This window comes from Hoplias malabaricus, chromosome 1, assembly GCF_029633855.1.
Source record: "Hoplias malabaricus isolate fHopMal1 chromosome 1, fHopMal1.hap1, whole genome shotgun sequence".
Classification (NCBI taxonomy): domain Eukaryota; kingdom Metazoa; phylum Chordata; class Actinopteri; order Characiformes; family Erythrinidae; genus Hoplias; species Hoplias malabaricus.
In genome coordinates this window covers 4873355-5017533 of record NC_089800.1, presented here as the reverse complement: position 1 = coordinate 5017533, position 144179 = coordinate 4873355, and the positions used below count along the sequence as shown (strand labels likewise).

General features: G+C 44.1%; 3 protein-coding genes across 4 annotated transcripts in view; all 3 read right to left on the bottom strand.

Moving 5' to 3' along the window:
- Positions 1-24903, bottom strand: part of csmd3a (CUB and Sushi multiple domains 3a) — a 287911-nt gene extending 263008 nt beyond the window's left edge. The window contains 1 exon segment of the mRNA XM_066676154.1: positions 24726-24903. Coding sequence (XP_066532251.1) covers positions 24726-24903 — 178 coding nt within the window.
- A 52911-nt stretch (positions 24904-77814) lies between these two features.
- Positions 77815-123660, bottom strand: eif3ha (eukaryotic translation initiation factor 3, subunit H, a). The gene is made up of 8 exons (XM_066678029.1): positions 123553-123660; positions 113981-114137; positions 96392-96559; positions 90892-90991; positions 88766-88915; positions 86068-86188; positions 80090-80222; positions 77815-78083 (listed from the first exon to the last, which is right to left on the bottom strand). Exons 1-8 carry the CDS (start codon positions 123634-123636, stop codon positions 77986-77988), a joined length of 1011 nt encoding a protein of 336 aa, XP_066534126.1. The 5' UTR covers positions 123637-123660; the 3' UTR covers positions 77815-77985.
- Positions 123661-124767: 1107 nt separating this feature from the next.
- On the bottom strand, positions 124768-133435 carry rad21a (RAD21 cohesin complex component a). 2 transcript variants are annotated; one of them, XM_066676697.1, is made up of 14 exons: positions 133272-133435; positions 131129-131311; positions 129420-129549; positions 129201-129300; positions 129007-129113; positions 128608-128805; positions 128372-128494; positions 128092-128223; positions 127704-127927; positions 127270-127423; positions 126994-127139; positions 126145-126324; positions 125945-126028; positions 124768-125585 (listed from the first exon to the last, which is right to left on the bottom strand). In XM_066676697.1, the coding sequence occupies exons 2-14, from the start codon at positions 131270-131272 to the stop codon at positions 125394-125396; spliced, it is 1914 nt and encodes a 637-aa protein (XP_066532794.1). In that variant the 5' UTR covers positions 131273-131311; positions 133272-133435; the 3' UTR covers positions 124768-125393. The 2 variants fall into 2 exon arrangements, with proteins under 2 accessions (XP_066532794.1, XP_066532802.1); XM_066676705.1 differs by having other exon boundaries at positions 128092-128220.
- Between the last annotated feature and the right edge of the window lie 10744 nt (positions 133436-144179).

Here is a 144179-nt window from a genome sequence, read left to right as displayed (position 1 = left end):
CCTCCCAGTTCAGCTTCCTCAAGCGTGAGGTTCCAGAGTCATGAGCAGACATTGCTACTCCAGGAACACTGTGGGACCCACTATTGAGGAACATGAACATGGAGTTCGGTTAAGTGTTGCTCAGGATCGGGCCTGGAATCGAAGCAGACACAATCTGGCGTTTAAGAAGAGGTCAAGTGAGAACTCAGGTGAACCTCCCTCTGCTGGACTTGTAGTTAGTGGTCAGTCACCACAGTCATTGACATCAACACTGTTCCTTCTAAAGAGCCATTAACACAAAATGACCACAAATATAATAGAAGTCAATGGGAAACACCAGCTGCACATGAATATTGGTTCGCTGCACTCGTTGGCAAGTGTTGAAAATAGGGGTGTAAAAGAAGCCCCCCTCCTCAGTTTTGGAGTTCTCTGTTCTCTGAAGTGATGGAGCAACATTATCACATATACACAGTGAGTCAAAAGTCACAGGACACACTTTTATATCAGAAACGAATGGGAAAACATCATATCTGAATACCCAGCGAGTAAAGGGCGAGGGGGACTATCATTACGGCTATGTCCAAAACATGGCCCCCATCTTGATAGGCAAGGCAAGGCAAGTTTATTTATAAAGCACCTTTAATACAAAAGCAATTTAAAGATTTTTAAAGAAAAAAACAGTTCAATTAAAAGCAAAAATAAAAATCATAAAAGTCCAATAAAACAATTAAAAGGAAATACATAAAAAGATTAAAAGAAAACATGATAAAAATGATTTAAACAATTAAAAATTATACATTAAATAAAAGAAATAAAGTGCCGTTACTGAATAAAAGTTCAGAGTATTTTTAACTGAGCTGTAAACCAACTCAAAAAGCCGCCATATTGGATCAAGGGCAAGTTTTTCCAATAGGAAGGTGGTTATGTAGCATGTCAAAGAAGACCAGGATTGTCTTGGAAACTGATTGCCGCAATCAGGACAATGATGGAGGACAACTGATAACTGATATCACAGAACTGGGCTGTTAGTGTTCTCCTCCAAGTGTGTTGTGTCAAGCTGTCCACTGTTATATTGTTAGCAACGGTTTGTTTGACTGGTGAGCAGAACTGACAATTACTATCATGTATAAAAATATATAAATAAAATGATCCAAACTTTTGAGTGCTGCTGTCAAAGTCTTGTGTGTTGGAGTGGAGTCTCCCGGAGAGAAAATTGAAAAGACAAAGACAGTTTGACAAGCCACAACAAGGGGCTGTTACTAACCTCCCACAGACCACTTTGAGCCAGTGTTCCAATCTCACGGCGCACCTGAAAGACCTCCCATAGCCTACACACTCTGTTCTCATTAAAATAACCATCACGCTGTTTTACGATAGGGCCGTAATAATCTTGTCATCATGCCCTTTCCTGGGAATAATGTGTGGAGTTTACTCTGAAAGGTCACCCCCCAATCGCCCCCCCACCCCCCCTTTGTGGAGCTTATCAGATGGAAGAATGAAGCCCAGCCGCTGTCCACTCACTGTGTTAGGTCTTTAATAAATGACCAGGGCCTCCCTTGCAGTTCATTACTATGTGCTGCTGTTTAGACTAGGACTGCCTGATATATATTACTTGTTAATTATTACGATTAGCCTCTGGAACAGGGGTATTAAAGAGGGCGGGACTATGCAAATAGACCCTGCAGCTTATAATTACATTTACTCCATACACTGAGCATCAAGAGCAAGCTGGCCGTGGGTCAATGCTTAGAGGAGAAGGCTTGGGACTGGTAAATCGGGGTTGGGTGGAGTAAAGGAACAGCACTGTCTCCTCCCTCAACATTCACAACTAAGCAAGGCACATAACCTCCAAGTGCAGACCATTTAATCAAGGGCTAGCCAGAGGGGTATAAAGTGGTCTGGAGCGATGTCTGGATTTGTCTGGAGTGACCACCTATAGGTCAAATAAGTGACAATCCCATAAAACGTGGAGGTAACACATTCTAAAACACATAGTTATAAGACTTTATAAGTGCAGTTATAATTCTTTGTGAATTGGTAAAAAAGCTTTGTAAGCATGCATATAAACTCCAGTAATACTTTTTAAGGCTCTTAAAATGAGCTTTAATTAATTATTTTTGAACTTATGAACATAGAGGTGGGGGCGGGACAGATAGAGACAGTCACCCGGAGGCGGTGGCGCAGCAGGTAGGTGTCGCAGTCACACAGCTTTTTAAGTCACACAGCTCCAGGGGCCTGGAGGTTGTGGGTTCGATTCCCGCTCCGGGTGACTGTCTGTGAAGAGTGTGGTGTGTTCTCCCTGTGTCTGCGTGGGTTTCCTCCGGGTGACTGTCTGTGAGGAGTGTGGTGTGTTCTCCCTGTGTCTGAGTGGGTTTCCTCCGGGTGACTGTCTGTGAGGAGTGTGGTGTGTTCTCCCTGTGTCTGCGTGGGTTTCCTCCGGGTGACTGTCTGTGAGGAGTGTGGTGTGTTCTCCCTGTGTCTGAGTGGGTTTCCTCCGGGTGACTGTCTGTGAGGAGTGTGGTGTGTTCTCCCTGCATCTGCGTGGGTTTCCTCCGGGTGCTCCGGTTTCCTCCCACAGTTCAAAAACACACGTTGGTAGGTGGATTGGCGACTCAAAAGTGTCCGTAGGTGTGAATGTGTATCTGTGTGTCTGTGTTGCCCTGTGAAAGACTGGCGCCCCCTCCAGGGTGTATTCCTGCCTTGCGCCCAATGATTCCAGGTAGGCTCTGGACCCATCGTGACCCTGAACTGGATAAGCGTTACAGATAATGAATGAATGAATGAACATAGAGTTACACAAGTGTCACTGTACAATATAATGCCCTTTAAATGGATAATGATCTGTGAATAATTATAAAGCACCATTAATATATATTAATGATTTTAAACACTTTATAAATGTTTAAAATGCCATTATTGAGTGTGTCATTAAAATTATTTATATATATATATAAAATAATAATGTAAACCATCAATCATTTTACTTGAAACGCTCAGTGATGGCATTTGGTAGAGAACGCTTTAAGCGCACAAATGGTTCTATGCAGAATTTTTGTCTTGACTAAAGAACCCTTAAAGGACCATCTTTTTTTAAAGGGTGAGTTCTACCTCATCGCTCACGGACACCCAAAAATATCTGGGGTATCCCAAGGTGTCCATACTCCACAGCCCTATTTTATACCTATGAATATAGAGAGATGGGGTTAAAGTTTCAGAAGCATTGTGTGCTAATGAGAGAAGCATAATTCACTGGAACATGGAGAAATAGTCCAGTGAAATATTACCATGCTGTTTGAGGCTAGACCTTGTCTTGGGCACAGAGGCCTGGGACATTCATAATTCATAATTCCTGTATATTTTACAGCACATTATTCTATTAGGCGGAGTGTTTGCCAGAGACAAAGGGAGTTAGCAACAAGAAAAAGACTCAGAACTTTTGTTCCTGTTGTTTTTTTATTAGTAAAACAACTGGGCGACTACTGTTTCCTTGTGTAACCAACTGGTCCTACGTTATTTGTGTAATAATGCACACAATCAGAAATGACAAAGGCCAAATGCACATAGCATTAACTCCGCTACCTCTTTGAAGCCCCTTCGTTCACTTTGATTCATTATTTCACACTCGCAGCTCATTGAAACGAGCAATTCTCAAAGAATACTTTGAAAATTCGTAACTACACTTTCAGTACACGCCATATTTGTGTTTGGAATTTAAAATAGCAGCTATTTGATAATTAGGAGCCACAACAAACAAACCCCACAGCAGCGTTCTCCCTGCCCCCTGTCTAAACAGCCCTGTTCAGAACGCCCGCTTCCAGTGCCGGTTCCTTTAAATGATAATGAGCCGCTCGCTGTTCACCCCGACCCTGAGCGTACAGCAGTGAGGAGCGAGGAGCAGAAGCTCTGGTGTTTAGCTGTTTTTCTAAGGGCCAATATTTCCAGTAAAGTGCAGCGCGGTGGCAGTGACCGTGAATGATCAGGAGCTCACTGCACTTTAGACGCTGTTCAGAAGCTTGTTGTCTCAGTAATGACACACTGCAGTGGGTAACAGCTCAGAAACAGACCACCGTCCACACAACCCCTGCCCCCCCTCGACCACCACGTCCAGCCACGGCCACTTCACACACTTCATTTACTCTCAATGAGACTCTGATTGCAATAACACAGTGAAGACAAAACAGGACAGTGAGCCTGCAACCTGCTCTATACACAACTAACTCACAACAAGGGAGAGAGAGAGAGAGAGAGAGAGAGAGAGAGAGAGAGAGAGAGAGAGAGAGAGAGAGAGAGAGAGAAAGAGAAAAAGAGAGAAAGAGAGAGACAGTGAGAGAGAGAAATAGAGAGACAGAGAGACAGCGTAAGAAAGAGAAAGAGAGAGAGAGAGAGAGAGAGAGAGAGAGAGAAAGAGAGAGAGAAATAGAGAAAGAGAAATAGAGAGACAGAGAGACAGCGTAAGAAAGAGAAAGAGAGAGAGAGAGAGAGAGAGAGAGAGAAAGAGAAAAAGAGAGACAGAGAGAGACAGTGAGAGAGAAATAGAGAGACAGAGAGACAGCGTAAGAAAGAGAAAGAGAGAGAGAGAGAGAGAGAGAGAGAGAGAAATAGAGAAAGAGAAATAGAGAGACAGAGAGACAGTGAGAGAGAAAGAGAGAGAGAGAGAGACAGTGAGAGAGAGAGAGAGAGAGAGAGAGAGAGAGAGTGAGAAATAGAAAGAGAAAGAGAAAAAGAGAGTGAGAAAGAGAGAGAAAGAAATAGAGGGAGAGAGAGAGATAGAGAGAGACAGTGAGAGAGAGAGAGAGAGAGAGAGAGACAGTGAGAGAGAGAGAGAGAGAGAGAGAGAGAGAGAGAGTAAGAGAGGGAGAGAGAGAGAGAGAGAAATAGAAAGAGAAAGAGACAGTGAGAGAGAGAGAGAGAGAGAGAGAGTAAGAGAGGGAGAGAGAGAGAGAGAGAGAGAGAGAGAGAGAGAGAGAGAGAGAGAAATTGAAAGAGAAAGAGAAAAAGAGACAGTGAGAGCGAGAGATAGAGAAAGAGAGAGAGAGTATATACTACTGCCCTAAAGACGGTGACCCTATAGCAGCTGCACATGAGTCTAATGTTCCCAGGCTCAATGCCAAGTGTCAGCACACAAGATCAGCCTCCTAACCCTGGGCTGTGGAGCACCATCCAATATCTTTGGGATTGGTCTGTGACCCAGAACAAATCCCAAAGTATCTAAACAATACCCTGACGGCTGCCACCAAATCCTCACAGCAATGTTCTGAGATCCAGACTCACAGCAGAAGTGATGGATACACACTTACTACAGAGAAAAGCGTTGATTTAACCTTAAAACTTTTGGTAGCGCATCTCATTTAACACAATTAAAGTCTTCAGAAAAAAAGACGAGACCAATCATCCGTGCTCAGCTGTGTCACTGTGAGCCGGGGGTCAGCTTTTCCCACCGAGATAATGAACGCTTCCAAGTGATTCCTACGGAGAAGAGCCTCAGCTAATACCCAGAGCAAAGGAGAAAAAAACATAAACAGGCTATCATTAAAAAGCAAAAGCTCCAGCAAAGAAGGGAACAACAAAGCGGGCGTCCGATCGATGGAATCAAAGCCGGGGAGAGGTTATTTCACCAGCCCCCCCTCTGCTACCCAACGTCCCAAAATGTAGGCGAGTGAGAAAGGGCCTTATTAAAAATGTATCGGAGGAGCCTGGGAGGCAGTCGCCGCTCGGCTGTTTGTTCAGCCAAGGACAATATACTTGAAACTACTTCAAAGTCGGGCGTACCACGCCTTCAGCCCCCTCCCCCCCCTCTACACACACATACACAAACCCTATCATCAATGGGACGCGATTCAAAGCCCAAGACCCAACATATTCGTTTACTTTATTGTTTCTTTATTTATTTAACCTTCACTTCACTGTTAACAGGGAAAAAGCCTTACACCCGGCCGTCCTCGGACACCCCCAACACTTCACAAACTTTGAATCACCCCCAAAACACGACATGTGCCCTCAACAAAACAAAAAACGAAAAGAAAAGAAAACCTCGTTAAGCACTTCAAAGTGGAGCCCGCCGCTCTTCTCATCAGAGGGACCCTCTTCAAAGCCAAACAAACACCCAATGTTTATTGATCTTAAAGTTATTTGGGTTGTCTCGCTTTCATTTCTAACTTGAGACATAACTCAGAAATACTGTTTACAATACGACTCGGAGGATTAGTTTACAACTACGCTTTCACACTCGCTGGCCTAAAGTATTTGGACAAACCTGATAAAGAGCTCTTGTCACTGCTAGGAGTTTACTTTGACATAATTTGTCCTTTTACACCAGAAGAACTCTGGTTCCTGATCCAGTTCAATTCAGGATTCTTGGCACTTTTGACCTACCCAGTGATCCGTGGGGTCCTCGGTGCCAGAATCGCCACGGCTGAGCCAGAGATAAACAGACAGTCGAAACAGAGTCATAGTTAATCCATTGTTTACCGTGGGGCCAGTCCTTCACAGGGCAACACAGACATACACACACACACACCTACGGACACTTTTGAGTCACCAATCCACCTACCAACGTGTATTTTTGGACCATGGGAGGAAACCGGCGCACCAGGAGGAAACCCACACAGACACAGAGAGAACACACCACACTCCTCACAGACAGTCACCCGGAGGAAACCCACGCAGACACAGAGAGAGCACACCACACTCCTCACAGACAGTCACCCGGAGGACACCCACGCAGACACAGAGAGAACACACCACACTCCTCACAGACAGTCACCCAGAGGACACCCACGCAGACACAGAGAGAACACACCACACTCCTCACAGACAGTCACCCGGAGGACACCCACACAGACACAGAGAGAACACACCACACTCCTCACAGACAGTCACCCGGAGGACACCCACACAGACACAGAGAGAACACACCACACTCCTCACAGACAGTCACCCGGAGGAAACCCACGCAGACAGAGGGAGAACGCACCACACTCCTCACAGACAGTCACCCGGAGGAAACCCACGCCGACACAGAGAGAACGCACCACACTCCTCACAGACAGTCACCCGGAGGAAACCCACGCCGACACAGAGAGAACACACCACACTCCTCACAGACAGTCACCCGGAGGAAACCCACGCCGACACAGAGAGAACACACCACACTCCTCACAGACAGTCACCCGGAGGAAACCCACGCAGACACAGAGAGAACACACCACACTCCTCACAGACAGTCACCCGGAGGACACCCACGCAGACACAGAGAGAACACACCACACTCCTCACAGACAGTCACCCAGAGGACACCCACGCAGACACAGAGAGAACACACCACACTCCTCACAGACAGTCACCCGGAGGACACCCACACAGACACAGAGAGAACACACCACACTCCTCACAGACAGTCACCCGGAGGACACCCACACAGACACAGAGAGAACACACCACACTCCTCACAGACAGTCACCCGGAGGAAACCCACACAGACACAGGGAGAACACGCCACACTCCTCACAGACAGTCACCCGGAGGAAACCCACGCAGACACAGGGAGAACACACCACACTCCTCACAGACAGTCACCCGGAGGACACCCACGCAGACACAGAGAGAACACACCACACTCCTCACAGACAGTTACCTGGAGGAAACCCACGTGGACACGGGGAGAACACACCACACTCCTCACAGACAGTCACCTGGAGGAAACCCACGCAGACACAGGGAGAACACGCCACACTCCTCACAGACAGTCACCCGGAGGAAACCCACACAGACACAGGGAGAACACGCCACACTCCTAACAGACAGTCACCCGGAGGAAACCCACACAGACACAGGAAGAACACGCCACACTCCTTACAGACGGGAATCGAACCCACAACCTCCAGGTCCCTGGAGCTGTGTGACTTCGACACTACCTGCTGCGCCACCGTGCCGCTCTGAGATATGGCAGATATATGTAAATATGGACTATTTCAGAGTCATCCTGCTGATCTCATAAACGGCGGAGGTAAGGAGAACTGTCCTGCTTTATTTCCTTTTATTTATTTATGTAACATGCTGCACATGTAAATAGCGCTTTATTTGAGGCTCTGTGCTCTTTCTGGAGCTAATTTAGCTCGACAAGCCCATGGTTTGCACACTCACCCAGTCACACACACACTCTCACCTGTGGACAGTTTTACAAACTCACCCAGTCACTCACACACACTCACCTGTGGACAGTTTCACACACTCACCCAGTCACTCACACACTCACACCTGCGGACAGTTTCACACACTCACCCAGTCACTCACACACTCACACCTGTGGACAGTTTCACACACTCACCCAGTCACTCACACACACTCACCTGTGGACAGTTTCACACACTCACCCAGTCACTCACACACTCACACCTGCGGACAGTTTCACACACTCACCCAGTCACTCACACACACTCACCTGTGGACAGTTTCACACACTCACCCAGTCACTCACACACTCACCCAGTCACTCACACACACTCACCTGTGGACAGTTTCACACACTCACCCAGTCACTCACACACACTCACCTGTGGACAGTTTCACACACTCACCCAGTCACTCACACACACTCACCTGTGGACAGTTTCACACACTCACCCAGTCACTCACACACTCACACCTGCGGACAGTTTCACACACTCACCCAGTCACTCACACACTCATACCTGCGGACAGTTTCACACACTCACCCAGTCACTCACACACTCACACCTGTGCACAGTTTCACACACTCACTGGGTCACTCACACACTCACACCTGTGGACTATTTTACACAGTCAATCTACCTACCAATCTGATGTGTTTTGGACTGCGGGAGGAAACCAGAGAAACCCCCACAGACACAGGGAGAACACACCACACCAGACAGTGACCAAGGACGGGGGCAGGAGTGTGTAATGAAAATGTGTCCATTGTATTTCCTTCCTCAGAAATAAGCGCTACATCTCCAGAAGATGATCATGTTCATCTAATATTAGATACAGTGCACATATTAATATTTGGAAGTCCTTTATGGAGCTTGTAAAACTGTAGACTGATCTAAAGTGCCCAGATGAGTCACTTTCATCTTCGCTACAGATTGCGGACGTGATGTCTAAATACTAAGCGCAATCAAGCGGCGGTACCCTACCTGCCAGGCCTGTAATTTAGACAGGAATATGAATGCCATAGCGGTATTTTTCACGCTTTGGCAAGACAGCACATTTCCGAGGTGATCCATTCCGCTTGAAAAGATGTTGAATTAAAGAGGACCTAAAGGGATAAAGCATAAATAAACTACTCAAAAACATCATATACAGCCTGATAATTAGTAAGTTATTAGTCGATGGTCTGATAAACCCTGAGCTTAATTACTCATGCATGGAATAACATTAATGACCTTTACTGACTTTCACTAACTTCATCACACATGAGGAATCTATGACGTACTTGACCCAGTCCACTTTGAAAAACTTCTAAGACTGTAAATGAGATATTTTATATTTGGTACATTAGTCAGTGAGCGATCACAAACAACATCTGTATGTTAAATACATACTAGTCAGCCTTAAAGTCACAGGCAACAATACCCCTTTTTAGGGTGGTTAGGATTGTCCCAAAAAGAAATGAGGTAAACGATATTATTATCATTGTATGCTGCTGATATAATGATAATATATTCATTCATTATCTGTAACCCTTATCCATTTCAGGGTCGCGGTGGGTACAGAGCCCACCTGGAATCTTTGGGCGCAAGGCGGGAATACACACATTCACCCAGTCACTCACACGCTCACCCAGTCACTCACACTGGTATCGAACTTAACTAACTGCCCACCTTGGGCTTATGTACAACCAATTTCCTATTTTTCTAAGGACCTTCTTAAAACAGTGTATGACCAGATGGATATCTGGGTCCACAGTGTCTCACCTCCTACAGAGGCTACAAAACCAAAGACTGGTATCTGGAATGGTTTCAAGGTCCGAATTTCAAAGACCTCTCTGTTTCTGTTTTAAGGTCAACCAACAGTCAAACATTCAGCCGTTCATCATATATAAACAACGCTGTCAACCTTTCCATGTTTTCCACACAACACCAAACTGCATTTCTGATGCCTCGTCCTGGCTGTAGAATCTGTAGCTGAGTCCTGACGAGCCTGAATTGATCTTTCTACCAAAACACTTCTCTGATTCGTGAGCCCCTCATCAATATTGACAACCTTGATGCTCCTCCAGCTCACGCTGCTAAAGATTTGTGTGCGATGCTACAAGCTAATGACATCTACTGCCAGATCTCACAGGCTCCTTCTGTCTTAGAAATCAGGTTTCAGTAGAACATGTAGTCCCAGGTGACTGGAGACTAGAATAGTCCACCCAACAGACCACCCTGGAGAATACAGAGTCTTCAAGAGAAAACTGGCCACTTTAGAGAATGTGCTCCCCCCATGTTATGATTGTCCTAATGCCAAAATGACCTACTGCAAGATCCTACAAGTTCCTTTTGCACTAGAGAACCATGACAAGTCAGAAGATAAAGAAGATTATAGACCACGCTGGAGAATATAGATCACTCTGGAGATTATAGACCACACATAAGATTATAGACCACTCTGGAGATTATTTATCTTTATCTTTATATTATTTATCTGGAGTTCTCAGAAGTGTCTTTATTGGTACAGAGCCTTTACATTAGCAGGTGGTTCTTTCAACTTCAATAAGGTTCTTGTACTAGAGGATCTTTAGCGGAGTCCTGACGAGGCTGAATTGATCTCCAACAAAAACACTCTCTGATTCCTGAGCTCCTCATCAATATTGACAACCTTGATGTTTGTCCAACTCACTCTGCTAAGGATCTGTGAGCGATGCAACAAGCAAATGACATCCACTGCAAGATCTAATAGTTGCTTTCAGAACTAGTGAACCGTTCTCAGGAAAACGTGACCACTCAAAAAAACACCAAGACTATGGAACTACTCAGGGGAATGTGGTCCCCCAGGGGAGGGCTTTCTAGATGCCAACATTTTGACTTTGATTCCTAGATAAAGTGCAACAAGCAGATCCTGCCAGATACCACAGGTTTCTTCTGTGCTGCACAATATGATCACTGAGGAGAATACAGACCACTGAGGAGAATGTGGACCACTCAAAAAAGCAGACCACTCAGGAGAATACAGAGCACAGAATAATACACTTGATAAAGTACAGACCACCAAGTAGACCACTCAGGAGAAAACAGACCACAAAATAAACAACTCAGGGGAACACAGACCACCAAATAGGCCACTTGGGAGATTGCAGACCACCACAACAACCACTAAGGAGAATACACATGACCAAAAAGACTACTCAGGGGAACACAGACCACCAAATAGAACATTCACAGGAACTCAGATGACCAAATAGACCACTCAAGAGAAACAGACCACAAAATAAACCACTCAGGAGATCACAGACCACCAAATAGGCCACTTGGGAGATTGCAGACCACCACAACAACCACTAAAAAGAATACACTTGACCAAGAAGACTACTTAGGAAAATACAGAACACCAAGTAGACCACTGAGGAGAATACAGATGACCAAAAAGACGATTACTCAAGGGAACACTGACCACCAAATAGAACATTCACAGGAACTCAGACCACCAAATAGACCACTCAGGACAAAACAGACCACAAAATAAACCTCTAAGCAGTATATAGACAACCAAAAAAACACTCAGGGGAACATAGACCACCAAATAGGCCACTTGGGAGATTGCAGACCACCACAATAACCACTAAGGAGAATACACATGACCAAAGAGACCACTTAGGAAAATACAGACCACTAAGTAGACCACTGAGGAAAATACAGATGACGAAAAAGACTACTCAGGGGAACCCAGACCAACAAAAAGACCACTTGGGAGAACATAGACCACTTAGCAGACTACAGACCACCAAATGGACTACTCAGTAGGATGTAGACCGCCACATAGACCATTTGGGACCACTCCCATATTCCCCCAGGTCTGAATTTATTATGACTCAATATTACCACTGTGAAACAGAGACCTAAATGGTTCTTGACAAGGGCATATGGTTAAAAGGATAAACATAATTGACCAAGAACCTTTAAATAAACAGCTGGTTCTTTCTTCACACACTTGCTCGACACATTTATAGAGTGGAGTCTTTAAGGAACCTAACAGTGGTCTTTAGGGATCCAATATTACACCTTCATTAAAAAGACAACATGACAAAGTTAATTTTAAATTGAAAGATATTCATAAACCTACAGCTAATTAGCATCTCTGATATTTTAAATCCAGTTTCATTTTTATCAATAACAAACTCATTAAATGTGCAACAAATTAAATAAGCAGCTAATTCATTAAAACATGACCTTATTTAACGTTAAAGAAGATTAACAGCGAGACGAAAAATCAATTTCGTTTCAAACAAATAAGAAAAAAGGGTACACAATGGGACATGAAAAAAATATCAAATCCAAATACTATGATATTTGCATGTCATGATATTTTGACTGAGATAATTGCACTATTAGCTGAATTCCTTAAAATGTTCACTTTTCACATGTTTTGTAGATACACTTTCTAATGTAAAAAGTATATGTTATTAAATAAATAAATAAATAAATAAATAAATAAACAATCACTTGCTCAATGCGTGTGCACATTCATATTCAGATCTGGAGCCGACCAACCCACACACTGTGAAACAAGACCACCCAGTCAGTTTTTGCTGGACTGCCCAGATTCGGGGGGCAAAGGCAAATCTAATTATATCACTAAGGAAGAACACCGCTGTGGGGTTTGATCCTTGTGGTATTTTGACCAAAGCTGCTCACCCGTGTTTCATTAAGGCCCAGAACTGTGTTCATTTGTTGAAATAGGGAGAATATATCGTCTTTAAGGTGCTCCCACATATACACTAATGTTTCTGTGGCTGAATGCAATCAAATCCTCACAACAATGCATCAAAATCCAACCAAAAAATGTCTTAGAAATTTGATTTCAGAAGAAACATCAGGCAAATGTTCTCATTTTCAAATGTTCTTGGCCCTGTCCTTATGCAGAAAGTCCTATCTTACCACTTTCTGAAACTCAATATTGAGATACATCCACCAACACTGCCCCCGGATCCATGCTTCTTTCCAAGTGCTGGTCATTGCGATGGTTGAACGACCACAGCTCCCTCCAGGCTGATCTTTTGCACGCACACACACACATACACACACACCACTGCCCACCTGACTGGCAACTTCCCAAACTCCTCTTGTGTGAGATCTCCACTGAAATATCTCCGCACAGTAAGAAACCCAACCTCCAATCCCCCAAAGACCCTCCGAACCAGAATTAGAAGCGCACGCTGCAGCTCAGACGACACTGAGCTGTCCTCTGAGAGCTGAGCGCTTCCCAGAGGTGGGATCCAGATGTTTCAGTGTCAGGCTTTTTCGAGGGTGGGCTCTGGTTTGTGGGTTTCGCATTGCTCTGAATTGTACATTTTGAAAAACGTCAACTCGTCAAGCGAGAGCTGGACTCGGCTGACGCCGCACTGAGACGTGTCTCTGAGAGGGAGCTTAAGTGGGTTTCAGAGATTTTTAAGATGAAATGGGAGCTTGGGTTTTGGCATTTGTGATTCAGCAAGAAATCATTTCATACAATGTCAATCACAGGTGTGAGTGAGTGAGTGAGTGACTGGGTGAATGTCTGAAACTGACAGGTGTGTGTGAGTCACAGGGTGAGTGTGTGAAACTGTCCACAGGTGTGAGTGTGTAAGTGACAGGGTGAGTGTGTGAAACTGTCCACAGGTGTGAGTTTGTGAGTGAGTGACAGGGTGAGTGTGTGAAACTGTCCACAGGTGTGAGTGTGTGAGTGACAGGGTGAGTGTGTGAAACTGTCCACAGGTGTGAGTGTGTGAGTGAGTGACAGGGTGAGTGTGTGAAACTGTCCACAGGTGTGAGTGTGTGAGTGACAGGGTGAGTGTGTGAAACTGTCCACAGGTGTGAGTTTGTGAGTGAGTGACAGGGTGAGTGTGTGAAACTGTCCACAGGTGTGAGTGTGTGAGTGACAGGGTGAGTGTGTGAAACTGTCCACAGGTGTGAGTGTGTGAGTGACAGGGTGAGTGTGTGAAACTGTCCACAGGTGTGAGTGTGTGAGTGAGTGACTGGGTGAGTGTGTGAAACTGTCCACAGGTGTGAGTGAGTGACTGGGTGAGTGTGTGAAACTGTCCACAGGTGTGTGTGTGTGTGACTGGGTGAGTGTGTGAAACTGTCCACAGGTGTGAGTGTGTGAGTGAGTGACAGGGTGAGTGTGTGAAACTGTCCACAGGTGTGAGTGTGTGAGTGACAGGGTGAGTGTGTGAAACTGTCCACAGGTGTGAGTGTGTGAGTGAGTGACTGGGTGAGTGTGTGAAACTGTCCACAGGTGTGAGTGTGTGAGTGACAGGGTGAGTGTGTGAAACTGTCCACAGGTGTGAGTGAGTGACTGGGTGAGTGTGTGAAACAGCCCACAGGTGTGAGTGTGTGAGTGAGTGACAGGGTGAGTGTGTGAAACTGTCCACAGGTGTGTGTGTGTGTGTGTGAGTGACTGGGTGAGTGTGTGAAACTGTCCACAGGTGTGAGTGTGTGAGTGAGTGACAGGGTGAGTGTGTGAAACTGTCCACAGGTGTGTGTGTGTGTGTGTGTGAGTGACTGGGTGAGTGTGTGAAACTGTCCACAGGTGTGAGTGTGTGAGTGAGTGACTGGGTGAGTGTGTGAAACTGTCCACAGGTGTGAGTGAGTGACTGGGTGAGTGTGTGAAACAGCCCACAGGTGTGAGTGTGTGAGTGAGTGACAGGGTGAGTGTGTGAAACTGTCCACAGGTGTGTGTGTGTGTGTGTGAGTGACTGGGTGAGTGTGTGAAACTGTCCACAGGTGTGAGTGTGTGAGTGACTGGGTGAGTAGGTGAAACTGTCCACGGGTGTGAGTGTGTGAGTGACAGGGTGAGTGTGTGAATGACTGGGTGAGTGTGTGAAACTGTCCACAGGTGTGAGTGTGTGAGTGAGTGACAGGGTGAGTGTGTGAAACTGTCCACAGGTGTGTGTGTGTGTGTGAGTGACTGGGTGAATGTGTTTATGTCCACGGGTGTGAGTGTGTGACTGGGTGAGTGTGTGAAACTGTCCACATTTGTGAGTGTGTGAGTGAGTGACTGGGTGAGTGTGTGAAACTGTCCACGGGTGTGAGTGTGTGAGTGAGTGACTGGGTGAGTGTGTGTGGACTAATTGCCGCTGCTGTTCCAGATTTTGAAACTGTGTAATGATGAAAACCCTGAGCTCAAACGGTTTCTAAAACCACTCTGACTTGTTTTAGTTGTTGTTCCGAGTCGCTGCTTTTTTATCCGAGCTGCATTTTGATTACACTTCAGCTTGAACAAGCTCGGTAAAAGCTCTCGTCTGTAGGTCAGCGCTTCTCGCTTTCACTCACCGCGATGTGCTTTGTGATTTTCTGGCTCTAGAACAAAATCTGTGTATTGTCAAGTCCCTTATAAGTCGAATCTAATGTGTTAGAGCAGAGACAAACAAAACTATGGGGTTAAAATACTGTTGGTGCTAACAAGAGCATGAAAGCATAGCATTTATCAAAGTCCAGTTCAAACATATCCACAGATGTTTTTTGTTTTTTACAGTTCCTGTGGTCTGAGGTATTTACCAGGTGAGTAGATCATTATTATGTGTCGGGATGCAAGTACAATAAAGCAGTGTTTCTATAAAGGCGACATATTCTCTCCTTTTTTCCCTCCAACTGAACACAGTTCTGGACTTTAATGAAACATCTGTGACCTACTTTGTTCAAAACACAACAAGGATCCAACCTCACAGCAGCGTTCGCTTCCTGTTTAAACAGCCATCTTCAGAGTGTCCGCTTTCAGCGCCTGTTCCTTTAACGAGCCGTTCGCTTTTCACCCCACCCCCGAGCGCACAGCAGTGAGGAGCGCGGAGAAGATGATATGGATTTTAGCTGTTTTTGCTCTTCTTCTCTTTCTTCCCTGTTCTCGTTTTCTCTGTTTTAACTCAGTGCTCTTTCTTCTCTGCGCTCGTTGTGTCCGTTTCGCTGCGTTTAACCTCGTCTTTGCACTCTCATATAAATGCAGGTTCAGAGCTGTGATTGGACAGACTCAAACAAGGGGGCGGTGTAATACTTAACGAGTGATTCCCAGGTGAGGGGCCACGGACCAAAACAACATGTGGAACAGAAGGAAACTCAGTGAGACACAAAAACAAAGCAGCAGCCAAGACCAGGGCAGAACGTGACAGAACTTGCCAAGTAGTAAAACTAAAGGACATTGATGTGATCAACAGGTTCTAGATAATAGTTGTGGGATGTACAATTTTAGTGTTTTTTAGTTGTTTGGGATATCTAATATCTAGAACCTGTTCTCATTTTAGTGTAGTTTAACTGTTGACACATTTACTCAGTTTCTCAATATCTAGAACCTGTTGTGGAACTTGTCATGATGTTAGCTCAAATCAATGACTATATTTTAGAGCTGGCACCGTACACATACTCAGATTCTTAATATCTAGAACCTCTTGGGTATTACAGTGTAATCGAGTTAGAGTACATAGGAACCCATGTTATCACAAACAGCGAGATGGAATAACTCCAAGGTACTAGCTAATAATAATGAGTAGTGCGATAGATTAAACGCATTACACTAAAATTGTAATGTATTCAATTAATAATTACGGAGATTAATTTAGTAAGTGAGAGACAGGTGCATGTTCGAAAGTAATTAACACTACGTAGTTAGCATGTTAGCACGCTTGGTGCGGTCCTCCAGGTGAGGATCTTAAGGGTGACGTTAGCTACGTTTAATAAAGGATCGTAAGCTGGTGATGACTTACTGACCACAATGTTGCACTGAAGTTTCCACATGTTCAAGGCTTGATGCCGGTGGACAAAGTCTTGCTAGCAGCTGTTAGCGCTAGCGCTGTGTTGTTCTGTCCTACTTTAGCAATGCAGCTAATGCTGTACATAGCCCCTCTTTAAAGTGGCTACTTTGCCAGCAATTAAAGCCCAGCGGCTCAAGAGCTAGCGTGATTTTTTTTCTTTTTCTGAGTGGGAGATAAAGTGGACAGGCCCCCTTTCGACTTGTTATGAGCGTCAGCTACGGTTTGGGTTACTTTGATTCTTCACTTCAAACCATGCCAAAGGCAGCCCACTCGCAAGAACATGGTAATTATGGCTAGCACATTATAACAGAAGTCCTAAAATGGATTGCAGAGTGAGAGAGAGGCAGAGGGAGAGGGGGAGGGAGAGGCAGGGTTTGGGTAGGGGTTGGGGGGGGGGTTCTCTTTTGAGTGGACGTTTAAAATGTGGAACAGAAAAAAAATATCCCATAAAGAAAAACAGAAAACTATCTGGCAGCTAGAGTTTCCAGCAGATTACCTCTGAATTATGGCAGGGAATTATGTTCAATTACGGCAGTGAATTACAGGCACATTCATACGGCAATGTCACACACAAAATACAGTAGATATCTGGATTTCCGTGTATTTCTAACGAGGTGAGGACGACGCAGGAGGCAGGAAACAGGTGCCAGGTGTGTTTTATTAAACATAATGTGGTAAAAAATAAAAGAGGATGAAAAAATCAACAAATAATAAACACTGAAATAAAAAATAAACCAATAACAAGAACAACAAGAATAAACACTAAATTAAATGGGGAAAGTAAACACTGAGTAAATACAGAAGTGTCATGGCATAACCAAAACAAACACTGAGATCAAACAGTGACCCACAAGGACAAGACAAAGACTCTCAGCTTTTAAACACAAGGAGTAGGGAGGTCCTCAAAAGTGCAGCTAAACCAAAATGAGGTGAAAATGAAACTCTGTTGAGGGGCTAGTTACTAGAAATATTCGTTATAAGAAAAAGATAAGTGCCAAATAAAATGGTTTATTTATGGCTTTAGTAGCCACTGTTACTGAACACACGGGGTGAAAGTTACTGATTTAGATTTGATTTTAAAGGACAATTAAAATAATTATTGAAATCATTTGTTGATACTTCCTGACTATCTGTAATGACCAAAACAAAAGATAATTCACCGGTGAGGGGGAGAACTAAGGCACAAAATATGTGGAGCAAAGGGTGGAGACAAGGACAGGGACAGGACACATAAATATTTAGCAGCTATATACCAATTTACATATGGATCGCAAGTTAAATTAAAGGAGCAATCAGTCATTTCTATCACAACATTATTAAAGTAAGTCGCAGTCACACAGCTCCAGGGGCCTGGAGGTTGTGGGTTCGATTCCCGCTCCGGGTGACTGTCTGTGAGGAGTGTGGTGTGTTCTCTCTGTGTCTGCGTGGGTTTCCTCCGGGTGACTGTCTGTGAGGAGTGTGGTGTGTTCTCCCTGTGTCTGCGTGGGTTTCCTCCGGGTGACTGTCTGTGAGGAGTGTGGTGTGTTCTCTCTGTGTCTGTGTGGGTTTCCTCCGGGTGACTGTCTGTGAGGAGTGTGGTGTGTTCTCCCTGTGTCTGCGTGGGTTTCCTCCGGGTGACTGTCTGTGAGGAGTGTGGTGTGTTCTCTCTGTGTCTGTGTGGGTTTCCTCCAGGTGACTGTCTGTGAGGAGTGTGGTGTGTTCTCCCTGTGTCTGCGTGGGTTTCCTCCGGGTGACTGTCTGTGAGGAGTTTGGTGTGTTCTCCCTGTGTCTGCGTGGGTTTCCTCCGGGTGACTGTCTGTGAGGAGTGTGGTGTGTTCTCCCTGTGTCTGCGTGGGTTTCTTCCGGGTGCTCCGGTTTCCTCCCACAGTCCAAAAACACACGTTGGTAGGTGGATTGGCGATTCAAAAGTGTCAGTAGGTGTGAAGGACTGGCGCCCCCTCCAGGGTGTGTCCCCGCCTTACAAACAATGATTCCAGGTAGGCTCTGGACCCATCGTGACCCTGAACTGGATAAGGGTTACAGATAATGAATGAATGAATGAATTATTTAATAGTTTTATATTTCTATAATTTAAACTCCCATGAGATAAAATCCATTCAAATTACTTTGTAAGTCCCTGGAAGAACAAGTTTATGCTCCATAGACTGGGTTCCACTAGGTCCGGCCATGTTTAGAACAGGTTTAGTACAGAATCCCTGACTCACAGACCACAAAGTGCCAGTATAGTGGATGTTTCATAATGTGAAAGAAGGTAAATCTCTGGTGGAAACTGCTGAGTGATCCTTTAATGTGATGTTAAAATTAAAAAAACAAAACAGCAACATATTCGTGTCAAACTTTAACACTATTTTAACACTATTTTATGGTGTTTAACCTTTTTCAAATTATAAATCTGGTGTAAATCATTTTTTTCACATAATTTATGTAGAAAACAATTGAAATAATCATAGAAAATAATAAAATGAATATTTTTGGTTGGTAAAAATGACTGATGGCACCTTTAACTGTTAAAAAAACATGTTTTGTTTTTACAGTAATGCTCTCTAAGGCCGTACTGCAGTATTCTAAAAATTCACACACGTACAGTGCTCCGGTCGCACGATTGCAGCCCACCTTAGCGCTTCCTGCCATTCCTGACTCCATGACTAAGAGCAAGGTCGTATCATAGTGATGTGTGTGAAACGCCCACAGCCTGAAAACCAAGGAAAAACTTAGCATATGGAAAGGCGCTCGCTCTCCGGCTGATGAAAAACACACACACACACACACACACACACACACACAGAAATACACACATTAACATGCAGAGACAGAGACACACACACCTTAACACTTTAACCTCCAGCTGGACTTTTTGGTAGAGCACACTGAGACTGTATAAGGACATTAAAGGGTTAAGTTCACCCGCATCCCATTTCTATTTACCCCATACGTCCAATCCCGTTCATCCGGGAAAGCAAGGAGCATGAGGTTTTCCATGCTTTCCAGAGCGGGAAACTGCTTATCGCATCTTTAAAGTGCATCGGCTCCAAGGGGGAGTTAAATCACGGCCCCGCCAGCCGGTCTCCAGGCCACTTAACCCCGGGAGGGGGCTTCAAGTTGGGAACAGACACAGGATTTGCATGGGGTTGACCATGGTCTGAGTCCATTAAAGAGCTGGAAAATTGAAAGCCCACAGGTTCCATTAAGGAGGAATACAAGATTCCTATTACAGATAGAAGCCTCCGTACATTACATTATTCAGGATTACAGGGAATTACACAGTGTGGTATCGGAAGGTGTAGACAGTTCACGAAGATGAAGATCACTGAGCAGCGCCTGAACGTTAAAACAACCTCCTGGGTCAGGACCCCTGGTGGTGGTGGTGGTGGTGGTGTGTTAGTGTGTGTTGTGCTGGTACGAGTGGATCAGACACAGCAGTGTCTGCTGGAGTGTCCACTCACTGTCCACTCTGTGAGACACTCCTCCCTCGTTGGTCCACCTTGTAGATGTAAAGTCAGAGACAGTAGCTCATCTGTCACTGCCCGGTGTGTGCTGGTCGTCCTCTAGTCCTTCATCAGTGGACACGGGACGCTGTCGACTGGATGCTGTCGGGTTTTTAAACTCCAGCTGCAACTGCTGTGTCTGATCCACTCGTACCAGCACAACACACTGATACCAGCACAACGTATCAGTCTTGACCTAGAGTCAGTAACTGTAGAACTACGTAGAGCAACTGTGTGGTCAGTGGAGCTGAATAAATGGACAGTATTAATGTGAATATTCAGGTTTTTAATTAATGAGGGAATTTAGAGGGGGATGTTTGAGAAAACAGAGCTGTAAACAGTTAATAATAATGAATCAAATGCTAATGTGGCTTGGTGGCACTGGGACGAAGATTTCTGAGATAATTTTTGATAACCGGTGCGCAGTAATGAGTGGAGAGGGCTGTAAACACTCACTGGTAATGAATCTAATGCTAATATAGCTTTATGCATCTAGAAAGCTGGGTGGTGAAGAGATGAGATGCTGAGTTTATAAGAAAAGCGTGAGGTTAAGGGTTAATAGTTATGAATCCAATGGCGTTCCATAGTCATAGAGTGTGGAAGGGAAAGGCTGCTTTCTTTAAAAAAAATGTTCAGCATGTCATTATTATGAGATCTTATGCCACAATTATAAGATATCATACGAACCAACAAATGAAGTCATAATTATGAGATAAGCATCTTTGATTATGAGAAAGTATTTCATTGTTATGAGATATTATGTCATAAAAACAACATAGACTATCCATGCCGAAGCTTCTCACACAGGTTATGGGTGTGATAAGCAAACATTTCCTTACACTAAATAGAGTATTACGGAGAAGAAAAATAAATAAATAAATAAATAAATAGTGCAATATATAAATAAACAAATATATATTTTTTTGTCATTAAAAGTGCAGAACTAATTAATGTCTTAAATTTAATTCTGCATTTCCACATTTCTTCATTTTTCAACGTGTCTTTTTCACAACATAAGAGCTCATAATCACGAAATATCCTCTTTAGAACTATCAGACATTTATTTGTTAATTATTACGTAAGTTCTAGTAAGAACAACATGCTGAAGAATGTTTGTATCATACGTGGCAGCAGTACGCTTCTGTACTACAGAGCAGAGTTGTGAGGACCACACACTCTAATAACTAATACTGTGGGTGGCAGGGTGGAGCTGCAGAGGGTGGTGCTGCCACACAGCTCCAGGGCCCTGGGGTCCTGGGTTCAATCCCTGCCTCAGGTCACTGTCTGTGAGGAGGGGTATGTGTGTGTGTGTGTGTGTGTTATGTTAATAAGTTTCCTCTCATAGTCCAGAAGCACCTGCCGGTATTTAATGTGTGATATTGTCCACATGGTTGAGTGTGTGTGTGACTGGGTGAGTGTGTGAAATTGTCCACAGTTGCGAGTGGGTGAGTGTCTGGATAAATGTGTGAAATTGTCCACATGTGTGAGTGACTGGGTGAATATGTGAAGGTTGCCCACAAGTGTGAGTGTGTGAATGACTGGGTGAATGTGTGAAATTGTGCACAGATGTGAGTGTGTGAATGATTGTGTGAAATTGTTTACATGTGTGTGAGTGACTGGGTGAGTGCGTGAAATTGCCACAGGTGTGTGTGAGTGACTGGGTGAATGTGTGAAACTGTGCACAGGTGTGAGTGTGTGAGTGACTGGGTGAATATGTGAAGATTGCCCACAGGTGTAAATGACTGGGTGAATGTGTGAAATTGTTCACAGGTGTGAGTGACTGGGTGAATGTGTGAAACTGTGCACAGATGTGAGTGTGTGAATGATTGTGTGAAATTGTTTACATGTGTGTGTGAGTGACTGGGTGAGGGCGTGAAATTGCCACAGGTGTGAGTGTGTGAGTGACTGGGTGAATGTGTGAAACTGTGCACAGGTGTGAGTGTGAGTGACTGGGTGAATATGTGAAGATTGCCCACAGGTGTGAGTGTGTGAATGGCTGGGTGAATGTGTGAAATTGTCCACAGGTGTAAGTGTGAATGACTGGGTGAATGTGTGAAATTGTTCACAGGTGTGAGTGTATGAGTGACTGGGTGACTGTGTGAGTGACTGGGTGAGGGTGTAAAATTGCCACAGGTGTGAGTGTGTGAGTGACTGCGTGAATGTGTAAAACTGTCCACAGGTGTGAGAATGTGAGTGACTGGGTGAATATGTGAAGATTGCCCACAGGTGTGAGTGACTGGGTGAATGTGTGAGGGGTAGGTTAGGTGTGCGTGTGTTATGTTATTGGGTTTCCTCTCATAGTCCAAAAACACATGCTGGTACCATATGTGTGAAATTGTTCACAGGTGTGGTGTGTGAATGAGTGAGTGAGTGAGTAATGCCCTGTGATGGATTAGCCCCCTGTCCAAGTTGTGTTCCTTACACCCAATGGTTAGGATGAAGCTTTTTCAGAGGAATGAACGAACAAATGAATGAATGAATGAATGAATGAATGAATTTGAGAAATGTTTGGACAACTTGGCTGACTTTAAGATTAAAACATACTTTAAAAACTAAATAATAAATCTAACGTTTTCCAAGTTCCAAACTTACTAAGGGGATTTTTGTGTAGATGTTTTGGCAACCTCCGCCAGTTTTACGACAAGAAAAGCCCATAAACCGTTAATATTAATGTCTCTAAAGATGATATACCTTCATACTCCTGGAATAGGGATATTTTAATTAGACAGGTTGGCCTACTTGAGGAACTTTGCGAGGGAAAAGATCCTGTAAATAAGTAATGTTAGTGAATGTAATGCTAATATATGTACATACTCCTAAAAAGTAGACTTTAGAAAAGACTAGCTGACACATTCAATGATATTTTGAGGAAAATATAGTATAATATAATAACGAATGCAGTGCTGATATGGCTTCACAGCCCTGGAATGAACTAATGAGAGGAAAGTGCTGTAAACATTAAGGAGTAATGAAGCTAATGCTAATAGGCCTATAGCAATGAATCTAATGCTAATATAGCTCAGCGATTCTGGAATGGAGGTTATGAGTAGAATTTGTGGCACTTGATTGGTTTTATGAGGGAAACGCCATTGTGAATATTAATCATAACAAACATAATGCTGCAAAGTCCTGGAAGGAAACTTTTGTAGTAAAAATGTAGAAGAATAAAAGGACAACTAGATTGAAGTCATGATAAAAACGTGCTACAAACAGTTAATAACTATGAAGGCAGAGCTGATATGGCTTCACGCTCCTAGAAATGAGTTTTTCAAAAACTTGAGTGGATGTGGATGAAGGGACGTCTGATTGCATCACGGAGAGCTCCGTCACGGTCAAATCAAGAGTCTCAGGTCCACTCCAGTGTCCAGACCCAGATGTCTGTCCCCCTCCTCTTGATTTCGAGCCACATCTGGCTCACTGCGTTGTCATGCGCAGCGTGTGCGCATGCGCGCGCAACAATTAGTTCTAGTTATTAAAACGCGAGCGTTTTCTTTCCCTCTTTGATGGGGATGGATGAAGGATGTGAGGTGTGAAATCAAAGCAAAGCTAGTAAATAAACAGATAAACAAAAAAGTACCCTGCAGTCACCTTGCCCTCCATTTTAAAATCAGCACATCAAGAAGTCACGAAATAAAAAAAAAATGGAAGAGGTGGAATAATTTCCACCAGAACGCCACTGCAATCGCAAAGTTTGCGACGTGTAAAATGGAGCCACTTTGCTTAGGATTTCTATAGAGCCCCGTAGAGACCTCATTTTATACTTACATCACATTGAAGCACGTGCCATATTTCATACGCGGCGTACTGCACATTTGCACGTACTAAACTACCGCTGATTAACGCGGCGTCCGAGGATTCGAATTTCAAAAGGCTACGCAGCTGCCTCCAGCGCCGTGTTAATGCAGCAGAGCACAAGACATGGGCAAGCTCCGTGGAGCCAGGGGTAAAAAATAACGGTAGTATGTACCGTTATCTAGAACCAAGTGCCAGAATACGAAGCGAATACCGCGAAAAGCAATTCATAGCGCTAAAATCCCTTCAGCTGATCTGCAATGGTTCGCAGTCCATTCAGAAGCCTGCATTGACTGAAAAGTCTATTAAAACCCCTTGCAGTTTGCACTCGAGCCAAATCCACCACACGAGCCCCAAAAGTATGCAAACTGAAACGTAACGCTGCTGTCGTTATTTTAACCCAAGCAGCACTGATTTTTAAGACTGTTCTTTTTCAGCTCCATTCAATGGACAGTCAGCCTCACCTCTTCAAAAAAAAAAAAAAAAAAAACACCAAAGAGAATGAGCCCCTAAATCCGGGCACTTACCGTGCACGCGCGTGAATATGAGGGAAAATATTATATTCCAAGTTATAAATCCGGCTTTAATCCTCATGCTTTTGGCGCGTTGAGAGTTCGCCCGCGCGCATCTGATGCATCCTCTAGTGGAAATGGCTACAAATCCGCTCCACAGCGCGAGCTGCCCGTCCCTGCAAACTGCTTTCATGGTCTCGAGCGCGCCGGAGAAGTAGATAATTCCCCGCGTGCGGAGCCGTGCTGTGGCTGGCGAGGGTCACTTTGTCGGTGTGAGGCGCGTGAGGTGTTTTTTTCGGAGGAGGAGAGTGTGTGTGAGGGCTGGCATTGCTACCCTCAAGAGGACTCAACCCGTCTCGCTCACAGGAGTTGCGCTTTTGATGCTCCCACCCGTTTTCCGGCAAGCCCCGCCCCTCAGCCAATCCGATTGGCTGCTGGTTCATATTTATATTCACATGCCGGCTGCTCAACGCCATGCTCACACGTGCTTGGATTGCTAGTTTAGCTTTAAGGAGTGTATGTCTTTCATGGAGTCCTGAAAAACAAAAGATGCTGTCAGGCCCCGCCCCCTGCACAGGGATTGGCTACTAATACACAACAATTGTTGAGGACCAGAGAAATGCAAGGACTCTTTTAGCCACTTTTACTAGCACAATTTTTAAAGTTTTTACTGGAGAATCAACTCCACAACTAACAACAAAATGTCTCTTCCTGGGGGGACTGCAGGGAATTACTTGGTGCCACTTTGCAATACCCCACCCCCTTTGCCACACTTAATGCTGTTGGGGGGCACTTCTCTCCCTAGCCCTAGCCTGCTTGCTTAGTTGGGAGTGTGCATTATGCTGGGCACCCTCATACTGACGGCTTGATCTATGCACTTCTTGAGCTTCTCCGTCTCCGTAGTGGGATCCCACTTCTGACACCAACTGCGTTTTTGCCGTTGACAACATTTTTTGCCAAAGCTATTTAAAGCCTCACTTCTGTAGCACCAGCTCTCCAACTATCTACAAAATGTCTGCCCCTGGGGACTCACTTGAACACAGAAGCTCCGCATCCCTGTATTGGGCTTGGCTAGTAGTCATCCAATAAAAATGAAAGCTTGCAACAAGCCCTTCTTATGCTCACCTGACTGATAGTATATGCTCACAAAGATATTAAAAATAAATAAATAAATAAATAAATAAAACTATATTCTGGCAAGCCCCTGGACTGGGATGAAATATATATATATTCATCATTCATTCATCATATATATATATAAATTTGTCGGAAAACGGGTGGAGTACGAAACAGCCAATTACAGCGCAGCTCCAGCCAATCTTACAGCAAAGGGGCGTGGCTTGTTTGATAACGGGTGGGAAAAGAAGTGGCGTATGTGCCGCTCTCTCACAAACTGAAGTTAGTTTCTCATTAGAAGTCCTCGTTCCACCTTAAATGATGCAGCAGTTACGTTCTGGTACATTGCAACGGGATCACTTTTTAAGGTCGAACCATTTAAGGGGGTATTGGACTAAGAAATGGGTTTTAAGCATTCTCAGGAGGAGAGATCGCCAGGTTTGATGCCTGGCGTAATGACTTTATTTATTTATTTATTTATTTATTTATTTATTTGATGCGGTTCAGTTCTGCTCAAATAAATAAAGAAATAAAGAGGTAAATACACAAATAAATAAATAAATAAAGCTGCCTTGAAATGTGGGATTTTAGAAGAGGTCTTCTGCCATCTATAGGCTGTATTACTCTCAATTCAATTCACTGAGCTCTATCCTCTCTCTCTCTCTCTCTCTCTCTCTCTCTCTCTCTCTCTCTCTCTCACACACACACACACACACACACACACACACACACACACACACACACAATTTCTCTCTTTCTCTATTTCCTTCTCCCAGATATACACACTACACAGTTCTCTCTCTCTCCCTCCCTCCCGCTCTCTCTCTCTCTCTCTCTCTCTCTCTCTCTCTCTCTCTCTCTCTCTCTCTCTCTCCCTCCCTCCCGCTCTCTCTCTCTCTCTCTCTCTCTCTCTCTCTCTCTCTCTCTCTCTTCTCTCTCTCTCTCTCTCACACACACACACACACAATTTCCCTCTTTCTCTATTTCCTTCCCCAGATATACACACTACACAGTTCTCTCTCTCCCTCCCTCTCTCTCTCTCTCTCTCTCTCTCTCTCTCTCTCTCTCCTTCCCTCTCACATACACACACTATTCTCTCTCACTCTTTAAATTGTGAGTGAGCCCCTCTCTCTTAGTTACTGTTGCTATGTAATATTTATCTTCCCAGAAGAGTTAGGTTTCCCGGAGGAATAACTTTTTCAGCTTCAGGAGTGAAATGACCAGAACATACATGATACGTCCCGAAGCGCCAGACACTCCTTATCGCTCCTTTAGGGTCCACCACGGGCACAAATATTGGGTCCAGCTGGTGCGTTCTCCACGTCAGAGGTCACCATGCCCAATGCCACACGTAGCCTGCGGTGTATAAACTGCATTCTGTTGACTGATGGAGCTGCATCCAATAGGAGTGCTGTTTGTGGTCCTCCAACATCATCCAATATCAGCACCAGGCTGAATTCCATCAAATCCTCACAGAAAGGTTCCAATAAATAAATAAATAAATAATTCTTGAGACATAAAGTGTAAAAAAACCCTGCTGTTCTCACTGCAGGCTTGTTATTGACGCACAGATGACTGTGATTGGCTGAGAGGCATGTCAATCACAGTTTTGCGAACTCTATCTCAGGTGGTTACAAAGAAAATGCTGCGATGATACACAGATAAAAGAGTGATGAATAAGCGAGGGGATGAGAGTGCATGGGGGACACTTAAGAGCTGTCCAAGGTGCTGAATTAATCAGCCCCCCAGATGGCAGCTACATCTCCAGACCTCTTTAGATTTTAATGGAAGAGGATGATAGAGCACCGAGGTTAAACCGGACGCTGGTGAGGCACGAGACGATCCACTCCATACATTAGCCGGGGAAGATATGGAATTCATAAATTAATGGAAGCAGCCACGCTCTGGATGTGTCTGCCTCCTGAGAGTGGTCATAATTTTAGACCTGAATGCGCTGCTATAGCAAAGGGCAGCATACGGTCACTTTCAGCAAGCTGTTACCACCAGAATGGCCACACCACAGCTGAGCAATGCGCTTTTTACGCACTGAAAAATGGACTGGACGCTATAGACACTGGTCTGTATTCACTCTGTGTCAAAAATATGTGAATATAGCTGTTTTAAGGTGCACTCATTGTGTGTTTATTTATTTATATTTTTATTATTTTACATTTTGTTGTTTCTGTCAACACTTGTAGTCCTCATTTAAATATTAAAATTAAAGAAATATAAGTATGTATCTCGCACTCATTGATCCACGTCACATTTGTAAACAGAGAGAAGTTCGGGCCTCATCCCAAATGGCACCATACTCCATGCATAGTGCACATCACAGATAATAAAACTGCACATAATAGCTCATTGTGATCATTTTTGATATACAATTTGAGTGCCGAAACCGTTATTTTATGACATACACTGTGCCCTACAGAGGGTGTAGAGAGACAATTGGGATTCGTCCTTTGATTCTGCAGTGTGTAAACATCTCTCACTCACACTTTCAGACAAGGAGAACTACTTTAAAACTACTTTATAAACTTTAAATCAGAGAAATAATTTAGTCAGACAGTCACGGTAAAAAATAATCCTCCAAATATCTGTTTCACTCTCAGAGAACAGACAACAATATATGGTCTGTCTTTAGTCTCTTACATGAGTGAAATAAGATTACTGAAACTGTGATCTGTGTGTAAGTAACTCATTGGAGTTAGAATCTAAGACAATGCTAATATGGCTAACAGAAGATAGTGGTCTTTTTTTCTTCATCATGGAACGTTGGGAGGAACCTTTGCCCCACTGACACAAAGAGGCAATGGGCTTGAGTTTTGTGGGACACTCTCCAGTGCAGAGAGAGGAGCTGTGTATGAGAAAAAATGTATTATTCTTTCCCATCTGTTTGGGAATAAAATAAATAATTAAAAAAATAAAAGAAATCCACATATGAGGACAACCATTGGCTCATGAGCTGCTGACTGCCTTTATTTCATTGACTTACTGCTGACTGATTTCAGCATGATGTATGCAAATTATATGTAAATGAGGCTGAACGTGTCTTATTGAAATCTAATGGCACTCGTGTTTACTCAAACAAGACTTGGTTTGTTATGTTCTGACAGATGCAGAGGAGTTGATAACACCACCATCTAACACTATTACGTGCACGAGGGTTCAAATCCCAGCTCAGGCAACAGTCACCCACATCTGTCTCTTAGGATAAGAGTGTTTACCAGATGTTGTGCAGGTACATTTAATTTAATTTAATTACTGTGTCCAGCTGCTAAGGACAGCAACCCCATCCCTCCCCCGGCTTCACATCGACACGGATGCTGCACTTCCCTCTCCACTTTGCCCAGCGAGCTAGGACCCAGCAGCCTCTCCAGCATGTTAAGTGTTTTAATTTCCACCTTAACGGCAAGGCTGGAGAGCAGGACTTATCTGGGGCGGCGTGTCTGCAGGGCCTTCCGCACATTAGCAGTCGGCGGTGGTCTTCCTGCCTCGCTGCTTCACACTGCATCCCTCCGTCACCATCTGGAGGTCTGCCTTCAGAAAGAGAGGGAGCGCATTACCGGAGCTCATTAGTGCCACACGTTGCAAAGCCTGGCGTGCCCCCACATTCCTCTCGCCGGCCAATTTAATAACGTCCAGCCCTCGCTTCCTCTGATCCACGCCGCTCCGGTCACTCGGCAAAAGTCCTCTCAATTTACTCCGCTAACCGCCAAGGTACGGCTACGTCTTTCATCCATCTGCAAGCCCTGACCCCGACGATCCCTCCATTTGGACGCTGGTCGCTAGGGGTCACCCGTCTCGCCTGCCTTTTCTTGCGTATCCTCTGAAGACGGACCTTGGTCGATGATCTCCATGTCCAGGCAAAACACTGGCACATGTTTTCTATCCAAAAGGAACTTATAGTCAATCACAGCAGTTGATGGCAATACAGAAACAGTATTACTTTCCATGTGTCACTTCTACCAGCAAACAACAGATGTTATGACATCCACTGTCCTTTTCCTGGAAACCACTACATTTTTTTTTTTTGCTTTAGTGTCATATGTGTGCATTTGCAATCAACTTTTGTTCAAAATCAGCTTCTTGTCACTGGTAAAGATGCGGCTTTCCTCTCAATCATTCCCGCAGCTTCACGGTGCTTTAAACAGTCCACAGAGTTCAATAGCAAAGTAGTGAAGTGCAGCGAAACGAGACGAGTCATTGGATAAATGCTGGGCTTTGTCCCGCCCATCGGACGCTCAACGTCTCTGGGGGTCTATGGGGCAGTGGGCTGGCCTCGGCTGGCCCGGACGCTCAGCTTCTGCATGATGATTGGATGATCTGGCTGAGGCTGAATCCCTTTTTGATTGACAGCGAAATGAGCGAATCAGCGATCCTTTGGTGTAAAGGTCCGTGGGAGAATTACATTTTCATTCCGTTCTGAGTTGAACCAGACTTTCTTAATCCTCTTAGCGGCATTTTCTTTGTTAAAAACGACTAGCGACAAATCGAGCTTCTATTTCTAGTGGGTTTTTTGTAGCTGCTTGTGTTTGGAGACTGACTTCTATCACTCTTTCTGACTTCTATCGCAGTTTCTGTCCAGCGGTTGCTGCTGAGCCCCTCCACCGTCACAAAGCACTCACAGGGGGACACACTTCACATGGGCCAAGGCCGTTTAAGCAGCCTAGCTCTGCTGGCCATTGAGAGGATACTAGTCCAGTCCCTGGAAAAGACGCCTTGTTGGTACGACAGGGTCATAGATCATTTTCTTGAAAAGGAACGGAGGGTAGAATTTACGTATAAATAAACCGACACATTTTATGATGTAGGCCGAAATTGAGCTTCCCCTCCTTGAAAGACCAGCATCCGCCACTGCTGTACACACTCAGATAAAAAAGGTACGGTACAGGTACATCATTATCACTAAAGGTACAAATAGTGTAAATGTACATTTACATCTACAACAGTGGATTCCCAGTAAACAAGGAACATCCCTGGATGTTCAAAATTGGTCTAAAAAGAGTCAGTTCGTCAAGGACATCTTAATAAATCAGTTAAGTGGTGACCAATTAATAACGATGATGGACTTCCGAAATGAGTTTTACACAAGTCAGTTATTTTGGGACCAATTAATAACGTCAATAAACGTCCAAAATGTCTGATAGTCGTCTTTTCAACATCTGTGTTTGGACGTCTTTTCAACTGTCTTTTTCAATCTTAAGAAAACGTTGACTAGACGACAGTCATTATGTTATTTCGTAATTCGTTATTTACGTTAGAGTTCAGTTGTGTTCCCTAAAGGTGCATTACATTCTCTTCCCCAGGAGAGGTAAATATTTGTCAAAATTCATCAACTGTGTAAACAGTCCTGGAGATGAAACGGGGCGTACGAAACCAACACAACTTTAAAAGCTACAATTCTAATAGACTGTGATACAATTATGAACCTTAACTAAACATGGGATATGTACATTGAGGGTACCACCACAGTGAGAGTTTTTCTGCGAGTGTAGGGTCATGACATTTCTACCAGTAATCAACAACAAATCCAACAAACATGGCCTTTGGTCCCAAATGTGTAAAAAATAAATACAGTAAAAAAATCACAGAAGGCATTGGGGGGAAAAACAAGCTTTTTCAAGCTCTCCTTGGTCCAGATGTTATTTTCTTTTTCTCTCTCACTCTGTTTGCTTCTGTATGGTGTTGTAGACCCACACTGACCACTCAGTCCAGAAAGCCCCTTTGGATGAGTCCATGTCATTGACAGCAGTTCAGCACCAGCGTCTGTCTCAGAGTGAGTTTAGAATCCGGTGTGATTCATCTACATCAGAGATTTCTCAATGTGGCAGTGAGACTGTGTTGGTTTGTTCAGAAACGCCTATCAGTCATTTCAATAGAGCCTTTCACCTGCTGATGTTCCAGAGGTAGGTGTTTTTTACCGTGTTTAAGGTATTGAACATTAGGTTTTCATTTCTGTCGCGCTGTGTGCATGCATTTGTAAAAGAGTTGAGAAAGATCTATGGTTTGGCTTTGGGGAAGCTTGGGGGTGCAGAATATGTAGGTATTTTAGAAACATGTTAATTTACTGTATATTTTGTGAAAATTGTGTTGAGTTGTGTTAATGGTATAGTCCACAGCTGAGGGATGTTGTGCTAATTGTGTTTAAAGTTTTGAAAATGTGAACAGATTGGACAAAGTTATAAGCCACTGTGAAAAAAAACCTGAAATGTATTTATTATTAAAGGTTTCCTTTTTTTTTCCATAACCAACAGTCACTTTCGCCTGTGTTTTGAGTGACTGGGTGAGTGTGTGAAACTGTCCACAGGTGTGAGTGTGTGAGTGACTGGGTGAATGTGTGAAACTGTCCACAGGTGTGAGTGACTGGGTGAGTGTGTGAAACTGTCCACAGGTGTGAGTGACTGGGTGAGTGTGTGAAACTGTCCACAGGTGTGAGTGTGTGAGTGACTGGGTGAGTGTGTGAAACTGTCCACAGGTGTGAGTGTGTGAGTGATTGGGTGAGTGTGTGAAACTGTCCGCAGGTGTGAGTGTGTGAGTGATTGGGTGAGTGTGTGAAACTGTACACAGATGTGAGTGTGTGAGTGATTGGGTGAGTGTGTGAAACTGTCCACAGGTGTGAGTGTGTGAGTGATTGGGTGAGTGTGTGAAACTGTCCACAGGTGTGAGTGTGTGAGTGATTGGGTGAGTGTGTGAAACTGTCCACAGGTGTGAGTGTGTGAGTGATTGGGTGAGTGTGTGAAACTGTCCACAGGTGTGAGTGTGTGAGTGATTGGGTGAGTGTGTGAAACTGTCCACAGGTGTGAGTGTGTGAGTGATTGGGTGAGTGTGTGAAACTGTCCACAGGTGTGTGAGTGTGTGAGTGATTGGGTGAGTGTGTGAAACTGTCCGCAGGTGTGAGTGTGTGAGTGATTGGGTGAGTGTGTGAAACTGTCCACAGGTGTGAGTGTGTGAGTGATTGGGTGAGTGTGTGAAACTGTACACACGTGTGACTGTGTGAGTGATTGGGTGAGTGTGTGAAACTGTCCGCAGGTGTGAGTGATTGGGTGAGTGTGTGAAACTGTCCACAGGTGTGAGTGTGTGAGTGATTGGGTGAGTGTGTGAAACTGTACACACGTGTGAGTGTGTGAGTGATTGGGTGAGTGTGTGAAACTGTCCGCAGGTGTGAGTGTGTGAGTGACTGGGTGAGTTTGTGAAACTGTACACACGTGTGAGTGTGTGAGTGACTGGGTGAGTGTGTGAAACTGTCCACAGGTGTGAGCGTGTAAGTGACTGGGTGAGTGTGTAAAACTGTCCACAAGTGTGAGTGACCAGGTGAGTGTGTGACACTGTCCAGAGGTGTGAGTGACTGGGTGAGTTTGTAAAACTGTCCACAAGTGTGTGTGTGTGAGTGACTGGGTGAGTGTGTGAAACTGTCCACAGGTGTGAGTGTGTGAGTGATTGGGTGAGTGTGTAAAACTGTACACACGTGTGAGTGATTGGGTGAGTGTGTGAAACTGTACACACGTGTGAGTGTGTGAGTGATTGGGTGAGTGTGTGAAACTGTCCGCAGGTGTGAGTGTGTGAGTGACTGGGTGAGTGTGTGAAACTGTACACACGTGTGAGTGTGTGAGTGACTGGGTGAGTGTGTGAAACTGTCCACAGGTGTGAGCGTGTAAGTGACTGGGTGAGTGTGTAAAACTGTCCACAGGTGTGAGTGTGTGAGTGACTGGGTGAGTGTATGAAACTGTCCACAGGTGTGAGTGTGTGAGTGACAGGGTGAGTGTGTGAGTGACTGGATGAGTGTGTGAAACTGTCCACAGGTGTGAGTGTGTGAGTGATTGGGTGAGTGTATGAAACTGTCCACAGGTGTGAGTGTGTGAAACTGTCCACAGGTGTGAGTGACTGGGTGAGTGTGTAAACTGTCCACAGGTGTGAGTGTGTGAGTGATTGGGTGAGTGTGTGAAACTGTCCACAGGTGTGAGTGTGTGAGTGATTGGGTGAGTGTGTGAAACTGTCCGCAGGTGTGAGTGTGTGAGTGATTGGGTGAGTGTGTGAAACTGTCCACAGGTTTGTGAGTGTGTGAGTGATTGGGTGAGTGTGTGAAACTGTCCGCAGGTGTGAGTGTGTGAGTGACTGGGCGAGTGTGTGAAACTGTCCACAGGTGTGAGTGTGTGAGTGATTGGGTGAGTGTGTGAAACTGTCCGCAGGTGTGAGTGTGTGAGTGACTGGGTGAGTGTGTGAAACTGTCCGCAGGTGTGAATGTGTGAGTGACTGGGTGAGTGTGTGAAACTGTCCACATGTGTGAGTTTGTGTGTGACTGGGTGAGTGTGTGAGTGATTGGGTGAGTGTGTGAAACTGTCCGCAGGTGTTAGTGTGTGAGTGACTGGGTGAGTGTGTGAAACTGTCCGCAGGTGTGAGTGTGTGAGTGACTGGGTGAGTGTGTGAAACTGTCCGCAGGTGTGAGTGTGTGAGTGACTGGGTGAGTGTGTGAAACTGTCCGCAGGTGTGAGTGTGTGAGTGACTGGGTGAGTGTGTGAAACTGTCCGCAGGTGTGAGTGTGTGAGTGACTGGGCGAGTGTATGAAACTGTCCGCAGGTGTGAGTGTGTGAGTGACTGGGCGAGTGTATGAAACTGTCCGCAGGTGTGAGTGTGAAATTGTCCGCAGGTGTGAGTGTGTGAGTGACTGGGTGAGTGTGTGAAACTGTCCACAGGTGTGAGTTTGTGAGTGACTGGGTGAGTGTGTGAAACTGTTAAATATATAAATTTTCCTTTTTTTGTGGGAGGCGGGGCATATTTAATTTCACTTGGTCCTTTACTTGAACAAAACAAAAAAACCTCAGAAGGGACGGGTGCAGGCCGCTCCACTCACTTCCTTACAGGATTGCTTCAGTGAAGTTGATGAAAAACAAGTTAGCAAGCTAAGCCTCAAGAGGCTGGCATGGTTTCAGTTAATGTTCCCGTTGTGTGTCCCGCTGGCACGGACCCCAGTTCCCACTATTAGAGTACTCTCTCTCCAGGTGGTCTGGCTGTTCTAACCACCCCCCGCCCGGGTTTGATACGCCAGCACCGAAAGCGAAAGGCAATGCAGAGAAATGGAACCGCTCAGCGTGTTAATTCAGCAATAAATCACCTGAGCCGGGCTGAACCGAGGGTCCGCCGAAGGGTCCGCTTCGCTCCATCTGTGCCCAAATTACTTCACGGTGGAAAAGGTCAGGGGTCTTATTAACTTGGAAGGTTAATACGTTAATGCTCATTTTGTTAGTGTGTCCGCTACTGATCTGCATTGTATAAATATGACTGCAGCAGGAAGTGAAGGGTGTTTTGGGGTATTTTTAGGAATGATACGTGGGCTTTATACGTGCTCCAGGCGACTGGGAAGAGCGCTTGATGCTACACAGAGCACAGAGAGCTAGTCAGGTTTGTGCCAAGATCACAGACACGCTGGAGCTACAGATATGTTCTTCACAAGAAAACAAAGAGGAAAAAAGTTCTTGCCAAAAACAATCCACTGTCCGTCTCTTTTCCCTTCATCGTCCATCAAAGAGTTCCAGGCTCTGAGTGGGATACACAGTTCTACAGGAAATCTACATGATGCTGCAGCCCTTTAAATAGGACGCGATATGAAAAGAATCCCTCGTTCAGTGCATGGGAGCCCACCGACCCGCAGACAGTGAAACAGCATCACTCTGTCACTTTCTGTGTGTGGCATGAGTTAAAACGAATCGTTCTGATTCTGCTCTGCTTCTGGCGTCAAGTTCAGAGACTTTAGAATAGCCCCGCCCCTTCAACCAAGTCTGTCCAATCACAGCGCCAGAGCAGTGTTTATGTGACAGCTCAACAATGAGGTAAACAAAAAAGGAGAAAAAAAAGAGCTTCTGCTCCTCGTTCCTCACTGCTGTGCGCTCAGGGTCGGGGTGAACAGCGAGCGGCTCATTATCATTTAAAGGGACAGGCACTGAATGCGGCTGTTCTGAACAGGGCTGTTTACACAGGGGGAGAACACTGCTGTGGGGTTTGATCCTTGTGGTGTATATATTCATTCTTTCATTCATTATCTGTAACCCTTATCCAGTTCAGGGTCGCGGTGGGTCCAGAGCCTACCTGGAATCATTCGGCGCAAGGCAGGAATACACCCTGGAGGGGGCGACAGTCCTTCACAGGGCAACACACACACACACACATTCACTCACACACACACACCTACGGACACTTTTGAGTCACCAATCCACCTACCAACGTGTGTTTTTGGACTGTGGGAGGAAACTGGAGCATCCGGAGGAAACCCACGCGGACACAGAGAGAACACACCAAACTCCTCACAGACAGTCACCCGGAGGAAACCCACGCAGACACAGGGAGAACACACCACACTCCTCACAGACAGTCACCCGGAGGAAACCCACGCAGACACAGGGAGAACACACCACACTCCTCACAGACAGTCACCCGGAGGAAACCCACGCAGACACAGGGAGAACACACCACACTCCTCACAGACAGTCACCCGGAGGAAACCCACGCAGACACAGGGAGAACACACCACACTCCTCACAGACAGTCACCCGGAGGAAACCCACGCAGACACAGGGAGAACACACCACACTCCTCACAGTCACCCGGAGGAAACCCACGCAGACACAGGGAGAACACACCACACTCCTCACAGACAGTCACCCGGAGGAAACCCACGCAGACACAGGGAGAACACACCACACTCCTCACAGACAGTCACCAGGAGGAAACCCACGCAGACACAGGGAGAACACACCACACTCCTCACAGACAGTCACCCGTAGGAAACCCACGCAGACACAGAGAGAACACACCACACTCCTCACAGACAGTCACCCGTAGGAAACCCACGCAGACACAGAGAGAACACACCACACTCCTCACAGACAGTCACCCGGAGCGGGAATCGAACCCACAACTTCCAGGCCCCTGGAGCTGTGTAACTGCGACACCTACCTGCTGCACCACCGTGCCGCCCGTGGTGTATATATCTTTTCACAAAATATATATATAACATGAGGTGTTCATTTCAAGGGTCTCTGGGGTCTTTGGAAATTTCTCTGCTCCTTGCTTTTACGGCTCGGATTCTCAGGCGATCTGCTGCAGGTTATGTGCTTGGCTCAAGGATGCGAGCAGGTGCACGGGCTTCATGGTGTTATTGTCAAAGCCATAACCGTTTTTATCTCCCTGCAGCAGGTCAGAGAGCGTGCTCCCTGTCGAGTCCCAGACTATGGACAATCTGGACTGTGGAGGCTTGGTTTTAAGGGTCAGAATGGAGCGATATTCATGATCCGTTCGGATATTAAACAGAGGTTCGACCGAACGGCCTCTGACTGCGAGCCGTGTGGAGTTGAGTCGATACGGAGCGCTTGATTGAAACCTGATTGAATCCCAGCGCTCCAGCCGGGGGCCCTCTCCAACCGTCCAGCCGGCAGGTGTCGGAATATTTTCCCCCCTCCTTTTCTGCTTTTAATTAGCGACTCTGAGACAAAGGCCTCATTGGTATGCAGCCGGCCGGCAGCGTTCCTCGGAGGAGAGAGGAAAACAAACACACCTCCGGGAGCTGAGGCGAGGGAGCGGACGCTGCCCATTACAAAGCCACTTCGACTTCCAAAGTAAACTCTGCAAAGTTTACAACTCTCCTCAAAGTGACCTGAACTTCCAGCCTCTGTCCACTACATTCCCAACTGTCCACTGGTGTGTGTGTGTGTGTGTGTGTGTCAGTGGGGAGTGAGTGACCGGGTGAGTGTGGGAAAGTGTTCACAGGTGTGTGTGTGTGTGTGTGTGAGTGAGTGAGTGACTGTGTGTGTTTGTGTGTGAGTGAGTGACTGGGTGTGTGTGTGTGTGTGTGAGAGAGAGAGAGAGAAAGAGTGACTGGGTGAGAGTGTAAAATGTGTGTGTGTGTCAGTGAGTGACTGTGTGTGTGTGAGTGAGTGAGTGTGTGAGTGACAGTGTTTGTTTGAGAATGACTGGGTGAGTGTGTAAAATGTGTGTGTGTGTGAGTGACTGTGTGTGTGAGTGAGTGAGTGACTGTGTGTGTGTGTGAGTGAGTGAGTGACTGTGTGTGTGTGTGTGTGTGTGTGTGTGAGGGAGTGAGTGACTGGGTGAGTGTGTGTGTGTGAATGACTGGGTGAGTGTGTAAAATGTGTGTGTGTGTATGAATGAAACCGTCCTCACGTGTGAATGTGTGAATGAATGAGTGACTGGGTGAGTGTGTGTGTGTGAATGACTGGGTGAGTGTGTAAAATGTGTGTAAAATCTGTGTGTGTGTGTGTGTATGTATGAAACCGTCCTCACGTGTGAATGAATGAGTGACTGGGTGAGTGTGTGTGTGTGAATGACTGGGTGAGTGTGTAAAATGTGTGTAAAATCTGTGTGTGTGTGTGTGTATGAATGAAACTGTCCTCACATGTGAATGTGTGAATGAATGAGTGCCTGGGTGAGTGTGTGTGTGTGAATGACTGGGTGAGTGTGTAAAATGTGTGTGTGTGTGTGTGTGTGTGTATGAATGAAACCGTCCTCACGTGTGAATGTGTGAATGAATGAGTGACTGGGTGAGTGTGTGTGTGTGAATGACTGGGTGAGTGTGTGTGTGTGAATGACTGGGTGAGTGTGTAAAATTTGTGTAAAATCTGTGTGTGTGTGTGTGTATGTATGAAACCGTCCTCACGTGTGAATGTGTGAATGAATGAGTGACTGGGTGTGTGTGTGTGTGTATGAATGAAACTGTCCTCACATGTGAATGTGTGAATGAATGAGTGCCTGGGTGAGTGTGTGGTGCCCTGTGAAGGACTGGTGCCCTTTCCGGGTGAATCTGATCATTCCTGACTCCACAACCCTGACGAGGATGAAGAAGTTATGAATGAAGGCGAATGAATGAGTGAACTAAAGAAATCCAGGAGCTGAAGCAGAATGAGACGAAAGTTAAAACAGGAAAAAAAGCCGAAGTGAGGAACCGAGCGATGTGACGGAGCAGAAGGAGGTGTGTTCGAATCTGAAGTCATTCACAAACAGAAAGTGGAAGGATCCTCTTGGTAATTACAGGCCTTTCTCTCTGAACCGAGGCACGCGGAGGAGAGCGGGTCCTCCACAGAGAACTTCCGTTCTATTTACAGCATCTGTGTTTCTTTAAGTGCTTTAAAAAAAGGCAGTTCTTCAAAAGTTCTTTAATAAAGACACTGGTTCTATACGACCTTTTTATAAACACCATAGAACCTGCTGAGTTCCGGTTTGCACATTCACCATTCACTGTCGACACACGTTGGTAGGTGGATTGGTGACTCAAAAGCATCCATAGGTGTGAGTGAATGTGTGAGTGTGTGTCGCCCTGTGAAGCACTGGCGCCCCCTCCAGGGTGTGTTCCCGCCTTGTGCCCAGTGGTTCCGGGTCAGCTCCGGCCACCCTGAACTGAATAAGGCTTACAGACAATGACTGAATGAACCAATGAATGCATGAAAAATAAGTATTTAAGTATGGTTCTCATGAAGGATGTGATGAATATGGTTCTACGTAGAGCTTCAAAACAATGATTCTCCATAAATACTCTTTGTATTATGTAAGTATTCCCCAGATAAAAGGATGTGTTGTACAGTTCTCTATAACACCAGGAAGGGTTCTTCTAGAACCATTTTCAAAAGGTGCTACCTAGAACCATACACGACACCAACACGAAGAATCAGTTCATTTTGTCAAACACAGAACCTCCAGTGCCAAGTGTGGATCAGTGGGTACTGTGTAGCACTGCGTACGGTGGAGTAACGGAAGCTTTGGGTTGGGGTGGACCTTCAGAAAACGCCTTCCATGTGGCCCAATGCAACCAAACCCTCACAGCAATGTTCCAAAGCTCCGTCACAGTAGAGGTGTATTGGAAGCGTCCCTCTGATGTCTGGAGAGAGTGTAGAGCTCTCCAGTCTCAAAAAAAAACAGACCACAGGTGTTCATTTAACACATTTAACAGGTTTGTACCTCGAGGACGGAATGATTATGGAGATTTACGGCACTCTGGGGAATAGAAAAGTGCTCCAGCACCTCCTCGCAGTTTTATATTTTAGACTAAATCCTGATTTAAGTTCCAGTGTCTACAGCAGACGTTTGGAATATTCCAGTAGCGGGGCATAAAAGTGCGCAAGGCTCCATCTTCTACGCAGTCTCTCCTTTTAAATATTCATCAGACGGCCTCACTTAGCAGCCGCACAAACAGCTTAAGACAAGCCTCGATATGTTTCCGCTTATTACCTTTAACTGAGGAATATTCACTCGTTTCTAATCGGAATTCCATTGGGTTTTTTGTTTGTTTGTTTGTTGGTTTGTTTGTTTAATTTAAAATCTATTCACATAAAACGATTGTTGATCTAAACCTGACTCCAACCTGAATTCATGGTGAATTTGTTCACGTCTGACTAAAAGACCATCCCCATGCGTACGGAATATAACGTGCTTTTAACCATAACTATATGCTTAACCCTAACCATAACCATAGCAACAGTGCTATAGCCCTACCCTTAAGATTTTAATCCAATACACTACTGTCTGCATTAAGGTAAACACAGACTAAAAGTGCCACAAACTAAACTGATAGTGATAATGAGTACAGAGCAGTTACACTTCAGCCGTGAACAAGGTACAGGAGGCTTCTTACTCAAACACTGTTCCACCTTAAAATATGCAGAGCTTCCGAACAAACATGACGTACAGGGAGTTTGATTTGATGTGAGAGCAGAGGTTCTCCAGAATCTTCTACATTGCCTTTAACCCTAGCGTTCTGCCAGAGCAGGTTACAGCACTGTTTCTGTAATTCTTCTTCAAGTTAATAACAGTTATGAGTGGATCCAGTTTGTGTGTATTATATATTATACCCAGTCCTCCTTTCAGTGAACCTACAAAAGTTTATTTTTTCTACTGTGTAAAAGTCAAAGACTTTTATTTGAATATTTTATTGCAGTCAAACCTGTCAGTACAAGTGCAAGCTATTCATTTTTCAGTGTCAAGAAAAGAAGCAGAAAACATATCATTAACACAAAATTACCCAGAAGCCTTAACAGCCAAATATAATATCACCCTTTCCTAGTGTTGACTATGTCCACCCCTCACTTTTTTTTCCCACAGCGACAAGTACTTTCAGGATACTTCCTTTCAGTTTCCAAAGGAATTTGAAGCTGAACCAAAAGGCAAACATTTGAGTTTACTGCTCCTCACAAGGCAAATAATACCCCAAACATGTGTAAACAATCCCTTTTTCGTCTATATCTTTTCTCGGGAAGGGTTTCTGGTGCTCTATTAGTCAAAAGCATGCCCTTGTGTCTTATATTTTAGGCCACAATTTGGTGGAAAGTAATAAATTAAGTCTTGTTATCATGTAACAACCATGTAATTCACAATGTAATTACCAAATTCAAACACAGTAATAACTGTAGACCTCTAAAGGTTAATGCAGGATTGATGGAGATTCTCAAAGGAAGCTGCCAGGGAGTCTTTCAAAAGTCTAAGTGTAAGAGAATTTCCTTTTTCCCAAAGCGACAAAGCATGCCAAGGGTTATCCCAGGATAGGATTCACTCCAAGCTGCTTCAATCCAGCCAAGCCCTCGAAGGCTGCACCTACTGTGGAAGTTAAATGGCATGACTCAAGTGGCCAATTATCCCATTAGTGGAGTTTAGTGTCCTAATCACTGTAGCTCGGTTGCCAGTTACTGGTGACCACAGTCATCCACACGCCTGCTATTTAATAGCTTGTTGTTTTCCTTTTTGAATCAGCCTTGACCTGGACTTGTTAGACGAATGGGGGTAAATCCATTGTGCTCCTTTAATGAGGCTCGCTGTCCAACGACTGTCATGGCTGCGCTTGTTTTTGTTGCCAACGCCGGCATCTTGACCTTAATCCGATTCTTGTCGCGTTCATTAAGCCACGAGGAAAATAAAAGTGGAGCAATCAGACTGTGAATGTGGCACTGGGACTTGCCTTCTGTCAGTACAACCTTAAATGACGGGACTCTTTAAATCTACCCACACTCTGTACTCGAATGCTCCTTTGATACACAGGTATTTGAAGAGTTGTAAAACCTTAATATGGAGGCACTGACCAATAGAATCAGATTCTTTAACACTCACACAAGACTAAGGCCACTGCAGTCAATGCCGAGTGTTGATTTGAGAGGTATAAAGGCCTGGAGTCAAACTATGGGACACTGGAACAGCAATCTCAATAGTTCTTGCACAACCTTGGGATGGTCTGGATTGGTCTTGTGATTCAGAGTTAATAATCCACCAAAGTTTACGTTCCCAGAACTGAAAACGAACCATTAAGAAACCTTCCTTTTTTACATTTTCTACACTTTCCAAAAGTACTTGGATCTTTAGAAGGCTTCTTGCTGGAAGAAAAGCTGAGCCACTCTCACAAAGCCCAAATGGATCAATACTCTACAAGTTTTCCCAGACAAGGTTTGGCAATAAGTTGAAAACACAGACCGCTGCCAAGAAGCTCCTTCAGGCAGAAGGTGAGAGGAAAGTCATCTTCGGATTGATCCGAGATCCGAGATTATAGGACGGTCACTTCTTGGATGAAGAAAAAAAAAAGAAGGCGGACTTTACTATAAATTTGCCTGGATTTCTTTGAGGTGCTTCATACCTGAACGAGACAAGACCTTCTCTGGAAGAAACGGGAGAAAGCTCCAGCGCAGAGTGAGCTCTTGTTCAGCGATAATTGAACTGGAAGAGCCGGACTTGTGCAGGATAAAAATGACTCATCCAGACAAGTGCACGGACCACTGCCCCTGCAGCCCACACAGAGCAAGCAGCTGTCGGATAAAAACAATATGATGTTACCAGGAGGAGGACAGCCCTGGGCTTCTAACCTTCCATCAACACTAATTACGACCCCAGCCTAAATCCAAACACAAGGTGTGATCAAGCACACTGGTCCGACAGCAACAAAACACACAGCGCCGGTCGATGATGAGTCCAGGATGGCCCTATCCACACAAATAGCACAGGGGCCAAACCCAGGGCATGTTTTCTAGCAGGGTTTTTAGTTTCTTCTGGTGGGGAGCGAACAGGGAACCAGAGCTCATTACACCACAAATGACTAACATTTTTTTTGCAGTGCCACGCTATCCACATTCACCGATAGCTCTTTGATCAATGTGTGATAGCCATCCTCTAGATCTTCATTACCGGTGTCTAGCCACCGAGCTTCTCTTGGATGGGTGTTGGAGAAGGTATTGGAACCCCCTCCTCGGCTGATGGTCCATCACATGGCCAATGACGGATGAGGTAAAGGGCAGATAAAAGTACATAGAAACCCAGTGCTGGAACAGTTGGTTCAGGGTGGTATGATGGTGCTGGGGACCGGGGTTTGGTCCTCACCTCAGGTCAGTGTCTTTGAGAAGTTTGGGGTTTTCTCACTGTGTCTGTGTGGGTTTCCTCCGGGGGCTCTAGTTTTCTCCCATGAGTGACTGGGTGAATGTGTGAAATTGTCCTCTATGAGTGACTGGGTGAGTGTTTGAAACTGGAAACTTGCAGGCAACAAAATTACGTCCCAATGATGGTGTGTGTTTCCAGTAAATTAGCCACTGAGGGCAAGTACAAAATAAGACGTGTATTTGCATGGCAAGGTCAGCAATTCTGAATAAAATTACCCCTCTCATGAACACTATTAGGACAAAGGTTCTCCAGTGGTCTTCAGATGCTTCTTGGGTGGTACTCCAGTGGTTCTCCGATGGTACTCTGGTGCTATTCCAGTGGTACTCCAGTGGAAATTGGTTGTTTATAGCCACCCCTCCCCCCCTCCCATCAATGGTGGCTAATTGAACAATTTATGGAACCGATCGTCCACTTCCAGCCCTAGCTACAGGGATCGTCGGTAATCGACAGCACTCAGGCCTTGAATTAAGGACCCCCACTGGAAGAGCTAATTCAGGACCACTGATGTGGCTGAGTATGTGTGTGTGGGTTAGTTTGTGTGTGTGTTTGAGGAATTTGCCTTGGGCAACATGGTAACCTGGCCATACAGCAGGTTTGACAACAGGCTCCAGCAGGCTGTAAACCCCAGTCCAGGGTCTTATCAGAGCAGCTGCTGGAGCTGTCCAAATCCAGCGATAAGTGTCCCACCGTGGCCCCACTGCCCTTCCGTAATTACAGCCCTGACCCCGTGATTTATTCAATATCGCCTCATACTGAGACTTATTGACTCTATCACACTCAGACCCGCCTGCTGTTCATCTACTGACCTGTATACACACACACACACACACACACATGGAATGGACATGTACTGATATAAAAATGCAATAACACAATAATTACCTGATTTTTATCCCAGTTTATCCTAATAACAAGACTTTGAATGTAACTTCTATAAACTGGTGTCCCAAATTAAACCCCTCATGGAACGCCAATGGTGAAATAACATTGAAATCTCTACTTAGTCCAGGTTTAGACTTAGTCTTAGCCTTAGACTTGATATGCAAAGCCAAACTTCCACATGTACTCACTGTCGCCTAAAAACATGCAGATTTGTTTCACCTCATGATCATCAGCCATTTACTCCTACGTACAGTTACACTACAGAGGCTCACAGAGACATTGAGATCATTTCAGTTGCTGCCTGTGTTCTTTTCTGAGCTCCTTGCAGCATGAATGAGTTTCTAATCCTCCAGAAACTGTGGAATAAGTTTAACGGAAGAGAAAAGAGCTCAGTGTTGTGTGTTAATATTCACTAGTGCGACTCGTTTCATAAAATTTAGATTCTTCAGTTTAGTCTCCATAATAAAAAGGAACTTTTCTTTGGGAAAAAAAGGCTTGTTTACCTTTACTGAGTGATGTCTCGGGTCGCTTTTCTCACCCCGCGTTAACGTCTTTTACACAGAGCAAAGCTGGCTCCACCTGGGGGAGGTGTTTGGTAGTGTCGGGGTCAAACTACAGGAACGCATTAATGCTGTTAAATCCATTAAAACTATACATAGATATAACCTTTGCACCGACGACACTTTATTATTTCATAAATTAAACAGTCGTTTTCCATTCAAATAAACAAAGGTATGTTGTACATAGAGGATGTGTGTTTGTTTTCAATTTGAAAATCAATAAAACATGCCCTTTGACCTGGGGCTTAAGAGAGAGAGAGAGAGAGAGAGAGAGAGAGAGAGAGAGAGAGAGAAAGAGAGAGAGAGAAACAGAGAGAAACAGAGAGAGAGGTTAAAAAGTCATCCTGGCTTTCTGCAGATTGTGGTCAAAGGGAGATAATTAAAGGCTGTGTGACTCTCTCTCTGTGTGTGTGTGTGTTTTCGCTGTACTGGGTTGCAGTATCAGGCAGGACTTTCTCTGCAAAATATAATACACTTCGACAAAACTAAATCAGAAAACAGCACCATGAAACAAAAGAAAAGGTCCAGAAATGTGAGACCTGGAGGTTTGTGTGTGTGTGTGTGTGCTTTCTGAGCCGCTGTGTTCAGTGTGTATGAGGTCTGCTGCCTCCAGCTTTTCCTCCTGAAACAGCAGCTAATCACTCATCCACACTTACAGCACCTTATAGAATCAGTGAGAGAGATGGATCTGTGCTGTTTTACATGCAGCTGTATGCCTCTTGTGTGTGTGTGTGTGTGTGTGTGTGTGTGTGTGTGTGTTTAGGAAGCCTCAGGGAGCTGATACTTGCACTTGTGAAGTTTAGAATCAGCTTTCAGTAATACACACAAAGCTATAACTCAGAGTCAGTGCGTTACAGTGATTTCACCACAGCTGAATGGTCTCAGGCACAGCCTAGTCTCAGCCACACACACATACACTTACTCTACCCACGCAGATGGAGCATCTAATATCGGCGGCGCATTATCCTCGCCATAGCTTTCTGCCTGATTCATTCAGATTGGTGACCTTCACCTCCATGTATACACTTGTCTATAGAAGGTTTCATACTGGGCTCTCAATGGGTCAACTGTTCGAACACCTCATTTCGAAATGGCAAGGCTGTGATTGGTCATTCCTTGGGCACCATGGCCATAGAGAGTCTGACAATGGGAGGCCAGTTACAACCCAAAAGAGTGATAAAAATAGGGCTGTGGTAAGTAACTACACAATTTGCTGTGATTAGTCGTGATTAGTCGTGATTAATCGTATCGTCAGCTTCTTAAGTCTGAAGCTTTTTATAATTGATGATAAAATTTTATGAAGGGCGGCACGGTGGCGCAGCAGGTAGTGTCGCAGTCACACAGCTCCAGGGACCTGGAGGTTGTGGGTTCGATTCCCGCTCCGGGTGACTGTCTGTGAGGAGTGTGGTGTGTTCTCCCTGTGTCTGCATGGGTTTCCTCCTGGTGACTGTCTGTGAGGAGTGTGGTGTGTTCTCCCTGTGTCTGCGTGGGTTTCCTCCTGGTGACTGTCTGTGAGGAGTGTGGTGTGTTCTCCCTGTGTCTGCGTGGGTTTCCTCCTGGTGACTGTCTGTGAGGAGTGTGGTCTGTTCTCCCTGTGTCTGCGTGGGTTTCCTCCGGGTGACTGTCTGTGAGGAGTGTGGTGTGTTCTCCCTGTGTCTGCGTGGGTTTCCTCCGGGTGACTGTCTGTGAGGAGTGTGGTGTGTTCTCCCTGTGTCTGCGTGGGTTTCCTCCTGGTGACTGTCTGTGAGGAGTGTGGTGTGTTCTCCCTGTGTCTGCGTGGGTTTCCTCCTGGTGACTGTCTGTGAGGAGTGTGGTGTGTTCTCTCTGTGTCTGCGTGGGTTTCCTCCGGGTGACTGTCTGTGAGGAGTGTGGTGTGTTCTCCCTGTGTCTGCGTGGGTTTCCTCCTGGTGACTGTCTGTGAGGAGTGTGGTGTGTTCTCCCTGTGTCTGCATGGGTTTCCTCCGGGTGACTGTCTGTGAGGAGTGTGGTGTGTTCTCCCTGTGTCTGCGTGGGTTTCCTCCTGGTGACTGTCTGTGAGGAGTTTGGTGTGTTCTCCCTGTGTCTGCATGGGTTTCCTCCAGGTGACTGTCTGTGAGGAGTGTGGTGTGTTCTCCCTGTGTCTGCGTGGGTTTCCTCCGGGTGCTCCGGTTTCCTCCCACAGTCCAGAAACACACGTTGGTAGGTGGATTGGTGTCTTGAAATTGTCCATAGGTATGAGTGAATGTGTTTGTGTCTGTGTTGCTCTGTGAAGGACTGGCGCCCCCTCTAGGATGTATTCCTGCCTTGCGCCCAATGATTCCAGGTAGGCTCTGAACCCACCGCGACCCTGAAATGGATAAGGGTTACAGATAATGAATGAATGAAAAATTTTAAGAATCAATATAAGATCAACACAATGGATGTATATTTGTATTAGTAGTGATTATCGATTTAAAAATAATCGCAAAAATAAAGTTAAAGAGGTAGTATTTTTAGGGAGGAAGATTAGTTGTGTGATATTCATAACAAACTTTAATAATATATTATATAATATAATTTAAACTACAATCAGACTATATTTCAGTGTAGTTTTGATGATATTTGAGTTAATTATGATATACATATTTCAGCATAAATGTAGTGTAATCTACCTTCTGAACTCAGCAGTGTTTACGTCACTAAATAAACCACTAATATGTCACTAGACTCCGTAAAAGAGTGAATTATTACATGCTTTAATGTGCATTAACATATTAATATTGACTCATCAAAATCCAATGTCAAATATACTTACATAATGTATCATTTATCAGTGGTCATTTAAGAACTAATGTAAAAGACTGATGTTATATTAAAACAAAGTGAATCCAAACTTGAACAGCTTTGGAGCCAGTGTAAGGAGGGTTCTCTGGCACGACAAAAACGCCCTGTGGCCAAAGAAAGATCTCCTGGAACCTATTTGGGGTTCGGAGTTCTCCCAAACAAGCACACGGAGCTTAACGATGAATAATGACATTGCATCGGGGGGGGGGGTTCGGTGCAGTTCCGTATTAACGAATCAATCCCAGAGCAGAGCTGGTGACTGCGTTGGATGAAATGAATCGCAGTCCATTGTGATCCATTTTAATTGAGGAGCTGCAGGTTTCCCGCCTAAAGTCCCTCATGGGAGGAGGAGAGAATGGAGCCGGGAAGCGGCGATATGCCAATTCAATCCTCAAATGGCGCCTTTGTGCTGTTCACTGAGGCAATCAACCTCCACCCGCCACCGGGCACTGACACATAGCACTGCTAATACTTGAACACTCTTACACAAACTAAATCTGAGTGCAGTGTAGATAACATAAGCTGGAATGCTGGAATCCATCTGTTAAAGTACATATTTAGTAATCATTCACCAGTGTTTACATTCTTGTACACTGTTATAAGGTCATTTCCACATGATTACAACATAATTCCACATACAGGAGTGAAAACTGATGGTTAAAGTGCATCATTAGTCGTTATATAGCAGTAATTACACAACTGGGCATGTGTAATTACACTATTATAATATGAAGAACCATGGTTTACTGTGTTCCTCAGATATATCAGCGATCACTCTCCTATCCAGGGAAGTTTTGCATGGTAAAAAAAAAGTCGCTCTTAGCGTCAAGCGCCACTACCTTGTGTCCTCGGGACACCAGATGTTTCATCATCCCCACCCCCCCGCACGCATAAAAATGAAAGAAAAAGAGGGAAGCTGAAGACAGCCAGGCTCCCCATCAGCCCCTGTCAGAGTCTGCGGGGCTAAAACAGCTCTTTCTGGGATTTCTGCTCTGGCACAATCATATTACGCTGCTCCGTAGAGACTCTCACAGGCCTCTTCCATAAACACACAGCAGCAGCTCCGGATGCACTGAGCTGCAAACCCACAAAACGGGGGATGTGCAGCTCCTGCTTGGCCTTGGTTCTTCAAAATCAATAGGGTATGAGGTTAGAGCTGGCGTTCCCAGCTGCATTAGTTAATGTAAAGCTAAGGTTAAGGGCAGGACTGGTTAGAGATTGTTACTTCCACAAAGCTATCCGAGGGATTCTGAGTGCTCTATCACTGTGGCAAAGATGCACAATGGTTTCTTTATTGTTGGATGCACTGTGTGGTTTTCTGAGCAAGTGTGTGAGGACCTTTCAGAGCTCCGTACCCACTGGTCAGCATTGGTGAACAAATTGTTCTGAGGACGCCAGCTGCTTCTATTTTGCCTGTTTCCGTTTGGTAGTACTTTATTCCGGTCTGCCAGGTGTTGCATGGTTTCTTAAAATTTTCTCAAATCTAATCTCCTCAGAAACGTATTAATAATGAATTCAATTTAATAGCAGTTTGGGTTGGAAACAAAATCATAAGAGGTGGTCTTTGAGGTTTGCACAATGCATTACGGTCCCCACAAAGACCTTAAAACACACACACACACACATACAATAAAAGTGATTCCCACTCTCCCAAGCTCAGAATCAATAATCCATATCACGAATGGCTTGCAGTGTTAATATTCCAGTTTTAGCGCGGCCAGTTCAAACCTGCGATCATAAAAGACAGCAGTAAAGTGAACATGTGCCGCTGGCCAAGAGTCAAACTAAGGCCTCAGAGGAGTTTGGAAAAGAGACAGAGGCAATCTCTCGATCAATCTGCCGTCCGTCCTGACCACTGCAGGCAGGCAAACACCGGCGCTTCATTCGGTTTCCACTGAACGAAGTGGAATGAAACGTTCCCTCTGTTTGCGTTCGGACGGCAGCCGTTCCCCTATACTGACCATCCACTTATCTCCCCTGAAAACCTATCCAAAACATCCATGTCCATCTGGGCAGGGCAGGGTCAGAGGTCTTGTTTGAACAGCCTCTCGAATCGATTGGGCTGTTCCGTGCCCACTACACCGCCCTCCACTATCGCCGCCACCTCTGGTAACAGTGTTCCCGTTGTTTAGCAGTAACTCAGTAAGACACCAGGGAACACAGTTCCACTTTCCCAGGTCAACCCTGGGGGGGGGCTTCATACCCCAGCACGTCGACCTGAGGCTCATACTCCAGTGTCCCATTCTGTCAGCAACTGGGTCCACAACTGAAGAACCCGTGTCAGCAATTGATGCACCTTAAACTCTATAAAAGGTTTGGACACTTAGACATTCAGTCCATAACACACCATCCTCACCTTCCAACCTTGTCTGTCCAGGTAAAAAAACCAGGCTCCCATTGGAGAGCCCACAAGCTTTGTAAACACACTCTGAACATATTTTCCTTTCGCCATAATTAGGAGAACAAGGGTATATCGCATAAAAGAAGGAACAGAACAGCGAGGCTCATCAATTGTGGTCCGTGAGGGCCCGAGTCCGGCGCAGTTTGATGATTTCCCTGCTCTAACACACCGCCTAACCTTGGTCGTTAACTGATGGGCTAAATTAGATGTGTATGAGCAAGGAAAGTACCGGATTGACTCTGGTCCTCCAGGACTGAAATGGATGACTTCTGCTCTGTAAGGTGTGCAGTGCAAGGTTTAAACACACAGCTTGGATAAAAAAAAGTCAAAATTAGGTTTTTCCATCTAAGCTCACAGCAGGGATTAGCTTATACACAGAGTGATAGATTTATTAACTCTATAGAACCCTCTTAAATGCAATTATACAAGAGTAAGTTCCGGTAATGCACTCTGATTGGTTGAGAAGTGTTCTACCACTGTATCACTCCACTGAGCTGTGGCTAACAACTCTCTTTTTACGCGGCAGTTGTCCTTATTACATTTTTCACCAGTAAAAAACCTTCAGCTTATGTTTTAAACCAAAAAACCATCTTCAGTTACCAATCACATACCAGACTGGTACAGATACATACCAAATCTTTTGTAATAAATGGAGACGAAGAGCAATGACTGGCCCTAAATTTAACTAATAAGATATTAGTTAAATAATTTGAGACCCAGCGCAGTGCAGTAGAGTTCATTACTGTGGCATGGCAACAAAATACTTGTTGAGGAACTGTAATTTGGCTGAAGGATTTACTAATTTCTTAAACATATTTGATGCCAATTTCACAGCTCTGTTTATTTACTTCAAGATTTTTTTTTTACCCAAACTGTTGTATAAATGCAACAGAACATTTGAGGTTGTGCGTTATCGTAAAATAACAGCTGAAATGGACAAAAGCCGCATCACAGCTGTGCTGTTATTTCGCAATAACACCCTTAAAAACTATGCTTAAGTAGAGCACATTGCTAAATGTGAGCGAGTGAGTGAGTGAGTGAGTTACAAACCAGTTCCTCAAGGTGCTGCACAGGCCATGAACAACGAAAGTGAACTGTAAAGTTAGGCAGAATATAAGAGGTAATTAGCGAATTATTCATTCACTCATTCATCATCTTTAATCACTTCATCCTGATCAAGCAGGACATGGTAATATTCCAGATGGGCAGTATTACAGTTTCAAAGTAAATTACCACCGTTTGAAAAATTCGCATAAGTTACAGCGATAACCAAAGTTAGGAACAGTCTCCCAGTGTCCGTAGAGCATAACGTGGGGTTGTTTTGCATCAGAGGAAACATGGTGCAGTGACAGAGCCACAGTGCGGTGCCCAATCTCGCATCCTCATTCCCGAAGGACCCTTGAAAGTAGAGAAAGTGAAAGCAGGACTGGAAAGTGAGATTGGGCACGGCAACAAAGTAAGTGAAGACTGAGGAGTAGGAAAGTAGTTGAAACTGATGATTATTCTCGTAGAAACACAAGTGAGCCTGCTACAATGTGCTGGTTTATACATTTCATTTCATTTTTAATGTTCAACAAGACATTGTATTCAAGACAAGAACATATTCGTGGCAGAACTACTAACTAATTTAATTTGAGTTCAGTGTAAAGTTTGTTGAAATGATTTCAGAAACCAACGAAGGCTACTTTTCTGTTCCTCGACAACCTCATACAATCTGAAGCACAGTTGATGGAAGCCTTCATAGATTCACAGTCCCAGCACATATCTAAATGTTAAAACATGTCTTGGCTGTTTGATTACATTTGGGCCAAGTGTGAAATTGTTTGAGTTTGATTCATAGCTGAACTATTCCTACTTCCTTTTCATTAATTCTTAGCTGTTTGCCGGAAGCCGTTCAACTGTGTAGCCGGACGATCCTCTTTCAATGGAAGTGCTACACGGTTCTAGTCATGTTAGAGACCAATGCTGGCCATTTAGTGGCCCATATAGGATTTGGCCGCTGCCTGAGGGAGCTGAATGATTGCGAGCCTATCTCGGGTGGGGTGAAGATTGGCTTTTTCGTTTTTTTTTTTTTTTTGCTATTCAACTCGTCACGAATGCATTTTGAGTGTGCAATTTGTCTGCATTTGCACACGTGTCCTACCACTCCATTTCTCAGGGATTTTTGTATTTTCCTTCCCCAGACATTGGTGGAAAAATCAGCTGCGAATGTGACGCATTGTTGCCATTACCCAGAGCCTACTGTGTGGTTTTTTTTGTCCTCAGTTTATTTCCACCCACTTTGAGCCAGCAGATTGATAATCCTTATTAGCGTATTAATTACTTCCGCCGCTTTTGTCTCAGTCGCCAAAAGCGGTGATTTGGGGTGTGGGGTAGGAGGGGGGAGGGGGCTTACTGGGGAAAAATAGAGGAAAGCTAAGAGAGTGCCCTGGGAGTGGATAGATAAATTCAGCTTGAAGTATTGCAGTAGTTTATCAGAGTCGCTCAGATTTTCACGTCCGAAAGCTTTTCCCATCCTTTGATCCAGGGCTACCGGAACCGGGACGCGGCATCTTCCGGTTCACTTATACACTCTTTACGTTTCAGCAGCTGGAGGGGCGGAGGGGGGGACGCTGGAAATCAGCCAAATGTGCCGTTTCCACAGTCTACTCTCTGCTCAAAGAGCTAATAAACTTTATTTATTTCTGGGAGCCTTTTTTTTATTGCGCAGACGTGACACTAGAGATAATGCTTATCTGAGCTGGGCTTACACTAGCGTGTGTGCACACGCTTGCAAACACACACTTATATCCTCTCTCTGAACACAAACTGCCAGGAGTTATCCCACACACTCTCGACCTGAATGTTTTATGAAAGCGGACGTCCTTTAAGTCTATAGAACTGTGTCGTTATCTGATTTACCCTCCAATCTCAGGCTGATGTCTGACCCTGTGCCTGTCTGACCCTGTTGATATCACACCTGAGCTTTAGCGTACAGTAAGCAAAAGAAGCATTAACTCGCACATTAATGGCGCTTTCAGCTGCAAATATACAGAGCACATAGAAGGACACCGGCAGCTCGAGCCTTGAACACTTACAGCGAAGGCACTGGCGACATTCCATTTAGCTCTAATTCATTCTCCCCCGTACGTCTGAACACCAGGGCGCCATGGGGTGAGAGAGCCATCCTCAGCCTCTGCCTTCAGACTCTCAGCAGGAAAACAATAAATATTTGATCGCGAGAAAGAACTTGTTTTAAAGTATATGCTCCTTATCATTCCTCCCCAGGAGAAACGCGTCTCTGCTTACAAACTAGAGGAAGAAGTGTCTCATATGCATTGGCAGGCTTGAAAATAGAGTCACAGCTAAACAAATCTTGTCTCCTCAGAGGACACGGCCCATCTATTTGACCAATTTCAGCTCAAATAAACAGTGGCTGTCTCTGACTCTATTCACTCTCAGCCTGCTTCTTGATTCATAAGGATTCCCAGCACAAATCTACAGCTATGACCAGGTAGGAAGCTGATCTATGTCCTGATGTGGCTGGTACTCAGGCTAGCCAAGTAAAAAAAAGGGAGTAGAAGACAAACTTCACTAACTTTTGGAGCGTTTTCTGCATGACACCTACTCGACTCGACTCTACTCAATTTTTGGTCACTGGTACCTGACTCATTTTTCACTACAGCAGATCACACCCAAACTGTAGCCTGTGACATCACAAAACATAGTCTCTAACTAGACCCACAGGCTTTGGAAACCAGTGTGTAGTCATCATGTATTTGCATGTTGTTGTTGGTCTTCAGGTCGGACAGATCAGTAGAGATTCTTGTTTCTTGTTGCACTTGGCCAATTATTTAAGGAGGGTTTGAACCTCTTAAACAAACATAGCATAAGTTTCATCACCGCAATTCATCCCCAAGGTGTTCCACAAATCTTCATCACTTCAGTTCATCCCAAATTGTCTGGCAGGGCTTCATCAGAGCAAGTCATCCCAGTAGTTTTCAGTGGAGCTCCATCAAATTATCTCAGGGGGGATTAGCATTAGACGGGCCTTAAACAGCCAAATGTACACACTAGAAAATGAAAATAGCCTTTATATTAAGAGTGGGTTTATAGATTTTTCCATTTAATGGTAATGCCGTTTGGCTTATGCAACGCCCCTTGCCTCAAGGGGCTTCAGAAGCTTCCAGGCAAGGCATAGTTGACCAAAATTGCTAGACGTGTGCATTGCAACATTAGCTGTATGTTTTAGAGATGAATTTGCAGAGGTATGAAATGGGGGGGGGGATGAAAGAGAAAAAGCAGATCAACACCGAGGCTTTTTTGGCACGGTATGAAACGGAATGAGAACATAATACAGAGAGTTTTCAAGGACTGATCCAGCTTCCAGCTAATTAGGCCTGAGACTGCAGAGTGTAATTGCACTTGGTGATAGCTGCTAGGATCACTCTGTGGTAAGATGAGGCCACTCAAAGTGCGCCGTGGTCAGGGGTGAGGAACGCTTTGAAGCGGCCGGATATTTTTGGGTCTGGCACGGCCTCTGTATGTGCACTGATTGTGACTGAATGGACGAGGTTTGAGTGGTAAACACAGGATACGTCATTCTGGTCACTTCAATTAAAACTTATGAAAAACTTGTAGGAATGACCGGGAGCTGGGAGAGTTCAGGTTGCCATGGTGGCAAATTGCACAGCCATTACAGGAGCCGTAGTCTAGTCAGAAATAACAATTTCTTAATCATCTTAATCGTTTCAGTTTACATATCCTATATCCCTCATAATAAGATTATTAGTAGTTTATGATGCAAACTATTATTAGACGAGCTTATTTGGAAGCATTGTATCTCAGTAAAGTGTGTTATTCCACTATTAACATATGAAATATTTTACCGGCAACACAGTGGAACAAGTGGTAGTGTTGGAGTTGTGGGTTTAATCCCCACTCAGGTCATTGTCTGTGAGGAGTGTGGTGTGTTCTCTCTGTGTCCATATGGGTTTCCTCCTGGCACTTTCATGTTATAGGTACCTTGGCTATGCAAAATTGTCCATAGGTGTAAGTGTGTGAGTGACTAGGTGAGTGCACCACATTCCAGTTCAAGTGGTTTATTGTCATTTCAGCAGTATACAGTGTTTACAGTACACAGTGAAACGAAATAGCGTTCCTCCAGGACCAAGGTGCTACATAAGACAATACACAACATTAAAGTGCAACTAGTGCAAAGCTAGTGCAAACATAAAACAATACACAACATTAAAGTGTGTTCAGTGTGTGTTCTCGGGTAGGCCCTAGACCCACCATGACTTTGAACAGGATGAAGCAGTTACAGATGAATGAATGAATGAATGTATTGTTTTTCATGTATTATAAAAGAACAGTGGCTGATATTCTTAGAATTCTAATCATGTTTCAGAGGTAGTCGTTTGTAGTGTTAGGAGTCTTGCCCAAGGATTCTTATTGGCATTGGAGTGGTGTGCTAACTTAATTTAACCTAAAGTAGTAATAGAATTTCATTAAAATCACTTAATGGAACACTATGTAAGGTTTGGTATTTTTGCTCCTGGGCTCCCCCTAAAGTTGCAGAGTGTAATTCACTTTTTACAGCACTGTCCTGAAATAAAGGGAGATGTGAGGAGGGAGGAGGAGTGGTTTCCTACACTCCTCCAATAGTTACACAGTGCTGAGCCTGGAGTAGCAACGACAAAGATTACATTTTTATGAAGTGAAGGGCCTTAAAATAGACCTTTCAACCCTCCACTCCACATCGTCATGGAATTCTATGTGGTGCGCAAAACACCGGAGCCTGTTTATCTCTCTGCGCCTAATGAAGCCTTTAATCTAAGAGACGCTCAGCGAGATAAATCACAAACAGCGAGGTGAAAAAAACGGCGTGAGACAAAGCCTGAGAAGAGTCGCTGTACTCCATGTGGTGCATTGTGGTGTCTAATGACTGCCCCGCAATGACGTGCCGTCGACTGAGCGCACCATTATCCCTACAGGAGCATGTCTGGGCTTGTCAAAACTGAAGCACTGTGCTTCAGCAGCTATTAAATGCTTCAGCAGTGGAGCCCTATTACCATCACTTAGGTACTGTCCAATGATTTGTTGCAAATAAGCATTTGTGTTTTTAACCATATACTGCATTTCTCCCTGATGACTTGTTGAAACAGGTAAATTTGGTAAAACCATGGATTCTCAATCTTCCATTGTCTATCACAATGACTGTTAATCAGAAGCAGTTAATGGTAGTAGTGTAACTCAATATGTTTCTCACAAAATTCTCACTCAGAATCAGCAGTGTAATTCTGTAGAATCTGTAGAATTCTGTAATCCATATTGCAATAGTTTTTGAGAGTAGATTTGAGAGACCTGAATTATGCCTAATATTCTGTTAGGAAATAGTAGTTCCACATATTCCTCATATTATTAAACCCTCATTCCCAATAAGTAGTCCACAAACATGCCAGATATCAGTTCAAAGCCTGTCAGGCAGCGTGCTTACCAAAGATAAAGTCATTTAACTGCAGTCTTTTCAAGCAATTATTAGCCAATCAGTTCATAAACTTAGCAATTTGAAACATAATTGACCCTTGAGTCAAATGACATTTATTAATAAAAGTCCAAATATTCATAAGATTTTGGCTGAATGTCTGCCATATTATGAACATGCCAAAGACTAAATGAATCTGACATAAAATGTTTCAACTAACGAACAAAAAATCAGGAATGTGAGACATTTCGCTTGGACCCTGCAAATTACCGTTTGCCTCTATATTTTAAAGGGGACATATTCCAAAACAATCTTCTATTCAGTGCAAGCAGAAATTAATTTGGGAATCTAGAGCCCACCACAGACTGTAAAAAAAGACCACATTTTTAGATTTATGAGACATGAGATTAAATGAGCCAATCAGACTTAGTTCTGCTTCTTACATAGAGTGCAGACACTTTAATATAGCTCCGCCTCCTCGTCTGAGTCTTTCCAAAACTGGTCATTCTCAAGAGTAAATGATGTCATCAATTGCAAATATAAGCTACAGAACATAAATAGAATTTATAGAACATATCACGGGGCGGCACAGTTGCGCAGCATGTAGTGTCGCAGTCACAGCTCCATGGACCTAGAGGTTGTGGGTTCAATTCCTGCTCTGGGTGATTGTCTGTGAGGAGTGTGGTGTGTTCTCCCTGTGTCTGCGTGGGTTTCCTCCGGGTGACTGTCTGTGAGGAGTGTGGTGTGTTCTCCCTGTGTCTGCGTGGGTTTCCTCCAGGTGCTCCTCCAGGTCAACACACGTTGGTAGGTGCATTGGCGACTCAAAAGTGTCCACAGGTGTGTGAGTGAATGTGTGTGTGTGTGTTGCCCTGTGAAGGATTGGCACCCCTTCCAGGGTGTATTCCTGCCTTGCGCCCAATGATTCCACCGTGACCCTGAATTGGATAAGCGGTTACAGATAATGGATGGATGGATGGAATATATCACAAAACTATACATTTTTAGAAGGTAATTACATTGAAATAATAATAAAATAATCATGCAAACAGTATGAATAAAATATGTAGACGGTAAATAGCAAAATAACTACAACTAAGCTTTAAACAGGTAATTCCGCCAGCTGTTGCTGTGATTTCGGTGAACAGTGGTCTACCTGTTTACTGTGGAGCAAGTGCGTTAAGCCGTAAGCTGAGCCATTTTTTCCTGAGAGGAGCTGGACTCAGAGGACAGCCATCCCAGGGGGAAAATAAAGTGGCTGCATAACCAATCGGCACAGACTTGCGAGCTGAAAGGCGTCTGGCGGACATCCATGGACACGTTAACACGGCGGGGAAAGTTCTTTCGCACGGCCGCAAACATCCCAATCCCTTTCCAGCTGGAGCTTTGAAGCCAGCTGGGAAGTATTAATATAATTTCTGAGCAGCGGACAATAACTGGTCATTTTCAGCAGGTCATCTAAAGGCTGGTCCAACCTGGAAGATACAAGCTGGAGAAATTTACACTGTGAATAAAAAAAGACAGCTTAAATGTAGATGATGCTTGTATTATTCTTTGAGATTGTTGTAATACATTTGTGTTATTTTTAAACTCATTTCTTGAGAACTGTAGTTGAGTGATGTGATTATCTACAGAAAGTATCTTTCTTTGCTTGTTTCATGCTTTACTAGACATACTCTGTGACCACTTTCAGCATCTGTTCCTTTAAATGATAATGAGCCGCTCGCTGTTCACCCCGACCCCGAGCGCACAGCAGTGAAGAGCGAGGAGAAGCAGCTCTGGTTTTTAGTCATTTTCACTTTGTTCTCTTTCTTCTCCATTCTCGTTTTTTCTCAGTTTTTACTCAGTGCTTAGTTAATCTCGTCTATGCGCTCTCATATAAACGCGGGTCCAGCGCTGTGATTGGAGAGACTCAGGCGAGGGGGCGGGGCAACTGTAAGGTCTCTGTCCCTGATCTCAGAATCTGAACGACTCGTTTTAACCCATGTTTTCTGACTTATGCAGCACACCGAAAACTCTCCGGGTGGTCTTGTGCAGAATTTCTTTTCATCTCTCTCTCCTCAACTCTCCCCAGCCCTTTATTCCTACTTACTTATACCTACTCAGGGCTGGAGCCATGAGAATCATGTGGCCTTAGTCCTACCTCAGTCCTGTTGGCTCTAAGCTCTGCTTCCCCGGCTTCCTCCCTGGTGAAGTAACAAGCAGTGCACAGTCAGCAGCGAGAATTTATCGAGCCCCCTCCATCCCACCTCCAGGGCCTCAGGACACAGACAGTTTCGATAGGCTGAATATTCTTACATCAATCTTAATATGAGAAATATTGCCTTCACTTACTTAGACACCTTTCTTTTTGTTGTTGTTTTGCAGTTCATTTGGATTCTGAAGAGCAGAGAATGCAACCAACTCCTCAGACTGAACTGGGAGCTGCAGAAAGCAGATTTCATTGTTTTAGAAATGAGAGTGGCATCATGTACTTAGGGGAAATCAGTGTGTGTATATATATGAACTGTATATATATATATATAATTTAATGTGTGTGTGTGTGTTTGTCTGTTTACTCCTCCACTCTCTGGCTCTGACACAGCACTTTGTCAACACCACAGCTGAGTTCTAGACTCTCTCCTGCTCTCTCTCGGTAGCAGTTCAGCATTTCATTTCATTTCTCCTGTCTGCCTGCATTCATCCCTCCAGGACTGAGTGTAAATAAACATATTGTTAGACGACTAAAGGAGCTGTCAGGCTCTCACGTTTTCTTTTTTTCCCCAGTGGTACCCCCTAGTAACATATACGTCTCAAACAAAAACCACCCACCAGTGTACAGCGCTGTGTTTATATGTTTCCATGTGCTCTGAATGTATCTGTGTCTTAAGCAACTCAAACGTTAAAGCCACATTACAAGGAAAATGAAATATGTAACCATAGATACGGATGTTGAAAACAAGCCCACCTACCTTTTACAGCAGGGCCACAATAGTCTCCATAGTGATATTTCACAGTTCTACAGAGAAAAAGGGGCCAAATCTAATCCTTCCATCGCTGGCTGTGCGTTTGATGGTCAGCACAAAGTTTCATTAATTAAAGCTTTGAAAAGTAAAAGGCCAAAGACAAGCAGAAAAAAATCAAACCTAAGCTAAAGTCCTCTTCAAAAGAATCGTGACTCACCTTGGATGTGATTCCTAGTGACTCATGACTCAGACTCGATACGAAAGGTCTTGTGTCCCAATGGCTTAAACTTGACTTGCATCCACATGTCTCATCATAACTTGACTCAGACTCAATTCCCAATGACTCGTGAGTCTGTTTTAATTTGATTCCCAGTGAATCATGACTCAATTCTGACATATATCATGACTAACCCTTTTCTACAAATGAACACAGTTCTGGGTCTTAATGAAACACCTGTAACCTGTTGGGGTCAAAACACCACAAGGATCAAATCCCACAGCGGCAATCCCCCTCGTCTAAACAGCCCAGTTTAGAACGGCCGGTTTCAGCACCAGTTCCTTTTAATGATAATGAGCCGCTCGCTGTTCACCCCAACTCTGAGCGCACAGCAGTGAGGGGCGAGGAGCAGAAGCTCTGGTTTTTAGCCGTTTTCGCTTGGTTCTCTTTCTTCTCTGTTCTTGTTTTCTACAGTTTTAATCATGACTCATTTCTCTGCGCTTGTTGTGTGGGTTTTGCAGCACAAAATCAGAACGGCTCGTTTTATCCCACGTTGGAGTTTGTTGAGAAAAAAGAGGGATTGTGGGTAACGAGGTTGTCTTTGTATTTACCTCCTAAATCAACCCAAATACAATCTTTTTTGTGCGATGTTGGTTTTGTTAACACAATGAAACAGGTAGAATAGATTTTTAATTTGCTGTTTATAATAGACGCTCAAACACTCCATGTTTTCACATTTAATTAGCCTTGGAATCATGTTTTTTAATCAGGAGAAAGAAAGAGAGAGAGAGAGAGAGAGAGAGAGAAAGAGTCAGTTCAGGGACCTGCTTTACAGCCACTAATCCTCTGAAAAAAAAAACGGCTCCAATCCTCACAAGATGATAATTTCATAAAGATAGATTGAACGATAAAGTAGAGCTGATCTTTCGGATAAAGATATTAAAACTGAGCTAGAGGAGGGAAAAGGGATGGGAGAGTTGGGGGCTTCATATCGACAGTGCTGTAAAACCCCTCTCTGCATTCGTTCTAGTGGAAGACAGAGTGGAAGCAGCGTGGCGAGGCCCCGAGCTCCCAGCCATTTGCCTTTATCTCCACGACACATCTAACTTTCATGTCTGGCTTCCTAAACGCTCGTCTGCGGCGCGTCAAGCCCCACGTGTCTCGCTACTGATACATGGCATTTGGTGAAGGTGGAGGGTGCCAGGGACCAGCTTATTTTATTTTGAATCTCCAATCATTTGAAGGAATCAGTGACAGAATCAATTAATTTCCATTTTTCCAATATTGAAATTAGCGATCATTTAATATTATTGTATTTTTGTTTCCTGTAGAGTGCAAATACAAATGCTCTGGAGTCCCAGCTTTCGATCCATTCAAGGTACTCGTTTTCAGTGTCCATAGCCATGTGCTGAGAGAGCTCCACATGGCCAACGTTCAGTCTTGGAAGTTGGTTGGACGTTCAGGTGATCCCAATATTCTCCTCCATCAACTCAATTCCCAGTGACTCGTTACCTGACTTGAACTTTCATTTATGAAATTGACTCCCAGGTGACTCGTGAATCAATTCTCAATGAATTCCAGGTGATATGGGATTCAGATATGGATTCTAATGATATATGACTTTCAGCCTCAGGCAGTTAGAGTCAGATACCTTCAGTACGTTAAGCTCAGAAAAGCCTTCCACTGGCTCAAGACTTAGATTCAATTCCCAGTGACTCGTGACTCCTCTCATCCCAGTGATTTGTGAGAGAACCTCTATTCCCAGGTGATTCATGAATCAAATCATATTTCATTTGCAATGATTCAAAACTTGCATCCAAAATACTTACAACTTAATTTGCACTTTCGATTGGTTATTGTTATCGCTGTTTTAAATATCAATGCCAAATAATTGAGAATTAACAGCCAACAGCTTCCATTCCATTCAGTAAACATTGCCAAAGTTCACAAATCCTAAATGGTACCTGTAAAACACACGTCTGTTTCTTCTTTATCTTTTGTCTGCTGCCACTAGTGGTTGCCACAGCAGGTCAGTACAATTCCTCTAGGCACAGGTGTGTGTAGAATACCCTTCTTGACCAACTGTCCTTTTCAACAGGGGTAGGAACAAACCCTATGTGTTTACTGCCGTGTGCACACCCCCAGTGTTGGGGACAAGCTCACACCAGTGGAAAAAGTACCACAGCTGATCCACCTACAAACTACAGCATCTGAAAGAAACCCCTGAAGACACAGGAGACTGGACCTAGGTTTTTTAGAGTACAAAAAACAAACAACAAAACAAAAACGAACGGATCAGAAGCTGCAGAGTCCAGCTCTGTCTTTCACCACACGCTGTCTGTAAACACTGATAACCCCAAAGCTGCACACTCAGAGCTGCTGATGGAAAATCATCTCTTGGCCTTGGTGCCCTTCGTACGGATCCGAAGACGCGACTGACTCCCTGTGGTCATTACTGCGGCGTGAAAGTCCTTGGCCATCATTTGTGTGTCTGGCTCCTTCAGTCACAGTCACCGAATGCTTCTGTATAATGAGAACACTGGAGCGACATGCAGAGTGAAGTAACTTTATTGAACACTCTGGGTTTTGCTGCCATGCTGCTTGGAGCAGCAGGCTCCAGGCTATCAGCCCCAGAGGCACTAACCTCACCCACTGCCTCGGGCAGATGCTCCCAGCCTGTTTGTGTTCATGAGCATGTTTGTGTTTGTGTGGGTCTCACGAACAAATCACAAGAATCCCACCTACTTACTTTCAGCTAGTACCAACACATTTAATTCATGTGTGTTGCTCTTGTACAATGGAATAGTTTGTAGAGTCCCTTATGGTCGCTAAACACAACTATTTTAAGATGATGCCACTGCCCGGTGATACAGATGTTCAGTTGTGTTTACACACATTTCTACAGAGAAGCACTGACCAAGGTCATCATCATGCCTAAAGCCAAGCAACTAGAGGGTTACCGTGACAACCTCACGTAACAGTTCACAAGTTTACGAAAAAATGCTTTACAAAGTGGAGATGTTTTTAAGAAAAAGAGAAAATAGAAAGTAAAATGGACATTACATAATGCAATCACATCCCCACAAGATCCACCATCATCTGAACTCCATATTGATACCCTTGATTTAAGAAGGGATGTTGATGAGCAGGTGAAAAGCTTGGCTGATTTGTGTTACAGGGAAAGTACTTCCTTCGGTCCACTCAGACAGCAACATCAGTGGCACTTGACTGGAGATAAGAACTGGTAGCGAAATGGCTGATGGTGCTCCACAATTCTTTATCATCCTAGAAGAGGCCGTTGGAGCCGAGTGGGAGACTCATTCGCATTGTTTAATGAGAAAAACGGGAAACCGTCAAGAACTCCCTCGCCTCAGCCAAACCTACATCCACATATTCCCGAGGAATTTCCATTTATCTAGAACGGATCACATCTCTTCTACACTTCATTTGTGAGCTAGACTTTTATTTTTCCTTTCCCTGCTCCAAAATGAGCGATCAGGCCCAGCGAATTCCACCACTGGAGATGGGAAATTGGGTCTCAGGATCTTTGCCGTCGTTCATCAGACCAGCGCAGTAACACTAATCATTGTGAGGCTATAAAGGCACTGGCTGGTGCTTGTGGTTGGCACGATGTGGAAATGACTGTCTCCCATCACTGTGAGTCATGCGAGGCAATGGCGCTGTACGTTACCCAGTCCTTGACGGACCATCTCAGAGACTGGGGCAAGCTCCAAGACATCCTCCATCTTAGAGTTTCTGAAGTCTGGGATGCAGTTGTAGGGTATGGAAGTGGTCATGGTTGGATTTGTGTGGTTTTTATACATAAAGTTACTGCAAGCGTGCACCATCCCAAGATGTTCAGTCAAGAACAGGTCGGGTGGTCAGTAACTCACCCCAGAAGAAAGTCTAGAACTGGGCTTGCATAACCAGCCTGAACACCTTAGTGGGACCAGAAGGGTCCAACATGGGCATGGATTCTGAGTGGGTTGCAACATGGGCTCTTATATCTCTGTGTATGTGGTCCACCTTTGTCCATAATGGGTTGTACAATCCAGATTTGCCCAGTGTTTAACATTGGTCCACCACTGACCTTGGAGGGCATCCCTAAGTGTGTCCAATTTCGATCTCACAATCCCTCTTCCCATCACCTTTCCCCCCCACACCTCCAATGGGGGGGGGGGGGGGTAGGTTACTGGGCATACTCTCTGTGATTGGCTGAGGAGCTCTGCCCCCTGGGAGGTGCTTGGAATTGAGCCGTTGCTCCTTTGTTTTAAGAAGAGCTGGCCGAATTGGTTCAAGCATCTGAGAAAGATGTCCCCTGTTGGAGGTACACCAGGCATGGCCAACTTGGAGGAGACCTCGAGGTAGGCCAAGGGCTCCCTGGAGGGATTATATCTCCCAGCTTGTCTGGGAATGCCTGGAGATGGATCCCCATATGGATCTAGAAGGTGTTGCAAAGGATGGAGTTGCCCGGAGTTCTTTGCTGGCTCTGTTGTCACCACGACCAAGACTTGAACAATGAGGAAAAGAAGATGAATTTGCTGGTACCCAACTGGGCTGCTCATATGAGCCCCACATGGGTGTGTTGGTCGGTTAGGGTTTTCCTATAAAGTGGTCAGTGTGTGTATATTAGGTAGTAAGAAGAACAGGGTTGTAAAAGAGTATTGGATGTTGTAATTGCATCACTACTGGCAAATCCATAAGAAATTGCTCGTGTTTATGGCCATTGATCTAAGGGATGCAAATGCAGCAATAATATAAGCGCTGCTTTATCCGCATCTTTCGGTCTTAAGGCTTAAATCCATGTCCATCCTCATGTTCATTTGTATTGTTGGTGTTTTATTGCTATGGCAACCACCACTTTTATCCGAAAGGGGATTCTGTCGAGGGGGGCGAAAACAAGCCGCAAAATACCATCTTTGAACTTTGAGTCATGGCTGGCTGTTATTAATATTCCCCCTCAAACTAAAGAGCTGATAAATCTCACGCTAAGCTCAGAAAGGATTAACCTGGAGGGGGAAAAGGAGTGTTTTTCTCTGGCGTTTTTATATTAAAGTGTGGAATTAGCTGAAATTATATGTTGACCACCAGGGGCTAGTGATCATTTCAACCATGGACAGATGATCATGGACAAGGCATGAATAGAAACCTATACACTTTAGGAAAGTTCATTCAAATTCAAGGTAGCATTTCTTAGGAATCCTTTCAAAACAAAATAATGACCTCCTTGTTTCTACATTCAATGTCTAGTTTATCAGCTCTACCAACCAAGCAGGAGCACTGTGCAGTTCTACAAGTAAACTGTAGTCCATTGTCTAGGGCCTTCAGAGGACCACCACAGAGTAGGTCAAATCTGGGAGCCAACAGAATAGACAGTGAGTGTCGAAACAAGAAGGTCATTTCAGGAAACGGTTTCACTCTTGTTTTATAAAGTTTAACGCTGGATAACATCTAACCAAATACATTTAAAAAGCATGAGTACAGGAATCAAAGGAAGCCGTCCCAATGTCCCTTAAGAGGGCCCACTTCACTCAGCCGTGGCGTTCTCAGCAGGACCACCACGAGAACTTTCACTTTCAGCATGGCAACATAAGGTGAGGAGGAAACTAAATCAAAGTGAGGAAGCCTCTCCGAGTGCGATTTGACCAAATGCCTAATTGGCTTATTTCAATATCCAATTGGGCCTGCTTTTTTAACAGCACGGGTTGCCAGATCCCAGCAGAAATCCAAAGGAAAAGACATCTAATGTGCTTCTGATTTACACTGTACGACAAGTTTTGTAGACACTCCTTACTATTACACATAGCTTGGATAATCTTCAGATCCTCATAGCAATGTTCCAATATCTAGTTTGAATTCTCTCCAAAAGGGCATAAGCTCTTATTGCAGTTAAGGGGCAGGGGAGGGCGGTGGGGAGACAGGTTGGCAAACAGTATATATGTAATGAATGGCTTTTTGGCTTTGTAAAACAGGCTCAGCATTTCTTGGCCCATTTCATGACTGCCCTTCTTTTCTTCAACCGGATCGGAGGTGTTTGATGGGTGTTTTTTAATATAAAATTTGTATGCATTTGTGATTCTGTTTATGCAATCATTCGCAAAGGCAGCCAGCGCTGAAAGCGAGTGGGCACTTTATTAGTTACGCCTCCCATTCCCATAAAGCACTGCTTAGTCAGTGACGCCCCGAAGACAATGCTGTCTAAGTGGGTGGGCTTCGTGCCTAAGGCCCGGGTGCATGAGCAATTCAGCGAGAGAACACTGGTTCGTGTATTTGATGAGGAGGGAGTCTTAATTTCCTGCTCTAGTAACGAACTCTGCTAATTATAGCCTACGTAAGATTCGAAAGTCAATTCGGAACGTGTCTGGGGTTTTGAAGATTAGAAAACTCGTTGACAGCTTTTGAAACTAGATTTGAAATACAATTCCCATTTCTGGAAATATTGGGACATTTTGTACAATGCAATAAAAACTTTTTAATTTAAATTTAATTTAATTTAAAAAAATTTAATTTAGCTGCCAAAAGCGCAAAGAGGATTTCCAAAGTTGTTACTGACCAACTTGATTATGTTTTGTAAATATAAAGACATTTAAACACACTGTAAAAAAGTTGGGACAGAGTTAAAGTTCATAGAAAATACAGGTTCCACTGTTTTAATACTTGTACTATAGGTAGGAGGGTATAAAAGGTGTACAAGGAGCATCCACCAAAGGCTCGGCTCTCTGTGGCACAGAGGGTGTGTGCCTCATAACTTTGTGCCAAACTTTATGAGGAAACTGTCAAAGTGTTTTCAAAAAGAACATTCCTCAATTCAAGACCGTAGAGCGGTCTTTTGACATCTAATGCACAAAATATTGTGGCATATTTAGGAAATCTGGTAAAGTCTCGGTACGTAGATTCGCAGCTATAGAGTGCATGTTCCTGTGGTCTGGATCTAGTGTCCAATAGTGTCCACAGACTGTTCAGCAGTTCAGGGTCCTGTACTGAAAAGGAATAGGGAAAAAAATTCCACTCACACAGCGATTAGTCTCCTTAGTTCCCAAACACTTATAGAGTCATTATAATTAAAGGTGATGTAGCACAGCAGGAAGCCTGCCACTGACCCGACTCTTTTGTTGTGGGCTGCAAGCATCAAACTCTAATTTTTTATATTTTCCAAATAAATTTGAGTTTTTCAGTGACATTAAAAATATTTGCTTTTTGATTTGTTTTTAAATAAAGTGTAGAAAGTCCATTTATTTTATTTTCATTTTTTGTATATTTTATGATAGACTTATTCTAAATTATTTAAAATGTATTTCCTGTATTTAAAGCATTTTAAGCTGCTATATTTATTTAAATTGCTTCATAAATAGTTTATTATTCATTCATTCATAGTCTGTAAGCGTTTATTCAGTTCAGGGTCAGTTGGTCCGGTGCCTGCCTGGAATCATGGTGTGCAAGGCAGGAACACACCCTGGAGGTGGCACCAGTTCTTCACAGGGTGACACACACTCACACATTCACTCACACTCACACTTCTGAGTCACCAATCCACCTACCAATGTGTTTTTGGACCGTGGGATGAAACTGGAGGAAACCCACACAGACACAGAGAGAACACACCACACTCCTCACAGACAGTCACCCGGAGGATACCCACACAGAGACAGAGAGAACACACCACACTCCTCACAGACAGTCACCCGGAGGATACCCACGCAGACACAGAGAGAACACACCACACTCCTCACAGACAGTCACCCGAAGGATACCCACACAGACACAGAGAGAACACACCACACTCCTCACAAACAGTCACCCGGAGGAAACCCACACAGACACAGGGAGAACACACCACACTCCTCACAAACAGTCACCCGGAGGAAACCCACGCAGACACAGGGAGAACACACCACACTCCTCACAGACAGTCACCCGGAGAGGGACTTGAACTCATAACCTCCAGGTCCCTGGAGCTGTGTGACTGCGACACTAACCTGCTGCACCACTGTGTCATCCTTTAGTCTATCATTATTATTATTTTTGTTACTGTTGTTATTATATTCATGTGTTTGCTTGGTCAGACATCTGTTTTCCAGAGGAAATGTTGGATGAGGAGTGGTTTCATAAAGATCAGTTCTGTATAAGTTTCTTTTTCGTTCTACTGTCCTTCATCATTTAAACTTTTCCAAAGCCACAGGGGACCTGTCGATATTAAAACGAAGCCGCCGATATTCAAATTCCATTATGTGTAAAAGCAGGGCATAGGTACAGAGGTGCTCTTGAGCCGTTTCTGTTGTTTCCTCTCACTTCCTAACCACACGGCTGCCATGGCAACAACCGCCGTGGCCTGTAATCATGCCATTAATATCGAGTCTGCTGCTATTAGAGCGAGCAGCCACCTGAAAGGGAAAGACCTTGATTCCGATGCTTCAGGGATGCTCCAAAAAATAATCAGACTGTGTTCTTTAGGGTTCTCCAGTCTAGAACTGATTGCAGCTCTTGTAGGAGTGACGCTGATACATGGAGGGTGGAGATTGATCATCACTGATGAGTTGGGGCCTGCTTTAGTGGTTGTGATTTTACATTAGCTTTTGTCACCTAGTGGTGATTGGAATGATCTTTTTTCATTTTATATTCTGTGTTGTCTATGTTTATGGAAACACAAAGTCATATTTCCCAGGATGTGCAGTTTTAAACAGTATTTTTAAAAGGTTATTCTCACAGGGCCTTCCAAAGTCATCATAGGTTGTGATTGAGGCTTCACTGTTCCTCACAGACAGCCACCCAGAGGAAACCCACGCAGACACAGGGAGAACACACCACACTCCCCACAGACAGCCACCCAGAGGAAACCCACGCAGACACAGGGAGAACACACCACACTCCCCACAGACAGTCACCCGGAGGAAACCCACGCAGACACAGGGAGAACACACCACACTCCCCACAGACAGTCACCCGGAGGAAACCCACGCAGACACAGGGAGTACACACCACACTCCTCACAGACAGTCATCCGGAGGAAACCCACGCAGACACAGGGAGAACACACCACACTCCTCACAGACAGTCACCCGGAGGAAACCCACGCAGACACAGGGAGAACACACCACACTCCTCACAGACAGTCACCCGGAGGAAACCCACGCAGACACAGGGAGAACACACCACACTCCCCACAGACAGTCACCCGGAGGAAACCCACGCAGACACAGGGAGAACACACCACACTCCTCACAGACAGTCACCCGGAGGAAACCCACGCAGACACAGGGAGAACACACCACACTCCTCACAGTCACCCGGAGGAAACCCACGCAGACACAGGGAGAACACACCACACTACTCACAGACAATCACCTGGAGGAAACCCACGCAGACACAGGGAAAACACACCACACTCCTCACAGACAGTCACCCGGAGGAAACGCATGCAGATACAGGGAGAACACACCACACTCCTCACAGACAGTCACCCGGAGGAAACCCACGCAGACACAGGGAGAACACACCACACTCCTCACAGACAGTCAACCGGAGCGGGAATCAAACCCACAACTTCCAGGTCCCTGGAGCTGTGTGACTGCGACACTACCTGTTGCGCCACCGTGCTGCAATAATAATCAGATATGCGTCATATTTAAGGGCGGTGGGAGTGAGATTTGCAACAGAGATTTGAAACAGATTTGATTCACTTCAGCATGGTAATGTGAAAGTAGCCTATATTTTCAGATATGAATCTTCTGAACAGGGGAGTAGAATTCGGAGACTGTAACAAACTTAAATAAATTAAACCTATAATTTGATCAGGAGAGCTCAAGCATTTATACAAACCTGTACAGAGTGATGAGTTTGCATGCAAAACTTGGCCTGACCCTGACCCTACTCCCAGGTATGACCCTAGTCCGAACCCTACCCTTATAATCATACGGGCAAACGTGTCTTACATGATGCAGGTGTGTTATCGGGTCATTGGCTGTAGCCTCTTAAATAGAAAAAGGGTCTAATATTAATGTTAATCAGAGCTGAAATAGCAAGTTGTTGCTATGGCAGCGACGAAATTAAGAAACTTAAGGAAAGTAACGTCTTGAAATGTGAATATCAGCAGGTTTCACCTCCTGCAGCTTCCGAGGCACTCAGTTTCCGTCTGGAGCCAGGTTTTTTCAGGAAAGTTGTGTATTACCCTGAGATTTCTCCATTAACTGCGTTAATTACTGAAATGCACCTCAGGAATTTGCCATTTTACCAGAAACGCCTGATATATGCTGTATATAGGTGCACTTTGTAGGTGTATATACAAATATCTCTCTCGGTCTGTCTCTGCTTCTCTCTCTCTCTCTTACGCCCCTTTGGCTTTGCATTTGTATGCGTAGACCATCGCGTAGAGATAATCATAAATAATAAAATAAGTGCCATTGCTGATTTGTTATAAACCCAGGGTGATTTATTCCACACGATAGATACTCGGGTGGATAAATGAACAGATCAAAGGAAGTCATCCACACGTGACAGACACTTCCACACTGTGTTGCCAGATTGAGACCCTCTCTGCACAGTAGGGCTGCTTTTTTTCTTTTTTCTTAAGATAACATTCATAAATTGCATGATGTAATCATGCAACAAAACTTTAATACTGTCTCGTCACGGCCAAACATTTATCACAATATCGACAGACATAATATTCATTGAGGCCATTTCATTATTAAACGCATTGACCATCCCTTGACATTTGCCCTTATTGGAAATCCACCTAAGAGCCTCATAAGCCTTGAATGTAGTAGAGATATTGGATATTACTGATTGTATGGTACAGATACCGGTTGTTCTTGTGGTACCAGTCATTTGGAAGCAACATACAGATATACAGTCTAGGGTTCAAATTCTTTTAGCTCTAAAATGGTGGGGCTGGAAGCTATCAAACCAATCCGGTGGTCCGGCTCCTGGCAACAAACCCCAAACCCAATCATAGCAAAAGCTCCAACTGAAAATCAGATTTTCTTCGAGATTAGCTGCTAACGCTATAAAATGAGGTCTACCACCGTGTCCACATCTCACAGCTGGACAGTGTGTTACAGCTGGAGAGGGCTGGTGTTTTCTTTAGGTATTTTTTAATTTTTTCTATGCATCTTCTTTCCTTTCTTTGTATCTTTCTCTCTCTCCTCCCTTCTGTATTTTTGCTTCTACTTTGTCCATCTTCTATTCTGTTTTTCATTCTTTCAGTGTTGGTCATTTCCTCTTTTATTGTTAACATCCATGTCTTTTCTCTTTCTTGCTTTCTTCATGTCCTCCTTTCTTCTCGTTGAGAAGTGGTCTTTTCTCTCAGTTCGGGAGAGTGAAGGTCGACGGAGGAAGAGAGTAATTTCAGCTCTGAAAACTGTCTGAGAATTTATTCTCCATGTCTGAGGTAAGCAACGGTGAAATCACTGACACTCTGGGAGAATATACAGGCTATTGGCCTTGAGCGAATTCCTCAGGCTTCAAGGTTAAACACGGAGGGGAGTGGAAACACACCTACGCGCATCTCAAATGCACCTTACACACACCTGCAGCATGTCCTGAGACAAATATTTCATAAGACATCAGGGCACTTCATACAACTGTAACGGTTATATTCCCCTCTTTCTGGAACTTGGCATTGAGCAATGGACCGCCAATGAGATCTCAGGGACTAAGCTTATCTCATATGTTCCAAACCTTGTAAACCTTGGTGTTTTTAGAGCAAAATATGCTGCCATCAAGATGATGTCTTTTGTTGGGAAGTCCATGGTTATTTCAGCAAGGCAATGCCAAGCTTCATTGTGTATCTGTCTCCTATGGTGCCTCATGAAAAGATGAATCAAGGAAAGATGACCACAGACTTTAGCAGCTGAAATCTTGTATCATGTCAGAATGTGCAAAACAATTAGTATCCTCGGTTCCCAAAGGATTAAGCAGTGTAATTAAAAAGTGTGATGTAACAGTGGTGAACAACTTCTTTGGAGTGAGTTACATGTGTTTGTACCTATAAATATACAATTTGTTTGGCGAACATACTGGACATTTTGGTTTCTTTGTGCATTTGTCAGTTCAACAAAGCTTAAAGAGAATTAAAATATTTCAGATTCTTGTTTTTATTGCATTTTACAGACTGTTCTGTCATTTCTGGAAATGGGGTTTATATGTTTTTTTTCTTCACTGGTCTTAGCACTGGCAGTGTGCCTGCTTGTTTAAAAAACACTGCCAAGCTCAAGCCGTCATCCCTGCTCCACACGTAATCTGTGGTACCCGTGTTGTGAAGAAGTGGAAGGCGGTCAGTTGTGAAGTCTGGTCAATCACTGCTTTATCCTTGCTTCTTGACACCTGCTGCTGCCCGTTCCCATTCCTCAGGTGGACAACATGACGCTCGTCATAATTATCCCTGACAGCTCAGGTCAGCCCATGTCAGAGGACTTTTATGGCAGCACTCGTGGTGCTCGTGCAGCCTTGCATAAATTGTCTCGAGCACCTTGACAGGCCACAAACACCTGTTCCCAACTGTCATAAGTCAGGACGGCCTGATGACAGCTTGTTTGCGATAGACCTCAGAGGACGATTTATGCCGAATGCTGATTCCTCAGAGACGGCTCCCGGAACTACGTGGGCTGGCAGTTGAAATTTTTTGCTTCTTGCTTTTTTTGGCTTTGCTTGCGTAATTAGCAACAAATTAAGAGCCTGCACATCTTGGTTGACGAACACTAGGAGTCCCAAAATTGCAGGTTTCTGAAGCTGTGCTTTTAGCTTTTCGCTCTCTAATCTACACCCCCCCACCCCCTCCACCAGCCCTTACAACTGTATGCTTATCCTCCATCTTTCCAATCTTTTTGTTTTTCTAGCATCACACAAATCCGTCATTCATCATATCCTCCCACACCTTTGCTGAATCAATATTTTCTTCAGGTTTTAAGGATTTACAAGATTACTTTTGCAAGGGGGCGGAGGGTGGTGACGGCGGTGGTGAGGGGGGGGGGGGGGGATAGTACTTCGCCACTTGCACAGCATTCAGAATCTGCTGTTGCCATGGTAATTTTAGCTAAGGATGGTGGAAAAAAAAACACAGAAGTGTCATGACTTAACAGCAAGATAACTCGTTTCATTTTATTAAGCCGGAGGATTTTCCATCATAGCTGACAACCTGATCTTCAGCATCGCCGCCACAGCTGCTGCCGTTTGTAATCACTGTGGTGTGTTTCAATGGGCCGTGGAAATACACACTCCCCCACCCCCAGACCACACGCAGAGAGAGGGCACATTCGGATCCTTTGAGCTGAGCAGAGGGGGATGGCTAGCCTTCGCAAATAAGACACCTCCGGGGCAAACCTAGACACGGCTCAGCCACTGATCAAGGACATGGAAGAACACTAAGCCTCTGATGTTCTACACACAAAATGTCAAGGGATGTTTCGGTTATAAATCATCTATGCTCTGACGTGTAGCGATCCAGGGACTCAGTTTGGGGGCACGGAAAGATTCTCAAAGTTATAGCAAAGGTCTTATGGACTGATTTCTGGAAAACTGTGTGTGAACCAAAATATTAAAGCTGCTCACTTGGTGAGATAGTCACAAGATATGATTACTCTGGCTGTGGCAAACCTAGGTTCCCCCAAGTGTCAATCCATGCGGGAAGTGGACCAGGAAAGTAGATGAAGTCGGCCAGACCAGGGCCAGAATAAATATGCTATCTGTGCTGGGATCAATACGGAATCACTGCTTGTTGTAAGGAATCCTTGTAGAAAAGTCCAACAGCGTACCTTAAAGGTTACATTACAATCACTAACTTAGAGAAAAAGGGCATATTTGTACCTCTTTGTACTGAAAAAGTCTTGGGTGTTTTAGGTGTTACATGGAATCATTTAGTCTTCACAGGTTTTCCACCTTAGGGAACTTCAAGTGTTTATGACTCTACACAGTCTGAAAAACACTTTGCCTACAGAAGCCTTGGGCTATTTATAGGGTGTAAGCTTTTCTTCAAAACAAAGTGTAATATATTTGTCATGGAAAATGGTACAACCATGTTTCCTGAGTTTTCAAATACCTAAAGGTATTAAAGACAAACTTTGAATATACCACCACTGTGACTGTTGAGTGCCCATCTTTCAGAGAGTATATCATCCTCAAGAGGTGTTAAATTGTTTATGCAAATACAACACAGGATGCCAGGATTCTTTATGGAAATGAAACGTATGGAAATGACTGGCATTATGACCAAAATAACAGCGTAGGATTCTTTTTTTTTTCTACACAGCAGCTGCATGTCCCAATCTGGGAAAATAAAACCATCAAAGAACCAAAGGGAAGACTTGGAATGAAATCCATTTCCGTTAGTTTACATTAAATGTTAAGAACATCTAGGCCTGCTTTTGCAAATGCACAATTGTGGCATTCTTTTTTGACAGCAATGAAACATAGGCTTTTATGCACATAGACAAGTGATCAATTCAATCTCCTAGGTGAGCACATAGCTCATCTCCTGGAGGGACTCCCTGCTGCTGAGTCTTGTCCCGACCTGCAGGTGCAACACACCTGCTCCAGCTAATCAAGGCCTTCTGGTTCATCTGAATAACAGAACAGGAAGTGTTAGATTGGATCGAAACTCAGCAGGAGGCTGGCACTCCAGGAGCTTGGCTGGAGATGCCTCACTCCTGGAAATCTCATGCCAGAAAATGTATCTTTGTACACTAGGTCCAAACTTCAGTAGACACTAATAATTAGGAAGTTCAGATACTTTCTGTACATACTGCATGTACACCGACTTTCAGCTGGTACATTCTTCAATTAAAAGCAAGATACGATGCTCTGGAGCAGTTGCACATGAACCTAAGGGCCAATAGAAGCACAAAGACAAATAAACGAAGCTCTGTATGCCAGAGAAATTGGGTTCTGTGGAGTGGAAAATCATGTGGGACGCCATACCTGACCTTACTAATGATCTCATGGCAGAATGCCATAAAATTCTCACAGTAATGTCCCCATGTATAATCTCTTAAGTCTTCCCAAGAGTTTAGAAGCTGTTACTGCAGCCAAGTATAAGGAAAATTGGATCCCTGAAGAGTGCCAGAAAACAAGACAGGCTAAATCACATGAAACCAGATTCTTCTGGAAGGTGCAAGCTACAGGAGTCCAGGGCGCCATGCTGTTACATGTCAACAGTGCTGGGCAGGGGTGGCAGCTGATGAAGGGGAGAATGTTGTGGCACACAATACGGCTGCTACCCATTGAAGGACGTCTGAATGGTATGGCTTATCTGAACACTGCTGCTGACCATCACCATGCCTTCAAGGCCACAGTTTATCTACACTTGAATGGACACTTCCAGCAAAGATAACACACTCTGTCACAAGGCAGGTGTCTGAATGCTTCCAGGAACACGATGGCGAGTTTTCATTGCTTCAGCGGCCCTGCACAGTCCCCGGATCTCAACGCTTGCAAGCGCCTTTGGGATGAGATTGAAAGGGTGCTCGCAGCAAGCCTGCACAACTAGCCAATTTACAGTAAGTGCAATCCGTTGCAATTCCTCATGGCATAAAAGATGCCCCCAGCATCTTGTAGATCCTGGACTATGCCCCCAGCATCTTTTAGAATCCCAATTCAGGGAGACCATGCTATTCTGAAGGCCAATGAAGATGCAGTACACTGCTAGATAGGTGTACCTAGTTAGAGATATTATAAAGGAGAAGAGGCTCACTGCTGAAAAGAAATAAATGGGAAAGCTTGTATTGCTCAACGAGGCATCTGTGTGCAGAGATGGGAACAGCATGCACTCTTAGCTCTTAGAGGTGACATGCATTTTCGGCTTTCTGTACCAAGATGACCACTGACTTTCCTTTAAGGACTTTGACCTAGTAAACTTGTCGACACTTTCTTTGACCACTGTGCAATTCTAAGTTTATCCAACTGTTCTAAATTGCATGCGATACTAATATGAAGACGCCCAGGGTGTAAATATTTGACTGGTTTGGTCTTAGATGCCCACTGATTGCAGGACTGACGTTGGCTCGTGGCAGGATTCAAACATCGATTCCATCTAAGACTCTCACTGATCTGGGAGCAATGTCCAGTTCATGGGGAAGTCATATGGCTATCTATATATACACACACATGACCTGACCCTCAAGTGCAGTGGTCACTGCTCCCAAAGCAGCGGTCACCCTGAGACAGCGCCGTTAAAAGCACAGCTTGTGTCTCAGTGTTGATGAGTCAAGCTCCCTTTCTTCTGGTTGTCACAGATCACAGAGTGCTCATAATTAATCCCCCTTCCCTGTGAGGGGTGACTTCACCAAAGCCTCTGAGTCACCGCTTCATAGCAGAGATGGAATTTAACGTGAGAGGGCAACCAGGAATGGGAGACAGTTAACCAGGGAAAAAAACCAACACAACAAATTATTTCCGCAGAGAGAGAGAGAGAATGAATTACAGCTTCCAGAGGGAAAACGTCAATATAAAAGGAGGGCTATCGTACTGTCTGTGCTGTGCAGAACGTTCAATTATTTCACTGCAGCAAGAACAAAAAGGTTTTCATTTCACAATCTCTAATGACTTCTAATCCAGGATTCTATGAAATTTACTCCGAAAGAAACTGAATCCCAACATTAAATAATAAAATCGCATGGACTCTTTAAATCAAACGCATTTCAGGTCCCTAAAGAAACATTTAGGGCTGCAACAGGTATTTACTACAGGTTTTACTTCATCTCAGGTTGCTGTCTGTGAGCTTGGTGTGTTTTCCCTGTGTCTGTGTGGGTTTCTGCTGGGTGCTTAGGCTTCCTCCCACAGTCCAAAAGTGCACATTGTTAAACTGTCCACAGGTGTGAGTGACTATGGGAATGTGTTTCCCTATCCAGGGTGTTTCTGCCTTGCTTCCAGCAAAGTGACTACGGACCACCAGGATGATCGGGATGAAGAGGTTACAGATGGTGAATGAATGAATTTATACCCTGGTTGGAAAAAGAGATTTGAGTAAAGATCTCGCTAAAGTTCTAAAGAACCTTCACATAGTTTAAAGGTTTTATACCAGTCCTTCCTTAACCTTCCGAACTAAGGTTCTTCATATGTTTGCAAAGCCTTTAAGTTAAAATCAGGAATCACCAGACAGACCTCATTCTGGTCCAAATTCACAACAATTAGAGACAGACCATAAAATGTGGACTGTCTGGAGGTCCCTGAGGACTGGTCTGAGGACCACTGCTCAAAGAGCCATGGCACAAAGAACCCTATGTGGCAACTTTTGGTTATAGGAGTGTAGATAAAGTCTTGAGGGTATTGTTCCAGTTTTCAGTTTTGTGAAAAACTTCATATTGATTTCTGTGCATTGCAGCTTTGAAATTCCCAGTGGACCACAGTTTCTGGAACAAGACTCGCCACTGGCCTGCTGTAAAACAGCGATTAGAACCATGTCGGCCACTGAAGGCGGGGGGCATAATTGTTTGTGATTGAAACTGATTTGACAGCTTCATTAGGAAGTGCTGATAAGGAAAAGGTTCAGGCAGCGCCAGCAAAGCGTGGAGGCGAGGGTGGGGGGTACGGGACTGTGAACTGTTGCATTACCACTGTCACGACTTTGGAGATTCTGGGAGTCTGGTTATGTGCAAAACTGATTTCCAATCAGGTGCTGATTCATGAGTAGCTGCTCCTTGTGCCAGCCTTACAATTGCCACGGAAGCTTCATCTTAAAGCCCTTTCAGGCACAAAAGAGGGGCTATTTTTTGAGATACCTCAACGGATAATGTTCAGGCTATGCTTCATTCATACATGAAGTCTTTTAATGGTGTTTTACAGGAATGCAGAACTTGAAAATCCCAGTACAAGGCGTTCCCTCTGGCAAAGAAATTATTTCTTTAAATGATGTGCCAAAACACAACGAGATGAACGTTTTATTCATGCATTTATTCGCCTATTGTAACTGCTTCATTCCAATCAGAGTCATGACGGGTATGGAGACTACACTGAACCATTGGTCCAGGACCTCGAGACCCTGGAGATGTGTAGCAGCTACAAAACCTTCAGCGCTGTGTGACTGGAAGTGTACGTTTGAAGTCCCTAATGATGCCCCAGCCCCCCTGTTACTAGGAAATGTATGAAATGTTTTCCAGCTGTTTAACATTTTGAAGTATAAATCACGGCGCTTTGTTCTTGTGATAAATAGGTGGGCCTCAATCTGCAGCTGTAACACTCATTACGACGGCATACGTAAAAACAGATGCCAAAGAATAAACGATGGAACAAAACAACTGTTGCTTAAAGACCTAAGGCCCTGGCGCAGCCATACCTGAGCAGATGGAGAGAAATCAGCAAAAGAAAACACAGAAGCAGGCAGCACATGTTTTATTACCAATGCAACGGTTACAACAATGGATACCACTTTCTACAAGGTCAGCGCGACTGTGCCTTCATTCGTGCTCGGGAGATTAGGTGAGGCATTGGGTTTTGGCAGTGCACGCTTGTCAGGGTGGGTTTTAATTGAGCTCTCATTCCTCCGACTGCACTTTAGCTGCTCTGCTCCTGGAGTGCTTCAGCCATGAACAGCTTGCCGAGGTTCTGCGAAGTGAACTCCTTCACGTTCTGACAGTAGTTGTTGATTTGTCCTTGTGAGGGGAAACAAAAACATACATGCAAATATAAATCATGGCTGGATGACTGTTTAAAATCTGCAGTGTCATTTTCAGGAGAGGATTTTTTTTCCCTCTCATCTGTCTGTGTGTGTGTGTGTGTGTTTCTGTATAATTGGAGGAAATTCAATCAAGACTCCTTTGGAACTTCCCCAAGGAAAAGCAAAGTACAAGTGGCTATGCCAGGATTTGCCATCTGAATTGGAATCCAAGGATTAAATCCCATAAGGCAAAATATATATAGCTGCGAGCGGCAATTAAGGGAGCCAAACACTCAAAGAAGTGGCCTCTGCTGGAAACAGTGCAGCAGATGGTACAGTTGTTCGGTCCAAGCTCAAACAGTTAGAGTTAGGTTTAATTTATACACTTCTTTTACATGTCGCACATTCAAAAGAAGAACTGACCAATTCTGGGGCCATTTTGTAGCTGGTTCTTTTTTCCACCAGCTTGAAGCTGCTGGAACAGTTGTAATAAGCAGTTAGCTGCTTGCATCTCATTTTGGTCATCATCTCTATCACTCTAAAGTGTATCGTTTGGCTAATTAGATACTTTGCTTGCTAGTTAGCTTAACATATTGGCTGACACAAAACAACAAATGCAAATGTTAATGTGTACAAGCTTGTGTGGAATCAAGCAAAGCTTGATTTTTTTCTTTGTCGGGTGGGATAGGTTAATAAGTACGATTGCTAGTAACAATTATACTAGCTTCTCGTTTAACAGTTAACCACAGTGAGGTTTATGGAGAAATTCTAACAAATGCCATTCAACACATCAATGTTCAAGTTCACATTAAGGGCCTTGGAGACTTTGCCTCAACCGGAGAGTAAAGATTTTGCTGTCGTTGGTTGCAAGAGTGCAAAGACTTTAACAGGCACCAGTAATAAAAACTGGGCCCCTTGGGCATGCCATAGCAATGGTCAATTTAAATCCCTGATCCCAAAGGTTCCAGTACTTTGTGTGGTGTAATAAAGCTTGTAAGGTCAAATATTTAACAACAAGGAAAATCACACAGCCTGACTGCTGACTCTAAAGCGTTCCTTATTTTGTTTCTTCTTTACCCGAGAGGATTACTAAGTGTTTACCGCCTTTAAAGAGCTTTGCTCGTGTGGCCGCTTCTCGCAATCCCGTCTAAGTGTTACACATGTTCTGGCTTAGCGTCTTATCTTCCAGCTACGTAAATCTGCATTAGTCCACAGATGTTGAGTCGAGGTTTAAGCATTTTTTTTTTTTAAAGATTTTTCAACCTGGTAAATCAGAAATGTCAGACATCGCAGGTCAAACAAAACTATTTACCCAAAGGCCCTTATCAGTGTATGCAAATTTCAAAAGCTGGAGGAGGCCGAAGTTAGGACTGATTGAAAAGAGCAATCGTGCCCTGGTGGAAAAGTGGGTGCCGAAATGAGCAATCACGAACAGACCAACTATTTACAGAAGGTTTGATTAAATTCAAAGCAGCAGCTATAACACCTGACTATAATGTTGTGCAGCACATTTCATGAATAAACCATTAAATCACACTCTAAATATGATAGAACAGTTGTTGAAGACTTCAGCTACACTGACCTACATGGACGGCCCAGTACACTTTCCTATATGGATATGGAAAAGCACCATATTCCAAATGGTGCTCTCTAAACTCTCTTTAGGAAACACCTGCATTCACAAGCTCCTGCTGGTGTGGGTAGCCTCCGCTCTTTGAAAGACAAACACAAGAGCAACCAGCACAAATATATCTGCCCCTGGACTAATCTGCTGAAACATAATTTATATTTATTGATATTTAAAAGTAATTCTGAACTACAGCAATATATCCGGGAAATCTGGATTCCAGAATTCCTGCTTAATTACTGACAGAAGATTAATTGCCTTCAATCCACTATGACTCCTACATCTCCTCGCTGGAGGATGGACCTCCTGCTGGCTGTGGACGTTGATGTCAGATTGTGAGTGATTAACGGGTTTTAATCGGAGCTGAAAGGCACCTGAGATGAGGAGCGTGTCCATGCGAGACGGAGGAGGTGGAGGTTTGAACATCTTGCTTATGTCTTCCTCTGGCAGCGGCGGCTCACCCCGACTCTGACGCTGAGCGTTCTCCTGCTGCCTCCTCTGAACATACTGGAGAGAGAGAGAGAGAGAGAGAGAGAGAGAGAGAGAGGGGCGAGGGGGTGAGTGAATGGAAGAAAACAATCGAAAAGAGAGAAAGGACCATGGTGAAAAGAGGAATAGTAGAAAAGAGAGAGGGGGAGGTAACATACAGAAAGTGATTGAAAATTGAACGTAAGAGAGAGAGAGAGAGAGGAGAGAGGTTGATAGAAGGATATAGACAGAAATGGATTGAGATGGAAAAGAGTGAATCAGAGCAGGACAGAAGAAGAGAATGAGAGATGAAGAAAGAAGGGCAGAGACACAGAGAGAGAGAGAAATCAATTAAATAGTGAAAGACAGCAGTAACAGGCAGTGAGGATTTGTGGGGAATCCTGCTCAGCTGCTCTGCCTGCTCCAGTAACTGAGATCAGACACAAAAACGAGAACCACACACACAACATAATGCAATCTGATAGAGCAGCAGAGCAAAGATCAGACACACTCAGAGAACCAGACACAACATAACGAAGTCAGATAGAGCAGCAGGGCAAAGATCAGACACAATCAGAGAACCAGACACAACATAAACAGTCACACAGAGCAGGGGAACTGAGCTCACACAGACAGCGAGAACCAGACACCTGCCAAAGAACTGGGTTTTAAAGGTAAAATGTAAGTATAACTACACTTCCCATCAAATGCCCCTTAACTGCGGCCTTTAAAAATTCACTCACTGCTTATAAAGAAGCGGCAGCTGGCACAGCTGGGCTTATTGCCTCATAGTGCTCTTCAAAACGTAGACAGAAATATTAAAAGCTTTGTGCATATTCTCTATGTATATTTGAAGGGCAATGCATTGCATTCAATGGCCCTTTTAGCTAATACTTTTAAAATCTCACATAAAACTAACAAGGCTCTGTCATGTTTAAAGTATGAAGTGATTTATAAATATCACTTATTCTGGATTTTACTTACTGTATGCTTTATATCTGACACCCATCACTGATTAATTGTGAGCTACAGCTCACCAATTTAATTGAATGATTGTTGGATAACTTTATTTTTCAATAAAACCTTAAAAATCTTCAATAACGAAAGTCATTTTGTTATATTTCTGATTCACATTATGTCATCGGGTGACTGTCTGTGAGGAGTGTGGTGTGTTCTCTCTGTGTCTGCGTGGGTTTCCTCCGGGTGACTGTCTGTGACGAGTGTGGTGTGTTCTCTCTGTGTCTGCGTGGGTTTCCTCCGAGTGACTGTCTGTGAGGAGTGTGGTGTGTTCTCTCAGTGTCTGCGTGGGATTCCAGGTAGTCTCTGGACCCACCGCGACCCTGAACTGGATAAGCGGTTACAGATAATGAATGAATAATGAACATTATGTCATGGTCTTAAAACTTTGTGTCATAAATGGTAAAATTTTATGAAGGGAAAATAGCCTACAACAAAAGTTTTCCTAAAACAGCTTTTCTCAAATGTTCAATATCAATATTATATTTTTAAAATAAAAATGTAATTGTGTTCTATAAATTCTATGTTGTGGAATTTTATCTTAATATGCAAATGGCTCTAAATAACGATACGGAGCTGTTAAGTAGCCGTAACTCAAAAAAGAAAATAGACACACACAAAAATAAAACCTGCAATAGAACATTGATACTGTTTATCTGAACTAAGGTGGAGTAAGGTGCTGTTTGCTGTTTATTGCTGTTTCAATTTGTAGATGAAATGACTTGGACCGCAGGAAACAAAAAAATGCAACAAACTTCTAGGACTGAAATTTGCTCTGCTAATATCTCTGAAAACAAAAAAAGACAGAAAGAAAAATACACTATTACTTGTTCTCATAAAGTCCCATGCCTGATCTAAAACAAAACACTTGTGTGAACTCTACAACACATGCCCTGAAAGAGGCTACAGTCTATTACGCACGGCACAGTAAGTCGGTTTGTCTAGTTAGTGTTTTCTGAGGCAGTATTCTTTCTCAGTTGGCTTAGTTCTTGACTCAACTCAGAGCACACTGACAATTGTTCTTAACAAAGAGCTAGAGTCTGCTGGAGTGGAGGTTGGGTGGGGGCTATTATTAATTGATTAATACCAAGGAATCTGATTATAACTTTTGATAGCAATGCCCATTCCTGAACACTGACAAATTTGTTTAACCCTTGTTATGCATTTGTCTTCACAGTGATGTAAAGTTTATTTGTACACACCGACAGTGCTTCTATAGAAGCAATAACATCAAGAAACAACACACTGTCCTAACTGTGGGCGATAACAGCAGTTTCTAAGGGCTAGAGTAATAAACAAGTGGCAGAAAGGAGAGGGAGATTTAATTCCCGAGGTCCTGTTAACGTGACTTGCAATATGACCGCTGAGGATGCTGGTCATTTTCTGTTGAAATTGGAGGATATGATTTAAGATCGCATAGTGCCAACGCAGCATCAGGGCAGTTTGATCCTAAATGGTGATTGATGTGGCGTGTATGGTACACTGGGGGAGGGGAGAGGGAGGAGGGGGTGTGATTGATGTCGGAGGTAATTACTGAGGATTTTCGTTGTGCTTGATATAAGGGCCTTTGTGGCGACCTGAATACGGCCACATTGTCGGGGCCAGGCCTCGTTTGCTGCTCCGTTTGAAGCCAACCCTTAAATCTCTTTCAAAGGCCTTTTTTCTTTTTTTTTTTTCTTGCCCACCAGCCAAAACAGTACGACTAATAGCCTAATAAACACAGACAAAACGGCTCGGACGGACGGGTAATTTCCTGTACAAAAGTCGTGTTGGTGCTCTGCTGCATGTTGGACGGCGCAAATAGCACGATTGTGGCACGCCTAAGTGACTGCTTTATCATTAAACCACTGTGAATTCCCCATTGTATTCTGTCGCTCCTTTAATAAAGTGCAGTTAGCATGGCCTTCTGGCTTAGCCAGAGCTGACTGATACACAACGACAGTTCTCAAACTGGAGGGGGGGTCTCAAGGGGGGCCACGGAATAGAATTCCAAAGCCTATACGTTGGCTATTTTAGGTTTGTCTTTTTAAAACGTGCCTGTTTTTTCTCGTGATGCCACAGTCATCCATAATCAAGAGTCCAATAAAACAAAACTGTCCTCCCTCTCTCTCTCTGGGTGGATAGGACTAGCCTCTTTCACCCTAGCCAATGTGTCAACAGCACTAGACTGTTGTCCTCTGTTGGGCTTCAATGAAGGCACTGTTCAAAAAGACACTATGGTCTTTAAATATCTCCGAAAAAGCATGGGCTAGTCTTCACCCTCCCAGATTTACAGGGAACTGGCAACAACTAGAAATTTAAGATGTTATTAAAATGTTACTTTGTATATATAATAGGTCATTAGGCACCTGCTTAATGTGTAATGTCTTAGAAGGACACTATCCCAGTTTAGCGATAGCTGCAGACAAGTTTAGCAAAATTGACAAGGTCATAGCAAACCATGGTCCTCATTCATTAAGTGAGATTAATGACCGATGGGCAGGGGGTGGGCAGAGCAGTGTCAAGGCACAGTGGCACTTATTATCTACAAAGGGGGCCTTGGATTTAAAAGCTGGTGAACTGCTGCTCTAAGGCCCTCTGTGTGGATGTTAAGTGCCAACCTGGATCTAACCTGAGGTCATTCATTTCACTTAATGAGAACTGTCTTACCATAATCGTTCTACTTTGAACAACAACGTACTGTGACGGGTTGGCAAACTTGAATGTGTTCAAGTGGTCAAAGCAGTTTTAAGAAACTGCCAATATCTAAAACGTCCAAGCAAACGTGTGAACTGATGAAATCTGAGACTCTTTAGCACCGCCTTGTGTCCGGCAGTTTGAGGACCACAAATAGAGAAGGCTGAGACTGAGAAAGCTGAAGGCTTTGCTTTCTCTTGAGTGACGTCCCAGGATTCCAGCGCCACTGCAACACGCTCTTTCTGCTGAATGGAATACAAAAACAACATCCTCTTGACATTTCAGTTGCTATGCTAACTTATGTAACTATAGCATGGTTCAGATGCTGCCGCTGCTGCAAAAATAGAGACTTGGGAAGAAAAAAGAAAAGAAAATCTCCTGTTAACCTTGATCCTCTGAAACCCATGAGGCATTTGAAACTCCGCGTTCCGGATGGCATTGTCCTCGAAAGGCTAAATTCACACCTGGACAAACAGATGACTTGGCAGCGATGCTTTTTTAGACTTAAATTATTCGCCAATGCTTCCTCTTTATGGCTGTGAGCAACATCTTTTTTGCCACCCTCCCCAGGTACGTCTAAAACTGATATCTCCAAACTGCCAGAAGGCCAAGGCTTGTGTAAATGTCAGGGCTTCTTCTTCTTCTTCTCTTTTTTTTTGTTAGCCTCATTGTCACCGTGAACAAAAGGAGGAAATTTTGATTTTGAAGGAGGAGAAATACAGCCACGATTTAGGACGCCCTTGCGAAACCCCTGCTAACTGTTCATTGGCCTGCCTTATCTGCCGTAGACATGAAGGACGTAGACTGATTAAGGGATGAATAATTCACCGATGTATTAAAACCTCTAATGCTAGCAATGAACTACAAGAATAACAATGTCACAGTGCTGCAAAACTTTTTCAGTACCTGGTTTAGAGGCACCATGATCAAGATATTGTTGAACAAACATCATAATGGCGTCTATACGCCGTCTATAGGTCTTTATGCCCTAACTGGCATTTGACGAACATTATTAGGATGTTATTCATCCATTTCATACATGTTTCATCCTCGGTAAGAGCTTCATCCTGATCGTAGTGGGTCCGGAGCCTACCTGGAATCGTTGTGTGAAGGAAGGAACACAGCACGTCACACACAAACACCCTTAGGAAACATCACACACCTTACCATTGAACCTATTAGTGTCACTGAAACAAGACTGACTCTGCCATTCGGCTAAATGTGCTAACCTCCCTGTTTACATATTAGCTACTGAGCCCACAGGACTTAGATAGTACCAGCGTGAGCGTGAGATTTGGGCCAAACTCTTAAGAAAACGCTGGGACTGATATCAAAGGTGAAAACGTGAATCTAATTCTGATGCAACACTGTAACGAATCAGTTCTGAAATAGTACCCACTCACATGGGATGTGATGATGTTAGATGCTTCCTTTCGAGGATTTTCTTCGTAGGTCTAGTAGAATGTTCATGAAAACATTTTTTTTAGATGTTGATGTTCAGTGCTTTAATTTAATCTCTTAAAGTTTAGTCGTTTTTAAGGGAGACGCATCGGATTAGTATCGGCCAGCACCAAAGCTTTCAACAACTGGAAACTGAAAACGACAGCATTTTGTCTGCTGAGGATAAACTGTTTTTGGGAGAGAGGCATGATGCAATGAGAAACACACAAACACACACACGCAGACAGACGTAGAGAAACAAACAGAGACAGAAAGTAAATAACTATTTAGCATCTTTGCCTAAAGAGGCTTCTAAAAAACCAATGTGAAATCAAAGCAGAGACTACAGCAGCTGGCAGAGGGATGTGGAGAGGCTGCATAGAGACTGTCAGATAAACAGATACAAAGATACAAATAATTGTCTTCCAATATTCCAAGCTCTCTGTGCTGAAGCACAAGTAGAAATGACACAGCAGTTTTGAGAGGAGCCACTGTGACAAAGTGGTTCGGACAGAGTGACATGGCGCATCGACAGGAAGATGGCGTACGGATAGATTTTCGTGGATGACTACATTCATCTATAGCTAGGATTCTCTGGGGGCGTTTCAGTTTGCTACGTTTGGAATTGCCCCCCGGTTCCCCACTGAAGAGTATAAATCCCTGAAACCTGAAAACGCACCAGTAAATGTGTTCAGTTCCAACATGCCGGGAAAGGAAGAGGAGAGGGAAGTGTGTGTGTGGGGGTGGGTACCTGGTGTTTCTGCTGCTGTTGCTTGCTGTTGTTGCGGCAGTAGGTGTTGTACTTGACGATGTCCTGGCTCAGATCGTCCACTCGGTCCATCAGCAGCTGCATGCTCTTCTCCAGATGGTTGCTATGGTTGCAGATTGACACCCAGTTTAGTCAAAAACTAAAAGAGCTTAATAAATGCTTGAGTGAACATCCATGCATAATTGCCCCACAGCAATATCCTCTTCAATTAAAAAGACCCCAGCAGACAAAATTAAGATCTGGCTGATAAGAACTTTTGGCTGATTTGCTGGTTGAACGCTTCAAAGAGAACTCGACTCATGGCTCGGGGTGATGTCGGATGGCGACTAAAGAACGGCTAAAGACCTCCAAGCAGCCCTTGGCTTGGTTCCATATCCATCAATCCATCCTCCTCACAAATGTCACATAACGTAACCGACAGAATGAAATACTGAAAATGTCAGAGGACTTCCTGAAAATGTCGAGGCAGAGAATAAGCTCAGACCGGAGAATGTGAATTCAGTCATTTCACATGTTGAGCTACACTGCACATTATCATCAGTGTCTGAAAAACGTTATGTTGGTGGTTAATTCTGGTGCTGACAGGGTTAATGTCGACTGATGGAGGAAAGGTCAATATCTGGCAAGACCTAAGGTTTAACAGTAGATGGATGTGGGTTCAATATTTGGCAAACATACTTTTAATGACTTTTAATGTATTATTAACATCATAAATAACGCTTAATAAATAGCTTTTATACCAAGTATAACCCGATTAAAATGTTTTTTTTTTCTAAAGCCTACACTCCCGGTTTATTATGGTTTTTTCTAAAATTCCTCAGATTTGGCCAGTTTGAGCTACAGGAGCCTGTGGCGCACATTCTCCAGCTAAACACAATAACATTCGCCCATTACACACTTTCAAGCTTGGTGATTTTGGATCGGCACGTATGCTCCCCGGACCTCTTGGTATTTGCCTAGAAAGGAAAAGGGCATCGCTGTACACAGCAAGAGTGAAATTACATACTGAATACATTATCATTATCTACCTGACAATGGGGAGGCTGCGAAATTCTATGAGTGGGCTTATTAGACACACCGGGTCCTAGAACGCTTTGAATTACAAATGAAAGACTGACTGACTAGAAAGGAAGGTTTTTTTTTTTTGTAGCGTCCCGATTTGGACCAAGTAATGCGTCTCAAAGAATACCTCTACTTATGCCACAATTAGCCTACAGAACTGCCTATTCTAGAAATGTGCAACAAGCCAGAGTGAGTAAAACTCATTATATCTATCTGCTTAACTACAATTTGAAAAGTTAATTTCCATTTATAGATACATATAATCATTTGCTACTCAATGCCACTCAAGTCAGACAATGTCCCTTATTATTCTGGATTCATAGGCTGCGTTTCACTAGACACGAGAACATCCGTTTTGAAAACTAGGTTGAGTTGGTCTCCCTGGCGCTGCCCCAAATTGTTTGTGGACATACATTACTCGGAATCAACACTGATAAGTCTTTGTGTTTCAAAGACGTATCACTCTGTTTGCGGTGTTCCTCAAGGCTCTATTTTTGGGCCACATTTATTTTCGCCTATTAGAGTGTCCCTAACTGGGGCTGTTCTGGAAAGTGCGGTTACCTTTCAAACGGTGAGTGTGTGTGTGAGTGTACCCGAGCTTCTTGAGCCACTCGTTGCTTGTTTATGTGGTTCTGTCAATTTGCGTCTTTCTTGAAGTTTAAACTGAATTATTTCCTGCTGACTTCAATCCAAGGGCAACGCAGTGCTAACACAAAGAGGAGAGTCTAACTTGGATGTCAAGGTGGAAGTAAGGAATGTCAGGCTCAAACTTGACTCAAACCGGAGTTTCCCATTAAATCCCACCATGACAGCACAGCTGCCAAGTCTTCCTCCTGACAAACACCAGAATGACTGTCTTATTCCTGTGGAAGGTGGAACAGTCAGTTTAAAACCGCAGCTCTTTATTGGAGGTTTACTAGAAAGCATGATACAGAGGTAAAAGGGCCATAAGGTAGGTCTAGAGGTATAAGGATGGGTCAATTTTTCAGGCTCTGCCTCTCAGTGTATGAGATTCGGCAAGTAGTTGAGTTTAAAATATGCATCATCATATCATCGTCATCATCATCATGCAAACTAATCAAAGGCAAATGAGGACATGAGTTTAATCAAGTAATTGTGTCAGCCCTGAAAATAATTATCTAATATTAGAAAGAACTGGATGCATCCCCCCACACACTCCTGCAGCTAAATGTAAATGTGAGGGGGGCCCCCATGTGGTGCAGTGGTCAAGGTGTCGGCCCAATCACCAGTTCGATCCCAGGTGGTGCCTCAGCCGTCTGAGGCCAAGGGTCCTTGAGACAACAGCTTGAGACAAAGCCTCACTCTCTGGGTAGGTACGGCGGCCACCAATGGCTAGTACTGATGTGACAGATGTGGAGTGTTTGCATTCTCATTAAACTAAACGCTAAACACTTCAATAGCAGCAGCTCAAAAAGAAACAGTGGGTTGGCTTCATATATTGTGAAGGAAGCATGGGTTTTTGCCTCCATTGTTCCACCTTTTATTTGTTCCGATATCCAAACGCAGAAGCATAAAATGGCCTTTAGGGAGAAAATTCAGCCAAAACTGGGGATAAATTTAAAAAATAAATGTATAAGTGTAGAACAGAGATTCTGACCTGCTGGACAAACTCAGCAGCTCGTGCTTGTCGGACACAGTGCTCTTTTCCTCAAGCTCCCACATCAACACGTTCATCAGGTTGGAGTTTCTGATGGTGATGGGCACTTCCTCAAACATTAGCTCAAAGCCGATGTTAGCTTTTTTCAGCCTGAAATTCAAAGGTGTGTTATGGTATATATTTTCAGGTACAATACAATATTTTGATTCTTGACTCCTACAATTCCAGGGTAAAACTATGTCAAAGAATGATTTTAGAACGGTAAAGGCACACTCTACAGGAGAGACTGAGGCTGCTAAACATGAGTGAGTGAGTTACAGGTCATTTCCACAAAGTGCTTTGCTAAACGAACATTATTTGGCTGTTGGGGCATAAGCTATACCCACTATTCTGTGATTGGGTGAACACAGATCTTTTGAGTTATTTTACATCAGCGATTTTCCAAATGAGAAAACCAATGAGAGCTTGAGCAATGTCTGGAATTATTTTACAATTTACCATTTTCCCCATGCGTAGGTGATTATTCTAACAAATGCACTGTATGCACATTTTAAGCTGCTCCCAAACTCGGCTTACATACATATACTCATCTAGGAGTGTGTCGTCCTGTGTGTTTGTCTCCCTCCTGTCCTGCAAGTGCATTTTCATTCATAGAACTTGCCCACTGCTCATTACATTCCGCAATCAATAGCCACTCAATTTCTAAACCTGCTTGTACAAAAAGCCGGGCCTACTTGTGCGAGTGTGGCACACTGATACCAAATATCATATTCAGCACAGGGTACCCAGACCTGGGAAGATCAAGGTCAAAAACGTCCAGTGGAGTGGCTTTAATATTTATGGGAGAGTCCTGTGTACCTGCAGCCTGTTCCGTCTGCGCCTTAAGCTCTGCAGAAGGAAAGGCCGTTGTTTATATGCGGCCGAGGTTTTTCCAGACAACATTCCTCCCCCTCCCTCATCCCTCCCCAACCAAACTCGCCTCCTGCTGATTTCTGAGCTGTCACTCCTTTGCTGTTACGTTGTCATATTACGCTTGCATCTCCCCGCAATTTAAAAGCAATTACCATCTGCCAGCGAGGCAAGGGAAAGCCGTAAACTTTGCGCGCGTGTTGTTGTTGCTCGGCTGATGACTAATCCCTCAGTCGCCTTCAACGTCATTATTTTTTAAAAGTCACTTACTGATGCCTGGCGCGGCAGGGGGCCGGACGCGGGCCTTTATAGGCTCGCTAACAAGGTAAGCACCGGCATGGATCAGGACTGGACTGAGGCTCTAGAAAGTGGTGACAAGTCTGGACAAGGGCTGTAAATTTTTACTGTGGTTTCATGATACTACTCAAATCTAATTCAGTAATTGTGTGTTTAATTATGCAGTTATGTTTGCAGCTATACAGATGGGTGACAAGTGAAAAAAAACCTCAGTAACTGCATGTGGAGACCACAATTTTTTACTAAAATAATGCAAGCCACACCAAGGATTCAGGGCTCTTTTCCACTGCATGGTACCTACTCTACTTGACTATACTCAGCTTTATTTGCTGTTTGTTCCCTGGTTCGTTTTCTACAACCACAGTTCCTCACCAAAATGTAGCTGGTGACATCGCAAAACACCATCACTAATGGGAACGGCACGCATTGGAAAGCTTTAGTCTTGACTCAGCCCTTGGAATTGAGACACACAAGTGAGTAGGTCTTAAAGTACCTGGTTCCAGGTACCAGCTTCCAAAACTCCTCATGGAAAAGCAAAAAAGCAGAGTAGAGCCTAGTCGAGCAGGTACCATGCAATGGAAAAGCAGCATTTTACATTTTGTGCATATCCAAAAGCTTTATTTGGGAGCTTTAAAATAATAGTACGAAGCATTAACATGGGTGTTTTTTTAAAGAAAAACCTACTGTTGAAATATCACACAGGTGTGAAGCAGTGAGTTCAGTGCGGCGTAATGACTGGTTGAGAAGCTATTGCCCCTCTAGATGGCCCCCATGGTGGAGTGTGGCCCTATTATTAGGATGTTGGTTTTAAGGACATCTATGTGCTTTAAAGAAATGCCTTTAAATAATCCTTTTAAAATTGCTTTGGAGTGTGTAAATATGTGTGTGCTTGTGTGTGTGTGTGTGTGTGTGCTACCTACCCCTCTGGAGAGAAGTCTTTTTCTTTACAGATCTCCATCAGTTTGGGTGTTAACCTGTACGCTTTGAGGGACAGGGAGCCTTGCGCAGTCTTGATGGGATCTACAAAGACAAGACATTACAAAGCAGAGTCCCAGCGTTATTGTCTCTACAATAGCCAGCCATTACACATCTCTCTCTTTAACTCTCACCCACGGCAGTCGGGCCTCAGTGAACGCGGCACAGAAGCTGTTGTAAATTGCTGTAAACAATGATGAGACCGCCTGTAAGCCAGTGAAGTAAATCACTAGCCAACGACAAAAGCGCTCTTTCACCAGCAACAAAACTCCCTTTGCTGCAAGGTATTTACTCTAATACTCACCGTCGTCATTTTGACCGGCTGTAAACAACATTAAAGATAGTACGGAAATGGCAAAAAGGACCAGGAGCACGACTAAATCACACTTTAAATAGCTGCGTGGCTTGGTTCAGTGACCTTGCTCACTAGCTCTGAATGCCTGAACGCAGGGGAGAGCCATATAATGATATTATTTATAAAATAAACAAATTAAAAAAAATACAGCAGATTTTTGGTTGATTGGATGCAACTCAAAGTACAAAGGCAAAATTTGTTGATCAGTTTTCTAGACTTCTTAAAAACTACAGAAACAGTGCAAGCTCAAATAAACAAACATTTTAATAAAGTCTCTTTGTTAATAAATAAATAAATAATAAAAACACAGCTGGTAACACATTACCCAGTAAACATTTAGCCGTTGATTCAACGTTAAAATAGCGTAATGACTGCCGTCTAATCAACGTTCTCTTAAGGTTGAAAATGAACGTTGAAAAGACGTCCAGACACAGACATAGAAAAGACGACTATTAGACGTATTTTGGACGTCCATTGACGTTATTAATTGGTTCAGAAATAAATTACTTGTATAAAACGCGTTTTGGACGTCCACTGACGTTATCGATTGGTCACCACTTAACTAACTTATTACACAATTTTGGACGTCCATTGACGTTTAAAATATGTCCTCGACGGACAGACTACTTTTAGACCTATTTTGAACGTCCAGGGACGTCCCTTGTTTACTGGGTAGCCTTAAAATGATGTACTCTGCATTATTAAGACACTGTTTAAAAAATAAAAAACTAAATAAATATATAAAATTTGATAAATAATACCTATATTCTACATATCTGACATAAGAGTCCAGCCATTATTTCAGATGTGCACTGCTTGTTGGGTGGATCATCAGGTTCGTGGGACACGATAAAAACAGCATTTAAAAAATAACAAAATGTTAATTATAAAAGTGCACAATTTGTAAATGTATTATTTTCCTTAGGGGTCAAATCTGAGTACATTACATGAGATTAATTAATGAGATTAACTGTAATAAACCACACAAACTAATAGGACCATTTATTTTTTATTATTTGAAAGCCCAAGCCTTGAAATATTGCCAGAATAGATATCATTACCATATAACCCAGCTCTGCCTGAAAGGGTAATAGTGTTATGAGAATGTGTTACGTGACGGTTCTTATTTAAGGGACAAAGCAGCATCAAAAGCAGGCAGTTTTTGTCCTTTTGCTCTCCTTCGTGCAGAAGTTTAATTCATTTTTTGACAAACCAATCTCAAGAGCGAGAGCAAAAGGTCAAACAGCACAGGCTTTTTTTTTTTTTTCCTGGAGAAGAGAAGACCCAGGCCAGAGCGGTTTGTCGTGGCGATAATCAAGCCGGCACAAAGGGCCGCTCACCAACGCTTTTAGTAATCGAGTTGTACTGAATTAATGTGGTTGTCACGGAGTTGTCAAAAGGCTTTAGAAACATTTCCAAAGTCCTTATCGGCCCTGCCACTCAGGCCCGGCCCCACAGAGGCCCAAGGAGCCGCCTCACGCTCCCGCCTTCGCTTTCACTGAGAATACACGTCTGTTCCGAAGAAGACGGTCTACTGCTTTCCAACAATGCCTGAACGACACCGACACTTCGGCCACAATTCAGTCAAACAAACAAAAACAAATGGCCAAAACTAAACATCCATCCATTCATTATCTGTAACCACTTATTCAATTCAGGGTCGCGGTGGGTCCAGAGCCTACCTGGAATCATTGGGGGCAAAGCGGGAATACACCCTGGAGGGGGCGCCAGTCCTTCACAGGGTAACACAGACACACACACATTCACTCACACACTCAGACCTTTGAGTCACCAATCCACCTACCAACGTGTTTTTGGGCTGTGGGAGGAAACCGGAGCACCCGGAGGAAACCCACGCAGACACAGGGAGAACACACCACACTCCTCACAGACAGTCACCCGGAGGAAACCCACGCAGACACAGGGAGAACACGCCACACTCCTCACAGACAGTCACCCGGAGGAAACCCACGCAGACACAGGGAGAATGCATCACACTCCTCACAGACACAGGGAGAACACACCACACTCCTCACAGACAGTCACCCGGAGGAAACCCACGCAGACACAGAGAGAACACACCACACTCCTCACAGACAGTCACCCGGAGGAAACCCACGCAGACACAGGGAGAACACACCACACTCCTCACAGACAGTCACCCAGAGCGGGAATCGAACCCAAAACTAAACAATAAAATACATTTCTGAACCCAAACCTCTCCATTCCACCTTAAATATCACCTGAATTTCAGCTCACAGTTCTCCAAAACAAAAATACGAAACACATTCTGACACCTTACCTGTCCATTCCACCTTAAAAAGATGCAGCAATTACATTGTTCAACCAATACATTTATGTATATAACCTTCTTATTTCAACTGTCTGTTCCACCTTAAATGCTGCAGCAGGTACATTCTGGTAGCCTCACTTCTTCATACAACTGCCGTTTCCACCTTAAATGTTTTAAACACATGGACATTATTGGTCTACCTTGTAGATGTAAAGTCAGAGACAGCACATCTGCTGCTGCGCAGTGTGTGTCAGCCGTCCTCTAGTCCTTCGTCAGTGGATACTGGATGCTGTCGGCCGGAGGTTTTTGACTGTTGCATTTCCTCAGTCCAGCAGTGACACTGAGGATCTTAAACAATCCAGCAGCAACTGCTGTGTCTGATCCACTCGTACCAGCACAACACACGCTAGTCACTGAAGCACTAAGAATGATCCAGCGTCCAACCTGCTGTGTGGTGGTCCTGACCATTGAACAACGGGGTCAAAGGGGGCTAACCAAGTATGCAGAGCAACAGAATACAGGCTAGCTTAAGGCAGGTGAAGTAATGTAGCCAGTGTCATATTTAAACCAATGAGTTCCTGACCTCCTCTCAGTGTTAGCTAGCTTTGTAGCTTCAGAGCTAACCTACAAAAGCAAACTCCAGACCCTCAACACCTGAGTGAAGCAAAGGGAAACCTGAGCACATTCGATTTTCTGATGGAGCACACCTCTGAGCAACCTGCGGCACAAAGCAAAGCAAAGCCGCAGTCCTTCTTTAAGTTCCTTTCTTACAGTTCCGAGGGTCACAGACGGCAGTCCCTCAAAGGCTCTTTTATTTGGCCCTTTAATAACGCAGCCTGCATTATTGATGCCTTTTAAAAGGGAGGTGATTAAATATAAGGAGGAGCAGCTGGAAGGCTCCTCTCTGGAGGAGAGTTGGAGATTAATGAGAAGGGGCCCAAACGTCCCCGGAGACCTAAACCCACCCGACTCCGGGTGGCGTACTCTGAGCTCCAGAGTGGCCGTCGGGAGCCGTCTCATACCTCTTCTGCCTTCACTTTCACTGAGAATACACATCCACTTGGAAAACAACAGAAATAATCAACAAAATTTTAAAGTTCAACAAGAAATTAATAAATACACAACCTTGTTTGTACCTTAAAAAGTGCAACATATTTTTTTTCCACCAATACCCCCCCCCCAAACACCCAAACCCACCTAAACTTGTTCATTCAATGGTCTGTTCCACCTTAAATTCTAGAGCAATTGTAGTCTGGCAACTATGCCTCTCAATACAACTTTTCATTCCACCTTAAATGCTATAGCAACTGTATTCTGGAACCTATGCCTCTCAATACAACTGTTCATTCCACCTTAAATTCTATAGCAATTGTAGTCTGGCAACTATGCCTCTCAATACAACTGTTCATTCCACCTTAACTGCTATAGCCATTGTAGTCTGGCAACTATGCCTCTCAATACAACTGTTCATTCCACCTTAACTGCTATAGCCATTGTAGTCTAGCACCTATGCCTCTCAATACAACTGTTCATTCCACCTTAAATGCTATAGCAATTGTATTCTGGCACCCATGCCTCTCAATACAACTGTCCATTCCACCTTAAATTCAATAGCAATTGTAGTCTGGCAACTATGCCTCTCAATACAACTGTCCTTTCCACCTTAAATGGGGCTGCAATTACATTCTAGGCTGAAATTAAACTGGAATTTATCTTTCAAAATTCCAAAAAACATATGGATTAAAAATTTTAACTCACCCCTCATCTGTCCATTCCACCTTAAGAAATGCAGCAGTTACATTCGGACACCTGACATCCTTATTCACATTCTTTTGTCCCACCAATAAAGTACATTTCTGCACCTTCTTAACTACGAAGTGCAAACTCTTTTTCAAGTTCTAAAAAGACTCTTAATTCAACAGTCCATTCCACCTTAAATGCTGCAGAAGTTACATTCTGGCACCTGCGCCTGCATTATTGATGCCTTTTAAAAGGGAGGTGATTAAATATAAGGAAGAGCAGCTGGAAGGCTCCTCTCTGGAGGAGAGTCGGAGATTAATGAGAAGTGGCCCAAATGTCCCTGAAGACCTAAACCCACTGTTAAAAAATGTGGGCCTGGTCTGAGTTTATCGGGCGCACACCTCGCCCCTTTACGAACCGGCCACTTTAACAGAAACATCAAAGTATATGTGTGTTCTGTGGGTCTGCAGTTACTGCCCATGGCCTGAGGTGGTCAATACCACAACGATGACTACGACGATCGATTTTTATTTTGTTTCAAATACAGAATGGACACTGCCATGTTGTAGACTAACGGTCAGAAAGTTACTACTCCACCACTTAAGGTGGAATGGAAAACTCAAATAAAGAGCCTGTGTGCCAATATTATACTGCTGTACCATTTAAGGTGGAACGGATCATTCAAATGAGAAGCTTAGGTGCAGGAAAATAACACGTCGTAGCCTTTAATGTGGAAGAGAACACTCGAATAACAAGCTTGGGTTCAGGAATGTAACTGCTGCCCTATTTAAGGTGGTATGGGAAATCCAACTACGAAGCTTAGGTGCAGGTGGGTTAACACTGCATCATTTAAGGTGGAAAGGAAAACTCAGTTTTGCAACTTTGTGGCCAGAATGCAACTTCTACACCATTTAAGGTGGAATGGATAAGTCGAATAAGAAGCTTAGGAGCAGAGATGCTGTTTAAAGCTACACCATTTAAGGTGGAACAGATGGTTATATTAAAAAGGTTCATTTGGGTGCAGGGCAGATCTAGCATCACAGCGGGGGGTCCTCACCATAAATAAGCACCACAGACTCCTCGATGGCGTGCTGATAGCTGAACTGAGAGTCCAGCAGAGCTCTGCTGACGAAGGAGCCGTACAAAGTGGACTGGTACCAGCCCACGTGGAGGTGGTCGATGTTGACATGACGGAGGCTCCTCATCATCTCCATCTGGTACTGAACTGCGAGACAGAGACAAAGAGAGGGGAAAAACACACACAATTAACTAAATTAATTCAGAACTAATTACAGTCGCAGGTAGAAAAAGAGCCAGACATCAGCACCACTCATTAGTCAAAGCTCAAGGCTCTGTGAGAGTGTGTGTGTGTGTGTGGCACAACACAGATGATCCTAGTATCTTTAGCAGTGCGGCAGAAACACTCAAACAAATTATAATTCATAACACAGAGGCTATTTTAGTGATTGTTATTAATGTGATAAATGATGTCAATGTCTGTGCACACACACAGCACTGAATCCCTTTATGGAAGCTGCACTATGAACACACAAACCGCACTGAGATCATTCTGATATTTATTTAAAATCTAAACATCCATCTCAGGTTCGTATTGTTCTTTATCTGACGATCTTTTATCATCGTCCACAGCTTGGCCTTAACTAATAGCCCTGGTAGGGGGTGGGACGGAGGAGAGATCAAGTTAGAGAAAGAGAAACAGTAAAGGAACTTTCCTGGAACAGGAGCACACAGTAAGGAAACATGACTGAATTCAGACGGGACTAAAATCACTGAGACACTCTGATAATAATTACATTACCCTCAGAGACACAGGTAAAACTAATCCTGTCTGAACAGAGCCTAAGACTTAAGAGAGAGAGAGACTCAAAGGAATGAATATGAAGTGATGATTTCATCACTGTCTCATCACACACCAAACATAAACACGTCAGAGAGGTACGTTTTCATTAAAAATCTACGTCCCGCCACATGGAGGAGGATTAGTGAAGAAAACGAGGCTGTGGGTGCGTTGATCTGTGGAGAGACACCAGAGTCCGTCAAACGATCAGCAATAAATACATTTCTAATAATAAATAAAACTACACCCCTTAGAAAACAGTATGACATTTTATACCACAGCAAACGCAGTGGAAGTGTGTGTGTGAGAGAGAGAGAGAGAGAGAGAAACAGAGAGAGAGAGAGTGTACACATATTAATGTTTCATTTTGTTTTCTTCATTTTTATTATCATCATTAGCCAGTTTTCCTTTCTGCGCTTTGGCAACAATTGATTACAATTCAGAGAAGCGAGGGGGGGGGGGGGGGGGGCAGAATGTGAAAGTGAGAACGAGGGCAGAGGAAATAAAATAAACAAGGAAGAGAGAGCGAGTGAAAAGGGAGAATATGAGAGGGAAAGGAGAGATAGAAAGAAAGAAACAGGCAGAAGGGGGAAGGAAGCATGTGGCACAGAATTAGAGTAAGAGATTGTGTTAGACAGAGAGAGAGAGAGAGAGAGAGAGAGAGAGAGAGAGAGAGAGAGAGAGAGAGAGAAAGAGGAGAGAGACAGCGAGAGAGAGAGAGGAGACAGAGAGAGGGAGGGAGAGAGAGTGAGGGAGGGAGAGAGAGATTGAAAGAGAGTGACAGCCGTTTGACAGGCATTTTAACATCCTACAACTCCACTGGGAGGTGCATCTAAGCGAAGCTGAATAAACCAGAGCCAGGCTCGGGCGAGGGGGGATGGTGGAGATGTGGGGGGGGGGGTGGTTATGCAATTCCAGAGAGGTGAACAGACAACAACAAACAACTTGAGGACGGGATTAATTCGAGCACTCTGGCCATTTGAAGTGTCTCTGTGGTTTAAATACCTGCTCTTAACATCTGCATATAAGAGAAAGGAAAAGGTGGCGCAGACCTAACAACCCCGATCATTTACAGGCTTCTTCAATCCTGCACTCGTCAGCCAGAACATTAAAACCACCTCCTTGTTTCAATCGTCACTGTCCATTCTCTCAGATGCACATCTCCGATTGGTCCCCTTTTCACTGTCCTTCCACAGTCAGGACCCCCTCAGAGCAGGTACGACTCACAGGCAGCATCCAGAGACCACTGGGGCAGCATCCACAAGGTGGACCAACGAGGGAGGTGTGGACACAGTGTTGTGTTTTATATTTAAATAACTGCTTCCATAGCAACGAACCCCCACTGGTGACAGTGAGACCAGCGAGCCAAGTTCTGACCCGGGCACAGTCCACAAGGGAAATAAAGCCACAGCAGACAAAGCCTCGTGGACAAACAATGAAATATTCGTAAATATCACCGAGAGCAGCCAAGCGTGTTTACACAGGCCGCGCGAGAGGGAAACTGGACCGTGCTCAACACGAGGGGCTGGTCTGCAGAGACCCTCACTCCTGAGATTCCCCCCAGAGAATGTGGAAATGTTTGAGCTGTAATGACACACACTGACCACAGCGACGGGCACATTGCTGTCACATAAAAGGAAAGCATCCTAGAGAGCTCCATAGAAACACGGAGGAACGTTCCAGAATTCCGGGTTTTAGAATTCAGCTGCCTGCAAAAGTTTAGAGGCACTGGCTGAAACGATAAGTCACTGCTCACAGTAATGCACAACAACAAGTTAAATTTGACATCTGCACACAATTAAGACAACATTTAATAAGTCAGTAAACAAACAATTATCTAAGAAAATTTACCATGGATGTGCAAATGTTTGTGTACGACTGCATACCAAGTTGCATTGTAAGAGTGGATCAGACACAGCAGTCACTGCTGGAGTCTATTAACCACACAGTGTCACTGCTGGACTGAGAATAGTCCACCAACCAAAAATAAACACCCAGCCAGCAGCGTCCTGTGTCACTGATGAAGGACTAGAGGCCGAGCGACACACACTGTGCAGCGACATCTACAAGGTGGACCAATGAGGGAGGAGTGTCTCACAGAGTGGAAACAGGGTTTAAAAACTCCGGCAGCACCTGCCGTGTCTGATCCACTCGCACCAGCACAACACACACTAACACACCACCACCACATCACACCTGCTTTGTGGGGGTCCAGGGGGGAAGGGAGGTAAGAAAGAATGCAGAGCAACAGACGGACCACAGTCTGGAACTGTAGAACTAGAAAGTGCCCTGTATGTATTTTGTCCAAAGAACATTTGATATGGTTTCAATCTATATTCAGTGCTGCGTAGGAGTCTTCACATCATTAGTAAACAACAAGATAAACACAAAATTTAGCTAAAAAAATAATAATAAATAAATACCACTCCCTGTGGACGGGGCGCGGAGTGAATTCTGACCAGCTTCGTTGGCTTTGGTGATTGCGTGCAGGCCCACAAGGCAGAGCAGTGAAATTTACCATCACCACGCCTTGACAGTCCACGCTGGAATATGAATGAGGCAGCGGGATGTAATTTGTCATGAAACTCTTGGTTGCTTTTTTTCCTGAGCGTGCATGATGCTCTGTGTGTGTGTGTGTGTGTGTGTGTTTGGGAGAGACGTTTAAGACACACGCCGGAAGCCTGTAAGCGAGCGATTCAAACTGTCAAGCCCTCGCAAGCCCCCATCAGTGCTGAAAAACTCACCTCGCAGCTTTACGCACAAAGTAAACAAATCTGTGTCACAAAATTAAAGGAATTTTTAAAAAATGTAAAGAAAAACACCTTATACACGTATATATATTAAAACGTTAAAATGGCTGTGAAACAGGATTTGATTTTAAAATATTCCCTCTACTGCAAACAGGGTGTAGGGACAGAATATGTAAAGGGTATTGACTTTGTCTTGACAATGCACCGCATCTTCAAAACAGCCCCCCCCCTCCCCTTAACTCTGCCACGAGGACACACTCCTGGCAGCAGCTGGTTAATACCAAGCTGAATTCAATCCTAGCTTTTCACAAAGCAAAGCAGGGACCCCTTTGAAATCATGCATTCTGAAGATGATGGAAAAATATATTATACTTGGGTAGGCACAAATGAACCATCCTGAGTGTATTCCAACAACACACAGTGAGGGCTGTAGCCCACGGTGACGTGTCACAAACTCTTCATATGATCCGAGTGTTCTAGGGATGTCCCGATCCGATCACAGCGTTATTTTACTGAGCTTGATCTTAAGTCCGATCCTCTGTTTCCTTTAGGCGGCGACTCACAGTCCTTCCTCCTCCTGGAAGCGGTCGTGACCGATATGAATATTCCCTTCAGCGCCATTGTTTCTAAAATGCAGCATGCTTTTAAAATGTTGTGATCTGAAGGCTGATATATACTTCTTTATAGATTATATTTCTCATCATTTGGCTTTATGATGAACTGAGTCTGGGCTCTTATGGGTTAGACACAACTGGAATACTACACACAATTCTTTCCTCCAGTTTCCACATATCTGTAAATTTAGAAATATAATTTTGTCCATTAATATCAGCCAAGATTCATTCGCACTGCACCTGTACAACCTTGATGTTGTTGCTGATGATGTTTCACTTTCATCTGCTCCTGCAAATCAGTGACCACAGCTGATCACCCATCAACCGAGGGAACGCTCCACACACATTTTGGCATGAATTTTACGCCACAGGCCCTTCCGACACAACCTACCCATTTCACCCGGGCTTGGGACCAGCACCAGGAGCGCTGGAAATGGGACTCAGTAGCTGGAGAGCAGACAGGGAGAACACATCCAACTCCACCCAGAGAGACCCAAGGCCCTGAAGCTGTGCAGCAGTGACCCCACCAGTTGCTCCACTGAGCTTCCTCCAAATCCATCTTGGTGTAAATTGAGTCTCTGAAAACAATAATCGTAAATACTTGGACGTCCTCATAATTCCACAGGGTTCCAACGGTCAGCTGAGAATTCCCTGATACACGGCATTCCACAAAGAGCTTTAAACCCGTGCCTTAACCAAGGTCCAAACCAAAATAAAGGCCAAGAATTTTCTCTGAGCTTGACCCCAACCCAAAGCTAAACCCAAGACCAGAGGTGTGCTGTTAAAATGTGAAATTTGAAGCAGACCCAAGCCCAACAGATTTGGGAAATATTTATGGCTAGAGAAATAAAAAAACAAGGATGGATATGGGGAGGGTGAAATTTGTTGTGAGCTTAATACATATCTAGGAGGAATGTGTTTAAGATGGAATGTAATGTGTATGGCATTAAAAATGATAGAAACAAAGCAGCTCTAATGAGCTTTCAACAGAACGGTCCCCTAGAAAAGGCCAAGGCATTTGCATAATGCTAACTGCTAAGTGCTTCCTACCGGCTTCTATTAATCATAATCATTGTTAGGCTTATGGGCGATCTAATCGGATCGTAGAAAGACACTAAAAACAAGGTTTAGAAGTGTCCCCATGGTCAGCGACGCCTTTGTCTTTGGTCTAAATGCCTTGACTCTTCGCAACATCGCTGCGAATTGCATAAACGCATTGTGGATGTTGAATTTCCTAACAATACGCTAATTTATTCCCTTGATCTAGTTTCAAAGCAGGAGCCTTGTTTGAGCCGAGGCAGAGATTGCAGTCGGTTGCGCTCCGCTGTCGCCAGAGCCAAAGAATTTCCATTGAAGCGCTGTAATTCAAAGGCTTTTTGTGCGCGACAAGCGGCCGAGGGTCAAACCCCACCCGCCCCAAATTACTTGTACTCTGTAATACTACCTTGGGAAGAACATTCATTTCATGATACATTGGGCCCCGCTGTCATGCCTTCCAGTCCAAAACAACGGGCGAGTGGGAGGCAGGAAAGTCATTAAACCTGGACGAGCGCTGACGTTTGATTTGTCACCGACTGGGCTGCAGAATTCTTTACTTGCTTAAATTCGCCATTAGGCTCGGCGCAGCCCCTCCATACCAAGTGACATGGATAATAAGCGCTCGAGTCAAGCAGGACAATAATTCAGCTCCGTATTTCCACCTCTTTTTTCATGCAATGTCAAGGTAAGTGCAAGTTTTCACACACCCTGGAAGCTTGCCAGATACCGGCGCCAAAGCACCACTGGCCGGAATTGCACACTGTTACAGGCATGAGGTGTGAGGTCATTTGCAAAAGCATTTGTCATACGCTGGTAATAATTCCCAGCTTTTACTGGATGGCAGGCCAACTATTACCTGCTCAAGCTGTGATTGTGATTCTGAACCTTAGGATGCAACCCAGAGTTACGATTGCAAACACTTCCCATAAAAAGACAGCATGTGGTTTTTTTGGGGGTGGGGGGGTTGTGACTTTTTTTGCATTTTTCACATCAAAACAAACAAAGAGCTGACGCCTCACACACTCACAAACATCCACTGAAAACACCTAAAACCTTCCATCCCAGGCAAGATCCACGGTTAGTTTATTCCAACTCAAATCTAACCGCAAAGTTTTGTTGAAACCCAACTGTAAAGTCACATCTATGCTCTTTGAAGGTGCTTTTTTCCCTGTCAGGAAGACCTATCAGGCTCTTTAAGGAAGACACTCGAAAAAACAAGTGATGGGGTATGACTCAGAAATGGGATTCACCCTTAAAGTTAGAACAGCAGCAGTTGAGCTAACTACTCGGTCTCAGTTGCAGAGTAACGTCGAGTCTGTGCAAGGGGCGTTCGTGTACACGTTCATTTTGTGTCTGTAAAAATTTAGTATTTGTCTTTTCATTATCACTTTTCTCTGCTACGCTATTTGTAACCTGTCCAAGGTTGTGACTCAGGGTTTGAAAAACCCTGCACTAGTGCACAAGGGGCAACGAGAGCACACACTATTCAGCTATCGCAGAGCCTATCGCAGTTGTGTTTCAGATGCTTTGCTTGAGGGTATTCAGCCATGGATCTTAGTGAAGAATAGTGCCCCTCCCTTCACTTCTTTACCTGCTGGTGGAGGTGATCAAACAATCCTTTGTTCTTAAGCCCACTTCTCTAAGCTTTAGGCCATGGGTGCTTTCATTTGCAGTTTAAAGAAATGTAACTTTTAAAAGGCCCCAAGTTGGATTTTAAGAACAAGGTTGTATATTTACACCGTACCTTTGGTGTACAAAATGCTCCTGTCTATAAAAAAAAAAAAGAGATTCTATATGGTAGGCCCTCATTGGGCAGTGTCATGTATGAGGCAGAATTGACATAGGGGACATTGGACTTTATGTGGAAACATGAGTGTTGATTGTGAATATATTGCGAACACAATAAAGATGTTTCTATAATTGTGGTCACAAGATTTATCGGCTCAGTGGACCCATTGGGCCACTGCAAATGTTTATATCTATCTAACCCTGGACGTGATGAGTTCTGGACTGTGCTGGAGCAAATTTCATTACACTCTCCCACTCCCAAGCATAGATTACCCATCACAGTAAATAACAGCGACTCGATGCAGAATACAAAATGTCAAATGTAAAAGGCCATGGTTTTAAGCGTTCAGTGGAACACTGATGTCAAGTTCTACTGCTAATCCGCTTAATGTCAAAGGTGGATTCTTCAGCGTCTTTCACTTCGCTATCCACCCCCCACCCCTCAAATCCCCCACCTGCAACACACACACACACACACACACACATACAGATATCATCCATTCTGTTGTAAACATGCTAGTATATCACCACTGGGCCTAGTCCAAGCCCGAAGCTCTCGTCAGATATTCAATTTGGAAAAAGCAAGATGAATAATTCATCTTTTGGTGAATCCCTGAAATTTATCGCTCACAAAAAAAAAAAAACACACAGAAGAGCAGGAACGGCTGGAGAAGCCCATCTCGGCGCTGAAGACGTAGCGCTTGGGCCATATTTCTAAATTACACACACTTCAAGGCCACATCTGTTGACACATAATAAATATCAAACAAGGCCGTGACGCCATGATTAGGCGCAGGTATAATTATATTCATTCAGGTGGATCCAAAACCAAATCTGGGCAGATAAACATCATCAATCTGAGCTTGAGCAATCGCGGGAGTAAGGGCCACCACCGTGCCGAAAGACAATGCCACGGCTGCAGCCGACCTTGGTGATGAGAAACGAAATGGAAGGAGCGATGCATTATGCATGGGTCCCTTCACACCGCCGAAGTGCAATTCTCTAATTTGATATGGGAGTGGGGGCAATAAGACGGGTGGGATCTTATCACAGCGTGGGACAGAAAGCCTCTCTATCTCTGGGAGGACTTCAGATCACCGGTCAAGATCATTCTCACTGACTGTAGGCCGGCGTTCAGGAGCGGTGGTCTCGGGGATCTAGAGCATTGCTCACTTCCTTCGTCATAGCTGGTCTACACCTTCCCAGCACAAGAGAAATCCAATTAACCTGAAGCACCAAAGCAGGCCATCTTGGTTTTCTGAAAGGGCTGAAGGTACCTCGTTAACCTGGAGGTCCGAAAGCTGGGGATGCCAAGGAGCAAATCAATGCTTTTAAGTAACAGAGATCAATAAAAGCCAAGGTCTGTCTGCGCAAGGGATGCACACCCTTTTGGCAGCCCCCTCAGACGAAAATGGAGCGCAAGTCAAAGACACTCAGTGTGTACGCAGTGTGAAAAAAGCGCTGAAGAAATCCGAGTGTTGCCATGCCCCCGTCACACGCTTTAAATTTCTAGCCTGGCTGCTCTTTTGTCAGAATGCGGACGTGAACACAGAGGCAGTTAATCATCCCGTCCTGACCCTGTCACACACTGCCACCCAAAGACTTCAAAATTCATTTGTAACCTGTGGATTTGTCTGGAAAACTCACATTTTGCGTGTAACAGAGACAGACAACAGCAGAGACGGCCCAGGCGTCACTCAGGCTACTCCACGGTATGGCCGGCTTCGCGTTGTTGGTAAACAGCAAAAGAGGCTATTCTGGGCTGTAGGCTAATTTGATTCATTTGCACTTACATGTCTCTTATGAGTCACTCCACAACCACACGAGACACAAGACCCTGTTTGCTTCAATCAACATCAGCACATGATTTGTCATGTTTGTCCAATATTACTTGCTCTTGACAAGGATTAAAGTGGATGGACAAATGTTAAAATGGAATACTATATTCATTCATTTATTATCTGTAACCGCTTATCCAATTCAGGGTCGCGGTATACACCCTGGAGGGGGCGCCAGTCCTTCACGGGGGCAACACAGACACACACATTCACTCACACACTCACGGACACTTTTGAGTCACCAATCCACCTACCAACATTTTTGGACTGTGGGAGGAAACCGGAGCACCCGGAGGAAACCCACACAGACGCAGGGAGAACACACCACACTCTCACAAACAGTCACCTGGAGCGGGAATCGAACCCACAACCTCCAGGCCCCTGGAGCTGTGTGACTGCGACACCTACCTGCTGCGCCGCCCGGAACACTATATGGTTCCATAAAAACTATCAACCCACACACTGTGAAACAAGACCGCCCAGTCAGTTAATTATGGACTTCCTTAATCAGAAAACACGGGGGAAAGGAGTCATTCTGACTCTCCTTCACGTCTGACATCAAGCGTAGAGACTTTAAAATTGCCCCGCCCCCTTTTCTGAGTCTGTCCAATCACAGCTGGGACCAGCGTTAATATGAGAGCGCAACCTCAAGGTTAAATGAAGCGAACCGAACACATCGTGCAAAATTAGAGAAATAAGGAGTACTTATTTCTGAAATAGGACTAAGCGAAAGCAGCTTGTGCTCTTCAATGCTGTGCACTCAGGGTCGGGGTGAACAGCGAGCGGCTCATTATCATTTAAAGCAGGTGTGTCAAACTAGATCCACGGAGGGCCGTGTGGGTGCAGGTTTTCTTTCTAACCACGCAAAAGCCCCACACTACTGAAAGTCAAGATCTACTGATTAGATCCAATGATTAAAAACAGGTGGAATGAGGTGTGGTTTCTGCGTGGTTGGAAAGAAAACCTGCACCCACACGGCCCTCCGTGGATCTAGTTTGACACCCCTGATTTAAAGGAACAGGTGCTGAAAGAGGCCGTTCTGAACAGGGGGAGAACACTGCTGTGGTGTTTGATCCTCATGGTGTTTTGACCAAAGCAGGTCACAAATGTTTCATTAAGACCCAGAACTGCGTTCCACTTCTGTAAAATGGGTAAAATAAGTCCACTTTAATATCATGCATTACACTGTAATGACTAGAAATATCATATTTTAGTCACATTTCAGACCTTAATGATGAAGTCTCCAGTGTCCAGAATCCGATATCAAGTATCCGGTAATATTACTTTTTGCGTCACTCACACATTCTGGTCTGGCTCCCTCTGAGTCAGTCTCTGATAAAGCCGGGTGAGGTTGAGGTCATGTGTTACTTTATTAAAAATAATGTGGCAAGATCCTGACGTTGCTTCAGAAACTGAAAAGCCAAGGTCGAAGTGGGAGTAATCCGCCGTCCTCCAGGTGAGAGAAATACAGTGGAGACTTGGGTTGGGGATGAGGGGTCTGTAAACGAGAACGAGGTGTAATTAAAACCGCCTTTGGTAGACCACAATCCTCCAGCAATGATCTGCACTGGGGCAGCGCAATTAATCGAAGATTAATCGTTATCGCCATTTTTGGCCCTAATTACAAAAAGGCTACAATAACAGCTGCATGGCTGCTGGCGTTCTGTGGATGCTGATGTATCGCCGAGCTCCAGCGACAGCCGTGTTAATCCCCGTTAATCACAATTAATGATTACCATCGGGCTACGGGACAAAATAAGGGCGCTTATAGTTTTTGTAGCTAATTGCAGAAGTCTGCCGACTGCAGGAAACGGAGTGGGGCTCCCTCATTGTGGATTCTGCGGTCTAGACATCAGTGGGAACACATCGAGCGCAAACATTCCCCAGGATAGTGCTGGTGAGGAGGCATGGGAAATTGTTCTGAATGAGAAAGAGAGAGAAATGGAAGAGTAAAAGAGCAGAGAGAAAGAATGAGCCAGAGAGAAGAGAAGGAAAGAAAGACAGATTGGAGAAATAAAACAGAGGAAGGAGGAGAACAAATGAGAGAAAGCAAAAGAGGAAGAGAGAGAGAGAGAGAAGAGAAAGCAAATAGTGACAGAGAGAAAGAGGAAAAGAGACAGTGTGAGAGAGAGAGAAAACAAGAAACCGTGAGAGAGGGAACACAGCTGCCTTAAAAACAGTCATGTGGAAATCTCCAAGGTGCTGAAGAGAGGCAGGCAGGCTTTGCTTTGCTTTGAGAGAGAGAGCGTGAGAGAGAGAGAGAGACTCAGCGAGACAGAGAGAGAGACGAGGGGCGCGCGAGGCACGTTGCAGCATCATGAGCAGTGCAGCAGCTGTGTCAAACGCTGGGCTGGTTTTAGTGGGTTGCTTTCCCATTAGGGCTCATGATAGTCTCTCCTATAAAACACCCTGCTGTTTATCCACATCTGCATTTGCTCTAGCGACTCTGCAGTGCATCTCCCACCACCCCTTCCACCCCTTGTCCCTCAGTCCCACCCCACCTCCCCACCAAACACACACACACAGAGAGGCAAAGAAGAATGTCAGGCACACACAGGCTTCTCTTAACTAAGATTAATTGCAGCTTATCTGTGATGCCCGGCGGAACACAGAACAAGGCAAGCCGCCGAGCCCATTATGCGGCCGCTGGCGGCGGGAAAATTAGCCCTGCTCGGCTGTCTGACGCCGGGAAGAAGCTACAGCGCTCGATACGCTGTTTACTTCCAGCCACACAGACATCTGTCAAGGGGAGGAGGGAGGGAATATAGGTGTGCAAGTGTGTGTGCGCCAGGCATGTGCTACAAAGGCAGTCCTTCGGCTTTTACCCAATTTCCTTCCATCTCCTGGCTGCTGATGGGAGAAAAAGAGGGCGAGAGAGGGAGAGGGTGACAAGGGTGAGAGAGTAAAAAATGTAAAGATAATAATAAATAAACGAAGGTTCACTCTACCGGCAAACACCACCCCACTGCACATCTGCAAATGGTGGATGATTTCATATTTCACACTCATTCTGGAGAGAGCACCTCCCCGTGAATCTCTAATGACCTGCAGGATTTGAAGCGCGGTGGCGAGAAAATTCAATAGGATTTACGCCGGCACAACATCGGAATAACAAAAGCCACACGGGCACGTTCCAGTTCTCCCGCAGCGGCAGCCGACTCGCTTGCGGAAAGAAAAAAAAGACCGCAAGAGATTGTGCATCGGCCCCCTGCTCGGCACTCGGCACCGCAATTAAAGCAGCGTGGCCCTGCTAACCGAATCTCTCTCCAAATCCATACCCCTACCCTCCACCCACACCCCAGACCTGCCTCTCACACTCTAATGCACTTTAATGCGTTCGATTCCCTCTCTCCAGTCAGCGCACCTCTGCAAAACAAGAGCGAGGTGAATTAAACAATGACACGGATCCACCCGGAGGTTACCGCTCGGCTCAAACCACACTGAATGTTTCAGCGTGCCGGTTAGCAGGAGGACGCCCCCCACAGGAGACTCCTCACTAATGTGTAGACAGACGTTTTGGTGCTTACTCTTAGGGAGTTAGGCGTTTCTAAACTGACCCCTATCCATATATGTGAATGATGTTTCAGGAAACAAAACACTGGAATGCTGTGTCAATGCTATGAAGACTTGAGGGTGAGTGGCAAAAGCAGAAGGAGTTAAGCAGCGAGTTCCTGTTCCCAACTTTGGTGGTCAACTTGGAAGCCATGTACACGAAGTCTCAAACGTATCTAAAGCAAACTAAAAGCCTTCCACCTTAAATAAATCACTATTGCTACAGCGGTCCTCTGACAATTGCCTGTTCCTGCATGAGATGCAGTTACCATAGCAACATTTCCATGGCTGCATGCCACCACACAGACCAACTTTCACTTCCAACGACAACATGGCACTGACAAGGATGATTAGGAGATCGGAAGTGAGCACAGTGCTAGCTCTCACCATGCGTCCCTCTAACGCCCTGTTTTCCAGGCAATGCCCAGGATTCTTAATGACCTCAGAGTGTCAGGAACTTTGTCTTAGTTGTCATCCAAAAGATGGCACAGTTTGTTCAGTACAGTGTCCAAGACACTACTCTTAGGCATTGGGATCCAGACAGATCTTCACCAACACCACCTCCAACAGTCACCCAAGCTTTTCCCCTGGAGGTCTGCCATCTATGTACCACTCAATACCAAACCTGCTGTTTGTTCACATCATTGGTCGTTACTATATCTTCATGAAAACACAGTATCACTTCCGGTGATCAGCTTAAAATGTCAATGTGCCGTGACTTTTGTAGACTTTATCACAGCATCTGCACCCTACCTCTCTTCCTTTTCTCTTTACTTCTAAGCCTCACACTGGGCATCAGTTCCGTTTTTGCTTTAATCAATGTCTCAGATTTCCTTTACGCTAAGAATAAACAACTTTGGCAGCTGACTTCAGCATGCGACTACAGACGTCTTCCGGGTACAGAGGAGAGTCTACTGGATCAGTCAGAACATAGCTATTAAAGGCTCTCTTTCTGAGGAAAATCTTGTATGATCTTTCTGCTCTTTTTTCTTGTCCCATTTTTTGACTGATCCGCACCCAATCGAGAGAGCGATGAGCTATCAACCTCAATATTAGAAGCCTCACAGTCTGGGGAGGTTCCATAGGAGTCTGGTACAGCACTTTGCAGACCCTTTCTGGTACAGCACTTTGCAGAGATGAAGGTGAGCTGTGGCGCTGCCGGAGCTGCTTCATGCATCGAGACCTTTCTCAAGTGCTCCCACATCTACCCTGGTGTATTCTGAAGCACGACCAACCCAAATTTACTCAATTCTAAAGGGACATTTGAAGAAAAGAGAAAACTTAGGAGGATGTTTTGCCCCACGATGAGCACAAGGAAAGAGATCGAAGTCCTTAATTGCTGCGGCTGTTTGTATGCAAAAGCCAGCAATCAAGAGGATCACATTTATACACAGCGCCGAGACGTCTGCTGATATCCTTGAATTAAAAGCTGAGGAGAGAAATGCTCTCGTATTCTCCAGACATGTTAAAACCTTAATTACAAGAAGCAGTTTGATCAAGCTGCAAACTACAGCCTTTCTACAAGGTTCTATCATTTAATAAAACTGTTGCACATCTAAGAACTCTGTGTTACAGCAAACCCAAGTGGGGTCACAGTAAAAATTTAATTACTATCGTACTACAATGAGTACATTCATCCTACAGTTCTAAAGCACTGTTAATAACCCCAAACTTACCTTCCAAAGGCAAATGTAATACAGAACTGACAAGAAGAAAACAACCTACATCCAAAATGTTTTCCTTGTTTCTACTTGTCCATTTTACATTCAACTCCACTGACCATCCAGGTGCAACCTGTAGATCTACAATTACACACTGTAAACCATCTGTTGCTGTGGTGGATTATTCTCAACGTTGCAGTGGTGGTGTGGTAGCAGGTGTTGCACTGGTATGAGTGGATCAGACACAGCATTGCTGCTGAAGTTTTAAACACTGTCCGTTCACTATCCAGTCAAACACTTCACCTCGATTGTCCACCTTTTAGATGTAAAGTCAAAAGACAGTAGCTCATCTGTAACTGCACAGTTTGTGTTGGTCGTCCTCTAGTCCTTCGGGATTAGACATCACAGGACACTGTCGGCTGGATATTTCTAGCAGTGACACTGAGGGGTTTAAAAACTCCAGCAGCAACGGCTGTGTCTGATCTACTCAGACCAGCACAACACCAACACGTCAGTGTCAACGCAGCACTGAGAATGATCCAACAAATCATACTTGCTTTCTTTGGGTCCTTTCATGCAAATAAAACTGCTATTCAAAGTCATAAATACCAATCAGATTTTTTGAACAACTGATATATCGTTTTGGCCTCTGGCCCACATTCAAAAACTCGAAGCAGACCCAACAACATTTCCCACAAAGTTTACGTCCCGCACTCAATTCCCGTAACCGAAGTGCCAGTCGTCACAGCTGAAGGCTTTTGTCTGATCGTGCAGGGGCCTTTGATTAATCCCAGCTTGAGTAGTGAGGAGAAGGGTACAAGCAATCTGCTAAAACCTCGGACAGGACGCACTCCGTGGAGGCATCAAGAGCCATTAATAAATCAAGTCGTTTAAGTAAAAGACTGGCCCAGGGCCAGGGCCACGCTGCCAGCCACCATCTCCCACGAGGGTGGCAAGTGGAAATGGCGCTCGTGAATCTCGTTTGATTAACTCATCCGTGAGGTGCTCACAGAGAGTCCCGAGGTTTAGAGGTCAGACGGCGGCTGTGGCCCGGCCAGAATCACGCCGTTGCTCTGGGGTGAGCACTCACCGTTGATTATGTGTCTGTTAATCCCAGTGACCCTCCCCGAGATGCCGACAACACACCATCCCCTTAATGTCAGATTTGAGCCTGGCAATTAAAAAAAAAAAAGAATGCCTTCTACCCTGACTTGCATCTTAACTCCAAAAAGGAGAGGTGAATCTGTAAGTGTGTGGTATGCTTAACTGACTGCAGAGCGGAAGGAGAAAATGGGGCAAAATAAGATCTCAAACAGAACATATTCTACTTCTTTTCAACAAGTGAACACAGTTCTGCATCTTAATGAAACGCCTCAGATTTTCTCTGGTCAAAATGGCACAAGCATCAAACCCACTCAGCATTTCCTTTAAGTAATAAACCGCACTGAGGAGCGAGGAGCAGAAGCTCTGATTTTTAGTTGTTTTCACTCAGTTCTCTTTCCTCTCCTTTCTTGTTTTCTCCATTTTAGCTCAGTACTCTTATGTCTCCACACGCAATGTGTCCTTGTCTTTGTGCCCTCACATAAACGCAGGTCCAGTGCTGTGATTGAAGAAAGTGAAACCAGAGGGTGGGGCAACTCTGAAGTCCATGCGCTCTACAAAATCAGAAGTGCTTGTTCTATCCAATGTGTTCTGACTTCAGCAGCTCACAAACACTGACAGGGGTCTTGTTTCGCATCCTGTGGTTTGGTGGGCTCATGCAGGGGAGAAGCACTCCATATAGTTGGCATTCCATGATCCTACAGGCCAGGGGTTCTCAATCCTGGAGAATTCTTGTTCTTTTCGCTGTCTAACACAGCTGATCAACCTAAGCAGCAAGTATAAAATTTGCAAAGGACTACGGAGAGCTAGGAGTACTCCAAGGGTAGTACAACCAGTACCCTAGTAGAGAATCAATACCTCAGACTCAGCTGAACAAGACTGAAACCTAAAATGCCTTTACATTATTCCTGAGTCTTCTTTAAGATATAACAGACTTTTCCACCAACCCTGACCGCCTCTGACCCGAGCCCCAATCAATCAGCAAACTCGGAGATGATCACAGGCATCTTGATTTAAACCAGGGGTCAATGACCAGGTTAATGCGCTCGCACAACCACCGCCGCAAATTGCCCGTTTATCGCATTGGTTCTGCGCTGTGCACACGCTAGGCCTGGGACGATATCTTTTGTAATAAATCTGCTCCCCAACTGCTCCTAGGTCAGTCTGCCAGCAACACACCCCAGCCCCCGCCCCTTTCTTGCTCAGCCTGCAGACTCACTTACCTGGCCTCCTTGATGAGGTGGCAGCGCTGAAATGGAAGTGCAACACTGTCACCTTCTGAGATTGCAGGGGAATAACAGCTGCAGGAAGATGAGAAGTGAAGGGCAGCAGGCAGGGAAGCGTTTCTCTTATGCCGGGCAGCGTGCTCACAACAATAAGAACATCCACTTATTCCCCTTCACATCTGCCATCATCCACAGCAGGAGGGAGCGAAGGAGGGAGCGGGAGGGCGAGGAAGAGCTAAATTACATCCAGGCTTCATGAGCTTCCTGGGAGTGATGAGCTGTCACAGAGGCAAGATGACTGGCTCAGCAGAAAGCGGTCAGTGCGACTGAGCTTAAGAGTGATAGAGCGCACAGGGGCAAGCTGCAGAATGACCGGGCCACACGTCACGGCTATAGAAAGAGGCTGGAATCATTGCTTTAAATCAAGGAGTCCAGGAGCGATGTGAACAAGGCTAGTCCAATTTTGTTTGCACAAACCTACTCACAAACACCAATTAAATTTAGTCTGCCATCAAGAAGGCAGCCTTGAAGGTCACTGGGAGGTTTTTGGCGCAGGGGCCTGAGCTGCTGCTTGCTGCTTCTTCCCCTATTGCAAGAAATTCAAGGTACATTTTGCAATCAGGCAAACAAAATCAATCATTTGCTGCACATCCTAAAATTACATCTATTGTTACAGGGGTAAACACATATCCCCGAATACCCATCTCTTGGCCTTTTGCTCTTACCGCAATTTCCAGACCACTGCTTGTTAGCGGAGTTGGCCAGCACCCGCCGATCTCTAACAAGCGCTCCCATTCCGCAAGGTCGCCTCCCGCAGTCCGAGGGGCGAGGTGGAGGACTGACCTCTTCAACAGGCCGAGCGCCAGTGTGACAGAAGGCCAGGAACTAATCATGGCAGCTACTGAACAGGACCGGCATGCCTTACTAATTGCACAGCAATTGTATTCTACAGCATCAATTATTTTATAAATAGAACAGAGCCTATTTGCACCTTGTGTGATGAGGCCTTATCTAGTTTCAAATTAGCTGGGCGCTGGCACGCTGCAAAAACCGACTCAGAAACGAGCCCCTGGACCTTGAGGGACTTACCTGGTTACCTAAAGGTTAAAAAGGCAATTAACATTTAGAGGGGTAATAGGAAGACAATATTCATGCTTCGTTATGGGGACAGAGGACGTGTGTATGGAGCAGTGTGGAGGAAGATAGGTCTCGGCCCTTACCTTCGTCGAAGTCTGCATCATCCTCTGTGTGCTGGGGGAAGGGGAAGCAGTTGGTGATCTCCAGGCGGTCGTCCACAACGAGGCCCAGCAAGACTCCCTGCACCACCTCACTGCCGTGGCCCTCCTCGTGGTAGTGCTTTATGATCTTCATCACCACCTGCCAGGAGAACAGATACTCAGACTGAGCAAGCTGAAAGGAGTAATACATTAACTCATAAAGATCATAACATTATGACCTCACACTTGTTCCTAAACTCACCGTCCACTGTCCACAATGTAGTCCATCTCCTGCTCTCCATAAATTGTCCACCTCCCACCGTCCTAATGGCCAGGACCTCCACAGAGTAGGTATAAATTTGGGTGGTGGATTATTCTCAGCACTGCAGTTACACTGGTGTGTTGTTGGTGTGTTGGTGTGTGTTGCTCTGATACTAGTGGATCAGACACAGCAGTTGCTGCTGAAGTTTTAAATCCCTCTGTGTCACTGCTGGATTGAGAATCGTCCACCAACAAAAACCAGGACTAGAGGATGAGCAACACAAATGGCAGCAACAGATGAGCTACCATCTCCAACTTTACATCTATTAGGTGAACCAACGAGGGAGGTACATCTAACAGAGTGGACAGTGAGTGGACAGTGTCCACAACCCAAATTATGCCTGCTCTGTGGTGGTCCTGAACGAGTTGGGGTGTTATTGTTACAGCTGATCAGTATATACACAGCAGAATAGTGCTTTGTATCTCCAGGTTTGTGCCATGTATTTTAATTTCAAATTTAATACCAGCTGTCATTCTGCCAGATGACAAACCTAAACTGTATGGGATATTTGTTTTTTTTTTTACATTTACATACACTGAACGTCTCTTTATTCTCTGTACATACTTGATCCCTCATCTCCATCTAGGTCCAAAAGCAAACAGTAAGTTTTATCCAAGTAGAGTGCATTAGAGAAGCAGGTAAAAACAAAACTCTGACAAGAAGGCATAGGGTCAAGGAAATGACACACTGAGAAAAAGTAGCAAACAATGGAGTGAGAGAATGAGCGTGTGGAAATATTTCCCCGCTTCCATGAGCGAGATTACATACAGGAGAAAGAGACAGAAAATCAGTAAAACAGCAGAAAACAGAGAAGTCTGCTTTTGCTAAACTGTCTGAGGTGAAAGATCACAGTCAAACAACTGCCCTCAGTGGTAACGGGTCACACTCGGCGTACTTTGGCCGGCTGTGTGGAAGTCTGAGGGAGGCGTACGGTTAATGGAAGTACAATTACTCCTACTGTCTCATTATGCTGTCTGTGGGAGAGCTGCTCTCTGCATAAAGCTCATACTTCCACGCCTTTCGTGCCACGAGGTGGGATCTGGCAGGATGCAGCTCGCAGTGCCATTCCCCTGATGATGCCACTGTGTTTTTAGAGGTTGAACAGCACGGCGTCATGTTTTCAATTAGGTCTTTCATATGGGATCCTCTGAAGCATGTGATGACCGTACGCAGAGTCTGAAAAATACTCGAAATTAACGCAAAATCTGGGGGTGATTCGGTGAAACACCTCACAGCTTAAATAGCTCTGGTTAAAAGGACCAAATCAGCCAATGATTTTTCTTCACATTATATAACAACCATTACTTTGACACCTAGAAGACTGAATGTATCAGAGGTTCTGGTGTGAAGCTAATGTAAACATGGCTAACCCCATATGGGGGACCCACCCTATGGAGGACAAGGATCACAAAGCTATTGTATTCTTCATCTCATGTGAATGGTGCTTCACAGGAAGAAAACTGTAAAAGTTTTACAAGCTAAGTTCTGGTTGTAATCAAACTCTAGCAAACATCCTGCTTTAGTCAGGTCATGGACTCGAAGGATGGGGTCAAAGAGAGACAGGGCTATGGAATGAATATGTTTCCATCTTATCAGAGGAACGAACACAAAACTCTGCATTACAGTAAATCCAAAACAACAAGTAGCTTGGTATCATCTGCAGTGTTGTGATTCTATTACCAATGCCAGTAACTCGAATTCAATGCTGATGTCAATACTTCATATTAAGTAACACGGGATCTGTAAAAGTGAGGGAAACATATCTTCCTTCTCATAAACCAGGGAGACCATGGAGAAACATCTGAGAATGGCTATACTCCTCTATTTTTAATGGGCTCAGGGTAGGCATCATTCCCAATGAAAACAAGTCTTCCATTACACGCACAAATGACCTAAGGTTAAATCTGGAAGCTGATGTTCTCTCTACCTCAACAATTACAACTTCGTATTCATTGTGATTTTCCACTGACTTGTGATGGAGGGAACAAAGCCTTTGTCTTTGCTACTCCAGCACTGCAGAAACTGCACTATGTACTGTGAGGGTAGGAAGTGGGGATTGTACACACAAACCCAAGGACCCTGAAGCTGTGTATTAGAGACGGATTCTAAAGAACTCATAACGGCGATGATGGGAACCAGACATCTGAAAATTCATGTGCATCTGAAGCTACCTGATTTATGCTTCTGCGTAGACTCACCTCAGAGTGTACGCTGTAGTATGCACAAGTGTCCTACACCGTTGTGTGTGTATTTGCAAGTATACCTTCAAAACTCTACGGCTGAATCACAAATGTCTTACTCAACTCTATGTAGTACAAAATGTAGTGGTGTAGTTGGTATTAGTTTTATAATCCATGACATTCACTATTAAGGGAGTAGGGTGCTAACAGAAATTGAGTGCACTTTAGATGTTGTGCCAATAAAGAAACAAATACAAAACTGCCACTTCTTCCTTCCTGGTTCCTCAGAGTTTTGTTTTGTTCTTTTTTTTGTAGAGACATTGGTATTTCTTTACTTTGGGGTTCATTCATGTGCATTTAAGAGAGCCACAGGTAGGGGGCGCTGGTGTCACAGTCTTAAAACAGGTGGGGGGAAAACATAAGCCCAGTAGCCCACCGCAGTTGTGAGTTTAGCGCTGAGTTTGGGTTAAAAGTGAGAGAAATGAATCCGTAAACAGAAAAAAAAATAAAAAAATACTCAGAAAACCCTTCGCCCGACTGTGCTCACAGGTATCAGGTTTTATCTCTAAATGTGTGTGATTTGAGCCTCAGTTCACTGGAAAACCATCTGCTGTGGCGCACTAAAGCACGTGCCTGTTAGCGCCCACTGTGCTGCTAAACAGCAAAGAATCGTCTTATTTCACTTATATTCAAACTTTTCTGTGAAGGTGGTGTCATGCTACGGTGCAGGGTAAAGCGTGGGTTTGTGTCAATGCTTGATCTACACATCGCTTGCTGTAGAATCGACGCAGAAGCATTAACCGGCCTTAGGACTCATGAAAAGACTTTCGGACTGGAGTATCAAGGACCTAGATTCCTCCAATCTCACAGAAGTAAAAAAGCAATCGAGTTAACTGCCACCAATGTGTCCTCACGACAGACAGCCACTGCCGTACTCTGCGTCTAATGGTGATGAGGAAAAGACAGCATTGCCGGAAAGCTTGAAGGAGCACTCCTGCTCATGCATGCACAGCTCCGTTTCCTTGATGAAGAGTGCCATTCCGTCTGTTATTATTATATATTTCATTAAGTCTGATGGATTTGCAGATTTGCCAGTTACCATATCAGGCCATTATCATTATCACACACATCTGAGAAGTACGCTTCACACTTCTTCAGCTGTGACATTTCCCTTGGCTTGATCTGAGCGCTGCAAACAGCCTGTCAGGTACCACATCACAACCACAAGAGACGTGCCAGCTCGGAGCTCCAGAAACAAGATCCGATAAACACTTGATAATTCCGTAGCAAAAAGCTTAGTTCATAGGAGAGAAAAATTTCAAATAACAAAACTGTTTCAAAAACCTACCCCATAACCTGAGAAATCCTCAAGTCCTATCAAGTTTTAAATGAGGACATTTATAGGGGGCGCTGCAGGTGGCGTTACTGCCTCAAAGCTTCAGGTCACTGTCTGTGAGGAGTGTGCTGGGTTCTCCCAGTGTCTGTGTGGGTTTCCTGCCACAGTCCAAAGAAAGGTTTATTAGTACTGTGTAAGTGAGTAGTGACTGGGTGTTTGATGTCCTGTGATGGACTGTTGCTCCATCCAGGGTGTATTCCTGCCTTGCACTCAACTAGGGCTGGACAATACGGCCAAAATTTATATCACAATATATTTCTAAATTTTGGCCGATACGATAAAATCCCGATATCGATATGAAAACATATAAAATCAACTGAAAAACGTCCAAAAACAAACAAGGAACATGACATCACCATCAAACATAAATATGTTGTTTTTGTCAATTTTAATATATTTAAACGTAACTGTAAATTGAGTGCTGAACTGACGGCAGTGTCCTGTAATGGACGTCAGTCAGTGACAGATGCTGTAAATAATGTATATTGAAATACTGAAAATTCAGTTTCAGAAATACTTTATTGATCCCAGAGGGAAACTGTTGTTGTTACAGTTGCAACCGTTTATGTAAAGATTAAACAAACTATGAATCATTTAAAAATTGAAAAAAAGAGAAAAGAAATAATTAAAACAAAGAGAAATTTTGCAATAATAAATGTGTATAAAAATCATAAAATTGTTATTGAAACATTTTATATTGTGATATTTATTGATATTGAATTATTGCCCAGCCCTACACTCCATGACCCTAACCAGGATGAAGCGGTTATAGAAAGTGAATGAACAACCGAATGAATAAATGACAGAATGGAAGGATGAATGGATGAATGAACTGGACCCAGTAAACTGCCAGTAAATAATAATAATGTGGTTTCACTGCGCTAAAGCCACAAGCCAGATAAAGGTATTCTGGTCTGATTTGTGAATACGAATGCCTTTTAGATACGTTCCTCGGTCCTCAGCAGAACTGATCCGATTCCATCAGCGCTTACTAAAACCTGAATTTCAGAACCACGTCTTAGTCCCGCGATAAACGGTTGTTTATGAAGTACTTTTCTCTCTGTGATCCCAGAGCAGGCTTTAGGGTGATAGCAGGAAAGAGCCTGAAGCTTAACACCCTTGCAGCGAGGTCCTGCCAGGCTTATCATCTCAAATAGAGGTGCCACTCCACGGGTGTTGCGAAAAAGCGTTGATCCGCTAAATCATTTATGATGCTAGTCAAACACCTGCTTCCCCAAATGAAATAGAAGCTGCAGCACTGTATAAGGACAGGCAAATAACACGTCTACGGCCACCGCTGGGCACCATTGTCCAGCAGTCATCTCGCAGGTCACCGGGGCAAACCAGAGCGTGGCTCTGTGACCAATTTCTAAAGGTATTTACACAGCTGTGCGGAATTGCACAAATAAAGAGGGATGTAAACAAAGACAAAGCAATTTCCCTTGGCTTACAAATGAGGTGTTATTTGTATTCTTATCAGGCCTGAACGAGGAACGGGTTTCATCCCGAAATCGCAATTTGAAAGAGTGCAATTGCACTGACATCCTATGAATTTCAGTAGAGTGTTAAGACGGGAAACTGAGGAAGAGTAATTTCCCCCATTTTCAACAAGTGAACACACCTCTGGGGTCTTAATGAAACGCCTGTGACCTGCTGTGACACCACAGGAGCCTCCCCCCTTCGTCCAAACAGCCCGCCCCTGTTCAGAGCGCCTGTTCCTTTAAATGATAATGAGCCGCTCGCTGTTCACCTTGACCCTGAGCGCACAGCAGTGAGGAGCAAGGAGCAGAAGCTCTGGTATCCTCTTTCTTCTCTGTTTTACTCTCCATGCGTTTGGGGTTGGTTTTGCTGGGATTAACCTCATATTTGCACTCTCACAGACACAGCTCCAGTGCTGTGATTGGACAGACTCAGAAAAGGGGGTGGGGCAATTCTAAAGTCTTTGCATCTGATGTCAGAAGCGGGAATCTGAACAGAATAATCAGACTTTGGCAGCCCAAAGGAAACAGAAGAGTGGTCTTGTTTCACAGTGTGTGAGTGGGTGGGCTCCAGATGCCACAGTAATGTATGTGATTGGTCACTGAACCATAATACGACACCTTTAAGCTTAATCATTAAAAACAAGCTTAAAAATGTATGGAAAATACATAATATTTACATAAATTCTGATAGTAATATTAGTTAAAATTTGAAAAACCTTAATGAGACGTGCTACAAATTGTTCAGCCCCAGTGCTGTTCGTTTTTTGTCTTCACACACCTGCAGACTACAGTTTGTTGTCATACACTGAGCAACATATTTAAAGTTTTCCCTAAATTTAAAAGTGGGCAACTCCCGGAGCAGGTGGTCCTTCCCCATTTCTTTACAGTCTCACCAACCTGAGCAGTATTTGCCTCCACTGAGGCGTAAGACCAGCTCTGGCAAACGGCAGCCGCAGAGTCTTGAGAATTACAGGCGTCATGAATTCCGTGCCACCTGGACCTGCGACAGTCTCACTGTGCATCTAAGTGCAATGAATCTGACCGGACACTCGCCCCACGGTCAGCAGCAGACAGCAGTGGAACCCTTCAATCACTTCACAAGAAGAAACATGGGCTGCTTTGTAACTGAACTTCCCAAATTCAACGGAAGGGTTGGAAAACGTCGCAACACTCAAACGTACACATTACTCAACCTCTGGGCTCAGTGACCAGGGATGGCTTTTTGTAGGTGGTAGTGGTAGTGAAAGTGAGGCAGTGACCAGAAAGGGTAGTCGATATATTGACCTAGAAATAATTGCAATAAACGATATTACTGTCAATTAAGGCCATTGTATTCTACGGATATAATGATGATATTATAGCTTATTAATGCAATTTTCTAAACAAATCGACATAACAGTTCCAGAACAAACAACAAAAAAACAGTAGCTCTGCTGGTAACGTTTGTTCTTACGTAAACAAAAACGCCAGTAAACGCTATGGGCAACACGGAGGACAGCACAAATTATCAAAGAAATATTTATAAATATCACGACAAGCTGTTCCAATTCCCACTTCTGACACCAAGTACAGAAACTCTAGAATGGCCCCGCCCCCTGATCCGAGTTTCTCCAATCACAGCGCCGGATCTGGGTTTACGTGAGAGCGCAAAGACAAGGTTAAACACGGCACATACACGACGAGTGCCAAAAAATAAGAGCACTGCGTAAAAAATCCGATAAAAAGGAGTGAAGAAAATAAGAAAACAGAGTGAAAACCGGCTAAAATCCAGAGCTTCTGCTCCTCCCCCTTCACTGCTGTGAACTCAGGGTCAATGCGAACTGTGAGCAGCTCGTTATCGTTTAAAGGAACAGGCGCCGAACGGCGGCTTTCTGACAGGTGGAGAATGCTGCTGTGATCTCAACGCTGATACTACATTAACTGATAACACTAGAGCGCCCTGTTGGTATCTTCGTCTCGGAAGACTCGGCTTAGAGTCCTTGCTTGAGGAAGATTCCCAACATTCGCCAACCTCTGTTGCATAATTAAAATTGGACACACAGGATAAGAGAGTCCGCCAAACGCCATAAATGATTAACGATTACTATCAATTACTGGCCCGAAGCTGCTACCTACTCTCCCTAATCCCACGCCTGCAGGTAGGTGAACTCATCTGTCTTCCATCACTGCTCCCCAGCAGTCCTCCAGCTCTCTGCGTCTTATCCCGAGATAACTGGGTGACAGGATATGAATGTTTAACACTGCCATCTCTGCTAGCAGCCAGGCTCCACACTCCAGCTCCACTCGACTTCATTCCGTCCAAGTCCCAGCACCTGGGCCCTGACAATCAGGTGCACTGCCTCATTGGGAAGATCCCTACAAGTCTAAAGAAGCCACCATTAGGGAGAAGATACACACACACACACGCACACAGGCTCTGTTTCAGAGAGGAACTCCCTTTTCATCCCCCTTGAAATCATCTTCACAAAGGACCATGGCCTAAATACATTGGTGGCCCACATTTCAAGCATGGCTCAGCAAAGGACTGATGCAATGTAAAGAAATGATGGTAGTCCAAAGCAGCACAGGTGGATTATTTATTCATCGCATTCTGCACAGATTCTCGCCTCGTGTACACTTCTAGGTTTCTAGTCATCAAGGAAATCCAGCAAATTAAAGTGCAATCAGAGCTTTAACAAACCAAAAGGCCAAACCACAAACCGAAAGAGATGACGGCTGTAAAAGCTCTTTCCTGATTTAATGAACACAGCGTGTATCGCGGCGGACTGGGATGTAGTACACTCATAAGTTTGATGGAAGCACACTATTAAAAATCCTGAGCGTTTGGAAATGCAGTAACCCGTCTCCACTGTCACATTGGCATGGCACAGAGGCTGTAAATACTTGGGGCAAGTCTGCCCCCTGTTGGAAGCTGGTGAAACTCCTAATCAGCAATGCATTCAGCAGAGGTCCTCTTCATTAGAGCTGGCAACAGTCAAAGCCCCCTGTCTGTACACAAACAACTCGAGCAAAATAGCTTTCAAACACTTCATCAAAACAAGAGAGCGCTATCTATAAATATACTGTTTACAGCGTTAATAATCATCTGAGAGTACACTGAGTACAAGAGGAGCCTAGGGGCCAACCAGTGGTACTGCAGGTAGCGTAGCTCCAGGGGTCTCGGGGTCCACGGTTTGATCTCTGAGGTTTGAGTCTAACTCCAGCTTCTAGGGTTAGGATTAAACCTAAATCAAGAGGGTTAAGTCAAACAGAGAGGCATGTCTCTGAGGTCAGTTCATCATTGTTACACACCAGCTGGGGTCATATGATGTAGACTAGGGCTGAGAGGTATTCCAGTTGAATGTTATTGTACCATTGTACTGTTTCCTAATATTACTGCAGTGTATTTTAATGCTGTGTTGTGGGGGGTAATCACATTGGGGTAACTCTCAGAGATGGGACGAGCAAGGTTTAATCACACTGGCTCTCGCTAGCGATTTCTCAATACAATAATAAAAATGAATGGGCCATTTCCTGTTTTACTGCTAGTTATTTATGAAAGAGAGGGGCGTTTACATCTTAATGTGAGACAATAAATAAAGAGATATTGCTGTATTACTGCATGTTTATACAGAAGAGGGGGTGTTTACGCCTAACTGTGGCCTAATTTAAAAAAAAAAAAGGGTTGCTACTGTCTAAAAAATGAGCCAATAAGATACAGGGTGTGTTTCTGTCTCACTATAAAAAAACAAACTAATAAATATATAAATGAGGGAATATGTCTTACTATAAACCAGTAAAAAAGAAAGTGTTTCTGTCTTTTGTGAGCCAAAAAATGGGAACGGTTCATTTTCGCATATAGCTATCACTGATAACGGTAATTTCCCCAATACCGCGGTGTACGATAATACCGTGATACCACCCCAACCTTTTCAGCCTAATTCTGAGCGCTGAGAATTTTTTTTTATTGTTATTTTAATAAGAATCTAATTTTGATATTAGTACTGTACCTGTATAAAAATATATATGCTCCTATAAATTAATAAAACATACCTTCAATTTACATAAGCTCTGTTACACTTTATAAACAGCTGAATCCATCAGCGCAGAGCAGCCACCTCTAAAAAGAAGCATTTTAAATGCGGTTTAAAAGGCTTAAACGCGTCGTTTCTACACGGAACAGTGAAGTATACGTGTGAAGACCCACAGACACTCACCAGGCCCTCGATCTGGACCCGTTTGACTCGGGAATCCACCGAGACAGATGCCGCTGTTGATGTAGACTCTTTACGCGCCGCCATTCTGAAAGATAGTGGAGAATATCGCGTGAGCGCATGCGCGTCGGCCCTATTTCCGCTTCGGGCCCCATTCCAAATTCACGCCTCGTTTCCTACGTAGGGTCCTACCGTAGTAAGTCAGCCATTTTCTAGGGTGGATAAAAGAGGTGCCAAACGGCCACGTCCCATTTTTCCACAAAGCCCTAAAGGTCTTTGAAGCGTACTGTTTCGGGACGTTGTAGTGTTCAAGGCGTTATTAAAACTAGGACAATTTTAAATGTAAAAGTTAACATCCTTATAGTGAAGGTTAATTGTGCTTTTAATGAGGCAGTTTCAATGCACACTTAATTTAAAAAAGCTTACATTTAACACCAGTTGTTAAATTATTAATGCTACATATGATGCGTAATATAATAAAATTATCAACTCTCAACCAGGAGGAGGCCTAGAGATAGACCCAGGGCCCCCTGGAGGGACACTCCCGGCCTCTCTAGAAACAGCCTGGGGATCCCTCACCAGGAGCTTGAGGAAGTGTCCCTGTCTGTCCTGTGACAACCAACATCCTGGAATGGATCTAGTGGATTATTACATTAAATTAAAAAAAAAATGAATAACATCCTCTGTGTGGAATTTGAGTACATTCTCAATTTAAGTAAACATTCATTATCAGTAACCCTTATCCAATTCAGGGTCGCGGTGGGTCCAGAGCCTACCTGGAATCATTGGGCGCAAGGTAGGCATACACCTACGGACACTTGAGTCACCAATCCACCTGCAACGTGTGCTTTTGGACTGTGGGAGGAAACCAGGAGCACCCGGAGGAAACCCACGCAGACACAGGGAGAACACACCACCCTCATTAAATTCAAATTTCAGGAATCAAACCCACAACCTCCAGGTCCCTAGAGCTGTGTGACTGCGACACCTACCTGCTGCGCCACCGTGCCCCCCCTAAGTAAACAGGATTTTAAAAAAAAAAGTAATGGAACAGTCCTTTAACCTTTCCTAAACATTGGCCCAGTTTACTAAGATGGAAATTATATATATATATATAGTATAGTACATAAAATACCTGTGGAATATTAAGACGTCTTTCATTCCAGACGTTCCATACGTACAAATCCAAAGCCAATGAAGACACCACTAAGAGGATGCACATGGTTTACAACTTTTAATGCTATTGAATAATGAAAATGTTATCTCAGTTGAATGACTTCAAGAAATATCAATCCGGCTGAAAGGGCATCCACGATTAATTACAAGTGCATAGAATTCCCGATCTCTGTAGAGTTTTAATAATCCTTTAATAACAATCATTATCATTAAGAGAGATACAAAATTTTGAGCTTCTGCATCATTCAAATACACCACAGCTTCCAAAAATAAACCTTTGTCTGAAATGTGACTTTTATCAAAAAGGTAAAAATGTATACATCTATTCTACTTGCTTTTATTTAACTGTAAAACCTATGGGGTAAAACCAGACATGATAAAACAGAAAAAAAACGGTCTGTCTGTGGAACGAAGTAGTAGTGAGGCGGTAATATTCAACTGAGGTTACGAGAGTACAAAAGGAACCGGGGCATGCAAACCTCCCTGCTATAGAGGACAAGCCTCCACATGATCAAAAAGCTCTTAATTCAAATGCATTTTTTTTTAAAAAAGGGCCAGAAACAAGCTGAAAACATGAAAACAGGTACAAAAGAAAAAAAAAAAAAAACAGAAAAAACTTAACAGTAAAAAGTGTTAAATACAACTTCTATAAAGAGAGTAACATGCATCTATACAATGTGAAACCGTGGTCCCGGTGAGGCGATGATGTCGCTGTAGGGCTCAGCCTGGGAAAGCTCAATGGCTTGCTGTTTCTTCAGGACCAGGAAACTGTAGAACTTGGCGGCGGCTTGTTTCTTGTTGTTGTTTCTGCACAGCTCCAGCAGGCTGATGGACTGGGCACCGGTCTTCGCCACCACACGCTGCAAAAAGAATCACAGCACTGTCCGTCAGACTAGGACTCTTCAAACAACAATCCGATCCGTTTCATTAAATGCTCAACATCTAAAAATGCTAAGATTCTGAGCCCATAAGGAAGCTAGGGTCCAGTTAGCCTGGTAATAAAGGGGTCAAGTTAACTGGTGCCCACAACAGACATCTGATTGTCAATCTTCCTGCAGCCGGTTCCTACCCATTAAGTTTTACAGGTTCAGAAAACGTGGCGTTAATCAAAAGCAACAATGTGAAGCGTGGACACTGCTACTCGAGTCTTCAGATAAACAGCAACAGCATCTATCCATTTCAAACACGAACAGTACAAGGGAAAATCCTCCAGACTTACCTGAAGCCCATGAAGCATCTGCTGGGTTCTCTTGTTCCATCTTCTCTCCTCTTGGTCCTGGTCTCCTCCTTGACCCTCGCCCTCCTGTTTAAAATGAAGCCATTATTATTATTCATTCTGCCACGGAATAGATTCAACAACACAGAAGCTACCGAGGCGAGGCCGGTGATGGGTGCCTTTCACCAGCGGAGGAAACTCACCTCTTCCTCCTCGCTGTCATCCTTCTCTTTGTTCTTCTCGCCCAGTAGGTCCAGCTCAGGGACGAGTCTGGAGAGGCTGGTGGTGTCTTCAGGGGGCAGGTCCACCTGTGGCATCTCAAGCGGCTGGGACAGCACTGACAGCTCCGGCGGCTGCAGAGTCTGATCCAGTATGCCCATCGGCTAGAGACAACACAGAACGGAGTGTGACACACTGTTATAAATGATACAGCTCACTAGATTAACCCCCAAACATCTAAATACCCAATACACAGACTCCACCTTCAGCTTCTTACTCCTCACTGTAGTAGTTACCAAGTACTGACAGGTTTGTCTGAAAAAGGCAGGTCATAAAACGGGTGGCGCAAGCAGTCCTTTTAAATGCCGTTAACTAGGAAAGGCACCAATCAGAAAGAAAGAAAGAAAGAAATAATAAAAACCCACAGTCAAAGATCTATAGCCTCTAATCCCAATGTTAACCAGTTCGCCTTGTGTTTATCTACCATTTTATAATCACTCTGACCATATTATATAAAGCTTTTTGCTTAAAAAGATCGCTTATATTGGTTTTTATCTCATAGAAACGCTGTACTCTGGCGCTTCAGGGTCACAGTGACTAACAGCCACGCTATTGTTCAAGGACATGAATTCACCAAATTTTAACTCTCCGTGAAACAAAACCATAAATGGCTGCAAATTCCATTAAAAGGATTGCGTGGGATGACCGAGGCTTGCAGCTAGTATTAATCCAGAGGCTACACCTTGGTTTCCACAGTGAGAGTGTTCAAGAGCTCTGATAACCACAGACTGTCCCGCTGTGAGACTGAGGACCTCTGGCTCGAGCTGACGTACCGGTAGAGCGGCATCAGGCTCCTGAGATTTGCGCTTGACTCCGCGCTGCCTGGAGGGAGGAGGCATCAGAGTCTCGTCCAGAGCCGTTCGGCTGCCCTCGATGGAGGACACCTGTAGCATGCTGGGTTCCTCCACAATGGTCTGATCTGTAGCAGACAAAGCACAACAACACTTACTCTCCATAGTGTTTACATACTGTACAAAGGGAGATACAACAGCTGTATTATTTCATTTTATAAACGTGATGACACACATGTCCTTCCACAGGAAACTTACCAATAACATCTCTGCTCTGTGTCATCTGCTCTTCACGAGGAACTTCGGGGTTCTCCAGCTCCCTCAGGAACTCCTCCAGACTGTCGGCCTCACCACCCTTCCTCCTCTTCCTCAGCTCGTCTGGCACCAGGGGGGTCAGACAGCGTGTGAACATCTGCCAGAGCCAAACAACGAATAGCAAGTGTTACAAAGCGGTTTGTAGGTCTGAAAGCAACCAACAATGCTTAGCAAGCTCTAGGCCGATCAGTACAGTTTTCTACAACCAGCTGAAAGTGAACTCATAAAATCCAAATGATTCAGTGCAAATAGGATTAATAGTATTTTTGAAAGAGGAAAAAATATAATACATCCATCCTGGAGAAAGGTGTATTTTTTAGACATGGATTATCAGAGTTGCACAGGGTTTTGTAAAGCACTTTAAACTCTGAAAACACCTTAAGCAGTCTGCTGTTCCACAAGGGCTGAGCAGGCAGAGAGAAGAGCTTCTCCACGCCTCCGGTCTCCTTCCACATCATTAGCTTCTTGGTGGGTGGAGCCAGGTCCAGAGTGGTCACGATGTCCGAGTAGTCGCTCAGCTGGGCGCGGATGGTCTTGCTGTCAAGCTCCTTCAGGCTGTCTACAATCAGTTTCCTCTTTCTCTTAGCCTTTGTCTCTTTCACTGTGATAGATGAGGAACATCATCAGAGCCTCATTCAGCACTCGTCATTAGGGCGAACATGCACTCAACTGCTCTAATGATCGTTTTTCATGTCATAAAAGTGTAGTGACGAATCTTTCGATCTATTATTTTATTTGCCAAATTTGCTTGGGGTGTTTCTTTACCAGTGATGTCAATGGGCTCAAGAGCAAAAGCCTCCTCCTCATTGGGAACCAGTGTGGTCTGCTCTGTCTGGTCTGTGGTGTTGGGGAGAGGCTCGGCAGGACCCGAGTCAGGACTGTCTGGAGCGCCCGCTGCTGGTATTGTAACAGGGGAACAAGGCGTACAGACGTGTAAGATAGGAAAATAATACAGTATACGGATTAGAAAGAAAAAAAAATAATAATTACAGAAACAAAGGCAATACAGCTCAAATTTGAAGGAGTAAAACTGAAGGCAACTTACGGGAGAAGTTATCGAAGTCATCCTCGTCGTCTCCGTGGTCTGGGGGCATCATGACGCTGTCTGTGATGGCTGGAGGATCATCAAATATGCCACCACCACCATCGCTGCTCAAGAGCTTATCCACTGAAGAGTAAACATTTATTAAAACAAACATTTTCAATGCAACAGACAACAAAGTTTATACATTAAAAAGAAAGTCATTTTCAAACTGAAAACCTGCATAAAAGAGTTTTTACCAAGTATTCCTCCATCACTGTTCTCCAGGTTGTTCTCTCCAAAGTCGTCATAGTCGAGATTGGTCGACTTGTCAGGCAGGTGGGCGGGGCCAGGCTCTGTCTCCAGCAACAGATTGGAGGCGGAGGAACCGTGGATAATGTCCACCTCGAAGGCACTCTCTTCGCGCATGATCTCCCGGTCATCCATGCCGAAGTCACCTGGCGTGAACACACACAAACAGGAGGTTACCCAAGTGCACCAACAATTAATACATTTAAAAAAAGTCAGCTGCTCTGTGTGTTTTTGTGAGGTGCCAGTGATTAACACACATTTGAATATTTCTAACATTAACATTTAATAATGTTTTGAATTTATTAGAATATGACAAATGCAGTAATGCTGCTTTAATTTAATCTTACCAAAATCATTGTCAGCCATGATGCTGAGGTTGCCCACCTCCTCCCTCATGGTGATCTCCTCAACTCGGCTCTGGTTGAGCGTGAACTGCTGTGCTACATCTATGTCACTGGAAGTCAAGCCCAGAAAAAAAATGAGAGACTAACCAGTGACTACCAACAAATCACAGCCTCTGGTACTCAACAGATGAACTTACTCAAGGTCTGGAAGGGGCTGATCAAAGTCGTGGAATTCCTCTGGCAAGGTGATGGCATTGTACGCAGCCTCACGATTGTCTTCAGGCAGATCCACAACACCTGAGAATCACAGAGAAGTCCAAGCGAATTATTCACGTCACCTTTCAGTGCAGACAGCCACGTCTTACCGTTTTGAACTTAGATTAAGCTTGGAAGATTAAAGTAGTCGTTAGATTTACCTGGTCTGAAAGCCATTTTGATCTTAATGAAAGCCTCATTACAGTCAGCAAGCAGGTACTTGGCTTTCCTATGGTAGATCCTCACCACGCCAAGGAGAAGGTGACCAGACGTACGAAGAGCCATTTTCACCTACAAGTATAACACCAGTTTCTTAATAAAACTAATCTGTGCACATTTCCATGCAACAGGTTTCTTTATGTTACAGTCAGAGTATTATAAATTAAATTTAAAGCTGGAGCAGGTAAATCAAACGCTCTGACGACATAAATAAAACGGTTCTTTACCTATATAGGCCAAAGGACTGTAAAAAAACACATCCAATTCAATTCACTCTGACCGAATGAAGTGACCTGCCTGTCAAACTACCTACGTCACGCTGCTCTCAGATTTGCACCTCTGAAGGCGGAGAAGAGTGCAGACGCTACAGCTAAGCAAAGAAAAGAACGGAGGTAGAGAAGGCTTCCAACAAAAAAAGAGGGTGTATAAATCCACGGGGCAAACCAGAGTGAAATGCCGGTAGTGAGACATGAGGTGGATGCTGTTTGAAGACGATTAGTTGTGCACCTTTTCTGTGTGATTTATCAAGCCACGGCATTCTTGTGTTTTACAGAAACGGCTTTGAAAACAGGGGTTAAATGTCAAGCACCAGCTCTATGAAAGTGTCAAACAAATAAACACAGTGGAGTTTGAGTTCCTAACTTGTGTTTATTGATCGTCAGAAAACATGTTATTTCTTACTAATTGAAGGAATAAGGTTTAAAAGACTGTTGGTTCCCCCCCCAACGGTGTTGGGAAACTCTAATAGGCGTCTTGCCTGTGACGTAGATGGTGGACAACAACTCTAGAGGCTGCACTTAATTTAATGCAAAATGACGAAAATGTGTGTTGTTTTTGGCTGCAATCATTCAATGTACAGTGGGACATCTGTGAACAAATGGCCCAAAGATCCCAAAATATCCAGAAAATGTACTCAATTTGTCAACTTTAAACGGGCACTTTGGAAAGGACCATCCGCTCACTCCGTTATCTGTAGCTCATTTCACTGGCGCTTTTCCAACAATATGGGCATGTAAGGACACCAACGAAAGGTGTTGAAGAGCCTCTGTAACATGGAGGTAAACAGGGTAAGGACACTCACTTCGCCTGTTTTAGTTGGTGTTAGTTAGCGTTAGCTTGACTCGCTAAACTCGGTGGCTCAGATTATACTCGGCTACGTAGCTGCATTACGGAGGTTTATAGTGTCGGATGAATTCGAGTTCGACTTCGATCACATTTACAAGAATAACGGTACCTCTACATTTGAGTTTAGCTTATTGCTAGGCTATTGTCATGAATAATGTTGGTTATTTAGCTAGATACTGTCATAACAGTCAGTCATAACGGTGTTTTACCGCGGCGTTTTCAGCTGTTGTCCACCAGTGACGTCACGGTCGCGTTCAAGAATTTCCGTAGCGAGCTCGGGTTTTTCCGTCAATTTAATAAAATTGTCGGTTTTAAAGCAAATTAAGCTGCTATTTTCATTTTAATTCATACTTATATCTGCCAGTAACTACAATAATGTCAAATATTCATGGAGGTCCATTAAGTGGTGCTTAGCCTTTAATGTAGCGGGTGGAACGTTTTTGGTTGGATTTTTTTTTAGCCCAAAAACACATTGATTCCTACCAAAAACCTACTCCATCTTTAAACAGGTGACAACAGGACACACCTTGGGTGAAATGATGCTTTCCACACTGCTCTCCAGGTTGCACTCGAAGACGTGTGCTTTGGTCAGCTTCTTGTCCCAATGGGCCGCCAGCCAGATCTTGGCCAACGGCCCACGTTTGCTGAGGACGAAGTGGGCGTAAAACATTGCCCCTGTGATCACTCAAAGCCTAAGGGTCAACTACACCTGTTGGAGGCACACAAAACAATGTTAAATGAATGGAGTTGTCCTTAATAACATCACCCTCAACATAAATTCTATTAATCAGCTCTCAAGCAAGGACAGTGGGTTTGGTTTCAGGATACAAACAACTGGACATCAAACATTTAAACTAATTACGTTGAACCTGAAAATATCCCCATATTAATATAAACGATAATAACAGCAGCCATATCAAGACAAAGGCTGGAAGTGAAATAATGCGTGTCCAAGCCGCAGGAAAATGAATATAACTTGGTGGCATTTATTCACATTGCTACACATCTGGATAGACGTCATCTCCTTGAGTAATGAAGTATGTCCATGAAACTGACGTTGAAGCTAAACGCCCACAACAGCGTTTATATGGAATGTTGATCGTGGCAAAAATAGTGGTAAATTTGGAAATTGGAATTGGAGTACCATGCATGTATCTCTCCATCACGATGAATATGCTTTCAAGTCTAAATGTATATAGATTTACAACCCAAAAGCTTCTCAAATGCAAAATAAACATGTCTGACATCAGTTACTGTTTTCACACTCCTCTAGTCATCAAAAAAATTCCTAAAAACACACCCGTGTTCATCAAAAATGTATAAATATTTAGAAATAATCCCTTTACGCTCTAAAAGTAGGTCAATAACTCTAGACCTTTACAGATTGAGGCTATACATCTCCACACACCCGTACGCTACCCGACCACGGTTCAAAAGCCCCGCCTCTCAAGTTGTGGGGAATGGTTCCTTGGGCGTGTTACATCACAAAACCCAGCTGTCTAAACCCCTGTGTTTGAAACACTGGAGCCTGAAAGCTGAAATGCTCGGACCATTTATTTAATCCAGGATACAGTTCTCACCGAATAAAGATCATCACACGGTTAAAAAAAACACAACCACGATGATCACTAGGTGTGTTCTTGCATCTAACAACTTTACGAGGGACACTTTAAGGGGCTTCAGACGCCTGGTTCCATTCACCATCGCTATGAAAAGTTATGATCCTGTTATTTTCTCAAAAACTGAGCATTTCCCACGACATCTTTCAATAGCATTGTTTGCACTTTAATGAGTGAATTAATCAAGCATTTTGAAAGTTCGGTGGAGTTTCCCTTTAAGAATAATCAGCGTAAACAGATACACTCGAGGGAAAAAGCTGATTATTTGCTTAGGTTTTATTGAGTGTCCACGTAAAAGTAAGCTCCCATTTTCTCTAACGTTACAGAGAACACCGTTCTGAATCATTTAAAGCTGAGTTTGTGTATTTGGGTGGATTACACAGACAATAATAATAATAATAACAACGTGGAAAATATATAGGAGTTAAAGTATGTTTTAAAACGTGTTCCTCTGTTTTTTTTTAATGTAAGCAAATTAACAGACACTTAGAACTATGTAATAATTTCGTGTGTACGTTATTAAGGCTGTTTCCTGCAGAGGAGGAGTCAACATTAGCTTAAAGTTATCGCCTCGAAAAATCAACAAACCTTACTCCACGAAAATTTGCATAAGGCTGGAAAGAAAAGAGCAACACCTCAAACAAAATTGGGTGCGTTTAGTTCACCAGCTTAGTTCTATTTCACCACACAAAAGGAAGAACTAAGAGAAGCGTAAACTAACGTTAGCGTCGCGGCGGCTCTGCTACATTAGCTCTCAGATTAGCAACAGTTTTCCCTGCTCTTCTTCAAAACGAAAACCCCTCTGGAGTCAAAACACGGCCGAACGTATCGGAAGTTAATTCTAAATAAAGCACAACAGCAATACATTCGTCAATAATACCCATAACCAACATAAAGCCGTTTAAAGTGGAAGCCTATATTAAAGCTACAGCTGCTAAAGGCGCTACTGTTGACGAGTTGAACGGAGGCGACGCTGAAGGGGCAAACTCTGCTTTAAAAGCACCGAAAACACCACAATTTACCCCAAAATAAAGCCTAAACCCTCCTCACCATTCACCGCCGGTGTCTCCGCGCCTTTTCGGGGTGGTGTGAGCCCCTCTTCCCGCCGGAGAGAGAGAGTAAACACGGTTAAAAACACTTTCCCTTCGTCCTGTTCTCTCTCATTGAGTCCCGCTCTAAGATGGCGCCCGTCCCGCTCAGCGCCTCGGTTTAAAATCAGCGCGATGTTTATGGAGCTTCAGCGCCGCGAGGGGAGAACACACAGCAGGGGCACGTTCCGATCCGCAGACTAGCGGCCTACTCACTAGCGCACTCGTTCCCTCGTGCAGTGGAACACTAGGTAGAAAGAAGACTACTATTACATGGAAATAAGAAGATGAGCGCAAATATAATCACAGCTCTTTTTAAATGTAGAGAATGTACGTTAAATAAATGGATGGAAAAGCCAAGAAATGTGGAGAGAAGACCGTAAATATAACAACATAAAAGTTTAATACGTTTTGAGTAGGAAAATAACTGCTTTGTGGGTTTTTTAATAAACATTTTTACAGACCCTTTTGTCAAAAGTCTAATATTTAAAGTAAATACAACAAAATACGTTTTTTTTAGCATTTATTACATTTACATGCTGAAATTAATATGGCATTTATTAAAGACTCCAATCAAATTAGCTAAATTGTAATTGTACATGGGATGAACGCATTATGTGGAGAGTAATCACAACCTTTTCTTTGTATTATCACTGTAACTGGTGCTTTATTTTTCAGACATGTCTGTGGATGGTTGAGCTGCAGGTGGAAGAGGGCAGCATTGTCTCACAAATCAATCCCACAATGGTTTAACTCACAACCATTCACAGTCTAGAGCAGGCCACATGCATCAGAGCCAATTAATCAGCTTCATATCTCTTTAGGTAAAAACCTCCTTAAATGTTTAGGTAAAGGTTTTTAACAATTTCAACGTTAGCAAGAGGTTTAAGAGGAAATCTTTCATTGCAGGCTCAACTTGGCTTCCTCAAAAAGTATTCTGTCAGCTAAAATTTGAAGCTACACATTTCTAAAAAGGGATTAGATTATTACTAGGTAGAAAGTGAAACGCAGTGACCTATATTAGAATGTTGTCTGCTATTAGCATTAGTGTTAGCCACTGCTAATAGCTCCTAGCTGAAATAACTATAAATCAAAGCAACATTTGGATTTCTTATCCATATTTGAGTGAGTGTAACGTTGCGTGTCCAACTTCTAATGTGACACTCACTTCTAAAATACCAATACTTGCCTTGTCTTTACAGAATCCCTAAAAGGTTGTACATGGTTTCAAATCATTGTACAGCCTGGATGTGCTAATTATTCACTCATTCTTTCATTTCCTGTAAACACTTATCCAGTTCAGGGTTGCAGTGGGTCCAGGGCCTACCCAGAATCACTGTGTGCAAGGCAGGAACACACCCTGGAGGGGGCGCCGGTCCTTCACAGGGCGACATACACTCACACATTCACTCACAAACTCACACCTATGGACGCTTTCGAGTCAACATGTGTTTTTGGAGTGTGGGAGGAAACCCGAGCACCAGGAGGAAACCCACGCAGACACAGGGAGAACACACCACACTCCTCACAGACAGTCACTCGGAGGAAACCCACGCAGACACAGGGAGAACACACCACACTCCTCACAGACAGTCACCCGGAGGAAACCCACGCAGACACAGGGAGAACACACTAAACTCCTCACAGACAGTCACCCGGAGCGGGACTTGAACCCAAAACCTTCAGGACACGTCCGGACCACCGTGCTGCCTGTGTATTAATTAAATAATTGTTTATTTTGGGTCCATTTTTAGTAGCAAATAAATAAACCAGGCCTGACTCTAGCCTCATTTTGGCCTTGAACCAAGCAAATGGATGCTAACAGGCTAATATACAAACACCTTATGAAATTATTAGCAATATTTTGCCCTGGCATTGTAAGTCCAATTAGAGGCTTGGAACTTATGTTGTAAATAAAGTTCCCTAACAGCCACTGTAGTTTCTAAATCGGCTTCTGCCTGATTTTCCATTCTCATCTAATCTCAAACATGCATATGCTAATTTGTCCTGGTTGGAAAGCGTCATTTTCAAATCAAGAGAGGCTAATTGTTTGCTTTGTAGAGCGATCAGTTTTTATAGCAGTATGCTTCATCTCGCCCCATGCAGCTTTCAGACAAGAGAACTGATGAATTTTTCATATCACACCCACATACTCCTTGCAGAATTGAATAGCGGCAGAATGAGGCCTTTGAAAATGTCAAATGCCCCACTTTAAAATTTATTAAAACATATTTATTATTGTAGTTTTTGTTTTTGTTATCATTTTAAGTTGCAATATCGGTTAATTATTATGGGTCTTTGTTATTAGCACTGATCTTATTTTATCTGGACGTAATTGACAGTGGAAAAGAAATGCCTTGTTCAAATCTGAAGATAGAATATTATTTAAATTTATTTTATTTTGTGGATGAACCCATGGTTGAAAACACCAGCTTTATTTATTGTTGTTTTTATAGTTTATAAATATGACAAGAAAAATTTAAAATATCTTTGACTGTACGGGATAATGGTCATAACCAAACACTTTGGCTGTGCAGTGACCGCGAACCTGAAATGGAGAAGTGGAAAAGAAGATGATGATGAAGTGCATTCATTTTTTATATAGTTTTTTATTTCAAAAATATTTTAATATTAAACCAATAGTGTTTGAGGGACGACAAAGTGGCACAGCAGGGAGTGTTGCAGTCACATAGCACCAGGGACCTGGAGGTTGTGCGTTCAAGTCCCACTCCGGGTGTCTGTGAGGAGTTTGGTGTGTTCTCCCTGTGTCTGTGTGGGTTTCCTCCGGGTGACTGTCTGTGAGGAGTGTGGTGTGTTCTCCCTGTGTCTGCGTGGGTTTCCTCCGGGTGACTGTCTGTGAGGAGTGTGGTGTGTTCTCCCTGTGTCTGTGTGGGTTTCCTCCGGGTGACTGTCTGTGAGGAGTGTGGTGTGTTCTCCCTGTGTCTGCGTGGGTTTCCTCCGGGTGACTGTCTGTGAGGAGTGTGGTGTGTTCTCCCTGTGTCTGCGTGGGTTTCCTCCGGGTGACTGTCTGTGAGGAGTGTGGTGTGTTTGTGATTGTGCGTTGCCCTGCAAAAGACTGGCGCCCCCTCCAGAGTGTGTTCCCGCCTTGCACCCCGTGATTCCAGGTAGGCTCCTGACCCACGACGACCCTAAACTGGATAAGTGCTTACAGACAATGAATAAATATAATTATTCATCTTAACTCTATTATAATTATAATATAATCTTAACTCTGCATGACCATCATTGTGGAGCAGCATGATTTCTTTTTACAGCAGGGGTCCTCTCTTTCATTTCAGCCTTCATTGCTCTCTAGCAGCTCAACACAGGGTCCAAACATCAACAATGTCCTTATTATTCTGATAACAGCACAGCACTGGGTTAATTCATGCAAGCTTGAAACAGGAAACAGATGAAATTCCCATCTCTGTTAAAGTGTTCCAGCATGAAAATGTTAGAATTATACTCGGAGCAGGGCTGCAATGTTATTCTTTTTGCAGTCTGCATGGTCATATTCACAGGGATCTGTTATAACACAAACATTTTAGACCCGTGTGGATACATAAAACCCCATAATGTGACCCAGAAGTGCCTTGTTTACAGCAGTCATAATAGCTTCCAGGCCCAAATTGCATTACTCACATGCTCCCCTGATTAATGGAACTGATAGCATCTGTTAAATGCCAAGTGCCAATTCATTTAGCAACTGTATGAATAGCTCCAGAGCAAAAGCTGAGGCTTTGAAACTAGGAAAAAGACCAGATGAATAAAATTGTCCTGGTCAGGACCCAAGCCCCGCTTGTGTATCCCAGATTGTTCCCTTCCGTCACACACACAGCAGTCAGATTACCCAGATCAGCCCGGTCCTGCTCTGGCCATATGAAAACGGCAGCATGTTTGTAGAGACCTAACACGACCACGAATGTCTCTCATGCTTCTTCATAAAGCAGTCCTGGAAGGCGGGGCTTAACTGGAACAGTGATGGCAAACACAAAACAACAAGTCAGACAGGAATTGTTGCACACACAGCTTGTATAAACGCTGTGAAAAGCATGAATGACATGTTTTTATCTCACCTTAGTCAACACCGAGTATGGGCCAGAGGGGTTTAAACGTCCTCAGGACCGGGATCTGAAGCAGCGGAACTTCTTTGTCTGGAGTGTTTTTGACCCAGACCTCATCCAGCATCAGCACCTGAATGAGGAATGCCTTCAAATCCTCACAGAAATGTTCCAAATTCCACTGTAAAGCAAGAGAGTAGAGCTACGTCTGTTAGAGCCACAAACAGAGAAGGACTCCTATTAATACCCACGATTTCAGAAGAAGAGCTGGGTGAGTAGGTGTCCAAACTTTCGGCCGAGTTCCCCCGACCCCTCCTAGAGACTCGAGGTACAGAACGTGGTCCTCTAGTCTCAGAAAACGGTGCTGTAAATCTATAACTAGATACGAAAGGCACAACCATGAACGCTATCATCATAATCATATACTGTAATCATATGCCTTGTGAAATCCTAGGAGGCAAATCTGATCCAAATCTGTGCTGTATAGCATTATATCACCATCCCTGAAAGGCCCAGGTAGGATTAGGGTGGTATCTGATCCTAGTAAAGCTTAGCATGTTTAGATAACGCTTCATGGGGTGGCTATCGGGACCAGCAATCATTACAAACCACTTTTATTTGGTGGTGTTTGTTCTTTAAATAAATTGGAAAGATTTGTGGAGCGCTCTTATGTCATCCGTTCCGAATAGAAAAGATAACGAGAAAAAAGAGAGGCATTAGAAAGATGTGGAGGACAGGACTTTGCTAGAAAAGGAATATTTCTGATGGAGTCCAAGCCACTGTCAACACTCGGCATATATAAACGTGCCTGTACGTTAATTTTAAGTCTTCTTACATCATGTTTGTGAGGTTTCATCCACCTTAAACCGTCTCAGCCTCTCTCTCTCACTCACACACACTCATATACACACACACACACACACACACACACTCAAACATCTTCTGTGATGTTGACATTGTTCTGAGAACACCTGCAGTTTCCTTTCATCCGCGGATGTTCTTCTTTTGTGTCTATTTCCTTTTCTCAGTAAAGGCTTCATGACAGCTACACATCCTTTCAGACCCTTAGCATTCTGTTCACTTACTGTTCTCTGATATCCCCCTCCTCTCTGCCTTTTGCTTGGTAGCCCACTGTTAACATTCTGCTTCTGATCATCCTGGACTCTTTTTACAATTGCAATAAGCCAGTGATTATTGCTTTATATTTGTTCCTCTGAGTAACCCTCCATGATTCTCAAGTGTCCAAATGGCGACAGCTTTCCTCCATGAGCCCAGAGTCCAGAGCCTCTTGGAGCTGCTTCTGGAGAGATGTCCGGGATCATGTTCCCAGCTCATGCTCTCGGATCCTGCAAATCAATTCAGTACGAGCTGGAGGAGGATCCCGGATCATATGTACCAAACTCCTTTGATGTGGAGAGCTAATCTTGGATCTTTTTTTTCCTTCTTCTTCTTTTTTGCCGTTCTCATCCAAACATGGAGCTTTGATCAGGGCTCTATAAATCTGAGATTTCGCAGCTAGAGTTCATGTTTTTTTTTTACCCCCACAGAATGAGTCATGACTCCAAGTCCTCTACAGCATGTCTTTTCCTGCTCTCTGACTGCATTGTGTAAAATAACACTAATATAATTAGACTGGTGTTCTCTCTGTGTCTGCGTGGGTTTCCTCCGGGTGACTGTCTGTGAGGAGTGTGGTGTGTTCTCTCTGTGTCTGCATGGATTTCCTCCGGGTGACTGTCTGTGAGGAGTGTGGTGTGTTCTCTCTGTGTCTGCATGGATTTCCTCCGGGTGACTGTCTGTGAGGAGTGTGGTGTGTTCTCTCTGTGTCTGCGTGGGTTTCCTCCGGGTGACTGTCTGTGAGGAGTGTGGTGTGTTCTCCCTGTGTCTGCATGGGTTTCCTCCGGGTGACTGTCTGTGAGGAGTGTGGTGTGTTCTCCCCGTGTCCGCGTGGGTTTCCTCTGGGTGACTGTCTGTGAGGAGTGTGGTGTGTTCTCCCTGTGTCTGCGTGGGTTTCCTCCGGGTGACTGTCCGTGAGGAGTGTGGTGTGTTCTCTCTGTGTCTGCGTGAGTTTCCTCCGGGTGACTGTCTGTGAGGAGTGTGGTGTGTTCTCTCTGTGTTTGCGTGGGTTTCCTCCGGGTGACTGTCTGTGAGGAGTGTGGTGTGTTCTCCCTGTGTCTGCATGGGTTTCCTCCGGGTGACTGTCTGTGAGGAGTCTGGTGTGTTCTCCCTGTGTCCGCGTGGGTTTCCTCCGGGTGCTCAGTTTTCCTCCCAATGTAATGAATTCGTACATTCAGCTGCTGTGTTCAAATAATGTAAACGTAAAAATGGAGATACATGTTTTTCAATGGACAATAACAACATTCCCTTTAACACAGGGTTGTAGAATGCAACAGGTTTAGCCGGGTATGATGATTAGTTGAAGGGGTGTGGATATATTAAATGACTTCTTAATGACGGGCATGTTACATACATATTTGCAAAGGTATTATCAGTAAAATTAAAATGGCAAATGCATAATCACCTTCCTTATGAACTCTATTTTATGGTCAGTAAGAGTGCAGGCTGTTCTTTCTTTCATACAGGGGACTTATTAAAGGCTAAGGTGACATGATGGGTTTATTTAGCAAGTCATGGCCACTATATAGTATTTTGAGACCAGGAAATAGTATTTTGAGGCCACAAAATAGTAAATTGAGGTCATGAAATGACTGCGCACCCTGACAAACTTGTACAAACCTACATTGTGTTCCACCATTGTTGCTATTTGATATACATCTCTCCTGGAGAAAGTTCTCTAATTCGCCCTGCTTTTCCATGTTGTCCATGAACCTCAAGGCAATGTGTATTAACGATAACCAACTGCAATCCGGTGTTAGACTTAATCTCAAAGGTTAGTTGTGTGGTTGTTCAGCTGCTATACCAATCAAACTTGTGTGCGTTGCAAATGCAGGTCCCTTGGTCCAAGCTTCAAAATACTATTTCGTGGCCTCCAAATACTATCTTGTGGCCCCAAAATACTATTTAGTAGCCTCAATATATTATTTTGTGGCCTCAAAATACTACTTTGTGGTCTTAAAATACTATCTTGTGGACTCAATATATTATTTCGTGGCTTCAATATATTATGTGACCTCAAAATACTATTTAGTGTTCTCAATATATTATTTTGTGGCCTCAAAATACTATCTTGTGACCTCAATATATTATTTTGTGGCCTCAAAATACTATATAGTGGCCACGACTTGCTAAATAAACCCACCACGTCACCTTTATGGCTCCGTAAATCACCTATGGTTTGTCCATGGCCCTCTTGAAATGCAGGGCCAATTTTTTTTTCACTTTTTCTCAGTCCCAGTCCGTTATTTAAAATAAACCGTGCATATTTGTCAACAGGCAGATGCACCCACCCGCACTCTCAAATATTGGGAGATATGGATCTCCCATCTTACCACTCGACTAATGCATTTAATCTTCAGATATTTAATTAGGATTCCTGGGGTGTTATCTCTCCGAGGTGAGTCTCTCTGTCTCTCTCGTTGGGCGGCCACCCGCATTAGCATTTTTTTCATTAAACAGCCTCGGCGCATCTGCTCGATGCCCGGGCCGATTACAGTAAGCCGCAGTGGGTCATGTTCAAACACCGCAGAGCCGGGCAGGCCCCTGAAAAAATGATCAGCCAGCCTCCACAACGTTATTTATGCATGTCTGGAGCAACAGCAGGGAGATTAGCATGAGATTCTGGTCCGCAAGAACGGTGTGGCCCAAAAGAAATGACGCCAACCAGGCGTGTGCTTCGAGTGTGGGAGACAAATGTAAATATGGGGAAAGTCAACTTGCGCCTGGAGCTCAGGGAAACGGCTTCGCTGGCCATGAGCTGTCAATGATTTATGAGTCGGGGAAAGTTCCCTCGTCCCTTCAACCGTGCCTAAGCTTTCGCAAGTGAGGTAAAGGCTAACTGCAGAGAGGCCGAGACGGATCACAGTGCTCCACGCAGCCACACGTCACGCTAGACTCACGTTATTATTAACCCGTGTGGAATGAGGCCTAGGAAATTCTCCCTAGGGCCCAACCCCAGCCGAGGAATAATCCTTATCCCGTAGTGTGTGTTCCCCACACACACTTAGACACACTTCTTTTGGAGAGTACGAGCCACTCCAGTTTAGCAACAGCAGCTGTCGAGGGGTTAAGATGTAAACATGTGCTCTGTTTTAATGGTGGTGATAGGTACCAGACGACAGAAGAGTTTAAGTCGCTCATAGAAACACTACAAGGGTTATAAATATGATTAAGTCAAAACAGCACAAGGATCAAACTCCACAGGAGCGTTCTCCTTGTCTAAACAGCTCTGCCTTTCAGCACCTGTTCCTTTAAACGATAACGAGCCACTCGCTGTTCACCCCGACCCTGAGTGCACAGCAGCAGAAGGTCTTTGCTCTCACAAACATGGGTCCAGCGCTGTGATTGGACAGACTCAGACAAGCGGTGGAGCAACTCTAAAATGTCTGTATTCTGTGTAAAATGCAGCACAAAATCAGAATGACTCATTTTATCTCATGTTTTCTAACGTGGGCAGTCCACAAAAAACAGCGTGCTGTTGTTTCACAGTGTGTGGGTTGGTAGACTCCAGATCCACTGATTAATATGTCCTATAAGCTAATGTCAGCTAGCTAAGCAGGGGCTTCAGGAGCTTCCACTAGTGTAATTCATATTTACAGCACAGCATTGACATCAATGGGGAGATGGGAGGGAAAGAGGTGGTTTCCTACCCTCCTCTTAAAGTTGCACAGAGCTGCATCTGCAGTGCTGAGCCCTCAGTGTTACAAGTCAGAGAAGCATCACAGTGACTCTGAAGCTGAAATTATAACATAAAAATATTACACAGTGTTCCTTTAAGACCCATTCTGGGTGGAGCCATTCACGACGCACACAAAGCCATGCAGTACAAACAAACTTAGCAAACATTATTTATTCTTTTTTTTATAAAACCGTTCTTACAAAACTGTAAGTTACCTATTATTGTTCTTAGCTCTGTAAAATAAGATCTTTATTTTTTAATTACATTGGTGTCTGCACTGGGCAAAAAGAAAAGAAAAAAAAGAGGTTGCAGTACAATGAGTCGACAGATCTGATAAATACAGAGAAAAATGATCACACAAAACTGTTAACAAAATGAAATCCATACATTACCCAGATATCTTCCTACAAAACATGGTAGGAATGTCAATTACAGCATCGGTTTTGTAATGAATCTCCCAAAAGAAATTAAAAATCCAGTGTTAGACAAAGTGAACAATCAGCTATTGTGTAATTACTGAATAAGAACAGAGAGATCGGTCAAATCTGACCGACGCAACACAGGAATGGGAGCTTGTTTTCCATTAACGGCAAACGGAAAACAACTCGGACGTGTCTCGAGAAAGGCACATTTGTGTAATTAAGTGATTAAAAACAATGCCAGGTGATGATGAATGTGCGAGCTGAAGAATGCTGAACTTTATCAAACTGTAGAAAACACATGCGCTTCCACATTCGAATAATACTAAGATTGGACTGTAGAGGGCGTTACGCTTTGCCCGGCAATTAATCTGTCCTTGATTATGGTGGGAGAAGGAAGGATTTAATTCAGTTTTCTGGCAGTAGCTTTAGGTTAATCTTGTACGGGATGAGGAACATTTATGGGATGAACAAACGCATCTGTTACTGACGTGTTTCCAGAAAAACATCTAGAGACTAGGACTTGCTTCTGTGGGAAATGTATATAAAACCTTCCAGATGTCTCCGAAACAATTAAAAATGAGTAGATAATAAAAAGCTTAACAGTCTTCAGATCTGAAATGTTCAAGACACATTTTGGTTAGAGTCGTTCTGGCCACTGTTTTACACGTTGTAAAAACGTCTTTATTGGGGAAAGATCGGTTTTGCCACTCGTCGTTCTGCACAACGAGGTTCGGGATTCGTTTGAACACGATTTTATAAAGGCTTACATACAGTGGGATTCTAGGACAGCATAAAAAGAGATCTTTTCACAGTGTAATCATTCAATATGAGAGAGTTTTATAGACTTTATTACATAACGGTTGGGTTGCTGAAATGGTTTATTCCACGTAACGTGCATGCGGTATAAATGGCGTTCGGCTTCGAGGCGTTTCAAGACGATGTCTCTTTCTCTTACCCTTATGCTGTCCATCGAATTTGTTTTGCCTCGTCTCAGTGGAGAGTAAACTAGTGTTAGAACTTTAAAATTGTGCAACGCAGTTCCAATAGACTGGTATTTTGATATGGCCAAAGGAGAAAAACAAAAACAGATAAATGTTCCGTGTGGGTGGGGGGGCTTTTTGAAAGTTTTAAAGGAATAAAAAAACATGAAAATTACTAAACGTAATAAATGTAGTGTTAGTTCTAAAAAATACATTGGGTGGAGAAACCAAACCTAACCAAGGGGCATCAAGAAGGTCAAGAATGTCCAGACGTTCGCTGGCCAGTTAGCTTTTACGGTCAGCAACAGTGGCAGTCTGTGGAGGATTCCCACTACGCTCCGAACAAACGTAAAAACCACGAGAGGGAATTGTCGGTTTCCAACAAAAGGAGTAAGACCACAGGAGATGACTTGAAATGTTAACGAAACAACAGAAACAAATCCAAACAATCTGAGAACCACTTCAGTATTATTTTAGATTCCCAAGAACAAGCAGCATTGACCGAGGGTTTATTATAATAATTGTTTTTTTTTTTTTCCTTTTCTTCTATTTGCCTCACGCAAAACCCCTCCGGACTCCCAGACGCACCCCACTTTGAAAGGTCAGGCACTGTGA

Coding starts and splice junctions, on each gene's coding strand:
- rad21a (XM_066676697.1), bottom strand. CDS start 131,272: ATGTTTTACGCCCACTTCGTCCTCAGCAAACGTGGGCCGTTGGCCAAG. Junction 128,495..128,607: donor CAGTGATGGAGGAATACTTG/GTAAAAACTCTT, acceptor TTTACTCTTCAG/TGGATAAGCTCTTGAGCAGC. Junction 128,224..128,371: donor TGACTTCGATAACTTCTCCC/GTAAGTTGCCTT, acceptor TTACAATACCAG/CAGCGGGCGCTCCAGACAGT.
- eif3ha (XM_066678029.1), bottom strand. CDS start 123,636: ATGGCGGCGCGTAAAGAGTCTACATCAACAGCGGCATCTGTCTCGGTG. Junction 96,560..113,980: donor TGATGCAGACTTCGACGAAG/GTAAGGGCCGAG, acceptor TCTGTCTCGCAG/TTCAGTACCAGATGGAGATG. Junction 78,084..80,089: donor GGACACGCTCCTCATCTCAG/GTGCCTTTCAGC, acceptor TCCCCTCACAAG/GACAAATCAACAACTACTGT.